At 32.1% G+C, this 129196-nt stretch overlaps 20 protein-coding genes, 1 long non-coding RNA gene, 3 other non-coding genes and 1 pseudogene across 32 annotated transcripts; 5 read left to right on the top strand and 20 right to left on the bottom strand.

Moving 5' to 3' along the window:
* Nucleotides 1-18544: 18544 nt before the first annotated feature.
* Nucleotides 18545-24774, bottom strand: LOC127242483 (uncharacterized). 6 transcript variants are annotated; one of them, XM_051262043.1, is made up of 17 exons: nucleotides 24525-24774; nucleotides 24312-24437; nucleotides 24152-24211; nucleotides 22991-23104; nucleotides 22812-22899; nucleotides 22415-22560; nucleotides 21981-22082; nucleotides 21225-21296; nucleotides 21057-21156; nucleotides 20894-20976; nucleotides 20629-20706; nucleotides 20440-20538; nucleotides 20305-20355; nucleotides 20176-20211; nucleotides 20034-20075; nucleotides 19700-19829; nucleotides 18545-18961 (listed from the first exon to the last, which is right to left on the bottom strand). In XM_051262043.1, the coding sequence occupies exons 1-16, from the start codon at nucleotides 24660-24662 to the stop codon at nucleotides 19761-19763; spliced, it is 1404 nt and encodes a 467-aa protein (XP_051118000.1). In that variant the 5' UTR covers nucleotides 24663-24774; the 3' UTR covers nucleotides 18545-18961; nucleotides 19700-19760. The 6 variants fall into 6 exon arrangements, with proteins under 6 accessions (XP_051118000.1, XP_051117998.1, XP_051117997.1 ...); XM_051262041.1 differs by having other exon boundaries at nucleotides 18545-18964; nucleotides 20176-20232; XM_051262040.1 differs by having other exon boundaries at nucleotides 18554-18961; nucleotides 20176-20232.
* Nucleotides 24775-25544: 770 nt separating this feature from the next.
* Nucleotides 25545-27966, bottom strand: LOC127242186 (uncharacterized). Its single transcript, XM_051261628.1, has 4 exons — nucleotides 27867-27966; nucleotides 27237-27773; nucleotides 26403-26685; nucleotides 25545-25818 (listed from the first exon to the last, which is right to left on the bottom strand). The coding sequence occupies exons 1-4, from the start codon at nucleotides 27870-27872 to the stop codon at nucleotides 25802-25804; spliced, it is 843 nt and encodes a 280-aa protein (XP_051117585.1). The 5' UTR covers nucleotides 27873-27966; the 3' UTR covers nucleotides 25545-25801.
* A 2966-nt stretch (nucleotides 27967-30932) lies between these two features.
* LOC127242321 (protein LATERAL ORGAN BOUNDARIES-like) lies at nucleotides 30933-32220 on the top strand. 2 transcript variants are annotated; one of them, XM_051261813.1, is made up of 2 exons: nucleotides 30933-31669; nucleotides 31859-32220. In XM_051261813.1, exons 1-2 carry the CDS (start codon nucleotides 30957-30959, stop codon nucleotides 31956-31958), a joined length of 813 nt encoding a protein of 270 aa, XP_051117770.1. In that variant the 5' UTR covers nucleotides 30933-30956; the 3' UTR covers nucleotides 31959-32220. The 2 variants fall into 2 exon arrangements, with proteins under 2 accessions (XP_051117770.1, XP_051117769.1); XM_051261812.1 differs by having other exon boundaries at nucleotides 31870-32220.
* A 6600-nt stretch (nucleotides 32221-38820) lies between these two features.
* Nucleotides 38821-41804, top strand: LOC127242352 (beta-glucuronosyltransferase GlcAT14B-like). Its single transcript, XM_051261862.1, has 4 exons — nucleotides 38821-39685; nucleotides 39797-39872; nucleotides 39959-40074; nucleotides 40840-41804. Exons 1-4 carry the CDS (start codon nucleotides 39100-39102, stop codon nucleotides 41352-41354), a joined length of 1293 nt encoding a protein of 430 aa, XP_051117819.1. The 5' UTR covers nucleotides 38821-39099; the 3' UTR covers nucleotides 41355-41804.
* A 2704-nt stretch (nucleotides 41805-44508) lies between these two features.
* On the bottom strand, nucleotides 44509-45603 carry LOC127241906 (uncharacterized). The gene is made up of 2 exons (XR_007836667.1): nucleotides 45457-45603; nucleotides 44509-44716 (listed from the first exon to the last, which is right to left on the bottom strand). It is a non-coding gene; the product is annotated as an uncharacterized LOC127241906 (long non-coding RNA).
* LOC127242499 (small nucleolar RNA R64/Z200 family) lies at nucleotides 44871-44971 on the bottom strand. The gene has a single exon (XR_007836819.1). It is a non-coding gene; the product is annotated as a small nucleolar RNA R64/Z200 family (small nucleolar RNA).
* LOC127242496 (small nucleolar RNA SNORD18) lies at nucleotides 45192-45268 on the bottom strand. The gene has a single exon (XR_007836815.1). It is a non-coding gene; the product is annotated as a small nucleolar RNA SNORD18 (small nucleolar RNA).
* LOC127242498 (small nucleolar RNA Z199) lies at nucleotides 45384-45462 on the bottom strand. Its single transcript, XR_007836818.1, has one exon. It is a non-coding gene; the product is annotated as a small nucleolar RNA Z199 (small nucleolar RNA).
* Nucleotides 45604-47203: 1600 nt separating the features above from the next.
* On the top strand, nucleotides 47204-49796 carry LOC127241905 (serine/threonine-protein kinase D6PKL2-like). Its single transcript, XM_051261173.1, has 2 exons — nucleotides 47204-47796; nucleotides 48861-49796. The coding sequence occupies exons 1-2, from the start codon at nucleotides 47375-47377 to the stop codon at nucleotides 49681-49683; spliced, it is 1245 nt and encodes a 414-aa protein (XP_051117130.1). The 5' UTR covers nucleotides 47204-47374; the 3' UTR covers nucleotides 49684-49796.
* A 1091-nt stretch (nucleotides 49797-50887) lies between these two features.
* LOC127242382 (probable prolyl 4-hydroxylase 6) lies at nucleotides 50888-53620 on the top strand. Its single transcript, XM_051261900.1, has 8 exons — nucleotides 50888-50946; nucleotides 51024-51092; nucleotides 51174-51231; nucleotides 51405-51509; nucleotides 51617-51674; nucleotides 52781-52956; nucleotides 53167-53227; nucleotides 53319-53620. Exons 1-8 carry the CDS (start codon nucleotides 50888-50890, stop codon nucleotides 53618-53620), a joined length of 888 nt encoding a protein of 295 aa, XP_051117857.1.
* LOC127242381 (probable inactive receptor kinase At1g27190) lies at nucleotides 53058-55891 on the bottom strand. Its single transcript, XM_051261899.1, has one exon. It carries the CDS (start codon nucleotides 55550-55552, stop codon nucleotides 53729-53731), a length of 1824 nt encoding a protein of 607 aa, XP_051117856.1. The 5' UTR covers nucleotides 55553-55891; the 3' UTR covers nucleotides 53058-53728.
* A 2018-nt stretch (nucleotides 55892-57909) lies between these two features.
* On the bottom strand, nucleotides 57910-60660 carry LOC127242330 (protein transport protein SEC13 homolog B-like; annotated as a pseudogene).
* Nucleotides 60661-62225: 1565 nt separating this feature from the next.
* LOC127242346 (metalloendoproteinase 5-MMP-like) lies at nucleotides 62226-64055 on the bottom strand. Its single transcript, XM_051261851.1, has 2 exons — nucleotides 63502-64055; nucleotides 62226-62881 (listed from the first exon to the last, which is right to left on the bottom strand). The coding sequence occupies exons 1-2, from the start codon at nucleotides 64005-64007 to the stop codon at nucleotides 62455-62457; spliced, it is 933 nt and encodes a 310-aa protein (XP_051117808.1). The 5' UTR covers nucleotides 64008-64055; the 3' UTR covers nucleotides 62226-62454.
* Nucleotides 64056-68854: 4799 nt separating this feature from the next.
* LOC127242347 (metalloendoproteinase 3-MMP-like) lies at nucleotides 68855-71062 on the bottom strand. Its single transcript, XM_051261852.1, has 2 exons — nucleotides 70534-71062; nucleotides 68855-69386 (listed from the first exon to the last, which is right to left on the bottom strand). The coding sequence occupies exons 1-2, from the start codon at nucleotides 71037-71039 to the stop codon at nucleotides 68960-68962; spliced, it is 933 nt and encodes a 310-aa protein (XP_051117809.1). The 5' UTR covers nucleotides 71040-71062; the 3' UTR covers nucleotides 68855-68959.
* Nucleotides 71063-74622: 3560 nt separating this feature from the next.
* LOC127242349 (metalloendoproteinase 5-MMP-like) lies at nucleotides 74623-76652 on the bottom strand. The gene is made up of 2 exons (XM_051261854.1): nucleotides 76139-76652; nucleotides 74623-75340 (listed from the first exon to the last, which is right to left on the bottom strand). Exons 1-2 carry the CDS (start codon nucleotides 76618-76620, stop codon nucleotides 74914-74916), a joined length of 909 nt encoding a protein of 302 aa, XP_051117811.1. The 5' UTR covers nucleotides 76621-76652; the 3' UTR covers nucleotides 74623-74913.
* An 8211-nt stretch (nucleotides 76653-84863) lies between these two features.
* On the bottom strand, nucleotides 84864-86394 carry LOC127242348 (metalloendoproteinase 5-MMP-like). The gene is made up of 2 exons (XM_051261853.1): nucleotides 85851-86394; nucleotides 84864-85387 (listed from the first exon to the last, which is right to left on the bottom strand). Exons 1-2 carry the CDS (start codon nucleotides 86354-86356, stop codon nucleotides 84961-84963), a joined length of 933 nt encoding a protein of 310 aa, XP_051117810.1. The 5' UTR covers nucleotides 86357-86394; the 3' UTR covers nucleotides 84864-84960.
* Nucleotides 86395-89487: 3093 nt separating this feature from the next.
* Nucleotides 89488-91045, bottom strand: LOC127242063 (metalloendoproteinase 1-like). Its single transcript, XM_051261393.1, has 2 exons — nucleotides 90558-91045; nucleotides 89488-89908 (listed from the first exon to the last, which is right to left on the bottom strand). Exons 1-2 carry the CDS (start codon nucleotides 91043-91045, stop codon nucleotides 89488-89490), a joined length of 909 nt encoding a protein of 302 aa, XP_051117350.1.
* Nucleotides 91046-92496: 1451 nt separating this feature from the next.
* Nucleotides 92497-93799, bottom strand: LOC127242064 (metalloendoproteinase 3-MMP-like). Its single transcript, XM_051261394.1, has 2 exons — nucleotides 93309-93799; nucleotides 92497-92923 (listed from the first exon to the last, which is right to left on the bottom strand). Exons 1-2 carry the CDS (start codon nucleotides 93797-93799, stop codon nucleotides 92497-92499), a joined length of 918 nt encoding a protein of 305 aa, XP_051117351.1.
* Nucleotides 93800-95840: 2041 nt separating this feature from the next.
* LOC127242065 (metalloendoproteinase 2-MMP-like) lies at nucleotides 95841-97295 on the bottom strand. Its single transcript, XM_051261396.1, has 2 exons — nucleotides 96808-97295; nucleotides 95841-96279 (listed from the first exon to the last, which is right to left on the bottom strand). The coding sequence occupies exons 1-2, from the start codon at nucleotides 97293-97295 to the stop codon at nucleotides 95841-95843; spliced, it is 927 nt and encodes a 308-aa protein (XP_051117353.1).
* A 1227-nt stretch (nucleotides 97296-98522) lies between these two features.
* On the bottom strand, nucleotides 98523-100806 carry LOC127242221 (metalloendoproteinase 3-MMP-like). Its single transcript, XM_051261681.1, has 2 exons — nucleotides 100269-100806; nucleotides 98523-99299 (listed from the first exon to the last, which is right to left on the bottom strand). The coding sequence occupies exons 1-2, from the start codon at nucleotides 100751-100753 to the stop codon at nucleotides 98870-98872; spliced, it is 915 nt and encodes a 304-aa protein (XP_051117638.1). The 5' UTR covers nucleotides 100754-100806; the 3' UTR covers nucleotides 98523-98869.
* A 3396-nt stretch (nucleotides 100807-104202) lies between these two features.
* On the bottom strand, nucleotides 104203-105978 carry LOC127242280 (metalloendoproteinase 3-MMP-like). Its single transcript, XM_051261760.1, has 2 exons — nucleotides 105467-105978; nucleotides 104203-104827 (listed from the first exon to the last, which is right to left on the bottom strand). Exons 1-2 carry the CDS (start codon nucleotides 105958-105960, stop codon nucleotides 104404-104406), a joined length of 918 nt encoding a protein of 305 aa, XP_051117717.1. The 5' UTR covers nucleotides 105961-105978; the 3' UTR covers nucleotides 104203-104403.
* Nucleotides 105979-108546: 2568 nt separating this feature from the next.
* On the bottom strand, nucleotides 108547-108984 carry LOC127242066 (metalloendoproteinase 1-MMP-like). The gene has a single exon (XM_051261397.1). It carries the CDS (start codon nucleotides 108982-108984, stop codon nucleotides 108547-108549), a length of 438 nt encoding a protein of 145 aa, XP_051117354.1.
* Nucleotides 108985-117018: 8034 nt separating this feature from the next.
* Nucleotides 117019-118842, top strand: LOC127241977 (U-box domain-containing protein 40-like). The gene has a single exon (XM_051261285.1). The coding sequence runs from the start codon at nucleotides 117302-117304 to the stop codon at nucleotides 118742-118744; it is 1443 nt and encodes a 480-aa protein (XP_051117242.1). The 5' UTR covers nucleotides 117019-117301; the 3' UTR covers nucleotides 118745-118842.
* On the bottom strand, nucleotides 118825-119827 carry LOC127241978 (gibberellin-regulated protein 14-like). The gene is made up of 4 exons (XM_051261286.1): nucleotides 119658-119827; nucleotides 119504-119554; nucleotides 119272-119431; nucleotides 118825-119165 (listed from the first exon to the last, which is right to left on the bottom strand). The coding sequence occupies exons 1-4, from the start codon at nucleotides 119718-119720 to the stop codon at nucleotides 118981-118983; spliced, it is 459 nt and encodes a 152-aa protein (XP_051117243.1). The 5' UTR covers nucleotides 119721-119827; the 3' UTR covers nucleotides 118825-118980.
* Nucleotides 119828-121828: 2001 nt separating this feature from the next.
* On the bottom strand, nucleotides 121829-126034 carry LOC127241976 (xyloglucan glycosyltransferase 4-like). Of its 3 annotated transcripts, none has more exons than XM_051261284.1 (5): nucleotides 125291-125412; nucleotides 124899-125033; nucleotides 124516-124824; nucleotides 123549-123953; nucleotides 121829-122911 (listed from the first exon to the last, which is right to left on the bottom strand). In XM_051261284.1, the coding sequence occupies exons 2-5, from the start codon at nucleotides 124998-125000 to the stop codon at nucleotides 122282-122284; spliced, it is 1446 nt and encodes a 481-aa protein (XP_051117241.1). In that variant the 5' UTR covers nucleotides 125001-125033; nucleotides 125291-125412; the 3' UTR covers nucleotides 121829-122281. The 3 variants fall into 3 exon arrangements, with proteins under 3 accessions (XP_051117241.1, XP_051117240.1, XP_051117239.1); XM_051261283.1 differs by having other exon boundaries at nucleotides 125275-125346; XM_051261282.1 differs by having other exon boundaries at nucleotides 124899-126034.
* Nucleotides 126035-129196: the final 3162 nt, after the last annotated feature.

Genomic DNA, 129196 nt, shown 5'->3' on the forward strand with positions numbered 1-129196 from the left:
AAATTATACTAGTATATCATAAATAAGATATAAAAATATATAGATTAAAAGCTAATTAAAGTATTTAAAAAATAAAATAAAATATTAGTATTACTTTAAATATAGTTGTTACGTACGAAATTTAGAATTAGGTTAAAAGCCCAAGGTAAAAAAGAAGAATGGGCCTGGCAATAGGGTTGATTGAACTGGCTGAAGGACACCGTGAGGAAATCAAGGAAAATAAATTTATTTATTTATTTCTAAGGAAAATACAGGACGGAAGGTTCTCAGGTCGGTAGGTCCTCAGGACGGAAGGACTTCAGGTCGGTAGGTCCTCAGGACGGAAAGACCTCAGGTCGGAAGGTCTTCAGGTCAGTAGGTCCTTAAGACGGAAAGTCATTAGGACGGAAGGACCTCAGGTCGGTAGGTCCTCAAGACGGAAGGACCTCAGGTCGGAAGGTCTTCAGGTCGGTAGGTCTTCAAGACGGAAAGTCATTAGGACGGACGGACCTCAGGTCGGTAGGTCCTCAAGACGGAAGGACCTCAAGTCGGAAGGTTTTCAGGTCGGGAAGTCCTCAAGACGGAAAGACCTCAAGTCGGAAGGTTTTCAGGTCGGGAGGTCCTCAAGACGGAAAGACCTCAAGTCGGAAGGTTTTCAGGTCGGGAAGTCCTCAAGGCGGAAAGACCTCAAGTCGGAAGGTTTTCAGGTCGGGAAGTCCTCAAGGCGGAAAGACCTCAAGCCAGATGGTTCGCAAGTCGGGAGGATTGGCGGTCGGACCCATACTATTGTAGATTGGCAGTCGGGCCAAAAGAGCGGAAGGTCTGTGGTCGGCTCAAGGAGTGAAATATAGGGAATTTTTGGTCTGCTGGGGACACGTGTCAGCATAAGAAAGGTTGGAAGACGGTTGAGAAGGAGACGTTGTAACCGTTCGGGTGACGGTTTTCAGTACGGTTTCCCAGGGAATATTTAAGGATTTGGATCATCATTTGGCAAGGGATCTTCAATCAACTTCAACAAAGCAAAGTCAGATTTGGGGATCACCACTTTAAATTTCAGTCTTTTATTTTCCAGTTTATTTTCTGTACCATACAGTGTTTAGAGATTCCTAATCTCAGGCACTAATTAATCAAGTTTAAGGATATTTTCTATATCTTTGAATTTTACTTTATTTTTGTTGAAAAATTACATCAACAAATTGGCGACCACAGTGGGAGCAAGACAAAATTGCTCATTCCAATTCCGGCGATAATTTCATACGTCTTAGATCCGGCCGAATCATCGGAAGGGTCCATATGGCAGGGTCACAACCGCAAGCATCTTCGACACCGGTGGGAGAATCCGTTCCACCACCCATTGTGCCAAATGCCGGGGACATCCCACAACCACCAACTGATTGGTGGTCTTATGTTCAACAAATGAACAACCAGCATACCTTGGTTATGCAGAATATGTTGCGTGAGCAACAAACGAACATGTTGCGTGAGCAACAGAGTCAGTTGCAGAACATGATAGATCAAGCATTGTCAAGGGTTAGTCTTCAACCCACTCAAACGCCACCAGGAGTGTCACCGTCCAGACCACAGGCAAATTTCGCAGGGCCATCATTCGTGGATAGTACATTCCCAAGTGCCACAAATCCCAACCGAATGGATCGGGGAAAAACTCCTTTGACTTTTCCCAACAATGTTCCACTGGGACCAAGGGTTACCAATTCGCAGCCGAACAATACAAGGGAGGACAGGCCTGAAGGATATATACATGATCCGATTCATATTCCTGTGCAGGATCCGTTCCAGGTTCCTGATCATCAACGCTTTCATGTAGATCCTGATGAGATTGCACATATATTAAGGGATCAGTATGGATTAACTCCTCAGATGGCTAACCGCCCTGCATATCAAAGACCTTTCCCAGAAAGGATCATTCATGAACACCCTCTCCCAAGGAATTTTCGACCACCCGACTTTCATGCATTCTCAGGGGAGGACGGATCTTCCACCATAGAACATGTTGGTCGGTTCACAGCACAATTAGGAGAGGTTGGCAATAACCCTTTTTATAAGTTACAGCTGTTTGGTTTGTCTCTTACCAGAACGGCGTTTTCATGGTTTGTAAGTCTACCTCCTGGACAAATTCAGACATGGGAAGGATTGGAAATGGCATTTCACGCTAGATTCTTTAATCCTTTACCAGTTGTTTCTTTAACTGATTTACTTGAATTGAGACAGTATCCAGAAGAAACTGCTTCACAGTTTATAGAAAGGGTACGATTGATGAAGGGACGATGTCCTACGGTAATCAGTGAGAAAGAGATGACCAATTTAGTGGTCCGGAATATGCATAATCGCTTAAGAAAGGCACTCACTGCCCTGGATGTTGAGGATTTGGCAAATCTTGCATCCAAGGCAGGACGTCTAGAGTCTTTGTTCAGAGAGGAAGAGCAGCATAACAGGCGTAATAGAGGCCAACATATGGCGAGTATGGGAACAGAAACATGCGACTTTGATTTTAATCAGTCAGAAGAGATGGCAGCCGAAATCCTTTCTGGAAAACCGTATGTATGTCCTAAATTGAAGCCAGTACCAGGATCTGAAGGAAAGGAGCAACCGACCTTTGATAGTTCGAAAGCTGATGAAATCTTTGATATCCTACTGACTGATGGGCAGATTCGTATTCCAAAGGGCCAAAGACTTGCCACTAAAGAAGAAATCAAAGGGAGACCATATTGTAAGTGGCATAATTCTTTCACACACACTACAAGTCAGTGTACTCATTTTAGGAAGGAAATTCAAAAAGCCATCAAGACAGGTCGGCTCAAATACATCACTTTAGGTGTAGACCAGCAACCATTTCCGAAACTAACAACTGCAATGGTTGACATCCAACCAAGTTCGGAAACAAGGAAAAGTTCGGTCAATAGTGGACAAACAGGGGAGCAAACTAGTCCCGGAAAAAAGAAAGGGAATCAGCCAAACAGCAGCCGACCGGAAGAACGACTCAAGGTTGTTGAAAGGCCAGTCGCTGAAAAATGGGACCGTCCAGACGGTTCTTTTAACGTGGAAGTGAAGGAAAAGGTTTTAGTGAAAGACCACCCGACCAGAAAAACGGGTTCAGTCGGGAACGAGTGGGCTCGAAATAAAAAGCCTTTACCCGTTGATATAGATCCTCGTTTCCCAGGTATGAATCGTACACAGATTCGCAATGCCAAACGCAGGTATGCTGCAAAGTATGGGAAACGAGTTCCTGCAGTGCAACAAAGAACCGACGAACAAACTGCGGCCGACCACTTGACAGGAGATCAGTCCATTAGAGTCTTTACAGAACAAACGACCGACGAGCAGGGAGCGGCCATTCAGTCTCCAATAAGTCGGTCCAGTCGGGTCTGGTCAGGAAAGCAACCGAAGGACGGATTAGGAGCTTCCGACTATACCAAAAGAAGTTCGTCGGGACAGGGGAAAGGTAAGGGAATGGCACATGAAATAATTAAAGGTTTTAGATGCCAACATTGTGAACGGATCAACATCAATCCATCTCTGGAAGAATTTCGTATTGAATCCTTGACGGTTCAATCTCGAAATGAGACGAAGGAAGAAGTGGTGCCTACAGAGGAAAATTCAAGATCTGTTAAATCTCGTCTGGGACCACGAATCCCTTGTCGAATGACAGAGGTTAACCAGATGAGTGATGAACCGACGTGGGCGAGTCTGGTAGATGATATTATGGACGAACCTTTATGGGCATTCTTGGCAGATGGCGAATTAGAGGAAACAGAGTGGGCAAAGATTACAGATTCTGAGCCTCAGTCGGAAGCACCTTCAATTGTGTTTCCTCCTATTCCAGAGGGTGCGAACTCCCATTTGAAACCCCTGTATGTTAATGCTCACATTTGTGGGAAACCAATCACAAAGGTTTTCGTGGATAATGGAGCAGTCTTTAATGTTATGCCATTGAAGACTCTCAAGAAGCTAGGGAAAGGAATTCATGATCTGTCCCCTGTGGAATTCGAAATGACAAGTTTTACAGGGCAGCCGACCAAGCCTGAAGGTATGATGGTTGCCACAATTGAGGTCGGACCAAAGAAAATTTCCACTGTTTTCTTTATTGTGGACGCAGATACCACATACTCTCTTTTGCTGGGACGAGATTGGATTCATGCCTCTCAATGTGTGCCATCAACCTTGCACCAACAGTTAATGTTCTGGGAAGGAAATCAGGTCTTTAAAATGGAAGCGAATGACAACCCATTCGACGTAACAGAACAAGTGGAAGAGTCAGTGTTTTATTCTAGTCATTTGGCTCCGATGTCTCAGTTGTATATGGCCAGGGAATACCCAAACAAGGGTTATAAAGTCACTGGCCAGAACTCGATGTTCTATTAAAAGAACACCTTTATTGTATGGCTCATGATAAAGCCACACCCATTTCTGTATAAGTTGTTTGTAATGGAAGATACAACTTTAGAAGTATGTAGTTCTCTTATTAATAAGTTCTATTTAAAGCAGTTATTACATAAAGTAGAAAATAATAAAGAGATTCTGGATGTTCACCTCCAAGAAGATGAACAATTTCGTTGGCCCGACTTATTAGAAAAAACAGAACCAACAGCTTCATCACAAGACCCGTTATTGGAGTTTAATTTAGGAACCGAATTGGTTCCAAAAGTGATCAGGTTAAGTGGTTATTTGTCTAAAGAGCAACAAACAATGATGCTTGAAGTTATTAGAAACAACATTGATTGTTTAGCGTGGGATTATTCAGAGATGCCTGGTTTGACAAGAAGTCTAATAGAGCATCGATTGCCCATCAAAGAAGGTTGTAAACCTTACAAACAACCTCCAAGGCGAATGAGTCCAGATCTGATGCCTCAAATCAAGGAAGAAATCCAAAAACTTCTCAAAGTGGGTTTCATTCAACCTTGCCGTTATGCGGAGTGGCTGGCTAATATTGTGCCAGTGGTCAAGAAAAATGGTAAGATAAGGATATGCATCGACTTCAGGGATTTGAATCTAGCTACCCCTAAGGACGAATACGTGATGCCTATGGCCGACATGCTGATAGATGCAGCAGCAGGGCATAAAATCCTTAGTCTGATGGATGGCTATGCAGGTTATAACCAAATATTCTTGGCAGAAGAAGACATTCCTAAGACAGCATTCAGATGCCCAGGGGCTTTGGGTATTTATGAATGGACAGTCATGCCATTCGGGTTAAAGAATGCAGGGGCAACTTACCAAAGAGCCATGAATTCAATCTTTCATGATTTAATTGGCAGATCTATGGAAGTGTATATTGATGATGTTATAGTTAAATCTGCCAGTTTTGACGAACATTTGAGAGATCTTGAAGAGGCATTTGAAAGAATGAAGAAGTACAAGTTGAAGATGAATCCGACCAAATGTGCTTTTGGAATATCAGCCGGGAGCTTTCTAGGATTCTTAGTTCATGAGAGAGGAATTGAAATTGATGCCAATAAGGCTAAAGCCATTCTTGATAGTCGGCCACCCAAGACGGTTACAGAAATCCAAAGTCTGTTGGGTAAGGTGAATTATTTGAGGCGTTTCATTTCTAATGCTGCTGGCAAGGTCAGACCCATTACTAAATTATTGAAAGCTGGAAAAACCTTGAATGGGTGGGGGGGTCCCGACCAACAAACGGCTTTAGATGCTATCAAGCAGGCATTGGTTCATCCTCCAGTCTTGATGCCTCCCAAACAAGGTCGGCCACTCAAACTTTATTTGGCAAATACATATGAAGTGGTTAGTTGTTTATTGGCGCAGGATGGTGATGACGGGAAGGAAAGGGCAATTTACTATCTCAGTAAAACCCTTACAGGACCAGAACTGAATTACACTATGCCAGAAAAAATGTGTTATTCATTGGTCTTCGCTTGCACTAAACTCGAGCATTATTTGCTGCCCAGAAGAGTTGAGGTCATATCAAAGGTGGATCTCATCAAATTGATTTTACAGAGACCTACTATGAAGGGCAGACTCATGAAATGGGCCATCAAATTGGCTCCTTTCGATCTTCAACATTCCCCGCTGAGGGCAATTAAGGGACAAGCAGTAGCCGACTTCTTGGCAGAATTCTCACAAGTCGGGTATTCTCTTTGTGATAGTGTCCGACCATTTAGTGTGCATCATATCTGGATAATCTACAGGTCGGATGTGTGCCTTATATAAGTACCAGAACATGGTTGATGTTCTTTGATGGTTCTACCTCTGGAAACAAATCGGGGGCAGGGGTCTTTTTGCAAGGACCTGATGGTCAAAAGATCAACTTACAACTACGATTGGAATCCATGACCCATAATTCGGCAGAATATGAAGCTTTAATTTGGGTTTGGAGGCTTTAATTGCCAGGAAGGTCCAGTCTGTGTAATCAAGGGGGGATTCTCAATTAGTAGTCAACCAGGTAAACAATCAATATGTGTGCAATTTCCCTCATCTTCGCATATAGGGACATTGTGAGTCGGCTACTGACAAGAATCTCAGAGGTAATAATTGAGTTCATTCGACGAGGAAAGAAAACCAACGTGCTGATGAATTGGCTCAAAGGGCATGTAAAGGAATTCTGGAGGATATGTGGTCGGAGGTCAAGTCGGGCATAGAAGGAAAGACAGACCCGATCTGCGAAGTTACGGTCGGGCAGGGGAGACTAGAGGACAGGACCCCGACTGCGAAGTTACGGTCGGGCAAAGAGGATATCGGACAGGACCCCGACTGCGAAGTTGCGGTCGGGCAGAGGATATCGGTCAGGAGTCCGACTGCGAGGTTACGGTCGGCAAAGAGGATAATGGACAGGAGCCCGATTACGAAGTTTTTATCGGACAGAAGTCCGATGGCGAAACAGTGTCCGATTGGAGAACAGAGCTTATCCTGTATTTACAGAATCCTGGTGCGAGTGTTTCAATTGCGACACGATTGAAGGCTTTACGTTTTCAATTGATAAATGGAATTTTGTACAAGAGATCATTTGAAGGTTTACTTTTGAAATGCTTGGGATCTAAAGAAGCTCTAGAAGTGATGACAGAAGTACATGGTGGGATATGTGGAGCTCATGGGGGCAGGTCTCAATATGAGATGGGCCATTCATCGCTTGGGTTTTTTCTGGCCTAAGATTTTTGAGGATTGCATACAATTTGCAAAGGCTGCTCTGGAATGTCAGAGACATGGAAACTTGAATCATTTGCCAGTAACCGAATTGCAATTCTTGGCAAAACCATGGCCTTTTAAATCGTGGGCTATGGATATTATTGGTAAGATACATCCTGCTTCATCGAAACATCACTGTTTCATTTTGGTCGCGACTGATTACTTTACCAAATGGGTGGGGAAGCAGTTGCTTTGAAAAATGTGGATCAGAAAGAAGTGATAGACTTCGTTTTGAACCAAATTATTTACAGATATGGTATTCCTCAGTCTATAACAACACCGACCAAGGCTTGGTCTTTACAGGGGAAAAGTTCTCTAATTTCTTGGCAGAATTCGGTGTTCGGTTACATCATTCTTCACCATATTATCCCCAAGCCAATGGACAGGCGGAAGCAGCAAATAAGATTATCATTGGGATTATAAAGAAGATGATTGAAGGGAACCCAAGAAAGTGGCATTTGTTATTGTCTCAGGCTTTATGGGCACATAGAAATGCCAGAAATACGGCCACAGGGTTCTCACCTTACCAACTTACGTTTGGCCAAGATGCTGTTTTTACCAGCCGAAATTCGAGTAGTGTCATCTGGCCGAACAGAATTTACTGATAGTGATCTTACAAAGGAAATACCAACAAATTAATGTTGCAGCAGTTAGAAGATTTGGATGTTAACCGTCTCCATGCAATAGATCGAAGTGTGAAACAGAGTGAAATCAGAGCAAGGAGTTATGGAAAGAAAAGTTCTTCACAGGACATTCCAAAAAGGAGACCTAGTCTGGAAGACCATTCTTCCTACATATAAGAAAAACCGATCAATGGGAAAGTGGAAACCGAATTGGGAAGGACCATACATGTTCAAAAAGATATTGGAAATGGCGCGTTCATTATTGTAAATCATGAAGGTATAGAGAGTACATGATTGTATTAATGCTAAATATCTGAAGAGGTATTATCCTGCCTTTTCAGATAACAAAACTGCCTGAAACCACATATTATTCAGACCCATTTATGGGGGTTCGAACCTACTGGAAGGTTCATTTCTGTTAGTCATCGTGTAGTTGTGAGAAATTCTGTCTCTGAATCAGACTTTTCATCCCAGTGAGTGGATATTAGCTCTGGTTCTTCTTCAATAAGATATTCCCAGTCTGGTTCTCGGTACTTTCTCCCATTGGCTTTGCATGTCATCTAGATCTTGATGGTACGTGCTTGCATGTCTGTTAGGGCTTGATGTTACGGTCAACCATGGGACGCAATCTTGACAAGACTTTTCGTTGATTGGAAAATATGTTATCCCAACCAAGGTCTGGAAGTATGGTTGCTGCATGATTTTCAATCATTTCCATGTGATGATGGAGATCAGGGATGCGGCTGAGGATGTCATGAAGAGGTTCATACCCCTCAATGACTTTTTCCATCAGGAGGATGACGCGATGAATAGTTCTTCTACCTCGTTGGGAGAATCGGAATTTGAAGTCTAGTTGCTTGAGTATATATAACAAGTCTTCTGCATGGCCTCCAATAGGGTGATTACCTACAAAGAAGGGTTGAAGAACACCCTCCCAGTTGCTTGATGGAACATGAGGTCGGTCATTCGCCATGTTTGTTCACACTTTCAGTGTTTTGATTTTTAAAATATGCTGGGAATATGTTTCTTAAAATGTGAGAAACAGTGTTCTTTTAAAGAAGGAGTTTGGTTCGTTTCCTATAAAGTTGGGAATTGAAAGGTGATCCTTGTTTTGAGAGAAGAAAGAAAAAAATGGATTACTAAGTCAGTTGTTGTTACAAAGGGGGAAATATTACAACAGTGCCCCTAGGGCAGTTTTTATTTGTGTCCATTTGTTTTCATCCCTGGATAGCCTTCTGGTAATGGCAGCCGTCTGATATCTTCTGATGAATTGGGATCGGGCTTGGGTTTTCAGCTCTTGATCCAATTCAGCCTCATTTTTGGTATACTTCTCAAGCAGATGCTGTTCATTGGTAATTTGCTTATCCAGGGTAGACTGTTCTTTCCTCAGCTCCCGCAATTCTGCCTCCTTTTTCTGAATGGCATCATCAACCAGAGCTTTCGTGCTAAGGAGACCACCCAGTCTTCCAGTAGTCTGCTGAAGGGATTCTCGAGTCTTGGCCAAAGAATTCTCCAGCGTTGTTTGATCGAAGTCGGGCTGGGGGGTTTCGGCTGACAGAAGGCCAATGACTAACACTTCAGTCTTGAGCTCTGTAAGTCTTTCCATCAGCCGATGCAGAATGGGGACGGCTGGCGATTCCGTTGGAGTGTAAAAAAGAAGGCACCAACCGTCTGAATGAGTTTGTCCAATAAGTCGGATCTAATTCTGAAAGGGGATGGTTAATGGCCTCAGTGAATATGGTTCGGGCCTCCGCTGGAACCGGAACAGTCGATAGGACAGCTAAGTCCGAAGGCCCCTGCAAGTCCTACAATGTCAATAAGTATTCCAAGGGAGGTGCAAATTTATTCAGACAAGATATGTGTTACCTCTGGGCGGACTGCTGTCAGTGAGGGGGAGGGGCGGAGCAATGAGGTCGGTCGAGTAGGGCAGACAGCTGGTATAATAGCAGCCGACTCGTCGGCTGCTGCGAATGGTCGCTGAGGTGCCGACCTGGGTCCCTATGGAAAGTAGTATTGGAAACAGTTAGTGTTTTTCGAAAGAAAGTTATGACATGGATTGGTTTAATCTTACCAAATTAACAGAAGTCTCCGAATCGGATGAAGACATTTCTTCCATTTCTGGAGGTTGGGCTGCCACAGGTGGTTCTTCTGCCTGCCATTCGATGGCTAGGGGGGGCGCCGCTGCTGGTAGGGCGGCTGCAGGTTGGACGGCTATATCTAGAGCCACTGCAGCCAGGATCTCCGGGACACCTTCGATTTCGGGATCAGCAGCATCAGGGATGTCGTTTGAGGGTCAGCTTCGGCGAGGGCGGCTGGTTCTTCCTTTGACATAGATGAGTCTGATGCCATGTATGGCGGCCGACCCATCTGGGAAGTAGTCCCCTCGCTGTCAGAAGAGACCCCTGCTGCTGATGGGGTTGGGTGAAGGTGTCTGTGGAAAAATCATGAAGATGTTTGTTGTTTAATATATTAAGGTTGATCATCCGAATCCTAAGTCTTGCTGATAAAGGAACTTACTGGTTCTATAGGCATGTTGGTAAAGATTGTCTCCTGGTCGGGGGCCTGGCCCGACCACTCCTCGGTACGGGAGGAGGGAGTTTGCCTCCGCGTCGGGTCCTCCGCCCGACTGCTCATTGGCAAATTGGTCTGGACCAAAGGCCCGATTGAATGGTCGGTTAGTGCTGGCGGCGGTTGCGTGGTCGGTGTCACCAAGGTCGGTTCTGGGGAATGAAATGAGTAAAATCAAAGTTATGATATAGTGAATTGGTTCACGGTGTTAAGAAACATTACCAATTCGGGGTCGGGTCCTTGCTGACGTCCTAGTTAGTCCAAGGTCTGCTAGTGTTTGCTGGTCGGTCTCCGAGGTCGGGGGTGTTTGCAGCTGGGAAGTTTTTCTTTTGCGCGTGGGACCCCCAGATCCGATTCCCGGGGTTGTTTGTTTTTGGGTGCTAGTATGTATCGCCGCCCCTAGAACCAGTCCTTGGGGGGGAGGAGTACGTTCAGCAACCGATCCTCGTCAGGGGATATCAGGGACCATACAACCGACCACCATTCATTGAAAGTATCTACAATCTCAGGGTTGGAGCGGAAAGGAATATAAGAATTGGAAATTATATACGTGGTGAGCTGGGAGATATAAGAATGGATTGATTTAGGAAGGACTCGTCGGTCGGGACTTTGAAAAATTATTTGGGGACGCGACGGGTCCAGGGATACCTTGGCAACAGCCGAACTGGCGCGCCATGAATTGAGGTTCATAGTTAAAAGTGTAAAAAGTTTTCTGCCCTTTTTTATCAAGTTTCTTGCTACTAAAAAGAGACCTGGGTTTGAGGGCGACGTCCCAGGCGAAAGGATAGGTGGGATGAGGACAAGGCTCAGGAGTCGGAAGCGGGTTTGGTACTGGAAAGGGCCAAAAATGGTCGGGAGCATAACCCGCATATTTTTTATACATAGAAAATCGAGAGTTACTGCGGGTATCTGTTAAAATGGCAGTTATTATTGGATCGGACGATTGGAGTTTATTGCGTCCTGAGCAGAGTCGGTTGAGGACTAATCCTAAATGTTTTTCAGATGTTGGCATAGTGGGCGGAGATCCTAAGTTAAACGCGTTGGGGAAGTAAAGACGGAACCAAAGTTCTAAAAAACAAAAAGGACCCGACGCGGCAGTGTCTAATTTCCTATTATCGTTATCTGTTAAACGAAGGCTAACCCTGGTGAGTCCTTCGAACAGATTGGCTAAAAATAGGGTGCCAAGGGAGAAGAACCGACCTGACGCAATATGAATGGCCAGGTCGAGGTGAGAAGGAAGGACACTTTTGGAAGGGAAACAATGACGTACCTACAAAGCCAGAACAGGATAAAGGCAGTATGCTCCCGGTCGGTTACAGGGGTCCCTGGAGCCCCTTGCTGGTCGGTTGCGAACTTTGTCCAACCCCATTCCTTCACACCTTGTAAAGACCATCCCGGATGGTCTTCTGATGGCTCCTGCCCATCTAGGGCTCCCATTACAGGGTCTTCACCCACGACTGGGAGATGTGCGATCATGGCCACGTCCATAAGAGTTGGGCCAAAGGGGCCTGATGGGAAGAGGAAAGTCCCATTTTCCGCATTCCAGAAGGCAGACATGGCCAATAACACCTTCTCATGCAGGTTGATAGGCATGGTGGACAGCAATATTGCTTGGTCGATTTTTTGGGAACGCCATTGGGTCTGGAAATGTTCTGCTACTCGTCGATACCAAGCGCGATACAGATCTTTGGGTCTGTGAGATGGGTCTTGATGCTGTCCCGGATGCGAACTGCTTGGTAGTTGGGATTGTTGATAGCCAAGGCGTTGCGAGATTCCAAAACTTCCCTCATCCGATTTGAATCTTCAGGAGTAGTGCAATATGGACGGATCGTCGGAGTTAGTACTTTCGAGGCTGAAAATGGACCTTCTGGAAGGGTTCCGTCGAAAGGAAGGGCAGGCATGTATTGATTCGCCATAGTTAGAATGTTTTGGGATTGTGATTCACACAGGCTTGTATTGCGAAGATGGAAGTTTATCAGGCGTGTTTCAGTAACTGGTGCAGTTGCTAAGGGAGTTTTTCAAGAGGGTAGTGATTTATGAACTTCCAAACATTGATTGTTAAATGGCGTTTGAAAGTCCCTTGGCGGCGGGCAAGTTGTTACGTACGAAATTTAGAATTAGGTTAAAAGCCCAAGGTAAAAAAGAAGAATGGGCCTGGCAATAGGGTTGATTGAACTGGCTGAAGGACACCGTGAGGAAATCAAGGAAAATAAATTTATTTATTTATTTCTAAGGAAAATACAGGACGGAAGGTTCTCAGGTCGGGTAGGTCCTCAGGACGGAAGGACTTCAGGTCGGTAGGTCCTCAGGACGGAAAGACCTCAGGTCGGAAGGTCTTCAGGTCAGTAGGTCCTTAAGACGGAAAGTCATTAGGACGGAAGGACCTCAGGTCGGTAGGTCCTCAAGACGGAAGGACCTCAGGTCGGAAGGTCTTCAGGTCGGTAGGTCTTCAAGACGGAAAGTCATTAGGACGGACGGACCTCAGGTCGGTAGGTCCTCAAGACGGAAGGACCTCAAGTCGGAAGGTTTTCAGGTCGGGAAGTCCTCAAGACGGAAAGACCTCAAGTCGGAAGGTTTTCAGGTCGGGAGGTCCTCAAGACGGAAAGACCTCAAGTCGGAAGGTTTTCAGGTCGGGAAGTCCTCAAGGCGGAAAGACCTCAAGTCGGAAGGTTTTCAGGTCGGGAAGTCCTCAAGGCGGAAAGACCTCAAGCCAGATGGTTCGCAAGTCGGGAGGATTGGCGGTCGGACCCATACTATTGTAGATTGGCAGTCGGGCCAAAAGAGCGGAAGGTCTGTGGTCGGCTCAAGGAGTGAAATATAGGGAATTTTTGGTCTGCTGGGGACACGTGTCAGCATAAGAAAGGTTGGAAGACGGTTGAGAAGGAGACGTTGTAACCGTTCGGGTGACGGTTTTCAGTACGGTTTCCCAGGGAATATTTAAGGATTTGGATCATCATTTGGCAAGGGATCTTCAATCAACTTCAACAAAGCAAAGTCAGATTTGGGGATCACCACTTTAAATTTCAGTCTTTTATTTTCCAGTTTATTTTCTGTACCATACAGTGTTTAGAGATTCCTAATCTCAGGCACTAATTAATCAAGTTTAAGGATATTTTCTATATCTTTGAATTTTACTTTATTTTTGTTGAAAAATTACATCAACAATAGTATAAAATTTTTAAATAGCTCATGTGAATTGAAAATAGTAATAATAATAATATAATCATAAATTAAAAGAAAGGAATCTTTTGAATGTTCAAAAGGGCAAATCTGAAATCCCCAAACATGAAAAAAAAACAGGGCATAGATTTTATATCACTTCGGTGGATTTTCCGGTCATTACGAGGTCAACAATCTACGTGGCTTATTGGACCAATTATTTGGGAGATCCCGGTGCCCAACGCCAAAATGCATGGTGTGATTCTGTCTGGCGCTGGGATCCGGGAGCTCCCAAAATCATCAACTACATGCTACTTGCCTACTTCTAGTAACAAGAAAGAGGTTGTACACATTGTGTACACATAATGTACGTATATATGTGCATAGTGTAATGTTGTGCACATGCACTGTTACTAGAATACAATTTTGTATAATTTTATTGGGATAATAGTTACTCCCTCTATCCCACATAATTTGTCCCTATTTTCTATTTTCGTCCGTCCCATATAAATTGTCATTTCTATTTTTGGAAATATAATTATACACTTTAATCGCATTTTAAATTTTATAATTTTCTTAATTTTAATTAAACTGTTTACTTATCTTAATCTTAATCTATAATTATTTTTACTAAATAATAATTATTTTTACTAATACACTTCTTAATTACTTACTAATTATATTTTACCTAAATTTATGTGTCTACAGTAATACGCCAATGTTATATGAGATGGAAGGAGTATTAGTCTCATTTATTTTTTACATCTTGATATTTAAATATTAATTATTATATAAAAATATAGTATAAATTAAAAAAAAAATGACAAAAATACTTCTATTAGTGTCTTATAATACTATAATAATAATATTTGTGCAAAAATTTATACAAATATAAAGATACTTTTAGGGTGTGTTTGTTTGGGGGTTTGGATTTTGGATTGGGAATTGAATAGTAAAAATTTTGAATTTGAATAGTTGTATGATGTGATATAAATAGGGTTTGATGTGATGTTTTGAATGTAAAATTGATTTTTAGTATAATATAAAAAATAAAAAATAGGGGTTTGATTTGATGTTTTTGGGGGAAAAAAATTGGATGAATAGTGAAAATCCTCCAAAATCCTTCAAAAAAACACACCCTTAATGTTAAATATAATTATGTAAAAAATAAATAAAATCTTTAGAACCGAACCGAGGGAATAGTAATTATGAATTAAGCACCTTAAAATAGCTTTGTTTAAACAATTTTTAAACTTTGGAATTATTTTAATATTTTACAAAATATGACATCAAATATTTTTTTTCTCTGAAATATCAAATCAAATATTAATTTTCTACTATTATAGTTAGTATGATTTGAACCAGTCTAAAGGCTTAAACACCTTCAAGTTTGGTCTTTATAAAAGTCTACAATGATGGCTCTTACTTGAGCTTTCTTCCTCTAATCATGATTCATCTTGGAATCTAAAAGGTCTTAGGAACCATGCATGTAGGACCTACGTAAGTGTAAGAATTTGAGGGTATTCCTTATATAATTGGTTTTATATTATGTTATTTAATTAAATAATACTCCCTCCGTCCAAGCAAAAAGTATACAATTACTTTTGACGCGGACATTAAGGAATAATAATAATTTAATTACAGTGGGTAGGTAAAAGGAGGAAAAATGATATTTTTGCCCTTACTTTTTTGGTATAAAAGTAATGATGCGATGTAAAGTAGGGATATTTGTGAAAAAAATAGGATATTTAATGAAATGATTACTTTGTAATTGGACGTCCAAAATAGAAATATGTATACTTTCTGACTGGACGAAGGGAGTATATCAACACAATATTAAATTAAAACATAGAATAAAAATAGTGAATCATAAAACATCACATTATCATTTTCTTTAACAATTCAATCCTCAAACATCATATTGTAATCATTATTCAAAAAAAAAATTAAATTAAAAAAAAAATCACAGAAAACACACATTTATATATTATTGAAAAAATTGTTGACCTATTATATATATATATATATACATATATATATTAAACCACAAAAAAGAAATGCTATTAAATATGTTGAATAGTTAGTTATATGTTAAAATATTTATAAAAATTACTGAATTATATACAAACAAAATATACTTGCTGAATAAGACACTTCAATTCAATTTTATAATAGAAAGATGAATATAAATGTAGCCCGACAAACATAATTATAGCCCCGACAAACGGATGAAGATAAATAGAATGAAATATGGTGCCGCTGACAGCTGCACCAAAGATCAAAATAAAACTAATACTTAGTCGACCTGTGATCATGAGGTCATGAGTTCAAACCCTGATGCCTCAGGTTATCTGCTACACATAGTTCGCCTAATGTGATTGGTCTGTCGAGCCTAATTTGCACAGTATTAAATTCGGCCGGAAATTTATCTAACGCATACTTTGCGGTTATGCATTTCCATATTATTAAAAAAAAAAACTAATATTTACTTCGTTCTAAAATTGATGATCCATCTCTTTTGAACACGATTATTTGTTGATATTTTTTTTTAAAAAAATAATATAAAATAAAAAAATTTAAATATATGTTTATAAATATTTTTAGCATTATTTTTTGATAAAATATTATTTTATTTATTATAAAATTTTATATAATATAAATAAATAAATAAAAAATATATTTATTTATAATTAATTTTAATTAGTTTATAAAAAACAAAGAATTTAAAATATAAATAAAAATGTTTATTTATTGAAAAGAAATATAAAAATAAATTTTGTTTGAATAAATTATAAAAAATTAGAAATTTAATTTAATTAATTTATATTTATTAAATATGCAACATAAGAAAAAAAAAAAAAAAAAAAAGGGGAAAAAAGTGGGAGTATTTCTTTTGTTTGGTAATGTTATTATACTCCCTCAGTCCAGCCGAAGTAATGCATTATCATATTTAACATTAAAAATATCTATATATAGTTTATTTTATAAATATCATTGTATTTTTAAACTAATATATGTATTTTTGTAAATTTTTCTTTATTTGTACTATGTTTTTTAATATAATAATTAACATTTTAAAAATCAACTAAAAAAATCACATATGACTCGTTGGATTCATTCGAAACTTTATCAATATCCTCAACAAATAAATATTTTTTTATCTGTATTATATAAAATTTTATTATTTACAAAATTATATTCATATTATATATTTTTTATTGATGTATAATATTTAAAATATGTAAACACATATATTAAGTTTTCTTAATCATATATTAATTCTAAGTTTAAAAATAACATCATTTATACAAAAATATAATATAATAATTACTATTAACTTATTAAATTACATTACCTTAAATACCGATAACGAACTTATTAAATTATACTATTACCTTAACTAGTATCCATAAATAGAGGGATCATTTTTCATAGAAAGAAAAGAGTAATGTTCTAATAAAATAAATAAAAAGTAAGTGAAAATATTACAAAAGCTTATAAAAAAAATAATAAAAAAATAGTAAAATAGAAAAATAATAAAAAATTAATTATTATTGATTAATATAAATAATAAAATTATAAATGAAATATTTATTATAAATGAATTACATGTAAATTTAACAAGAAAAAATTACATAATTTTAACGGAATAAATATATTATCATTATCATTATTATTATTATATTTCTATTGATACATAAATTAATACTTATAAATTTTAAAATATTTATAATATGTAATAAAATTCATACTTAAACATTGAAATTTATTATATTTGAATAAAAAATGATAAAATGAATATTATTAAAATAAACAAAGAAAATATATAATACATATAAATAAATGAAAACATTTATATTTATATACAATTAACATAAATTCATAAATAAAACAATACATTTAGATATTATTTTATTTATTTATTTATGAAAGAAACGAAAATTACAAATAGATCCCCACATTATAACAAATTTTAAAATAAACAATTGAGATTTAAAAAAAATAAAAATTGAATTTGCAATTTAATTAATTGACCCCACTTTTGGTGCAACTGCTACCTCAGAGTATTCAAGTAAGTTCATAACATTAAAGGACAAAGCATGACATAGTACTATATTAAAGTAACAAAATTTATTGCCGCTGCTAAGCTAAGCTAAGCATGCATGTAAATAAATGCATTGCATGATAAATAAAAAAACAAAAATAAATAAGAAAAGTCAAAACTCACAAGCACCATCAATGCATTGCCATGTGTGGGTGGGTGTCCGTTCTCATCCATTCCAAACCACAAACCCAACCTAGGGGCTGTCTTTTGCTTGTATTTTATTGGATTTTAAATTAATTTTAATAATTTTAATGTGATATAAATAAATATTTATATAATATTTTAAAAATAATATAATAAAAGAATTAAGAATAAATATTTAATTTAATATCTTTTAAACAAAAAAAAATTTCCAACCAAACATATCCTAAATATAAATATAAACTGTAATGTGTAAATAAAAACCATAAAAAATTGAAGCTCTATTCTCTCTTTTTTTTTTTTTTTTTCTTTTAATTTTTCCCATCAAAACAGAATATATATGTATATTTTTATTTACAGAAAATCACACATCCACTACTTTTTAAATACAAATACAGATACAAATACAAACAAAATATGTGATACTTCAGAGTTTATAAAGATGAGTGAAAGAGGATGTTATACACCATTGTTTAATAGGAAATTAAAATAATTAAATAGATTATCTATAGCTGGTAAAAATAGACACAGCTTGAAAATTCGACCCAAATTCGGCACAAAAAAATCATACTTAGCTCAAAAATTTTTGGGCCATGCCGACCCGTCATAAATATGAACCAGGCCATGCCTAACTGGCCCAATTATAAAATTAAATATAATTTTTAAAAATAATTTTATAAATATATTAATAAACAAATTTTGATTAAAAATGAAAGTATAGTCTAATTGTTTAGTTTGTGTGCCGTAGATAAAGTTTTAAGTTCAATTTTCACACTTAACATATATCAGAAACTCATGGAATTAGACATACAATTTCAGGGTGAGTAACAATGTCAATTTTTTTAATAATTGTGATTTCAAATCACAAAATATCACATCAAAATATTATTTAAATCAAATTGAAATAATTTCGTTTTAAATTAATTTCAAACACAAACTACAATATTTTATAGGCCACTTCACATTCAAATCATATTTTTTTCTTATCACCCCAAAAACCTTATTTGATAGTATTATAATAAAAGAAACTTATAGAATATATAAATAAATATTGTAACTCAGCACAAAGGCATTATATATATGAATTCAAAAGGTTAAGACAATTCTGGAATATAATTCTCACTTACCATATATAGTGCTTCCTCAAACTCGAAGCTTTCAAAGTATGCCATAGATGGTAACGTGGGGTCAGCGGCCACACATGTGACTCTTGAACATGTGCCTCTAGACGCTGCTACATTTAAAATTTCAACAATATATAAGTACGCGGATATATTATTTATATTAATATAAATACAATATATGAATTTACAATCATCACAATGAAATAATGGATTCAAATCCTGATAGATCTTGCCTAACACATGTGATTTGCCTTGGACCTAATATATAGGTTAGTCCGAAAATTTACCTAAAACGCACCTTAAAAGTAACCACTGCGGATTCGTTATAAAAATTATATGTATATTAATAGTGACGAACTAGCATCTAAATCCTGAGTCGACAAAAATTATAAAATTTAATTAATAAATTTAAATAAAAAATAATGACAAAATTATATATGAATTTAGATAGTTTAAGAGGGGCAAATTGTACATAAATATATAAAAATTAATATTTTTAACACTAAAAAATTCATAAAAATTTGAGCCCCCAAGCCCTAGTGGAGTTTTGTCCCGTGTATATATAATACAATCGTATGGTCCCATAAGCGATGACCGGTGGTGTGGAGAAGACTCGTAACCACGAGATCATGGATTCAAACCACCAGGTTTAAACCCCCGGCATCTCAGCTGGTGATTTACCCTTAGCGCACCCATGCCTGGTGATGTGGAGGTGGACTTAAGTGGATTTGTGACCGTAAGGTAACGAGTCTAAACTCCCAACTTTTATATTAGCATATTATTATTTCTTATGAAAAGAGGAATATATAATTGTCAATCAAGGGTTTATCAAGGCACTTGAATACCTGATGCTGTTAAAAATAACTCATCTCATTGATGCATTCAAACAAATGGTTCAAGATCTTCTCAGATACCCGTCATGTTTGCCAGGTTGCCGATGGTTGTCCCGGCAATGAAGCCACCCGACCAGGCATTCTGGCATGTATGAAAAATTATACGTAAGGGAAAGGGAAGATTTTTGCATAAATAGCCATCATCAGCCTGAATATAAGAAGGCTATACAGCTGTTGCAAGACAACAATGATATGTAAAAGGTAGAACCAAAACCATCTCCAAATAAATAAAATCTCATCTATTGTAAGAGGAAATAACTTTAAGAAGCTTAATATGCCAAGTTACCTGGAAATTGAACCCTCCAGTTAAGCCATCGACATTCAATATCTGCATATAGTTCATAAATGAAATAATATCCAAAATCTAAATTTACAGTCAGCAATTTCCTTTAAAAACCACAAAATAAAAGCAATAGCATTTGAAGCACCTCCCCAGCAAAGAATAGATGTGACTGGATCCGACTCTGCATTGTGTTCAGTGATATCTGGATTGAATCAAACATAAGATGCATACATATATATATAGAAATATACATACAGAGAGTGCGAGAGAACACCTCAGACAATGGGACACCTCCAGCAGTGACAAATTCTTCCTTGAATTGGCCCTTCATTTTAGTTTAAGCAACAATTCATTATGAAAAAAATAGTTAGTGGAGGATTAATGATGCAGGTGATATGTGTGGTCGTACCTTTCCTTTCAATCGGAAGGAACAATTTTTGAGATGAGAAGCAACTGATATTAAAGAGGCATTAGATACAGACGCCCACAAAGGGTCCCCAACTACACCCTGCATCAGCAATAAATATCAACGGTAAATCAGTTACATGCAGATCGATAGAAATGCAGGTATTGTGCTTTTGAGGAACAGCCATTTAACCTTTTGTTCTAAAATGTATCTCCAGAATCTCTTCATAAGGCCAAGCTCTGAAGGAAGTGAATTCATAACTTTTTGCTTCTGGGATGGACAAGAGGATTAGACACAGGAAATTGTCACAATAGCTGCAGGACTAAACAAGGATGCAATATTTCCCACATCAGGGTCTCATATTAATAGCACATCTGATCAGGTAGGGTGATTACATTACTTTCTCAAATAACACAATGTCATACTATTGAATTGAAATTTTAGTCCATACAATTACCGGAAACTTATTCTTGTGTTGAATAAGAAGTGACTTCACATCTTCTATATGAATATCAGGAATAAAATCCACAAGAAGTAAGCCTGAACGCAATTGTTTTAACAGCTAAGATATCACAAGATGCAGAAACCAGATGCACGAAGAAATATGAAGCGTTTCCGACCTTTGTACTCAGAATCTGAGAGTTCCCGTGCTCCCCAAGCAGATAAACGAAGAATCACTGGACCACTAAATCCCCAGTGTGTAACCAACATTGGCCCAACCTTTCATCCAACAAAGATTAGTACCCAATGTCCACATAGAATGTTAAATGTTGAAATGATAATCTTGCCTGAGTATGCTCGGATATGCTCTGGCGAACAGTTTCCAGCTTCAGCTTTGCTCTAACCTTAGGAAATGTAACCTGTGCCGCAGATAATATGACAAGAATAACAGTATCGGCATTACGAAGAACAAAATGAAAGTATAACAAGAATTATTATTATTAACAGATGTAATGTGAGAAGAATTTAGTATGCATAAACACTTAGTTTTTCTTGAAATTGACAAAGGATGCATTGCACGGAGAAATTCCCATTCAGAATTGAAAGGTGGCATGTTTACGTGGCATGTTAAACATATCCCATTCTCACTCTCTTTCTTCTTTTGTTTGTCTTTGCTAGCTCATCGATACCCTTCAGTATTGTAATCTATGTCTTCGGATCTCATATAAAATTATCATTTCTCTCCAAGAAAACAAGCATATCAGGATGTTGACATTGAAGGATTCTGTAATGAGTTTTTTATCCTCTGATAATGCAAAAGATGGAAATATAAAGAAAGAAAGAAAGGTTTCTGAAGCAATGATTAATCATTAAAGTTCCTTCTATCCAGAAGCAGATACTTTGTGAATGTAAAAGGAAACGAATATGTGTTCTTCAGACAATTGACAGCAGCCTTAACCATTTATCAAAAAGCAATGTAGCTTTCATCAACAGATCACATACTAGAAAGCACATTGGTTTCATTAAGAACTTATACAGCGTATCATATGAGAGGAAACAGATGAAGAGAAAAATAGTAAAAATATTGATGATAACGCAATTACCCCGCTCAGTTCTACTAACTGGCAATCATCAATCTTGAAAGTGAACAAACTGGGCACTGGCTTAATTATAGAATGACCAAGTTGAGTTGCAAGCTTATATCCCTGCCACAATAAAAACAACCAGTTAGGCAAAATTGCATAAACATAACATCACAAAAAGAATGAAAGAAACACGTTCTTTGAAAATAATACACTACAGCTAATAGTAAATGTTTGTCCTCAAAATGGTAAAACTACATTAATTCTAGTTTGTCAGCCACAATTAATATTAGAAATTATATCTTCAAAAAGTCTAGAGAGCATGTCAGCAATACCAATTCCAGTTCACCTCAGACATAAGGTAGTAGGTGAATTGTCGAAAATTGGAAATACTCTTTCAAAGTGAAATTCATCTCACAAAACAAGTGGTAGGAATGGCAAAGACTTAGCCAAACCTGCTCACTGCTACCGCTAGCAATCAACAAGTAATTGGCTTTCACATATTCAACATAGTCGATGGTGCGCTTTTCAATTTTCACAGAGAATTTGCCATCATCAGTAGTTGACACACCTGTAACAGCTTTTCCTGTCTGCAGTAGAACTGATTGAAACATGCAATCAACAGAAGGAACCTCAAAAACCATGGAGATGCTAAGAACACACTACACTACAAGAAGTTCATATGATAGGCTGTTAAAAAAATGTTTGTCCTGAGTTTGAAACATCTATTAATGCCAAATGGTAAAACTACATTAAGCAATAGTTTGTCAATCAAACAAGGCATTAGAGGCATGTAAATCAACGCATAAAAGTATCTTCAGAATGCCTAGTGAATATATTAACAATACTTACCACCTCTCTTCTTCACCTCAGACATAAGGCAGTCGATAATAGTAGATGAACTGTTGCTGATCGGAAATACTCTCCCATCAAGTTCAACCTGAGAAACAGAATGAAATACAGCTCATAAATCAAGTGGTAGGACAATATAGAGATGAACTTAAAAGGATGAGTTAAGAGAATCAAATCACTTTCAGTTCAACACCATGATCGGAAAACCATGACATAGTATCAGCTGGGCCATGCATCTTGAAAAATGCTCCACGAAGTTCTTTATTACCTCTTGGGTAGTTTCCTGCCAGAATCTATGCAAGCTGTCAGCATGAGAGCATCCAAAAAGATGATTAATCCCTGCAGTCAAATTATAGCCAAACACTAATATAGCAGCTATGCTTTTGCCATCAAAGTTACAGATCTAAATGTTTATTTCCGGAAAGCATCTCCACCTAATTAAAACTCAAATAAACTAAATATAGTGTGTTATTTATCACAGCATCAAATATTATTCTTGATGATAATAATAAAGAACATAACTTGTGAAATTCTATTTAAAGTGTTTCATTCATCATAAATCTCTATCCCTTTAAATGTGAAACTAATTGTAGGTTGGCCGGACTTTCATTTCAGTGTATTCCTGAAATCTGAAGTTTCAACTCAGTTTTCAATCCGTAGACACAATAATACCTGTAGCATTGACGCGCGTATGAATGAATAAACCCAGTCATCAAATTCTCTATGCCAGAAAGAATTAACATAGAAATATAAATAAAAATTGGGGCACTGACTACATGTTCAGAATTTTAGCTGTAAATCTACTTGAGAGACATAACCACCACAGAATCTGTTGAAATATCTTAAACATATTATTGTTTAGATTATATTTCTATTATCTTAAATTAAATTGTTATTATTTGAATTCATTAGAGGTACACGCCAGTGGCATGAGAGAGCATATCCGGATTCTGTTGACGGTTTTTCAACACATCTGTCAAATATGTTTTGGTTCCAATGAAGTTTAGGTTCAGTATTACATCATTTTTCCTGATTTTGCTCTGCTCTCTCGGAGAACTTTAAGAGGATGTTGAGATATGTTGAACATACTGTGGTTCATTCATAGTATAAATTAGGTTTCTATTATCTTAGATTAATATGTTATTATTTGAATCTATCCTATAACACCTACAATCTGATTTCTTTATATGTATACAATTCTAAAGTTCCGTCAACCCTAACACAATCACTGCAGCGCTGTGCATTCACGAATTAATATAGCAAAGAAAATAAAATAGGGCCAGCTGAAAACAGAGGATTGCACTGAGTTCATCCTTCAACACAAACGATAAATCACTTACCAAATTGTCAAAGCAATGGCCGTTAGTCACATTGCATCGACCACCGCCAGAAATCTTCACCTACCGAAACACAAAAATATCCATTCAACAAACCGAACAGGAAAACAGCGTTAACGCAGGTCCATGAACTTCTGTAAAATAGGCTATGGAGCATACAGACCTTAGATAGAGGCTTCCCTTTCTCAATAACAACAACGTTCAGATCAGGCGCAACAGTTTTCGCCCTAATTGCACCATAAATTCCGGCAGCTCCACCTCCTACAGCTACTAGAGTCTGTTCATCTGACTGCTCAAGGAACCAATAATTTTAGCAATTTTTAAACAAAAGCCATTCATGCGTGCGCAGTGTTCTGATAAGTAGAAAACTGTTTACCTTCGAAGACAAGGTGACCGCAGTCCCAAAACATGCTCGCCTGTGATTCGAGTACAGAAAACAAGCATAATTTCTCGATGTAGTGAAGATTTTCGGAAGGGTTTCTGCGTCGAAGGCGAACCGTTGGAAGGTGTTCATTCTGTATCCAGCGTTTTGCGGCAGCGGGAGAACTAAGAACAGAGATAAATGGCGGGTGGATTTTGGGGTTTCTCCGGTGTGTGTTGGTGCGGTTTCCTCCAATTTGACTTTATTTTGTAGTTTCGAATTTCGCGGTCTATGCTCGGAACGGACATGACAACTTATTTTCAGTCCATGCGGCATAAAAAACTATAGAAGTTTGGACATCTACACAGTAAATATTTATTTTTGACACGGTATTTAATAAATAATAATAATATTTTAATTATAATTGATAGTTAAAAATAATGTAATATTTTATTTTTATTTTTAGTATAAAAATAGTTATATGATGTAAAATAAAAATATTTATGAAAAAAATAATAATAAGGTATTTAAACAAAAATTAAAGTATTTGTGTTAATATATAATTATTATATAAATTAAAAAGTATGGTAAAAAAAAGTATTATAAATTATAACAAAGAGTGTGTAATATGTATCCTATCTACTAATACATAAATATATTATTTTTGAATTATTAACATTTTTATTTATACTTAGTATAAAAAAGAATTTAAACTAAGATCTAAAAATTTTGATTAAAAAATTGTCTAAAATTTTACAATTACTAATTGTTTTAAAAAACAAAAATAAAGAAATTCAAATTAAACACTTATTTTTTTTTAATTATCTTATTATAAATACATAATATCCACGCACACTCCACACCACACGGATGAAAACTCCAATTTCTAGCATACTAAAGGAAATTTCAACTGTTTAAACTACGTACCCTCAATTAGTTGTATATGGTCGTTTGTTATTTATAGTTATCTAATTATTTTAAAAAAAAAAATGACATGAGACGGATATAAACGACAATGTGAACATGATAGGTGGAACGAAATATTATATTAAAAACATTTATGATTAATATGAAATATTGACACAAAGATACAAATGGTTAAATTTGGTGGTACAAATATATACTAAAATTTGATCAATACAATTGTTAGAAATGATCCTTTTTCTTACACTTTCATTCTTCCGCGCATTTGGCGATGGCAATGCGAGTAAAAAGAACTTTGAATAGCCAAATATCAACCAAGCATGCCGTGGAAAGCAAGCATGATGCACACAAAAGTAGAACTCACTGCACTATAATCCACACGCAGCTGTCAAAACAAAGCACCGAGAGCGAACAATGTTAAGTCATAAACAGGATGCGCAGAAGGCGAGCAAACATAGGGAATTAAATATAAGAGCATCTAATAAAGCATTGACATCGAGAGAAAAATCGACTAAATTCACTAGCACAATGTTCAAAGGTTCGACTATGGCGTAGCTTATGCTTTATAAACATTCAAACACATTTTTTTCAATGTAACTCACATGTAAGTTATCTACTAGAAACAATTGGCTTACTTCATATACAAAAGTTAGTTTACTTTATTTGCATAAAAACAATGTCCACCACAAAACAAACTACATCATAATTAAGGTTTTATTTAGTATGTTGAATCAATATTTTTATGCATTGAAGTTAATATAATACAAATGCAATACACGAACTAACAATATATAATGCTGTACTTTGATCTCAGCACGTACAGACAATATATAATTTATATTAATATAATACAATACAACATATGACAGTAGTCCACATAGCACATGTCACAATTAACGCATCACAATATATAATATATAACCAACAATAATGGAAAATAGTTTGAGAAAATTTTAGGTGGAGACGAACCTCTAGCTGTAGGTGGAACTAGAACAACGCGCATAGTCGTATTGTTGGGAGGTAGAGCCAACCGGAGAGGATAAAGCTTTGCATTCACAATGTTACGCGAACACACAATTATATCATCCAACCCTGTTTCTTCTTCCAACTTTTGAGTCAATTCTTCAACCCCATTTCCTTTGAAATGAAAAGATTGCTCCGGATTCTCAACCCCTCCATCATCGTCGGCTATTCTGTAATATATCAATCTCCCTTCGGATTTTCTTTGTGAATCATCGTGTGAATCTCCGCTCTAGCCCATGAAACAATCAAGAATCAAACCATCAATAATTAACAATAAGCATCATGTAAAAAAATACAACCGCCACTTTTTTACACCAAATCTTTGAATCTCAATCACTCGTATGTGTCACCACGCATATAATACATTCATACTCTCCCAAAAACCAAAAATACTATAAACTACAATATAATCCAATCTTACTTCGACCTTAAAATCAACCACATTATATGTATATATATATAGACACACATTACATATGATCTTTCCATTGCGGTTTACTTTACGTTAAGCATACTAACTTTCGCCCTTTTTGCTAGGAAAAAGAATTAAAACCTTCGTCTCCGAAATCTTTAGGCACAATTGATACGAAAAAATTTCGATTTCTTCAACCCATAAAATTTTCTTTTCTATTATTCCTATCAACAATTTTCATCTGCTTCAAATATAATTTCTTTCTCATATTCAGGATCCATTTTTCATTGTTAAATCATTGCATTCAAATTCTGTCTAGTAATTCATCTATGGAATCCATGAACAACAATAACAAGGGAAGCACTAACCCAATGGCTAGGGACGGTAATATGGAAATCCGAATTTAAATCATTGTCCAGCGAATCGGATCGACTATTCGGCGACTCGCTCCGAACCTCGACGACGTGAACCTCCCACAGCACCCAGTCACGGTGCCGATGAGGAATATCGTGAGTGATCGAATTTCTCCACGGTGGCAATCCTCCATTTGCGCGCAGGAAATTTCCGTATCGAGTTTTGAGCTTCACCAAATTTCCATCTTTAACGGGCTCCCATTCTACAGACGAATCGAGCTTCTTAGGTAGGCTCTGGATCACTTTCTGCCCTGATACCCCCAATTTGAGAAACTCCTCGTCCGAGGCCGTTAGGTATTTACCGTAACAGCTCTTCAATCGCACCACGCTCTCCACGCCTTCCACGAACTCCACCGTCCACCTCGCCGCCACGCCTATGCCGGACCGGACTTGCACCACCGTCTCCCTGTCCGAATCCGCCGTCAAATATTTGTCGTGGTGGCTCTTCAGCCGGACGGTTTTCGCCTTATTGAACTGCTCCATTCCCGAAACCTACAGCAAACTCCCATTCCAAACCCTGATTATTTTCCCAATCAATAATCCAATTTCGTACGGAAATTTCGAAAACATAAACAAGCTCCAAACCTGCATTTTCAACGGCCTGCAGAAATTCAAACGATAGCAATTTTTTTTTTATGGATTTTCGCGATGCTTGACCTGAAACTCAACAAAATGATAATGATTGACGATGATGATGATTGGAATGTGCAGGAGAAGATGCTTGCGGTAATTACCAATTAAGTTGGCTGGTAATTAATTATACGGTAATTACCAATTATATTATTCTTAAAACTAATTACTATACTTAGTTTTGTCTAACAATATAATGGATAATTTTCTATTTTTCAAATAAGAGTATTATCAATACTTTTCACACTAATTATATAAAATAGTAAGGATATTTTGATTTTTTAGAAATATTTTTACATTTATTCTTTAAATTCACGTGTCAATTCTAAATATTCTTATTGTTTTGAGACATAAAAAATATACATTAATTATATAAAAATAAAGAGTTTTATTGTATAGATAAAAACATTTGTTTATTAAGTATAGAGATAGAAATAAAGGATTTTAAATTGATATTATATATTAGTACAATTACAATTAATTAAATTTTACATTTGTTAAGTATTTTTTGAATTGTGTCTTTTGTTAATAATTGTGTTTATTTTGTATTTTTGAATGGATGAAAGAATGCATTTTTATGTTATATATAATAAATTGTATAGGCAATGTGTGTTTATTTTGTGTTTTAGTTTAAATTTTTTTATATTATGTAAAATATAAAAAATTGTGTAGATAATATAAAAATAATTAATGTATTTAATATATTAATTATTTTTTAAAAATGTGTAGAAATGTTTTTACAAAAAGAATAAGGGCCTGTAGATGTCAAAAGTAAAAATAGAAGCAGAACAAGAATTGAAGATCTTTTAAATTGTTAAAATTATTCAAATGGACATAGTGTTAATATAATAATATATTTTTTAAAGTTTTTATAATTATTTTTAAAATCTGATTATTTATATTTTAAAATTTTAATTTAAAGATAATATATCAATTAAGAATAAAATTATAATTTAATATTAAATTATTTGTATTTTATAATTTATTTTAAAAGTTTATAAATTATATTTAGTAATTTTAGTATAATTAAAAAATTTATATACTCTTATTTAAATTTGGTATCTCATTTTTTAATTTTAATCCAAATATAATATATAAATTATAAATAATAGTATAATAATATTTTTTTTATTAAAAGGATTATTTATATATTATATTATTAGTATATTATTATTGTATTTATATTATTATTATTATTAATATTAATATTAATACTAATGATTGCTTTTGCTTATTTTTAAAAGCTATTTGTGCTTTTGAAAAAACGGCTTTTGAACAGAGACTAATGCAAACGCGAACAAAATGTTCTTTTAGAAGTAAAAGTAAAAAATTCATACCAAAAACCAATCTAAACAAGACTCCAGGATTTTTGCAGCGACCATCAAATTGGATTTTTATTTTTATTTCATTTTTTTCGGATTTTGGCTTCGAATTTTAAAGGTCGCTGCCACACCCTTAAAATTGCTTGGGAAATTCTGAAACAATAAAAGAATATAAGCCCACATATTTTTGAAATATGCAATTTCGGATTTGGTTTCGAAAATTTCAAAGTTATTTTATAATTTTCGAGACGGTTGAAAAGACAATGAGTTTTGTTAAATAATATATTGTCCAAAAAATCTGTTATCAATAATTTTGTTAAATAGCTAGTTGAAGATACTACGGATTTCAATTTGTTGGAATTGAATATGAATTTTTTTTTTTTTTTTTTTAAAAAGACTAAATATTTAAATTCGAAAATATATGATTTGAAAAATATATACATATGATATGATCTTTTGAAATGATTTTGAGTTGTAAGTATTTGTATTCATAATTAATTAAATGAATAAATAATTAATTAAATAATTGTTTTTATCCATAATTTTGTTAAATAACTGGTCGAAGATATTACTGATTTCAATTTGTTGAAACCGAACATGAAATTTTAAAGAAAATTAAATGTTGAAATTTGAAATATATGATAAAAAAAATATAAAAGTATATTATTTTGAAATAATTTTGAGTTGTTGCGTATTTGTATAGATAAATTATTAATAAATTCTAAAATTTTAATATTATATTTAAGATAAAACTTAAGTAATTAATTTTATATTATTTTTGTAAATTAATTTGTTCTTAGAAAAGATAATAGTAACAATCGAGAAGATAAGTAACCAAAAAATTGAATGTTGTGTACAAACATAAAATTGAAACTTAAATAAACATAGTAATAATCTTTATTGATAAAATTATATTTAAATTACTATATAAATCAAGTGTTGATAACTAACTCAATATTGACTAGAAACTTTCTTTGCAAACTATCTATCTTGAATATTTTAATAATTACTTTTCTGAATAGGTCATATTGTCAAATTTTTTCTTTCGTCAGATTAAAAACTTAATAAAAATTAATCCAAATTTTTACCCACATTGTAAAATCTGAATTTTTTTTTGCCTTTTTGTCATCAATAAATTTATTGTTTTATTTTATGTAAATTTATTTATATAATATGATTTTTAAAATTTAAATAATTTAAAATTTAATTATTAGAATTTATAAATAAAATTTAATTAAGTTTTATAGTACAAATATATTTTTATAAAAATAATTAATTTATAGTATAAAATTTAAAATAAAATGATAAATTTATTATATTAAATAAAATTATTAATATTATAATATATTATATATATAATATTGAGGAACCGGACGGTTCCTCAACTTATTTATTTATTTTTATTTTTTAGTTGATGTGCAATTAAATAACAATAATAATATATAACTCTACATATATATCATATATTCTTAAGTAATATTAGGGAAATCCTTTATTTTTATTTAAAAAAACAATAATAAATCTATAAAAAAATAAAATCGACTTAGTCAACATACACTCCCAGCCAATTAGACCCAGCCACGTGTCCCTGTTTGATATTTATCCTAAAACGTACACATCCAATCTCTGGCTAGATATGATATAAATTAACTTTCAATCTAGTGCATTAACCATGAATCTATCTTCAATTCTTCATTACCTGTAAATTTGTCGATTATTTATTATGACCATTAAAGGTGCTTCTGCCCCAGCTTGTGCAGCCTGCAAATACCAGCGCCGGAGGTGTACGCCGGACTGTTTACTCGCGCCATATTTTCCGGCGGATCAGCCACAGATGTTTCAGAACGTTCACCGTCTCTTCGGCGTCGCAAACGTCGCCAAAACGCTGTCGACTTTGAAGGACAATCAAAATAAGAAAGACGATGCAGTCACATCAATTATATTCGAATCGAATATGCGCGAAAAATCTCCCATCTTTGGATGCGTTTTGGCCATCTATTCGATTTATGTTAAGTATGTCTATATGTGTCAAGAGTTTCGAGAGATCGAGTCGAAGCTCTTCGCTTTAAGAGGGCCTAAGGAGTACGTCGATCTCATTGATGGTTTCAAAAGCATTCGGCAACAGATGATGCCTAATTTTAATCAATTCACTGGGCTCGAAGCAGCTCTGGACCAATTTCATGCTAGCCCTAACCCTAATTTTCAAATAGAAAATGGTGAGGTTTCGGGAGATCTTTGGTGTTTGGTCTCTGACATGAAAGGAATGCGGATTGATGCTGCGGCAAACAATGTCGAAGATCAAAATTGCAACGCTATTTTGGATGAATTTGATTCACAATCGGGTAGTTTGAAGAACGAAGAGATCATAGAAAAAAAAATAGGAGAAGAAGAAGGACAATCATATCCTGGATCAAATCAGGATTTTGATCGGTCAAGGTTTATATTTCTAGAGCTGATTGATTTTCATTATATATATATATATTGTAGGATTACAATTTTAAACATTCGAAAAATATTGGATTTACATATTATATTTGATTAATTCTAACTAAAAGATAATTTTTTTCTTCTAAAATGAGATAAACGCTGGTGTGTATTGTTTGTTTATAGTGATTATATTGACAGTGTTGATGCAGATCCGCAAAAAACAGATGGAGATGGAGAATTCAACAATGCCGTAGATTCATGTCTCATCAATCAGTTTTTTGTAGAGAACATTCCCTAACAGCAGCTGCGGCAGCCTAAAACTTTTCAGTTTTATTGTGATTGAATTTCATTGGACTTCGAAGTTAAACGAGTTATTGCTGGGATGATAGGATTGAGCGATCTCATTGAGAGAGACCTTGACCTCCTAGAAAGTTCTCGTGTTGCATCGAAGATCGGATTGTGAATATCAGTCCAATTTTATATTTCTATCTTGTATGGTCTTAGTTTCAATAATCTTCTGTTTGTTTTATTATTTGGTGTTTTTCTAGCTTCTATTGTATACTGTGAAATCAATGCATATGCATTTTTGTAAAGGGTGTGGATCATCCTTCTCAATTTTTATGATCTATAGATTTCTTTATTTTTATTTTTAAATTGTTTGTTTCTTTTTATGACAAAGAAATCCGGCTGAATTTAATACCCTGCAACTATCTGAAGTCACATAACCATGTGTGGCAGGTAATCTGAAGAGCCAGGGACATAAATTGACTTTTGATTGAGTCGCAAATAAATCAATTTTCACTATTTGATTGTCACTTGAGGGTCGGGGACATAAATTTCGGGGACATAAATCAATTCTCAATTCTCATTATTTGATATGCAGTATATTTATTTTTATTTTTTTTAGTATTTAATTTTTATAATTTTTTTATAATTTATTATTTTAATTTTATAAAATATCACGTTTAATTTATTATTTAAGTATTTAATCTTTTAAGATTTTTAAAATAATTACACTCAAATTTAATCTTACAAAATATTGTATCTAATTTATTATTTAAATAACAAAATTCACCAAAAATATTTTATACATTTAATATTGTATCTAATTTATTATTTAAATAACAAAATTCACTAAAAATATTTTATAGATTCGATATTCTGGATCAAAATATGTAGATAAAGATAATATTTTGAAAGAAACTTGAATTTGATTTGTATAGATAAATCATTGATAATTTTTTAAAAATTTTAAATTATAACTAATTAATTACAAATTGTAATTATTTTTTTGGAGTTAAGATAAATTTTTCTAAAAGTTAATAAATGTATTTCTCAGTAAAATTTTGAAAAGACAATTATAAAAATAATGAGAAAGGTGGTGATTGAGTGATGAAAGCTTCTAAAAAATAATCTCAAATTTAAATTGAAGCAGAATTCTAATTTTATGACTTTTTATTGAGTTATTGTCGATAATTTCAATTAATTACTTTATGTAATTTTTTTTATTATTTTTACTAATTTTTTTTGTTGTTCTTATTATTATTATTATTTTAAAACTTTAATACCTTTCTTTTTATATATTGGATAACTTCTATTAATTATGTATATATTGACTATTGCATTCATACCTATCTCATATTTCTGCCTATTCTTTTAGGTGATTATTCATTTCCAATCTGAAAAGATATTCTAAGGGGAGATTTTTCAACCTGTTTGAAGTCATGGGCAAAGCTGAGGATATATATCCGAGACTGGCTAAGCAACTCCCGGGGAAGAGATATGGTCTAAAATCCGGCAATTGGCTTGGAATTTGGACTCGACAATCAAACAACTTGAAACAATATATCCCATGGTTTGCTAAAGAACTCTAAGTCCCATTTTATATAGGATACATCTCAATGGACCGATGAGATCGATTCAATCTAACGGCTATAATCAATTTAATAGAACATAGTATACACTTTTCCAAAACTAAATTTAAAAGTTGTACAAGACTCTTTCATGTTTTAAAAATTGCATAGAATCTTTTAAAAATTTTAAAAGATTCCCTTATATTTTTGAAAATATTATATAAAATTCGTTAAAGTAAATTTTGTACAATATTTTTAAAACACAAGATAGTTCATATAATTTTTAAATTATAAAGTAAAATGGTGCAAAATTTTCCAAATTAAAAATGATGTTATAAATAATTTTGCCTAAATATAATTACATATGATGACGTAGATTGTCAATAGAAGATAAAAGTTGCATAACAGTTGGCTTAACACCATAATTAGATGTTTTCTTAATTCAAGTCATTGTTTATACTAATACTTATTAGTTTTAAAAAAATTATTTATATATATCTGATAGTTGTGATTTTATGAGTAAAGCACTAATTAGGAGTGATTTAGCACAAGTGAATATAATTTATCAATGTTTCAAATTATTTTCCTAATAACATTTGTTTTTTTTCACATATTAAGAAAGCATTTACTTGTACCTTTTAAATTAAATGTGTAACACACAATATTTAACTATAGACCCTAACAACGTTAATAATTTACTTGTTATTACCGTTGTACCAAATTTTGAATTTAACCTAGATTAGATTTCCTGACCGAAGATTTCGAAGAAGACCACGATTCTTAAGATTATTGGAAAAAGAAATATTCGAAAAGCGCATATCGTTTTTGAACAATAAATATCTTTTTACTAGAACTACTTTTGAATTCAACCTAGGTTAGATTGTCTCGTCAAATATTTCAGAAAAAAATTAAAAAAAACTACGATTCTTGCGTAAGTTCGAAGATTCTGGTTCAATAGATCCAAAAGACCTTCTTTTTCTCGCCCGCGTACTAGAAGCTCTTCCAAAATTCGTAAATAGTTGTTGAAGGGGATGTTGAAGAAATGTCATCATTTGAATAATTTGACTAGATTAATTTTATTTAACCATGAAATTTAGAGTTAAATGAAGAAAATTTATTCTTACAACATTTTTTCTCTTAATTATATCATTAACAAAAATCACAATTCATAAATATAATATATATATTTTTTCAAAAGGTATAATTGTAAATGGTACAATACATAAATAATTACACCATTAATGGATATTATTATAATTCCTTCGTCCAATTTCTATTGTACTAAAGGATATTTGCACGGTTTTTTAGGTGATTGTGTTTTTGTTATGAATGGACAAATTTGCCCGTAAATGTATGGTAGAGATTAAAAGAATAAATGAATAAATAGTAAAAATATAAAATTTGTGTTTAAAAAAGAAAATAGGATAATAATTGTTGGACATCCCAAATAAAAAAGTAGGACATTTGTTTGTGGAAGGAGGGAGTAAATGCTAACCCCACAACTGATCAATTAATTAAATTGTTCTTACCAAAGTGATCATTGTTCCTAATTATAGTTTCTTTTACTTTACTCCATCTTGACATGCTACCATTATTTGTTCTCACAAAATTTCCAAATCAATTTTGGAAATAAGTATTGTTTGTATATATATTTTTTAACTTTCCTATTCCTTTTCTTCTTCTTCTTCTTATTTATTTATTTATTTATTTATTATTTTCATGTTCTTTATATGCAATTATTGTAATTTTTTATATAAAAAAATATTAGTATTTCTATCACAAAACATTTACATCTAATAATTATTTAAACTAAAATTTAAAACCAAAATAGAAACCAATCACAATAAGTGAAGCCCTGATCTTTCAAATACAAATTCATTTAAATATAATAAATTATATATAATGTGAAAATTAAATTCAAATTAAATATAATATTTGCTGGTAGTCTCAAATTAATCTGAGATTATTTATATTATCTACAAAATCATAAAAAAAAAACCATTCATAAATTTTTATACTATTCAAAAAATCTTTAGATAAAATAATTATTTTAATTTAATTTCATCCGCCCCATATTTATTTTATATAAAGTCATCACCTAACTTTCATAAATAATAATACTAATAATAATTAATAACATGATACTCACAATCCAAGTAAGACATATAATATAGCCTTAAAAGTAATCAATTAATTAAAAGGGAGAAATAGGGTTTGTTTATTTAGTGTTTTAGTTTGAGAGATTTTTGTAAAAGAAATGTATAGATAGTCGTGTCGATAATATAAAAGTAATACTTATTTAAATTTATGTTAATTTTTTTGCCGTCGTAAAAAATATTTCTGTTTTTTTTTTTTTAAAATTTTATTTTTACTTATTTTTTAAAAAAATTTGTGTCCGATCAAATAAATATAAAGATAAATAATGGAAGGAGTATTATTTGTGATTAAATTATTGATTTTTGTGAAATGATAAAATACAAATATAATATATATTAAAAATTGTGTCATAAAAAAAATTGGCTAGATGGTTATACTCTTTTTGTCCTACATATACGCAAACGGGGTGCGGTAGAACTTGAACTCGAGACCTAAATTTTGATACGATATCGAATGTTGAATGACCGTCTTACATAAAAATGTGAACTGTTAGAAAAATACAGACATTAATTATATATTTAAAAACGGGAGTTCCTGTAGAAATTTTTAGAATAATAAAAAATTTAGAATAAAAAAAATTGATGTGATGTACATAAATATTTAATATAAATATAAATATGTGATATTTTTTATATTAAAAATATTTTTAATACCACAATAAATATTTGATCTAATAACTTTTTGGGATAATAAATAATGCCATAGCGAAGGCATGTTTTTCCTTTTTTTTTTCAAATTTTATTTTGGTATAAATATATCTAAATTACTTTATATCAAGCTTATATTATTACTTTAAAATTACATAAAAAAAAAAACAGCAATAGCAAGGGTGTGTAATGTTTTTTCTTCTTTAATTTCAAATAAAAAATAATATTATTTAATTGACACGATTAAAGTATATTTTTTTCTCTAAAAAAAGACATTAAAATATTATTTAAATAAAAATTTAAATTAATTTTAAAATACAAATAAACATACGTTTAAGTTCGTATTCCTTCGGGATTTAGTTTCTTAAACTTACTATTCTTTCACTGTAGAGGAGAGTTTGGACGCAAAACTAGAGCTAAGACGACATCTTCTACACCTATTCGAATCTCCTGAGTTTGATAATCTCTCTCGACTAAACCGATGGCAACAATGAGACAATGTTCATCCATCTCTTCGCAATCGTTCAACGAAGGAGGACCATCGGCGCGACAGAGTTGAAAGGTAATGGCGAGAATCACAGACTGCGACAAAGAGTTTTTCTTAATAAAAAGATTTTAAATAAACATCACAATATATTTTTTTATTATTTTAACTCTTTTGCTTTTATCTAATTCAAACTATTATTTTTATTAAATTATATATTCACATTGTAACAATCATTACCTATCAAATTATTCATAGTTAAAATCCCTCAAATTGGAACAATATTAGGCCAAGGAAATGCAATTTTTCAAAATTTTAAATCCAAAGCAAATAAAAATTTTCCTAACCAATCTCAAAGAAAAGCAAACTTATTCTATGAATATATAATATATATGTTTGGTATTACAATGTCATTGCTTACCTCATGAATATTATTCATTTCATAATAATTTCAATATTTTTAATGAAATTTATCTATAATCTTCTAACTTTGTTTCTTTGCCAATAAAATAATACATACGTATACATTCAAATTTTGATTATTTTTTATAAATTAATATGTATATATATTACATAAAATTTTCTTTATATTAGTAGATAAATTCATTCCAAACCGATCAAAATAATAAAATATTTGTCCACTTGTAATGTATATATATATATATATATTTTTATATATCCAATGAAAAATATACATATTTAGTTTTAGCAAAATCAATTGTACTATCAATTACAAATGATCGTAGTCCCATTTATACATTTATTTATAATAGTATTACATTATTGTTACTTTTAAAATATAGATGTCTTTATACAATTAAATACTAAAAAATAAATGTATATCTTAGAACAAAAAGAAGAGTGTGTTTTAGAGATTTCAATTTTGATCGAACACCTATTTATTTATTTATTATTATTATTAATTGACTCTCACTCATAAATAAATAATTAAAAATTATGCGACGGTGATTCAAATAATTTAATATATATTTATATCATATTAAATAATTATTTTATTCAAAATTTTATTATTGAAAACCAAATCCACCTTAAATTGTTTTAGACAGGTGAGTATTTAAAATTCAAAATCAATAAAAATGAAAAAAGAAAAGAAAAGAAAAGGAAAACAAAAATCTACACGCCATCTGCAGAACAAACGCACCCCCGTTTTTATTACAACGATATCATAAATTTTTACAAAATAGAAAATTATTATTATTATTATTATTATTATTATTTTTCAGTACGTTCACTCGATAATTTCTAGATGAAACCATTTCAAATAAATATTATTAAAAAATATAAATATATACATATTAATATACTATGGGTGTGTCTCTCCAAAAATATCAAATCGAACATCTATTTTTTTTTTTATATTATACTAAAAATCAATTTTACATTCAAAACATCACGTCACTATATATTTATATCACATTATACAATTATTCAAATTCAAAAATTTTACTATTCAAATTTCAATTCAAAATTCAAATCCCAAAACAAACAGACCCTATATATTAATGGTCCTATTTATTTTTTGGGTAGTGATCTTATAAATAAAATAGTTTTAATAGTACTTTATAATACTATTACAATGATATTTGTTCAAAAAATTATATATAAAGACGGATGAAATATCATTTATAAAACATTCTCTCCATCCCATAACTAGATATCTATTTGCTTTTTGTATAATGCAGTAGGAATAAAGTAGAAATGACTAAAATGTGCGAGGTAATCACATTTGTGTAATATATTGTAAGTTACAAGGGTATTTGTAATGTTAGTACATTTCTAAAAAAAATATATTATTTCTTCTCACAAAATATTCCATCAAACATTATTTTAATAGCAAATTCAAACCAAAATTTTACCAGAAATTATCAAAAAGACACTTCATTACTGAATGAATGAAAGAGATTGATTATTATTATTATTAAAAAAATATGTATAATATATAATATATAATAGTATAATAATAATAATATATTTATTACAGTAGCAGCAAGGCAAGGCAAGGCAAGGCAAGGCAAGAGAAGAGCAGCAGCGAGCGGCGTTAGTGAAAGCAATAAACGTGGGAAGGAACTAAACAAAACTTTTTAATTAATTCTTCTCTCTCACTCTCTACGGTAGTTAGGGGAAGAACGAAGGGTAAATCCAACAACTCTCCGCCGGCCGCCGGAGAGTTTCGATTGTTGCCCAATTTCTCCGGCCATACTTTGATCTGCGGCCGCGGCTGCGGCTGGGGCGCCTTCAGCTTCCGGAGGTTTTGTCAATTTCCGATTTGCGCCAGAGATGAAGAAGCTGAAGAATTACTATTTGCATTTGAAGCATCCCCACGGAATGGAACGGAAATGGATCTTTCCGGTGGCAATCGCCTCCGTCGTGTCGCTATTTCTGCTGTTTTTAACCACCTTAACCTCCCCCGACGGCACGCCGCTTCTCCCCATCCACGGCTACTACTCGCCGTCCTCGTCGGCCTCTATTTTCGTCGAGTCGAAGCTGAAACCTCTCCCGATTTCCTCCCTGCCGCCGCCGCCGCGCTTGGCGTACTTAATTTCAGGCTCCGCCAGAGACGGCGCGATGCTCCGGCGGACACTCGAGGCTCTCTACCATCCGAACAATCAGTACGTCGTGCACCTCGATGCCGAGTCTTCCGCCGAGGAGCGCCTGGATCTGTATAATTACGTGTCTACACACACTGTTTTCCGGCGATTCCAGAATGTTCGGATGATTACAAAGGCTAATTTGGTGACCTATCGCGGGCCAACAATGGTGGCGAATACGCTTCACGCGGCGGCGATTTTGCTCAAGGAAGGCGGCGAATGGGACTGGTTCATCAATCTCAGCGCATCTGATTATCCTCTCGTTACACAAGACGGTAACGATTGCGATTTCTCTTAGCGATTTCTAACCCATTTTTGAACAAACATTTGCTTAATCTGGTGAATGGATTTGAATTTTTCTTTATTTTGGACTATTCCTTGGCCAGATCTGTTGCACGCATTCTCATACTTGCCACGGGATCTTAATTTCATTGATCATACAAGTGATATTGGGTGGAAAGAGTAAGTGTATTTTTGTTAACAAATCTGGATTCGAATCATTTGAGGTTTCTAATAATGGATTTAGGGCATTTTATGGAAATCTTCAGGTTCCAAAGAGCAAAGCCTGTAATAATTGATCCAGGGCTGTATATGACCCAAAAGGCCGATGTGTTCTGGATTACACAGAGAAGAAGTGTTCCAACTAAGTTTAAGCTCTTTACTGGTGAGTTTTGAGGATAGTTTCTGTGTTTATTTCATTGATTTCTGGAAGATTTTGCTTTACTTTGTAATCATAGTTCGATTTTGGCTATATTAGATATGAATGTCAATGGTGTTGAGTTAAAATCAAGAATTTCATGTTTGTGATTTATGGGCATGAATTATGTCTTGATGATAAGTAATTTATGAGCCGAGCTTGATTGTTTGATGGATTTTGTAGTATAGCGAACCTATTGCTGTATGTATCTTTGTGGCTGTGGTTCTAAAACTCTTATTTGTTGCGGTGTTGTAAATTCCTCAATTTGCTGTGATGATATAAATATTAAAGGTTGGTGCAGTAAAAATCGATGCTATTTTGATCGTATTTTTGTAGAATTTGTTGTTTATGTGTTACAAGAATGGTGGATATGTTAGAGAAGCATTTGCAGTATGGACATCCGATCTTTTGCTAAGGGTAAAAATGTGTTTGTTGCCTTTTTCACTACGGAATCGAAGTTATGGAAGCCTTGAGAACTGAGGAGTGCTCTGTGATTGTAATTGGAAACGGGCTCGATCAATTATCCGATTTTTCACAAAAAATTTCTAATGTTTCTGATGCCTATTGTGGTATTTGTGTTACAAACTAACCTTGCTTATTAATGTCATCCATTTGGTATATGCTCTGTTCAATTTCGATCATTTCCCATCTTGCTATAGTTAAACAAGATGATGTTTCTATTCTATTTTTTTTCGATTCTACAGCAACATGATTCGTCGTATTTTATTACAGGATCAGCTTGGATGGCGCTTTCTCGGTCGTTCATTGACTACTGCATCTGGGGTTGGGACAACCTCCCGCGGACTGTCCTTATGTACTACGCCAACTTCTTATCTTCTCCGGAAGGTTACTTCCACACGGTCCTCTGCAATGCGCCGGAATTCCAAAACACGACCGTCAACAGCGATCTCCACTACATATCATGGGACAACCCTCCGAAACAGCATCCTCACTACCTCAACCCCGACCACTTCCATAAAATGGTCGGCAGCAATGCGCCGTTCGCCAGAAAGTTCCCCCACGACAACCCCGTCCTCGACAGAATCGATTCTGAGCTCCTGTTCCGAGGCAAAGGCATGCTCGTCCCCGGCGGATGGTGCGTAGGAAGTCGGGAGAACGGGACGGACCCTTGCTCCGTTGTGGGCAACACAACCGTCCTGAGACCCACGAACGGCGCCAAACGACTGGAAATTCTCATGAACTCCCTGTTATCGAACGACAAGTTTCGCCCGCGCCAATGCAAGTAGAAAGCCCGGGAAAGTGTTCGACTGGTGAATATCTATCAATTGTTTTAGACGTAACGGGTAACGGGCTCGACGGTCGCCCCAGGGGATCAAGATTTGTAGCTGTATAAGGTGTCTACATATTCCAGGATCAAAATCAGTGTCCTGGAATTGAATTGTTAGCCAAATTTCAGTTGATATGGGCAACAGTTTCATCAATGAAGCAGTGCTCCAGCACTTCACTGAGGTGAGTTCTCTCTCTCTCTCTCTTCCTCTTTCTCTCTCTTTATTTTATTTTAATTTTTTGTATTGAAAAAAAAAAAGAAAAGAAAAAAAAAAAAAGAAAAAAATGAGGTTGGGGCTGTTTGAAAATGAGCAGCAATGTTTGTTCCACTTGTTTTGTACAACTGTTGTCTCACTCACTTAATGTATACTTACACAATCATGGGAATTTCATTTGTTCAAACTTGTCCACATCTCATTTTCTTTCACCATTTTAGGTTTGTTTTTGTTTATTTGTGTTCTTGGGAACTTCGGAAATAGTAATTTGATGTGATATTTTTCGTGAAAAATGTATAATATGTATTTGTGCTATGTTAATATGCATTTTGTGTTGATATCAATTGTATGGACAATTACTAGTTATAAATCCATAGGATGATTTGTGTTGTGTTAATTTGCACTTTTGATCTATGGATTATGGTCATATCTTTTATATACTGATTAGTTGTAATCAATATCTTAATTATTTTGATATTTTTCAGATTGTTTTGATTTTAATGACATTTGGTACATTTAAATAAAAACATACACAGTATATTACAGATGTAAAAGTGAAATTTTAGCAGTGTTGTTAATGCTAATTTCCTCTTTTGGAGATGGACAGATATGCAAATGCTCTTTTAATTCCAATCCTGGATTTGGTTTTGGTAAAATGATTGACTAATATGCCCATTTTGTCATTTTTTTAAGTATGTAAGTAGTACTATATTTTTTTATACTCCATTAGTTACATTTGTATTTATTTGGGGATTGGATTTCAAATACACTATTCATTCTATTTTTTTTCCTAAAAAATGTCAAATCAAACACTTTTTTTTTTTTTTTTTTATATTATACTAAAAATTAATTTTACATTCAAAACATCACATCAACACCTATTTATATCACATCGTACAATTATTCAAATTCAAAATTTTCCCTGTTCAAATTCCAACTCAAAATTCAAACCCCCAAACAAACACACCCTAAAATTATTCACATACGAAAATTAAGAAAAATATAATTACTATAATTAAAAAATATATTAGTAAAAAAAATTATTCTCTAGTATAAATAATTATAAAGTAAATATTAAAATAACTAAATAATTTAATTAAAATTAAAATAATTATAAAAGTTAAAATGGAATTAAAATGTACAATTATTGTTGTGTTTAGATAAATAGTAATTGATATGATATTTAATATAAATAATAATGATATTTTTATTGAAAATAATGAAATTGTATACTAAAAATACTAAAGAATATATACACTTTTTCATTCCATATTATTTGTCAATTTTATTTTAAATTTCCTTTTCTTTTTATTGGATATATCTATTAATTGATAATTTTTTATATAAAATAAAATTATATGAAAATCTAAATAAAAAAGTTACTTTATTCACTTTTTTTTTTTTTTTTCTTTAGAAAGAAAATAATGCTTTAAGCAAGGAACCAGGATGGAAAAAATGTATATTGTGCACATCTCTCATTTTATTTTTGTAGTATACTTTTCTTCTTCCCATTTTTATTGCCTTTTACTTTTTTGGGGAGGGCTTTTATAAATTGTACATTTAAAAAAATAAATAAATAAAAAAAAAGTTTTAGATGTAAATAATAAAAAATCAGTAAAAAAAACATTAAAACTTATGCAAATATATATTCTTTTCCATAAAGCATACAAAGCAATAATCAAACATAACTTATGTACTTTACTATCAAGTTATGTCTACATTTTTGTTATTATTTTATTAGTTATTATATATATATATTAAATATTAAATATTAATTAAAAAAATATCAGGGGTCGAGATAGGCACGGCACGAAAATTTTCAGCCTATTTTTGGAGGTCCAAAATTTTTTCATGTCTGGTTTGGATCGTGTCTATTTTGCCCCTATATATTTAAATTTTTGTATAAATAGTATTTTATTGTGATATTTCATAAGTGAAAATAAGACACCCTTCAACCCATCTTTATTTATTCATTTGTTTTTTTAGATAGAGTTTTAAAAATATTAGTATTATATTGAAATATAATAAAAATAAAAGTAGAAAACTGAACAAATGATATAAGCATAATCAAATTTGTATAATATATTGTAAATTGAAAAAGTATTTATAAAGTTAGTTACATAATACAGTTACTAAAAATAAATAAATACATTGTTACGAAACAAACCAAAATAAAAAAAATATATTATTAAGAGACGAATATATTTTTATTAAAAATGTACATAGAGAATAATTTTGATTTCAATTTGAAATTAGAAGAAATAATCCTATAAGTAGACTACTTAACGTATATAATTTTTTACAAACCTATAAAATAGTAGTACTACTTAACGTATATAATTTTTGACCAAACTGATAAAATAGTAGTAGTACTACTTACTACTATTATTATTAAACTAAATAAGTTTTTATGTAGGTGAAGTTTTCATATTATTTCTCTTATGCAGTTATTTGAGGTAAATGTGTTCAAAGCGAATAAATTTAAAAATTTTAATTTCAAAACGCTAAAATTACAAATATATTTATTTATTTTTAAAATACATTTCGCCTCAAAAAATAATAATTATACTAAAAGATAATAAGGATTGTTATTAGGTTTTAAGAGTCTTTTACCATTTTTTAGACTAAATATATATATAAAAGAATATATTCATAGTTTATAAATTAAAATTCTAAAATTTATTCACATGTATTTAATCAAATACAATTAAATAAAAACCGCCGAAGAAATTTATGAGATCGAGCACAATTTAGCAAAAAACAAAATAAAATAATGGCCTCATTGCATTTCTCTTGACGAGGATTTAATATAAAAATAATATTTAATAAGATATTTTGTGAAAAAAGAAAAAAGTTTAAAAAGAAATACCAAATCCAAATAGTAAAACTAAAAAAAAAATTTACCAAAGGAACTTATTTTTTCATTCCATAAATTATTTAACAAAAATTCCTTAGGTATCGCTATGAATGACCCAATATCAAATACTAATAATATTAGGAAAAGAACATTCTCCGGTGCTTCCAGCCAATCATACTCAGCTCCATCGGTGATTTGCAAAGCATCATCCAGGGAGTTCAATCAAATATACCTTCGGATCTTTAGTTTCCTATGGAACCAAAGGCAGAAGCAAAGCACATTGACAACATTAAAGAATTGGATGGGAAAGTCACAATTTTGTTTTCTTGCAGATGAAGTGATCAAAGTAAAAAATAAAATTAAATGATTCCACGGTTATAAACATTATATATCTAGATTAACACCATCTGCTCAGGATGTATGAAATTTTCTTCTCATAGATTTTGAACAAATCTCTGAAGTCTGACATGTGCATTATAATTTCATAAAATCATCACAGCAGAGGTGAGGACACAAGTTTACCAAATCCAAAAAGGCACATAATATGTTATGAATGCAGAATCCGACAATGAATTAACCGAATCCATTTATCTTCTCAAAGGAGAAGCATTCAGCAATAAGTTATGATAAAACCACAACAAAACCCAACCTTTTTCAGATTTTGAATGCAAGATGTAAAAAAAAACAAAAAGCAGCGTCCGCATATTGATGATGAACTATGACAGGAGATCAGAAATTGATTTGGATTTATCAGTCACGGTTTATTCAGAAACACGGACCAAATAAGAATTCATCACATCTCCAAGGCTCAAATGTGTCAACAATCCCCATCAAAATCGCAAAAGACAAACACAAATAATACCAATCCAAAAATTAAAATAAAAGAAAATTTGAAGATCCAACAACTGCAAATCAGAAATCATCAGAGACTTAAATACAATGAATCACCGGTAATCTACCGATCATATTGTTGCAGTTTTTTCTCCTCACCTGACCGAAAAACAGTGTAAAACACGATAAACGCCATATAATATACAAAACAGAGAGAATAATCGGAAGAGTGTTCGAGCAAGATTAGTATGTGCAGCTGTGGAGACCTCATTTTATACAGTAAGAAAACAACGGCGTTAGGGTTTCGTTTCCCATAAATCTAGGATTACAGTTGAGCCCATTTTATATATGGGCTGAAGTCTGCTTAGGCCCATTAAGAACCAAATACCAGCCCAATAGTCTTTTCACACCATAGAGAATAATATGGAGCTCCAGGGAGTTCAACTCCAGATGACTCCAGTAATCCAGTGTGGTTGAGGTTTTCCCAAAACTTTCAGGTTAATTACTTTTTTTTTTTAAAAAGTATTAACTTAAATATTTATTTTTTATATAATATTAAAAATTAATTTTATATTGAAAATATTATATCAATATAAATTTATTTATTTATATCAAATAATTAGTTAAATTCAATTTTTTATTATTTAAAATGCAAATAAAAAATTCAAGTCTCAACCACAAATGCCTTAATATATTCGGACCCAATAATATTGGAGATTTTAATATAACAAATTGAAACCTTCATTGAAAGAGAATATCTTTGGGTATTTGTTTGGGGGGTTTTGGATTTTGAATTGGAATTTAAATAGTAAAAAATTTGAATTGAAATAGTTGTATAATATGATATAAATAGGTATTGATGTGATATTTTGAATCTAAAATTGATTTTTAGTGTAATATAAAAAATAAAAAATAAATATTTAATTTGATATTTTAAAAAAATAAAAATTAAATGAATAATTTAAATTTTTACAAATTCTCCAAACAAACACACCCTTAATGTAACTCAGTTGGTTACATTTGATTACATTTGAGTTTCAACGCTTTATACGATCTTCACCCGAAAATGTAATTTTTTTTTTATGGTGCAAGAATCTGTAGTTACTATTCAAAAATACAAACTAGGTAAATTTTCGACCAAACTTAATATTCTGTAAATTATACCCAAGAGACAAGTCACGATAGGCGAACCTATAGCAAAAAATTATTCTCTAACTCAACCCCTAATTTTAGCCAATCGGCTCAATACTGCACTACCCTTGCAGCTGAGAGGGTGTTTGTTTGCTTATTTATTTTATTTTATTTTTAATATACAATTTTAATTTAAATTAATTTATGACTTATATTTTTGTTAATTTATTTAATATTTATAATTAATTAATTATGAAAAAATATTTATAAATTATCGATAAAAATATTGAATATTATTTATAAAAGGAAAAAATTAAATTAAATAATATATATAATAAAATTAAACAAGAATATTCTTTTCACATAGTAAAAATAGAATGTATAATTGATAATAAGTCACCCAAGCAAATGATATATATATAAAAAAAAAATAAAATAAAAATTAGGGTTATAAGTTTGAGATGAGTTGTAAAACCCTATAAATTCAAACCAATTTAGGAGAGAGAGACAGCATTAAACAGTGTTGTTTTCATGCACGAGACATCCATGACTGTCTCTCTAATTCAATTCAATTCAGTGATACATTCTTATCAATGGAACCTCTCTATGACCCCTTCCAAGTCCCCCACCATATACATAATTCGAATTTGAATCATAATCTCATTCAATTCAATCCCTTCCATTTAATTCTTCCATTCAATTTCTCCCATGGATCATCTCCTTCATATATATATATATATTATGATATTCACACAGAAAAGCATCCCAAATCATGACCAAATCCAATACTAAAAAACAACAATTGACTCTAAGCAATCCAGCCGAAGAAGAATGCTGCCGCAGCGAAACAGAAACCACCACCACCACCACCACTGCCGCCAGTTCAGGCGCAGTACACAGTGCCGATTGGGGTTCGGGTCCGGGTTTGGATCCGGGCGCGGTGAGAATGTCGAAGCCCCACAGAGGTGGGGAGGATCTCCGGTGGGAGGCGATTGAGCGCGTGGAGGCGACGTACGGCCGGCGGTTGGGGATCGGGGATTTGAGCCTTCTGAAGAAGCTGGGATTCGGCGACATCGGGAGCGTCTATTTGGCGGAGCTGAGGGGCGGCGGCGCCGGCGCCGGCGAAGGGTGTCTTTTTGCGGTGAAAGTGATGGAGAAAGAAATGCTGGTCCGGCGGAACAAAGTCCGGCGAGCGCAGACGGAGAGAGACATATTGGGGTTGCTGAATCACCCGTTTCTTCCCACGCTTTACTCCCATTTTGAAACCCCTAAATTTTGTTGCCTTTTGATGGAGTTTTGCTCCGGCGGCGACCTCCATTTGCTCCGCCAGCGGCAGCCCGGCAAGCGCTTCTCGGAGCATGAAGCAAGGTTAGTATTTCTTTTACAATAATTCATGTCTAAAGGTAAAAATAATTATCAAATCATAAAAAAAACTATATATATATAAATATTTATGAAATATCACAATAAATTATTATTATTATTTAAAGAAAAAATCAAATTCTGTGAACTAAAAAGAAAAAGAAAAATTCAAAATGAACAAACTCTTACTTTCTTGTTCTATTAGTTGTAATGACATTTTTTTATAAGGTGACGGTTATAGTGTTGAATTTAAAAGTCAGTACTGTGTTGTTTAACATAGTATACTGCGTATATGCTAATATAATACAAATACTATCACATAAACAAAAAAATATATACAGACAGCACACAGTATTATAACAGAAAACACACTACACATAAACTAACAATACAAGTTATAATCTCATACAATATAAAAAAATATATTGTATGTAATAATAATGGGTGTTGTTTGTATATATAATGTGTGCTGAATTGAAAAGTCAACACCCTAACTATCCCATTGTTATTAAGAACAAACAAAAAAAATATGTAACCATGAAACTACATATTTTTTATTATTTGGTAACCATGATATACCCGGTAATTTAATATGAAAATATTAAAATACATTTTCTCTGGTCGAGTTAGTAAATATATATTTTATCATTTTTATTGTTCAAATACAAAATATGTAGGATGTGTTTACTTGTAAAAACTTTTTTTTTGGTTTTACTATTTTAATAATTTTTTTCCTCAAAAAAATTTTAAATAAAATATCTATTTTTTATTTATTATATTACACTAAAATCAATTTTACATTCAAAACATTTCATCACTATATATTTATATCATATCAAACAACTATTTCAATTTAAAATTTTATAGTTTATAAATCAAAATTTCACAAATAAACAAACCCTAAACCCGAACCAATATTTCAATCTTTCAAATTTTATAGAATAAATAGTAAATAAAATAAGTATTTAATGCGATTAAAAATATATTTATAATGCAATAGTTTTTCAAATTTCAAGTATAGATAAATAGTGATAAAAGTGATTTTTTAATCGTCGTTCATTCCACAACAGGTTTTACGTATCGGAAGTCCTACTCGCGCTCGAATACCTACACATGATGGGAGTTATTTACCGCGACCTAAAACCCGAAAACATTTTGGTACGCGAAGACGGCCACATTATGCTATCCGATTTCGACTTGTCGATGAGGTGCTACGTGGATCCGACCCTTGTTGCATCCATGGACATTAATCCATCGTCGTTTTGCATCCGACCATCGTCTTGTCTACGCCCTTCTTGTCTAAAACCGACCATAAAATCACGTAAAAAAATTACATCATCAGCCTACGGTCCGGACGCATTGCCGGTTCTTGTGGCGGAGCCGACAACGGCCCGGTCGACGTCGTTCGTCGGGACCCACGAGTACTTGGCGCCGGAAATTATCTCCGGCGCCGGCCACGGCAGCGCCGTCGACTGGTGGACGCTCGGAATCTTCATGTACGAATTGTTGTACGGGAAGACGCCGTTCAAGGGCGGCGGCGGGAACCGGGAAACGCTGTTTAATGTGGTCGGAAAGCCACTGAGGTTCCCGGAGGACGGCGGAGTAAGTTTTCCGGCGAAGGATTTGATGAGAGGGTTGCTGGCGAAGGATCCGAAGAGGAGATTAGGGTTTAAAAGAGGGGCGACGGAGATCAAACAGCACCGATTTTTTGAGGGGGTGAATTGGGCGCTTGTACGGAGCGGTCCGCCGCCGAGGATACCGGCGGCGGTGGAGCCGGCGGTGGTGAAGGAGGCTATAAGGGCGTGTTTGGCGGCGAGTGTGGAGAAGGGTGGGGAGGATTTGGGATTAGGAAGGTGTTCTGATGATCGTTTTTTGGATTTTGAGTTTTTTTGAGGAGATTCTTTTATTATTTTTATTTTTATTTTTATTTTGTTGTTACTTCTGTCGTCAAATTAAAGTTTGGTTAAAGAGCAAAAAACCAATATATGTGTCGACCAATTTCATTGTTTTCATTTTTTATCTCATTCAAAAAAATTATTAAAATTAGTTCTATATAAAAAAAAATTATTATTTTATTTGTTTCATCGTAAAAATTTTAACGAGGCTGTAACTAAAGTTGAAATAACATTTTATTTGAATCGAACACGACTGTATTATATAAAATATGACTGTGTTTAAATAGTCACCAAATCTATAAAAAAAATCTAGTTTGAAAAAGATGAAAAAAAATTTCGTGTGAATGATAGTGTAGTTTAATGTAGAAAATTTCAATCCCTTCTTGTTGTGTTTCTTTTAAATATGAATTGAATTCACATATACCAACTTTAGATTTAAATAATATTTTGTAAATTAAGAAATCTTACGTTTTTTTTTTTTTTTTTTTTAAATTGTGTAAGTATTTACTTTGTATTTAAAATATGATTATGTTCTTGCGTTATTTATAAAGTTTTTTCTATTATCAAATTAAATATTAATATATTACATGAAATATAAAATTTTATTTGTAATATTACATAAAATATTTATTTCACATAGACTTTTAATTTTAGTTTATGTTATTTTCAAATCCAAACAATTATTCAAGCTTTAAAATAAATTGTTTAAATAGAGATTTTGGAAATTTTAGAATTATGGAAATAATGAAAAGTATGGTGTTATAATATTATGATAGAAAAACTATAAATGTTGTAATATTTTTTTTTAAAAAAAAAAATAAATAGTGTCAAAATTTTAAATATATTGTATAAAGGTATCTCATCTAAACATTTTTTTTAATTATTATTATTTTTAAAAAATTAAATATCATTCACTATTATGAAATTTTAAAACAAATATTTATATCTATTTTATAAAAAAACATTAATAATAAAAATTATATCTTAAATATTAAATAAATATTTTAATACAAAATTATAATTTTCAAAACCTAAAACCCAACTTTTAACCACAAACAAACACACCCATAATTTATTACGTTACCAGAAAACAATTACCAAAATTTTAATTCTTACAAGCAAAATAAATGTGTATGACTGATTTCTTTGCCAAAATCCACATTGTAATAAAGCTTCGATTTTATTCTGTGTATTTTCAGTTTATGGAAACCAGGATTTTCTCTCTGCTCTTTCTCAGTCTTCTTCTCCAATCCTCCCATGGGTTTCTGCACTTTGACAATCTTTCATGTCTTAATTTCTTCGTCAAATCATTCGTGTTGATTCATGAATTTATTGCAGGAGAAGTGGGTCATCTTCTTCGGGTAGCTTCGACCCGACCCGGGTCATTCATCTGTCGTGGAACCCTAGGTTGTCTGAACAAAAAAGATCTGTTTTTTATCTTTTGATGAATTTGTATGTTTATGATATTTTTTGAAATTAATTTTGCAGGATTTTTTTGTATAAAGGATTTCTGAGTCACAAAGAGTGTGACCATCTGATTAATCTGGTTTGTTGTAATTCTTCTTTTTGCATTTTATCGAAGAAGACGATGAAATTCGATTAGTCGGAAAACATAAACGTTGTCCCCCTCTCATTGATCGAACACGTGTCCCCCCCCAATTCGTCGTCTTCATCTTCCTCTTTTTGAATTTTTTTTGAATTGGTAATTGTTTGTTGCAGGCTAAAGATAAGATGCAGAGATCTTTGGTCGTGGACGACGAAACTGGGCAGAGTATGGAAAGCACTGTCCGGACGAGCTCCGGCATGTTTCTTAAGAAATCTCAGGTAAAGAGAAAGAGACAGAGATTTCTGTAATGTGTATGTCCGATTCAGATAATATGTGTGTAGATTTGTGTTTCTCCATTGATGACGTCAGTATTTCTCGATTGAAGGACGACGTCGTTTCTACAATCGAAAACCGAATTGGAGCGTGGACTTTCCTTCCTTCTGGTACGCTTACGCTTACTCTCACTGCGAAATGGTGTTTTTGGTATGGTGTGTTTATTTGACAGATTAGATTTTATATAAACTATTTATTTTATTTTTATTCTAAAAAATATCAAATTAAATACGTATTTTTTATTTTTTTATATTATAATAAAAATTAATTTTATATTCAAAATATTATACCAACAACTATTTATATCACATTATACAACTATTCAAATTCAAAATTTTTACTGTTTAAATCTCAACTCAAAATTCAAACCCCCAAACAAATACACCCAAAATTTTTAGAAATTTTTTTTTATATTACTGTATTTTTTTTATTTAAGAAAAGAGATTTATTTTTTATTTTTTATTTTATATATATATAATTCAATAAATAAAATTAAAAAAAATAAATTTAGATGAATGGAAAAAGAATTTATGTGGTATGCCATATAACGTTAGTTTATCTATTATATTAATGTTCATTTTGTCTCAAAATAATATATGTTAATTTGTGTTAGACACAAATTTTAATAAATATTAATATTATGTTGATAGTTAATAGAAAATACCAATAAAATATTTTATTAATTTTAATTTAAGCATAAATATAGTAATATTTGTGTATAATAATTAAAAAATAAAAAAATATAATAATATAATTATTTATGAAAATAAAATACATACAAAATAATACAATAAAATTATTGAATTAAGATAGAGGAAATATAATTCATGTAGGCTGTATATATACTATATTTATATAATTATTATAATGTATATTATGTTTCGATTTGAAACAATAATTTTTATTTGAAATACAGTAAATTATGTATATAATAAAAATATAAGTATGTATAATATATCATACTTTGTTTAAATAGAGTTTTTTGGAAATTTAGAAAAAGTAAAAAAATTAGTATTTGATTTGATATTTTACGAGAGAAAAAATATAATTTTTATGTGATATTTTTAAAAAATAAATAATATAAAATAAATAAAAATGTATTGTGTAAACAAAAACTTATTGTTCTTAATAAATAAATTTTTTTAGATAAAATAATAAAGGCTCGATAATTCAACAAAATATCAGTTGCTATATATATATATATATTGTGATACAGAGAATGGCGAGAACTTACAGATTCTGCACTACGAGTACGGCCAACAATACGAGCCTCATTTCGACGTTCTCCCCGACGAGGTCGACGCCGATTTCGGCGGCCACCGCACCGCCACTGTGCTCATGTATCTTTCCGACGTCGCCGCCGGCGGCGAGACAGTTTTTCCCGATTCACCAGTCAGTACTAACTGCTATCCATTTTTCAAGATTTTTAGGACGTTTTGGAGTGTGTTTGTTCTTTGAGATTGCTTGAAAGTAAATTCTTTTGATATAAAATATAAAAATAATAAATATATAGAGTGTATTAATTTTGTTTGAAAACATATGTTAAAAAATTATAGAAAGAACAAGCTTAAGTTCTTACACCAATCGTTCTATCCATTGCAGATGAAACACAGACAGCTTAAGGGCGACGACTGGTCGGATTGTGCTAAACAAGGCTTTGCAGGTTCTGTTATATGTAATTCTACCTTAAAAGAATCGTCGAATTGAATCGAATAGAATTTTTTACTACTAATTTGATCGATCGTTTCCGGCAGTGAAACCGAGTAAAGGCGACGCGCTGTTGTTCTTCAGTCTTCACCCGAACGGAACCACCGATCCGATGAGCTTGCACGGCAGCTGTCCCGTGATCAAAGGCGACAAATGGTCGGCGACAAAGTGGATTCACATTCGATCTTACAACCTGCGCGCAAAAACAGCCGGTGACAAGTGCGTTGACGAGAACGAATCGTGCGCCGGGTGGGCAGCCGCCGGTGAATGCGAGAAGAATCCAGTTTACATGGTCGGCAGCGAGGATTCCCTCGGCTACTGCCGGAAAAGCTGCAAAGCGTGCTCGTAATGTCGACTTTCGATATTACATAACAATGCGGTAAGAGTTTGCAAATTTTCGATGAACAACAAATATTCAAACTCTAAGCAAACAATCGTCAGTATCGCGCGCGATCTCTCAAATAGGGCTCGTCAGCCCTTGTTTGCCGAACAGCATCGGGAACTCGTCGTAGTACCGTTCAGACAAACCACGAGCCTCCGCCATGACCTTAAGCGACTCGTAGACTTGGTACATCGACCACCGATCCTTCGGACGAGGAAGGACGCAATTGCACGCGATTTTAACGACCTGAAGTATATCATCGTCGTCGCCTTTCCTCCGTAGCCTCTCATCGATCGTATCCCTAACCCGTCCCGAAACTGAGTAATGGCTAACCCAGTCGACGAGATTACCCTTAAATCGCTCGTCGGCTGCGCTCACGTCGAGCGGCTTTAAACCCGTCGTCAATTCAAGAAGCACGACGCCGAAGCCGTACACGTCTCCTTCCATCGACGCAACCATCGTGCTCGAATACTCGGGAGCGACGTATCCGATCTCGCCCAAATCGCCGCAAACAAAACTGCTCTCGTTCGACTCCGACCGCCCCGCGAGGCGCGCCAACCCAAAGTCCATTATCCGGGAGTCGAAATCTTCGTCGAGGAGAACGACATTCGAACTAATGTTTTGATGCATTATCGGTGGGGTGCACCCGTGGTGCAGCCACGCAAGCCCCCGCGCCGCACCCAATGCAATCTTGAACCTAATCGGCCAATCCAAGACGAGCGTCGCTCGGCGCAGCGCTGCGCCGAGTGGACCGTTCGGCAAATGCTTGTAAACCAAAAGCTTCTCGTCGTCGATGACACAGAATCCCAACAATGGCACCAAATTCGGGTGCCTAAGCTGTCCTAATCGATTCATGTCCATTCTGAACTCCTTTTCGCCGATTTTGCACGTTTTTAGCCGTTTGATCGCCAGCGTCGATCCGTCGGGCAAATCCGCCTTGTACGATATCCCGGTCCGGCTCGAAACGACGACATTTTCGGCGTCAAAATTGTTCGTTGCAGCCAACAGATCAGCCAATTTTAGCTTCACAATCGGCTTTTGGAATAACACCACTTGTGTTAGCCTGTGTGCTTTAAGGATCTCCGTCCAACCGCCGCCGCCGGAATCGTCTTTCGCGGCGGCGCGTTTCTTTTTCTGTTTGTTAACTCCGGCGAAGTACCACCACCACAATCCAGCTACCAACAACAACGACGCCACCGATCCGAAAACTCCGGCGACAATGATAATGGACAAGCTCTTCTTATTCACTCCACCACATTTCCCTAATGAACCGCCGCCGCAGAGACCGCCATTGCCGCCGAGAACAACCTCCGTCGTGCCGTAGTTAAACGGCGGTACTCTACCGGATAAATCGTTATTGGCGACGGAGAATTTTTTTAACCTCGCTAAATTGGAGAGCTGGAAAGGAATCGTTCCGGAGAGGTTATTGTCGTCGAGAATCAAAGTGTGGAGATACGAGCAGTTAGCGAGCTCGTCGGGGATTTTTCCGGTCAATCCATTGCCGGAGAGATCAAGCGTGACTAAGTAAGGTAGCCAGGAGCAGATTTGGGGGGGAATCGAGCCGTGGAGGGAGTTACCGGCGAGATCTAGGGTTTGGAGGCTCTGGCAGAACTGGAGAGAATCGGGAACATCTCCGGCGAGTCCGAAATCGCGAAGCTCTAATCCGATGAGGCGATTCTCGCGGTCGTTCCAGCAAGATACTCCGACGAATCTGCAGATGAATGCGACGGAGGAGTTGGAGAAGTTCCAGGAATCGAGCTTGCCGTCGGGATCGGACAAGGAGGTCCGGACCTCTTTCAGGCACCTGACGTCGTCTTCGGCGGCGGCGGAACTGTACAAGAGCAGGAAAAGGTACTGGAGAGAGAGGAGCGCTATAGATCTGGGAATGTGGATCGTCATTGGCGATGGCGGAGGTGCAAAAATGACGGATGGAGGATTGGATTGGTTAATGGGGAGGCATTTTGTGGTGGGGTTAGATTGGGAAGATTTTGTTGATTTGTTTAATGGATGTTGCGAAGTGGGACTGATGTGAGTTTGGATCTGTGTGGGTGGAGCGAAGAACAGGAGATTTGGTGATGGTGAAGAAAATTAATGGCGGGCTAGGGTTTAGTAGATTTATGATTTTGGATTTGGGACGATGAATAGGTTGAAGGTCTGAGTGAGAGTTTGCGCCATTGGAATGCGTGAAGCGGTTTACTGTGGAGGCAGCGTTTGCTTGGGAAAAATTGGCGAAATTGTGTCATTTTCTTGGCTTAGTTTACAGCCATTTTTAATCAATATCAACAATATATACTTTTCCTACGAAGGTCCTATTTGATTGTAATATTGATATTAATTATTATATCAAAATATAAGTATAAATTTAAAAAAAAAAATTACAAAAATATTTTAATTAGTATTTTTTAATACTAATAAAAAAATATTTGTATAAAAAATTATACAAATATAAAAATATTTTTAATATTAAATATAATGATCCAAGACAAATGTGATATTTAGAACCATACATAATATATAATAAACACACATAATGTTATATTTTCGCGGTTCCAAACAAAAGTTTTATTGAATTTAATGTTCTGTAGATTAGATCCAAATAAATAGTAAAAAATCAGAATAGTTTTGCTAATTAGACTTACAAAACATGTACCACCTTACACGTACTATTCCATTTAAATCTAAACAAAATGACATAATTAACCTAGAAAAAAGAAATATCTTTTATTTAAAATTTGAAATATCGTTATTAATATGTTTTATAACCTAATTAAATAATATTAATGCATTATTGTAATAATAAATAAAGTGTATGAATTTTTTAATAGATGTGAGACCATAATTAGCAAAATAGGCAAATTAATTTCTGAATAGAATGAAGATATATATTTTTTAGTTTGGGCTTAAAGAAAAATGTTTGGCGAAGATGTAGAGTAATCATTTACTTCTAATAATTATTTGAAATTAAAAAAATTACTCCGTTCGTTTCATATATCGTGTGTGCTACACTGTAGACACTGTATTTTACGAGGAATGTAATTAGTAAATAATTATAAAAATATATTATTAAAATATATAATTATATTTTTTAAAAAAATTATGAAATTAATAATAAAAAAAATTATATAGAATGGGAAAAATATAATATTAAAAAAAACAAGAAAAACCATAATCGATAAATAGTGCAAAAGTTGATGTACCCCTTCCGCCTCCCGGTATTTTATAATTATAGAGAAGACAGGCTGTGGTTACAGAAATGCGCTTTTGGTTTCACGATAAAAAAGCGGGCGCACGCTTTTTCCCACAAAGACTGGTAAAGCTAAGCAAGGAAAAAGGCTAATAATAATTAAGGTTGTCTCTGCCGGACATACATACATATCTGCGTGCCTTGTTGTCCCTCCAATTCTCATTATTACTCACTCTTTTTGCCCTTTTTATTTATTATTCTAGCATCCTCGACTCGACTCAGAACACTCATTCTATCGATGATCGATATGATCTAAAACAATGGCGAGGCCGCCGACGACGATATCGATGATGGCCGAGCACCAACAGGCGGCGCTATTTGCAGCCGGAGTTGGGGCTCTCATGGCCTGTCTGGAGCCATGGCGAGTCTCGGCGTTGACATTTCTCGCCCTCAATTTATTGCTTTTCGCCATTGCCCTAACCTCCGGATCATCGTATTCATCATCGCTGCCTTGTCTGGATGAGGTTGCCGGGAAGAAGATTCAGAATCGGAATGTGGTGAGTGAGACGTTAATTCTTTCGGTTGTTGATAAGGAGAAGTTGGAGAGTGTAATAAGTGAGGTTGTGGAAGAAGAAGACGACGATGATGATGATGATGATGATGATGATGATGATGATGATGATGAGGTTTCGAAGGAGGAATTGAATCGACGAGCCGAGGCCTTTATCGCCATGTTCAGACAACATTTTCTTTCCGGTGTATGAAAAATAGACAGATAACACATAGCTTCAATTAGAACAGAATGTAACTGTATAACTGAAACTATTGTGTGTATAATTATCATGCTATCTACTATTCGTTATGTCGTATGATATCTGTTGTTAAACCCATGCGCCACTGTGGTTAATGAATATATTTGTAATTTATAGGAGTTTAAAATTTAAAATTTTCTAAAATTTATTCGCAATTTGAACGTTAAACATCGTTAAATAAAGATAATTGAAAATTAGATGCATAATTTATGAAATAAGACAGTGAAAACAGTTTTAAAAATATAGAAATTTAAACACAATTTTGTGAAATGCCCATGTAAATTTTGTACAATTTCTTGTAAATAATATGCTGTCCATGTTTATTTCTTGCATATCCGAGTATGCAATAACTACAAATCATAGAACAATTTACAACAAATACTCCAAAAACAAACTATATATATAAAACAACCAAAGCCTCACCAGAAACACCCTGAATTCAGCTCTATTAGTCAATCGTCGTCGTGGCCTCTCGCCAGACGCTGTCGACAGCTTCGTTCCAGAGCGTTACCTGATTATCTCCAGTCGCGACAGCCAGAAGGTTTCCGGTAAGTGACCACGACACTCTCCAAACCGGCGTCTTGAAGTCCTTCAAAACCTTACCCTCCCATCGATCGCCATCATCCGCCGTAGTCCATATCACGACTTTACAGTCTTGCGAAGCACTAGCCATGGTGGACTTAAGAAGCCCCAAATTCGGCGCCCACGCAACGTCTCTCACCCAATCCGAATGCATTCGAAGCGCCGGAAAACAATCCATTTTCCAGCTCCCGTTATGCAGCTTCCACACCTTCACCGTATTATCGCAGCCTCCGGAGGCCAATTTCCGAACTGGGTCCAATAACCCGGATCCAATTAATTGCCCCGTCCCCGTCGCTGTCGCCGGAGCCCATGTGACGGAGGTCACGCCGACGGGGTGAGCTTGATAGATTCTTGCGGCGTCCCAATTCCCGTCTTGTCGGGAAGTGTAGACTAAAATGTTTCCATCGGAACATCCACAAGCTAAACATAATCCGAGCTCGTGGGGCACCCAGGAAATGGAATTTACGGAGGTTTTGTGATCGAAGACTTGAAATTGCGGCCACTGGTTCACATTCCTTTCCTTCCAGATGATGATTTTACCGTCGTAAGAACACTAAGCTAGCACCGAGCCTAGCTTTGGGTGCGCCCAAGCGACCTGCCAAACCGGGCCTTGATGACCTGCCAATGTAGCAAGATGCTGCGACGTTGAATTGTTGTTGACGCCGATGATTTTCACGGTCGCGTCCGATGATGCTGTTGCAAGACGTTTGCCATAGTAATCCATGGTTGCGTCGTGGACGACGTCGTTGTGTCCGGTTTCGATCTTCTGTGCTGGCATGGCTCTTTCTTGCTTCTAACCTCCAACTCTATTTTCCTTCGACTCAAAGTAATAATTAGGATTAATTTAAGACTGTGTTTGGTAGCGAGAAATAGAAATATTTTCATTCTTGATTTATTTGACCATTTTTTCTACTATACAGTTTTTTGCTATTATTTATAAAAATATAAGATTACATACCTATTTTTATTTTGAATAGTCCAATAATAAAATAATCATTTGAAAAATATATATATATTTCAAAAATATTTTATTGACCATCGTTATTTTTATACCAAAAAAAACAAAAGTAATTTTTCTTTATACGATGTAAACTCACAACTTATACTTTTTCAGTTGGAAGAAGGAAACATTTCTTTAAATAAAATATCACATTCAAATTATTGTAAAAAAAAAATCAAACTAAACACATCAACAATCACTTTGTTTTTCAAATTCTATTTTTCAATTGCGATCTCAAAAATATTATAAAAACACAAAAACCTTTTTACAAAAGTAAAAAAAATTAAAAAAACTTCAAATACTTGTTACAAAAAGTAAAAAAAAATCGAATATTCAATTTAAAATACCATATTTCTCCTCAGATTATATATATTTTCTTTTTCTACTCTTATTAAACACAGACACATTCTATAATTCGATTTATTCATATGGCTGTATTTTTTTTTTAATTATATAAGACCTATTCTAGTTCTCGACTGAATCCTTTTTTTCTAATCCCTCGTTCCCAAAAGTATAGTCTTATTGTGTTGGGCACAAGATTCAAGGAATATTGATATTATATCGATAGTTGGTAAAAAGTAATGATAAACGACTTTTTTGCTCTTGTGAATATATTAGTGTAAAAAGTAGTGACAATTGTGTAATAATAATGAAAAAGTAGGGATAGTTTTACTATGATATGGTTATTTATGAAAATGATATTATTGTTTTATGACATAACAAAAATGGTAAACTAAGACTGGGAGTATAATTTATTCTCTATTTCATCTATACCAAATACAACTAATGCAACAAATCTACCATCACAAATCAGCAGATCAAGCAGAGGAGAGATCAAACAGAATGTGATCATTCAACAATTTGATTTGAAACGAAAAAAGAGAAGATCAATTTCAGCAGTTTGGTTATCATCTTGTCTCAAATTACTGATTCACACCAGCGAATCTCAAGATCGAATCAGATCTACGCAATAACGTAGTCTCTCAACCACAAATATGTTTAATTGCAGTTAACATCAATGCTTATAACACGAACCAGAACAAAAATCTCAATCCAGATCAAAATTTAACCTAGAAATATCCCAAACTTCTTCCATCCAAAAATTGCAGAACAGAAGGCAATTCAGACGCTACACTGAAAGTCACTTTTCTTCAAAACGATTTGAACAACAGTGAGAAGGCAGGTATTAAACAAAACGCAAATCTATTTCACCACTACCTCCCAGATCTCATCAATTTCAGAATGAAATTATTAAAACAACGAACTTACCAAGCAGAGAAGGATTCCAGGGATCAAAACGACGGCCTTACCTGATAGAAACGGATTCGGATCGAGTTCAATTGGGGGAAACACGGAAGAACAAGAGTGAAGAGAAACCCCTTGCCTCAAAGCTGGTGGTAGGAATGTACAACTCCAAACGTACAACGTAGTTAGCAGTGGAATTGTACTTGTAGTGTTGTACATTTTGACCCGATTGAAACGAAGGACTGAATCCGGATTTCAATCTGGAGCGGATCCACAAAGGATTCGTTTGTATGGTTTGTATTTGAATAATATTTAATATAAGTATAAAAAAATATATTTTTATTATAAAATAATATAATTTTATTTATTTGTGTTTTTTTTCATGTTTAATTTAAAATAAAAAATTATAAAAATAAAAGGAATTTTTTTTTTTTTTTTTTTTTTTTTTTTAAAAGATCAATTATAATCACCTACTTTTACTCTTACCAGAGGCAATTTCAATTATTAAAATTGTATTTATATTATTTCAATTTTGTGACCCACAAAGGAAAAATATCTATCTATGATGTGATCTACTATAAGATTTGAAGTTTGTAAATAGTAAAAATATAACATGATCTAACGAAATTTTGATATGATATTTAGAATGAAATGTTTATTTAATTAATTTTTTTTTAAATATATATATTCTTTTTGTTCTAACACAATTATGTGTTTGGTTTGTAAATAATATTTTATATTTTATTTGTCCACTTAAAAAATTTAATATATTTTTATTTTTGTGTGCCTAATTCAAAGATTTATATTTATCATTTTAGTAACTACAAACTCTATTACTAATTTCAAATATTCTTATTTTTACATTTATTTACTAATCACATACATATGCGACTCTGTTTGTTTGCGGGTTTGGATTTTGAGTTGACATTTAAATAGTAAAAATATTGAATTGGAATAGTTGTATGATGTGATATAAATATATATTGACGTGATATTTTAAATGTAAAATTGAATTTTTTAGTACTCCGGGTAACTTTATCAATCTTAAATATATTTAACAAATATAAATAAATTTAATTAAATTTCTAACATGACTTATTCAAGACCCCTTTATTTCTATCTATCTCCTCAATTAACATAAATTTTTTTTTATCTATATTTAAAACTTCACATTTTTTATAAAACTAATTTATGATAATGATAATTATATTATATAAAATTTTATTATGTACAAAATGATATCCATATTGCATATATTTTTCGAGATATAATCTTAAAATTTTTTAAAATACTAATAATATTATTCATATAAAAAATAATAAACTAATATCTTATTAACAACTTACTGATTTATACTATCTAAAAAAACCGTATCTCTGATAAAAAATTTATCTTGATAATATAAAATAAAAAATAGATGTTTGATTTGATATTTTTAATTTTTTTTTTAATAAATAGTAGAATTTTTGTAAAATCCAACAAGCGAACACACGAGGGACCGCAAATCATCTTTCTCGTCGAATTTTGTAGACCAAATGGTAGAATATTTCTTAGTTGAGCGTAATATTTTGGGGCAACTTTGGGTAGGTGCATATGCTGGTCGTAATAGCTACTAACGAAAATTTGTATAAATCAATTGTTACGAACAAAATAAATAAATAAATAAAATAGATATTTAAGCTAATAAATTTGAAAAAAAAAAAGAAAAGGTTTTGATTAATAGTGCAAGAATAAATCCAAATCTTAAAGAAACATCCTTATTTATTGATATAACATTGCATTAATATAACAAACAACACATTATTATTATTTTATGACGTGGAAATTCGCAGTCGCTACCCGAAAATGCGAACTGGATAAACTTCGGTCGAACTTAATACCTGCAACCTAGATCTGACAAGACAAGTCACACTCGAACAAACAACACTTTATTTTGGATGTATAGTATGTAAATCATTGTTATAAGCATTCATAGTCTCTATCTTCCATATAAAGCCCTGATTCCGTTAATATCATCCTGATGAAGGTCTTTGGTTTGGCCGGGACCAATTGTGGGGAACATGATTGCCGCCGGAACTCGGCTATGTCCGAGCCCCAAAAGATGGCCGATCTCATGGATGGCGACAGTTTCTAAGTCCGTTCCACCTTGAACGGCTCCGATCACCCAATTCTCGTCTGCGTCGTAATGAAACCTTCCATTAGTTGGCGCAAAGGCGTGGGCTATGGTACCACCTCGGCCGTCAAATGGGGCATTGTCGCCATGGTTTCTGGAGAAAAACCCGATTGCAAGATCAGACTGCATGTTGCTGCCGACGTGCGAAAAAGTGAAGAACGTTGCGGAAGCCCATTTTTGGAAAGCACTGTTCACTGGCGCGATTATACCCCGTGGAGTATTCGGGTGGAACCTACAATTCAAATGAAAAAAAAATAAGAAAGAAGTTAATTACATTTTATGCTTTTATAGTTTATTTTAGTTAAAAATTACTCCATCCGTCCATGTGCAAAAGTTACATTGATACTTAACATTAAAAATATCTTTATATTTATAATTTTTTATATAAATATCGTATTATATTAATATTATAAGACACTAATAGAAATATTTTTGTCATTTTTACTTGATTTCTATTACGTTTTGATATAATAATTAATATTTAAATATTTACATGAAAAAAAAAGTAAATGTAAGACTTGCAGAAGGACAAATGAAGGTATTATGATTTTATGTAAAATTAATATATTAATAATATGTTTAGATGCATTTTTTTTTTTTGTTTTTTTTATTTATTTGAGATAAAAATAACAAAATGAGTAGTCGTCACGCACACATTTTTGTTAATGAAAATATAGTAATGCATAGTGCAAACATATATAAAACCAAAAATATAAGGGTGCGTTCGTTTCGAGAATGATTTTTTGTTTATGGTTTGAATAGTTCAGAAATTGCGATGATTGTATAGTAAAAAATTAAAATCAAACTCTAAATCAACAGAGCGAAAGAAATATTCGTCAAGTTTGTTTAAACCTGTATGTTAAGTGTGTCTTGGACGGTGGCCAACGAGCACGATTCGGAAAAAAGGAAAAGTTAGCGACATTGTGGATAGATTTTCCGGGCCGATGGTGGTGGTTCTTTGGCGCCATGGTGTTGATTCCCTCGACAATGTCCGCGACTCCACATCGAGGAGAGGTCATTTTCTCCACAGTGGAGGCATCCAAAGTGCCCGTGGGGGAAACATGATAATTTTTTTGGTAGGTTTTGAGGGCGGATTCGAGGGCATTGTCAAAGTCATCATCGTCAAGATGTGTTTGGTCTCGATAGTTGAGATAGCCGAATTGATGTAGGTAGTGTTTGAGGTTATGGAGGCCTTTAGTAGATCTATTGCCTTTGTGGCATCCTTGAAGGTCTTTGATGAAGCTAAATGGTGACGGGGTTTGGGTGTCGGGAAGGTCCTTTTGGGAATGCGAAATCGGGATAATTAGGACAAGGATGAAGATTAGGGTAAGGAGATGAAAGGGTTTGTTCATTGCCATGGTTGATGTTTTCTTTGTTTTTTTCGCAAAGGAAGTGAGAATGTTTTTGTTTTTGATGATGTTGTGCAAATGAATGTTACTTATTTATAGGCATTTCATGTGGAAAAATAAAGAACATGCAACTTGGGAAGATTTGGATTATTTAGTTGATGACTTACATAGGTTTTGGTCTTTTGGACTATTTAGTTGACAGACTTCGACTTTGAAAAAATGAAAAAAACAAAAAGAAAAAAAGAAAAAAGAAAAAAGAAGAACATAGGACATGAATGTCACGTATTTAATTTAGACATTTTCTTGTTTGGTTGTTGAATGGCTTTTTTTTTTTTTTTTTTTTTTTTTTTTTTTTTTATATTTTTATTTTATTATAATGTAGAAATTCGCAACCATTACTTATCGAGCAAAAGAACTAAAATTCTTGCTACATGTTCCTATATTAAACCTCCTCTAGTTGTTTGTGGTCTGTGTCGCCGTAATCTTCTTCGGCACCTTCATCTTCTTATTGGTAATTTTTATTTTGTTGATAGATTAAATTTTTTTATGCATGTAATTTTTTAATTTTACTCAAAATTTTAAAATAAAATTTAAAGTGCCTTTTTAGAGTATTTTTGTATTTTTGATCTGTTTTGTGCGAGGCTATCGAACGATCTAAAATAAAATCAGACGTGAATTTGATCTGAAAGAATACGTATTGTGTTTCAGTTTGAGGTTTTGGCTTGCAAATTGAGTTCATATCATGTTTGAGTTTGCCGACTAATTATTTGTTATACCAACATCTCAATCCAATACGATCACGTCATGAAAATACAAATTAACACCCCTAAAATCTTCATATTTTTCAAAAAGTATGTATCACATAAAGAATCACGATAAATTTAATCTTCTTCAATTCTTCCTTCTCTCTTTATTATTATTAATTTACTTTTTATTTCATTCATTTTTTAGTGGAAGAGAACTTATCATTCCTAAAATTTTCGCAAGTGGTTCATTGAAAAAAAAAAGCCCAAAAATGTGTAAAGTAGAGTACAACTAAGGGCATTGAAAAAGGATGTAAACATACCAAAATTCCTTCTTTTTTTCCTTTTTTAGCGGAAATTTGCAACTGCTACTCGACTTGACAAGTGCGTCTTAAACCTCCGGTTGAATCTAATAGTTTGCAAATTAGATCCGATTAAATATGTAACACTAAACGAATTATATGTGATAGACAAAACATGGAGACATCGGAGATAAACTTGGAATAATTCAGGTGTAAACTGGGAATACAAAATTAGATTCGATTCCAAAGCTACTTGTGTAATACATTGCCACTTAGTACATTAACCTCTCCAAAAATTAATTTACCAAAAAAAAAAAAAAAAAAAAAAATTAACATACTAATTAGTGATACATTATTATTATTTATACTGGCTAAGGCCCGGGGCATAGTTGATCAAATCGAGAAAGTTCCCAAGATACTCAAAGAAACAACTTTTATGTTAGAAAAAAAAATTAAAAAATTATAGGAATATTGAAAATGAATTTCAAATTTACATGCATGTTGGATATTTTTACAAGTGATTCCCAAGAGCTCTACGTGGCCGTCGAATCAGTCATCGTCGTCTATCAAATGTTAAGAATTTTTAGATAGTCTTTTACGTATTCCCCCAGTCTTGGGTCGGGAGACTCGTTGGAGTTTTTGTATTGTTGTGTGGAGAAAAAATAAATTATTATTATTATTATTATTATTATTATTAATGTTTGTATTCTTGTTTGCAAGTGTTTATTGAGGGAAAAAATCATTTTTTTTTTAAATTATTGAACTTTATAGAAATAGAAGTATAATGCACAAATGTTTGTTTACTTAAACATACTAAAATAATAAAATAAAATTTTTACTATTAAAAAAAATAAATTTATAAATAGTAAAAATTGTATATAAGACCAACACATAAAGTCATAAACAAAACTTTACATTTAATATTCATTTTTCATACCAAGTATCATATATATATATATATATATTATATATATAACACCAATATTTCATTTTAAAAATATCAAAACTTGAAAAAAAAACATCGAGCTAGAATATGTGCTTTTGGAGTTTAATTTTATTATTTTACTATATAATAATCGTAATTTTCAGTAAAAATACTTTATTTTTTCTGAAAAATAATCACATCTAAACTACTATTCAAGCCAAGATTCAAAATAAAATTACAAAAGTTACATTTCAAAGAAGTTTTTTTTTTCTTTTTTTTTTTTCTCTGATATTTTGGTGTGAAATATCCGTACAATTTAGGGGGTGTTTGACAAATAGCTTTTTGAAAAGCTTTTAGTTTATTGAACAACTTTTAGCTGTTTGACTAGTCAAAAAGCTAATTTAGGTGTTTGGTAAATTAGCTTTTTGGAATAGCTTTTTGGACCCAAAAAGCTAATTTCTGAAAAACTAACTTACCCGACGTTTTGAAATAGTTTTTTCTGTAAATTTTTTTTTATTCCTTATATGCCCTTAAAAATTTGTTATGCATTTTACACAAATAAATATATTTTGATTATTCATTAATTATATTAGAATATTTTATTATAATATAGTTTTACTTTTATAAATTTAAAATAATTAATTTTTATATAAAAATTATTTTAATTTTAAAATATATAAATTTATTAAAATCGACATAAAATATAAAATAAAAATATTAATAATTTATTTTTATATTAAAATTACATTATATAAATTTTATACTAAAAATAAATTAAATTAATTAAATTTATTGAAAATTATAAATATAATAAACTAATCGATAACTAACATAATAAATATATACACGAAAAATTTATTATTTTATATTTTACATCATTTTCAATAGAAAAAAACTATTTATATATTTTAATAAAAATATATTATTTTTTAAAATCTAACTGTAATAAAAATAAATACTTTTATTACACTTTTACAATTTTCAATAACTAATAACAAAAAATTTTAAACATTCTAAACTCAAAAGAACATAATTGAATATATTAGAAACAAAAATAAAATATAATTGTTTTCAATTGTCATTTTCCGTATAAACTACTAATATCAGACAGTTGTTTTACCAAACATTTTAATACAAACAACTAATCGAATAAGCTAGTCAAACCAGCTAATTGAATCACCTAACCAAACACAACACGCCCTTAATATTTGTGCATTATAAATAAATATTAGATTATAAATTAATTAGATATGATATTTTGATAAAAACATAAATATTGAATATAATATTTTAATTATTTTTAAAAAATTAAATAAACAGCAAAAATATAAAGTCTTTTTATTTTTATTTTTTCTAATACGAAGCCTCTATAATCTAAACATAAACAGATAAGTTACAATTCAAAGAAATATGCCATATACAAAACATTTCGAGAAGTACGACCATAGAAAAGTATCAAATACATATATATATATATATATCTATAAAAATTGGGACAGTGGAACATTCAAAAAATGTGTGTTAAATTGTGTTTTTGCCTATATATTTACGTCATTAATTTATAATAATTAATTAATTAGTTTTTATATTATATTTAATTATTTTAAATTTAATTTTATCTGTTAGATTATATTATTATGATTACCTATTTATGGGCATCATTTTTATTATAAATGCAATGCAATTTTTGAAGGTTCCGTAATATAAACAAAATTGCATTGTGTCGTAATAAAGATAAGAGCTTATAAATATCCATATTAAATTATCTACAGTATTAAAGTAAAAAATAGTACTTTCAATTAAACTAGAGTCGAAAATAAAATATTGCTATTACTAATTCAAAATCTACTGAGTTGTATTCTTACGAAATCAAATCAATATAGAACAAAACTTCGATTTATTACGAAAGCAACAGTTCGAACTCAGGTTATCATAATATCAAACAAACCGACACCGAACACACATTCAAGATCCAACCACAAATGACACGCCACGGAAACGCAACAAACACGCAAATCTGAACCCTAATCTAAAGAAACATTGCCGAAATTAAGCCTAAATCCACATCACAAACAAGTTACACCGCGAAGGTCTGAGCTTCAATTAGGACTGGTCGGTTGTGTGCATTCTAGGCCTCAATAATCACCGGCCAAAATATATAATAAATATGCTCACAAAATATAGTGTCAGAAACGAGATTCACAACGGAGTCGAAAACATAACTCTCAACGGAGTTAAAAATGAAAGACTCTCAACAAAAATAAAATTCTCAATAGAGTCGAAAATGGATCTCTCAACAGAGTAAAAAATGAGAGAGATTATTAACAAAAATAGGATTTTCAACAGAATCCAAAACCAAACTCTTAATGGAGTTAGAAATGAAAAAAAGACTCTCAACGAAAGTGGGAATCTAATCGCAATTAGGAGCAGGAGCAGGGTTCTTTACTGAATAATGACAAACGATCAAGGACCAAACTCTCAAAACAAGACGTAGAGGACAGTGAGATGAGGCGGCAACGAGAAGACGGCGGCGAACGGCGATGATCAAAGATGGCCAAAAGTGGAAGAAACAGTGAGTAAAGTGGAAGAAACAGTGAGTTTGTTAATTAGAGAGTTTGTTAATAGAAGAAAAATATAAATAGAAAATTTTGAATATATTTTGAATGAGTCCCATATAATGTAATAGTTTTTAGAAAAAAAAGTCTAGAGGATAGTGCCAATCGGCGGCGGAAGGGTAATTAAACAGACTTATTATTTTTTTTTATTACCGACACAATCTTCATATTTCATATTAAAAAAATACTTCAAACTAAAACACTAAACAACAATCAATGCAATCGACGAAAAATATTGAAAAAATGCAAAATGACAATGTTTAAACATCCCTTTGCGAAACATAGTTTCATTTATTGATATAACATTTCACAAATATAACAATCAATACTTTATTTTGGATGAATTTAAATCATTCTTATAATAGTTATTCATAATCTATTTTTCATATAAAGCCTTGATTCCTTCAATATCATTGGGGTGGAGGCCCTTGGTTCTTCCAGGATCAATGGTGGAGAACATGATTGCCTCCGGAATTTGGCTATGTTCGAGCCCCAGCAGATGGCCGATCTCATGGAGGGCTGTGGTTTCCAAGTCGAATGCATTTTGAACAGCGCCATTCACCCAATACTCGTCTGCGTCGTAGTGAAACCTTCCATCACTTGGTGCAAAGGCGTGGGCTATGGTTCTGCCTCGGCCATCAAATGGGGCACCATCACCGTGGTTCCCAGAGAAAAATCCGACTACAAGATCAGACTGTTCATTGTTGCCAACGCGTGAAAAAGTGAAGTGCGTGGCCGATGCCCATTTTCGGAAAGCACTATTCACTGGCTCGATTGCATCTGTACGGGTGTTCGGGATGAACCTATGAATGGAAAAAAGAAAATGAAAAAATTAGTTTCATTTGGAGCTATGTTATTTTGATTTTTAATTTATTATAAGATAGATTGTTTTTAAGCATTCAAGTGACCTCTTTTGTCATTTTAATAAGATAAGGGGAATTTTATAAAAATAATTATATAATCTATAAATTTTAGCAAAATTAATTTTCCGATATTGTGTGACACCATCATGGCCTGCCGAAGGTAATGCATTCGCACATGTGATTGTGGTGTCAATACCGCATAGCCACTTTAGATTCTAAAATGATATGTCCTCTATTTCATTTACTATGTCCTGGCACCATCATGGCCTGCCGAAGGTAATGCATTCGCACATGTGATTGTGGTGTCAATACCGCATAGCCACTTTAGGTTCTAAAATGATATGTCCTCTATTTCATTTACTATGTCCTGGCACCATCATGGCCTGCCGAAGGTAATGCATTCGCACATGTGATTGTGGTGTCAATACCGCATAGCCACTTTAGGTTCTAAAATGATATGTCCTCTATTTCATTTACTATGTCCTGGTACCATCATGGCCTGCCGAAGGTAATGCATTCGCACATGTGATTGTGGTGTCAATACCGCATAGCCACTTTAGGTTCTAAAATGATATGTCCTCTATTTCATTTACTATGTACGAGTTATTGTGGACACATGAATTTATGATAAATATAATTAGTAACTAATTAAAAATGTATGAGTAAAATATAATTATTCTATAATATAAATAATTATAAATTGAGATAACTCATTATACTAATTAAAATTTAAAAAAATATAAATTAAAAGTTTAAAATGAGATCAAAGATTGTAAATATTTTTTTTTTAAAAAAAATGATATGAGATGTAGAACGGACAGAAATAGTAATATACACAGTAGATGAGACGAAGGAAGTAAGTAATATGAGGAACTAAATAGATTATTTATTCATAAATATAATAGCACGACTATGTGCGAATAAAAATAAGTAGTTGATATAATATTTTTGAAATAAAAAATAAGTAATAGTCATGCATATATATATATTGTTTTTTTAGTAAATTACTACAATTTTATAAATTGAAGTACTCAAATTAATTCAACTTTTAAAAGGTAGGGTAAATATTGTTTAAAATGATTAGAACCTGTATGTTAAGTGTGTCTTGGACGCTGACCATCGAGGATTATTAGGAAAAAAGGCGTAGTTAGCAACAGTGTGAATAGATTTGGCAGGCCGACGGTGGTGGTTCTTTGTTGCCATGGTGTTGACGCCGTCGACAATGTCAGCGACTCCACATCGGGGCAAGGCCATTTTGGCCACAGTGGCGGCATCCAAAGTGCCGGTTGGGGAAACATGGTAGTTTTTTTGGTAGGTTTTGAGGGCGAATTCGAGGGCATTGTCAAAGTCATCATCATCGAGATGTGTTTGGTTTCGATAGTTGAGATAGCCGAATTGATGTAGGTAGTGTTTGAGGTTATGAAGGCCTTTAGTAGATTTATTGCCTTTGTGGCATCCTTCAAGGTCTTTGAGGAAGCTAAATGGCGACCGGGTTTTGGTGTTTGGAGGGAGTTTTCGGGAATGCGAAATCGGGATAATTAGGACAAGGATGAAGATTAGGGCAAGGAGAAATATGGGTTTGTTCGTTGCCATTGTTGATGATTTTTTGTTTTTGATTTTGTTTTTGAGGATGTTGTGCAAATGAATGTTGCCTATTTATATAGGAATTTCATGTGGGAAAAAGAACATGGCAAGATTTGAACGATTGAGTTGACGACTTGACATAGTTTTTGGTCTTTGGACTATTTAGTTGACGACTTGATTCACATTTGGAAAAAGGAACATGGGAGGAAATGAATCGAAGAGAAAAATGATATCATGTCCTCTGGTCATATGTTGTATCCTTTTCATTGATTGTCGTTCTCATCATTTTCATTTTCTTGGTATTTTTGTTGATAATTCATTTATGTTATTAACTTTAAGTTTTTATATAGGTTTTTGAGTTATGTTTTGGGGTCTATTTTGTATCGAGTTAGTCGGATTATCGGATTACCTGAAACAAAATAATCAAGAATAATTTGAACTTGGGCCGGAAGAATTTGTATGGCATTTGTATTTAATTTGAGATTTTAAGTTGAAAATCGAGTTTATATTCTATTAAAATTTGCTAATTTTTTTGTAATATCCATACCTCAATCTATAATGGAACACGACCTCAAGATACAAATGAACACCCCTAAAATTCATCATCACACACACATTAATGGATTTTTTTAAAAAAAATCAAAATCAAAATTGAATAGCAGTTTAAACATGATAGTATTTTGTAAGAAAAATCCATGTATTTTTATAATATCTTGTGATAATTAAATAATAAAAAATTGAAAATGAAAATCACTACAAATAAAGAAAGCCTTAGATTTTTATTTTTTATTTTATTATTTATTTATAACGTAGGAATATGGCAACACACTAAAATTATTTTGAATAATACAGGTGTAAACTTGGAAGTTGGAACACAAAATTAGTTTTGACACGAAAACTGTTGGAAGTTGTGTAAGAAAGAATAATGATATTATCGTTAGAAAACAATAACTCAACACTGAAAAACTATAATGATATGTTATTATATGATCATCGTCATCGTCATCGTCATTATTGTTATTATTAGAATAAAGAATTTGTAAATATTGACAATGAATTTCAAATTTATCAGTTCGATTTTACAACGAGTTTTTTTCCCACGAGCTTCAATAAAGAAGAGTTGTCGTGTTGGTGGAATCAGTCACCGTCGATCAAATGTCAATAATTTTAAAACCGTGTTTTTACGTATTCCCGAGTCTCTGGGAGACTCGTTGGAGTCTTTGTATTGTTGTGTTGAGAAAGTGTGATCGGTGGGGTGTTAAGGAAATTAGTAATAATTAATTTCTTATTGCAAAATTTGATGTCGACGGCCTAATCGGTTGGGCCTGTCGGTACTGATACCAAAAAAGATTTTCCGACTTCCTCTGAAAGTATTCGGGCTTGTCCGGAATTGGAAAATATTGCCATGAACAAATTAGGAACATAGTGATAAAATCAAGCAAGGCTGGTCCGATCGAATAAAAACTAATGCATAAGAAATCTGGAACTGAAATTTAATTGAAAAATTAGAAAATATTAAAAAATGAAATGCTTCAGTTTGAACATCAGAGGGTGATGATCAAATTCGACGACCACTTTTCAACAAGACTTGCTATTGGGCTGTGTTGTTATTTTCGTTTCTTTTGTTTTGATGGATGGTTGGGATTGGTTCATGTTGGGATTCCCGTTTACGAATATATGATTAATGACTGCGTTTTTCTGATAGTTCAAACTTTTAGGTGAGACGGTCATTCTAGATCCGACATAGTATCAGAACTTGGCTAGGTCTCGATCAGAATAAAAAATCTTTAAATTTTTCACTTTTGAATATTATATAGTCTTTTGATCTCATAAAAAATCAAGTTGGATTAGTTGAAAATTGACATGTCACTACTAGAAATATATAGAATTGTTTCGAAAAAATTGTCTTGAAATCAATATATATAGATACGAGATAATTTGTTGAATACTCTTGGCAATTGTCTCGAAACCGTTTCAGTGGCCATTTGATTGTGACAATTTTGAAAGTCATAGAAAACCGAGACAAATTGTCTTGTTAGATTGACCGATAAAATATCGTGACAAAATATTGTCACGAAGATACCCACAATATTATGATGTGAGAAATTATAAAAATATCCTTATAATTATAAATAAGAGTGAAGTCTCCACAAGCCGTGACACACAAAAAAATTAGAAATCCTAATATGTGGTTCAAGTTTATATCTTTTCTAATCCGTAAAAAAAAGGTTGTTTGATCCGATCACGAGCGAAGGTAACAATCCCGATCTCGAGTTACAAGGATAAATTCACTTGTTGTTCCATGTACGCTTTCACTTTAAGTTTAATCATATAATCATTGTAGGATTGATTATAGTACTTTCTCTATCCCACTTAATTTGTTCCATATTTTTATTTTCGTCCGTTCCATTTTATTTTTTGAAAATATAATTATACATCTTAATCACATTTTAAAATTCATAATTTATTCATTTTTATTTTAATTAAACTATTTAGCCATCTTAATTTATAATTATTTTTATTAAAATCATAATTATTTTTATTAATATATTTTTAATTACTTACTAATTATTAATATACTTTTTAATTACTTATTAATTATAATACAAGGACAATTTAATTGGGACGAAATAAATATTAATAATACTTTTGTGATTATTGTGCACCATGCTTTTGTTACAAGAATTAGAAATTGAGGTATAAGATGCAATTAAATGATTCAGTCAATAAGGGAACCATATATCAATATGTAGATTGACTATCACCATTGTTGGGACTTCCGTTTGCGGATATAATGATTAATGACTATGTTTTTCTAATAGTTCGAACTTTTAGATGAGATTATCATTCAACATCGGACATGGTATCAGAAGTTTTCACCTTTTAGGTGAGACTGTCATTCAACATCCGACAACCATACCTGCTACAATGTAGCAATTACCAAATTTTGTACAATATCATATCCATCAAAGATGCATATATCATATTTCCTTATATCCAACAAAGTCAACATACAAACAATAATACAAGAGCAGCAACAATCAATTTTTTGTTGCACAGCTCATTAGCATCAAATTAGAATTCTCGTATAGGAAAACTTAACAATATGCAGGAAATATTAGCGTTGTCTGAACCATAGTGGTAAATTTGAAAAAAAAGAAAAAAAAAGAAAGAAAGAAATGTATCCATCAACACGACGATAGTGTTGATTTTCAATGGGCGAATCAAAGTCTATGCCTACCTCTTTTGAAACTCTTGGCGGTACCGGAGCATGAAAAACCACTCTCCATCGTAAATTGGCTCGGAAAAATGGGATCCATCGGAGAAGGAATTAGATCCCAATTAGGGTTTTCTTAGTCGTCGGGGGAGGATCACGATTTATGGAAGTGTAGTAAATGAATTAAGTTTGGGTTTGGGACCATTTAACTTTTATTTGCGTATGTATTTTGTTTTATTCTTTAGTATTTTCAAAGTAATTTATTTTATATTGAACAATAGTTAATTATGTTGATTTGTAAATGTTTAGTATATGTTTTAGGCAGATATAATTTATTAAAAAGAAAAACATAACGATTATTGGAGAGGTACGGAAAAAAATATACCAACTATCATGAAACGGGTTTAGGGTAAACAAAACATTTTGATTAATAGTGCAAGAATACATCCAAATCTTAAAGAAACATCACGTCCATGGATACAAGATGGGATAATAGGAAGAAAAAGTAGAAATGATGAGAATCCAACTTCAGATATAAGGATTAGGGGCACTAGACTAGAGTGCACTCTCATCCTTATTTATTAATATAGCATTGCATAAATATTAAATATAACACTCAATACTTCATTTGGATGCATGTATATTATTCTCACATGTATTCATAGTCTATCTTCCATATAAAGCCCTAATACCTTGAATATCATCGTTGTGAAGGCCTTTAGTTATTCCGGAGTCAATGTTGGGGAACATGATCGCCGCCGGAACTTGGCTATGTCCGAGCCCCAATAGATGGCCGATCTCATGGATGGCGACGGTTTCTAAATCGTATCCACCTTGAATGGCTCCGATCACCCAATTCTCATCTGCGTCGTAGTGAAACCTTCCATTAGTTGGTGCAAAGGCGTGGGCTAAGATTCCACCTTGGCCGTCAAATGGGCTATTGTCGCCGTGGTTTCTACGGAAAAACGCGACTACAATATCAGTTTGGGCGTTGCTGCCAACGCGCGAAAAAGTGAAGTGCGTGGCGGAGGCCCATCTCTGGAAAGCACGGTTCACTGGCGCGATTGCACGGATTGGAGTGTCCGGCCTAAACCTACAATTCAAATGAAAGAAAAAACGATGATTGGCGCGAACTTCTTAATGCTTCTTTAGTTTATTTATTTTAAAATTATTATATGATTGTATGTAAAATTATTTTTATTATTTTTCTTCATTAAGGATGATATGCTACTATCTATTAAAAACGATGATATGCTACTATCTATTAAAAACATACCAGATAAAAACACTCTTCATTTGGTAAATATTTTTAAGGCTTCCATTGCTCTTGTTTATTATTTTATTTGTATTATTATTATTTTTTCAAAGATGATCAATTTATAACTATTTATATATTTTTACTAAAAAAAATAATATAATTCTTAATAGATTATAAGTCATAAAATAAGAAGCTACTAGAGGATAATAAGACACCATTAAAGAAGAAACTCTTGTCTTAAAAATTACTCCCAAAAATTATAAATATTTGAAAAGCTACTACTCTTATTTATTCGTACTATTATTATTTTTTAAAAGATGGTTATTTTTAATTTGTTTATATATTTTTGCTAGTAACAACAATATATTTACAAATTACAATAGATTTTTTTTTTTGGCATTTGTGATAAAAATAAGAAATGGGTATTAGTGGCGCACATATATTTTTTTTCTTTATTAATGGGAATGTAATGCATAATTGAAAAGTAAAAACAAAAATATTTACTTCGAGTTTAATTTTTTGTTTATGGTATGAATAACAATTTAGGAAATTATGATGATTGTATAGTAAAAAATTAAAATTAAATCGAACTCTAAAACAGAGCAAAGAAATACTGCTTAAATTTCTTCAAACCTGTATCTTAAGTGTGTCTTCAACAGTGGCCAACGGGGATTATTGGGAAAAAAAGAATATTTAGCACTGTCAATAGATTGGTTCTTTGTTTCCATGGTGTTGACGCCCTCGACAATGTCGGCGACTCCACATCGGGGAGAGGTCATTTTGGCCACGGTGGCGGCATCCATAGTCCCGGTCGGGGAAACATGGAAGTTCTTTTGGTAGGTTTTGATGGCGGATTCAAGGGCATTGTCAAAGTCATCATCTTCAAGATGTGTTTGGTTTCGATAGTTGAGATAGCCGAAATGATGTAGGTAGTGTTTGAGGTAATGGAGACCTTTAGTAATATTGCCTTTGTGGCATCCTTGAAGGCCTTTGATGAAGCTAAATGGCGACGGGGTTTTGGCGTTTGGAAGGTCTTTCCGGGCTTGCGAAATCGAGATAATTATGGCAAGGATGAAGATTAGGGGAAGGAGATGAAAGGGTTTTTTCATTGCCATGGTTGATGTTTTCTTTGTTTTTTGCAAAAGGAATTGAGAATTGATGATGTTGTGCAAATGAATGTTACCTATTTATAGGCATTTCATGTGGAAAAATGTACATGGCAAGTGTGTTGTATAAATATATGTGGTGGATTGAAATCAAGTATTGTTGTATAATACTCTAATATGTGTTGTTAGTTTATGTGATGTATTTATATTATATGAATACATACAATGCGCTGCTTATAATAACATCATGTACTATTTAACAACACACCGTGTGCTGCGTAAAATTCAACACCGTAGTCATCACCGTGTATATATATATAGTGTGAAAGAGGTGAGAGATATGAAAAAAAAAAAAAAAGAAGACTAAGGATCCCATTTCTTAATGAACATATTCTAATATTTTTTGAATTATTTTTATTTAATTATTTTTGCTATATGAAGTATATATATATATATATATATAAAATTATTTAAACAAGAAAGACATATAGAATAAAGGTGTAGGGGCAGGAGCAAGTAGGGATGGAGAAATTTACCGAATATATTGAAATACCGACTCATCGTATCGTATTGTGTCGAAAATATCGAAAATTTCGGTATACCAAAAATTTCAGTACGGTATGGTTATCGTACCAAAGTTTTCGATACGGTATCGATATGAATTTTCGGAGAGTTCAGTGTTTCGGTATGATACGGTACTGATATTATTTTTATAAAATAAATTAATTATTAATATAAATAATAATTATTAATTTTTTCTTAAATCATAAAAAAAAATATGTAAACTATTGAAAATTTATTGATTTTTTTATAATATTTTTATGGTGGAGAATGATGATATTTATTAATTTTTAATTATTTTGAAATTTAAAATTATATTTTCGGTATAATCGGTATATACCGGTATCTGCTGAAATCAAATTTTTTTGTATAAATGTTATATACCGGTATCGTACCAAAATTGAAAATTTCGATATAAACGGTGTATACCGGTACCGTACCGAAAATTTCGGTATAGCGAAATTCGGTATATTGAAACTTTCGGTATATTTTTGTCGTACCGAAAAATTCAGTATGGTATCAGTATCAATCGATATTTTCGGTACAGTACGGTACGTTGTCCAGGGAGAAGAGAAGCCCTTGGTTTGCCGTGCTGTCGAAAAAAAATTTAAAAAAGAGCACGTGACATGCATGTGAATAAGTTATGTATTATTTTTAATGGTAAAATATACTAGTACAATTTTAAATAATAATAACAATAATAATAATAAGTTATGTATATTTATATTTTAAATTGTTTAATTGTAAAGTAATTATTTTAAAAATATTTTATTTATTTTAATAAATATTTTTATTGTATCATTATTTTGTTATTTTTACATAAAAAAATTAAATTTATATTATTTTTAATTAATTAGTATAATTAAAATATTATTACTTTTAAACTTGATGCGAAAAATAAATATAAATTTATAAAATAGACCGAAGGAATATTATACTACACCCATGGGATTCGGTTTATCTAGGGTGTGTTTGTTTGGAGGATTGGATTTTAAATCTACTATTCATTTTATTTTTTTCTCCCAAAAATATCAAATCAAATATTTATTTTTTATTTTTTATATTAAACTAAAAATCAATTTTACATTCAAAACATCACATCAACATTTATTTATATCACATCATACAACTATTCAAATTCAAAATTTTTATTATTCAAATCCCAACTCAAAATCCAAACCCCAGACAAACACAGCCTAAAAAAATAAATAAATCATGTCTGCTGATATATGTATGTATTCTTGTATGCACTGAGGAAGTTAAAAAACTCGTGGGCTGCTGCTCTCTTCTCCTTTTGGATGGTTTTATGTTAGATGAGTTTGTTTCTTTAAATTGAATTTGATTTTAATTTTTATTTAAATATTATTTTGATATAATTGTTGAGAAAAAAAAAAATAATAATGACAGTAAAATTTTGGATGGGTCTGGATATAAGCCAAACGGCCTAGAAGTTGGGAAAAAGAAGTCGGACAAACGGAAGGTCTGTCAAGAGGAAGGTTGGGCAAGGAAGAAGTATGGATAGATGCAGAGGTCTGTCAAGAGGACAGTTTGTCCATCTAAAGAGATAAGACAAATAGAGTCGGTCGGTTGCTCTGTGGTCGGGACCACATTTGGTTGCTCTGTGGTCGGGACCACAATCGGTTGTTGCGGAGTTCGGACCAAGTAAGGTCGGTGCGATAAGGTCGGACAATGAGGTCGGACCTGGTCGGGCCAAGCTTAAAGGTCGGGTGCAAACAGGCCGAATTCGAAAGTCGGGTATGGTAAGGTCTGGTGTGGAGATGAGGCAGGATAAGGTCGGGCGTAATGAGATCGGACAGTGAAGTAGCATGTGCAGGTCGGGGTGAGAGAGCAGTTCTGGGGCGATTAACAGCAATTTGGAGGAAGTTGCAACTGGCAAACGGTTTTTTAAGGTCCGACCTGGTAGGACGGTTGACACACGTGTCAATAAAAGAGAACTTTTGGGGCGGTTAACTGCGGTTATGGTAACCGACCAGATAGCGGTTCGAACCGTTTCTTCAACTGGGTTATTTAAGGATCCGGTGCTGTTCGAAAAAAAGGCATCTCCAATCGACATCAAATTCAAGAGAATTACTTTTGGGGATCACCACTTTTATTTTCCAGTCTTTTATTTTATTTTTCCTATTTTATTTTATGAATTCTACAGTGTTTAGAGATCTCTAATATCAGGCACTCATCTATCAAATTTGAGGATATTTCTCTATCTTCGGATTTCACTTTTTATTGTTGAAAAATTGCATCAACAATAATATTTTGTAAAATATTTAATATTAGAGTAAAGTGGTGTGTTATGTAAGTTTATTTGCTTTTTTTTTTCAATATTTATATTGTTTGTAATTTTAATAAAAATATAATTTTATAAATTAAATTTTAAATAATAAAGAAAATGAACACATAAGCTTGTTTGGTCGTAGTTTGAAATTGAATGTTATCAAAATTTTTGGTTGAATAGTATTTTGAGATGATATTTGAAAGAAAAAATAGTGAATTTTATTGAAAACTGTGTCGAATGAATAATATTGATTTTAATTTGAAATAATAAAAGAAAAAAGTCTATATTGCTAATAAAAATACTATTTTCTATCATAAAATATCATATCAAAATATTATTTTAACAAAAATTCAAATCAACCCTATATTTTAAATTAATTTCAAACCCCGACCAAACTATCCATATATAACTTATCCAAGAATAAAACCTAAACAAATATAAAAATAAAAAATCATAATAAAAAGAAAACAAATTATAAAATGAATGTCACCAAAGTAAACAAACATTTGTGCGTTATTATTTTTGAAATTATTGAACTTTATAAAGTAACTCATAAATTGATAGAAAAACTTATAAATTATTGAACGATAAAATTATTGAACTTTATAGAAAACTCGTAAATTGATAGAAAAACTAGTAAATTATTAAACGATGAAATTATTGAACTTTATAGAAAACTCGTAAATTGATAGAAAAATTCGTAAATTATTGAACATTATAGAAAACGTATATTATTGAACTTTATCGAAAACTCGTAAATTGATAGAAAAATTCGTAAATTATTGAACATTATAGAAAACGTATAATGCACAAATCCTTTTTTGCTTGTGCCATTCATTTTATAGTTTGTTTTCTTTTATTTTTTTATAAAATATTAGTAGTTACTAGTTTTACAAATTTTCTTAAAAAAAATTGTCGATTTAGAAGTTAGGTTTGAAATTGAGAATAATAAAATTTTGAATTAAAATAATTTTTTGATACAATATAAATAAGTGTTGATATAATATTTTGAATGTAAATTTATATATTACTTTTTTACTATAATATAAAAATATATATAAGCTTGATATTTTTTTTAAAAAAAATTATAAATACTAAAAATCGAATATAAAACTTACTCTGCACATACACACAAACACAACTGTATATTTAACTGTATTTATTTTCATTCAAAAAATATCATACAGGCGCAAACGCAAACATATACTATATAACACAAATATATCACTTTAAAACTATTAAAGAAAAACACCAAAAAAAAAAATGTATTATTATGGAATTTAATTTTAATCTTTTTTACTATGCAACAATCACGATTTTCTCTAAAAAGATATTTATCCATTCCATAACAAATGTGTCATTTTTTATTTATGTCCGTCCCAAAATAAGGTATTGCTTCCTTATTTAGTAATTGTACATAACATAATAAATATCTTTATAACCTATAATATATTACAATTATTCTTATATTATACAATATTAATGTGGATATATTTGTCTTTTTTACTACAAACCAATATAATACTAATATTTAAACATTTATGTTCAAAAAATAAATAGTACTATTTTTCCAATACAGGAGTATTTATTATTATTATTATTATTTTATAAAATATCATATTTAAACTACTATTCAAATAAAAATCCAAAATAAAATAACAAAACCAAAATCCAAAAGAAGATTTGAGTTTCTTGTTTTGATAGATATATTTGTGAAAAAAAAAAAAAATTATAGAATTCAAATAAAAATTTAATTTCAAATCAAAATGAAACAAATCCATGAATGTGATTTTACTTCTGTTTTATATGTTTAAAAAATCTGCTCAATTAACGTAAGACATATATGATGTCCTAATTTTTTTTAGTTTGTTGTTTGTTGTTTGTTTATTTTTTTTATTTTTTTAAAAAACTTTGATATACAATTAATTTAATCAATTATAATTACACAAATTAAAGGTATCAATTAGTGTTTATAATTTAAGTAAATTATTTTAGTAAATCATAATTACACAAATTAAATATCATGATTTAGAATTTATAATTTAGTCAAAGTATAATTATATAAATTAATGGTTGTAATGGTCATCTTAGAAAAGTTAGTGTTAAATGGTTGAGTGGATGGGCGCACCCATGGCTTATGGGGGTTCATATGTCAAATAATAGTATTAATAATCATTATAAATTTCATATATATTTTCAAATTAAATTCTATCGATTAAATAATTGATTGATTTTTCAATAAAATTAAAATTAAGAATAATTTTTGTTTTCATAGTTGGGTAATGAAGTGATAATAGCTTTCTATAAAAAATGATTTATCAAAAAAAAATAAAAATGACATTTGGTAGAGAAATTGAGGCTGTTAATTTAGAATTGGATTTTAATTTTAATTTTAATTTTAAATTTTTTTTTTTCTTTTTTTGCTATAAAATCAAATAGTAGGTCTAAAATTAACATCACAATTTTAAACAAATAAAAATATGACTGATTGTCTTTTTACCTCAAGCAGCCCTATATTTGTAAAATTAGAGTTTTGGGGTAATATTCTATAAAAATACATTAACTTATCTTATAAAATTAACTTTCAAATTACTATATTAAAATTAAGATTAAGATTAAAAACTATATCACAAAATCAAACTCTCGAAGTAAATAAACCATGAGAGATTCAATAAAAGACATTTAAAATGAGCAATATGTGTTTTTAAATCTGTAAGTTAAGTTGGGTCGACCTTAGAGATGTTATAACGCATAATGGTGTTGATTGGATTTGGAAAAATGGTCATAGTGATTCTTATTCGTTGATATGTATTGTGGTCATTGATGATGTCGGGGACTCCACAACGGGTGGCGGTTAGTTGGGATACTGTTGTAGCATCCAATGTGTCGACGGGGTTAATGTGGAAATATTCTTGGTAGGCTTTGAGGGAAGATTCGAGGTTTGTATCGAATACATATTTGTTGAGATTGGCCTCGTTTTCATATTGGAGATAACCAAAACCTTGAAATTAGTGTTTGAGCTTATAGAGACCTTCATTTGTGTTAAAAATTTTGAGAGAAAATAATGAGATTGCTTTATTGATCATAAAAATAAGAGACCTAATATAAGTAATGATAAGACTAAATCTAAATATAATTATACTAAATTTAAAAATAAATAAATAAATAAATCATGCCTGCTAATATATGTATATATTCTTGTATGCATTGAGGAAGTTCAAAAACTCGTGGTCTGCTGCTCTCCTCTCCTTTTGGATGGTTTTATGTTAGATGAGTTTGTTTCTTTGAAATTGAATTTTAAATATTATTTTGATATAATTATTTTGTAATTTTAATAAAAATATAATTTTATAAATTAAATTTTAAATAATAAAGAAAATGAACACATAAGCTTGTTTGGTCGTAGTTTGAAATTAAATGTTATTAAAAATTTTGCTTAAATAGTATTTTGAGATGATATTTGGAAGAAAAAATAATGAATTTTATTGAAAACTGTGTCGAATGAATAATATTGATTTTAATTTAAAATAATAAAAATACTATTTTCTATCATAAAATATCATATCAAAATATTATTTTAACAAAAATTCAGATCAAACACTATATTTTAAATTAATTTCAAACCCCGACCAAACAAACCATATATAACTTATCCAAGAATAAAAGCTAAACAAATATAAAAATAAAAAATCATAATAAAAAGAAAACAAATTATAAAATGAATGTCACCAAGTAAACAAACATTTGTGCGTTATTATTTTTGAAATTATTGAACTTTATAGAAAACTCGTAAATTGATAGAAAAACTCATAAATTATTGAACGATGAAATTATTGAACTTTATAGAAAACTCGTAAATTGATAGAAAAACTTATAAATTATTGAACGATAAAATCATTGAACTTTATATTAAACTCATAAATTGATAGAAAAACTCGTCAATTATTGAGGCTGTTAATTTAGAATTGGATTTTAATTTTAATTTTAATTTTTTTTGCTATAAAATCAAATAGCAGATCTAAAATTAACATCACAATTTTAAACAAATAAAAATATGACTGATTGTTTTTTTACCTCAAGCAGCCCTATATTTGTAAAATTTAGAGTTTTGGGATAATATTCTATAAAAATACATTAACTTATATTATAAAAGTAACATTCAAATTACTATATTAAAATTAAGATTTAAAACTATATCACAAAATCAAACTCTCGAAGTAAATAAACCTTGAGAGATTCAATGAAAGACATTTAAAATGAGCAATATGTGTTTTTAAACCTATAAGTTAAGTTGGGTCGACGTTAGAGATGTTATAATGCACAATGGTGTTGATTGGATTTGGAAAAATGGATCATAGTGATTCTTATTCGTCGATATGTATTGTGGTCATCGATGATGTCGGGGACTCCACAACGGGTGGCGGTTAGTTGGGATACTGTTGTAGCATCCAATGTGTCGATGGGGTTAATGTGGAAATATTCTTGGTAGGCTTTGAGGGAAGATTCGAGGTTGGTATCGAATACATATTTGTTGAGATTGGCCTCGTTTTCATATTGGAGATAACCAAAACCTTGAAATTAGTGTTTGAGCTTATAGAGACCTTCATTTGTGTTAAAAATTTTGAGAGAAAATAACGAGATTGCGTTATTAATCATAAAAATAAGAGACCTATAAAGGTAATATAGAACAGACTCAATAGACTCAAATATAAGTAATGATAAGACCAAATCTAATTATAATTATACTAAATCTAAAATTAAATATTTAAAATATCTCAACAATTTGGATTAATTTTGTGGCTTCCTTGAAAGTTATTGATGAAATTTAACGGTGAAAGAACTTTTATGGAATGAGCAATAGAAAAATTAGGAGAAAGACGAAGATGGAAAGCTTTGAGTGTAAGTTTAGATTTTTTTTTTTTTTAAATAATAATAATAAAGATAGAAGGAATGTTTCTTTAGATTTGAATTGGGCTGCCTAAGTTCTATATAAACTTAGCACTAAGTATGTTATTGTCCGTTTTGGGCCGAGTTTTTATGAATTTGTTTTTGGACTTTTTAAAAATGTCTTATGTAATAGAGTTCTTGTGAAATTATAAAGTGTAATGTTTTTTTTTTTTTTTTTTCAAATATTTTAATATGAGACTTGAGTTTGCTAGGGTTTGATCTATATTTTTATATATGTTTGATTTATTTTCTCTGTGACTTATACTTTAAAATTATTAGTGCAAATATTTGACTTAATTGCCCCAAACGTAGATCATCATGATCGAACTAGGTCAATAAAATTTTATATTCTTATGTGATTTTCTTGATTTTATAATTTTCACAACTCCGAAACTATATATATATGTACTTAAATAGAGAATCCAAAAAACAAGGAATGAAAGAAAAAGCTAAAGAAACAATTTATTGATGTAATATTCATAAATATAACAAGCAATACTTTTTTTTGGGGTGCATGTAAGTTATTCTTATACGTATTCATTTTATATAGTCTATCTTCCATATAAAGCTCTGATTCCTTGAATATCATCCTGGTGAAGGCCTTTGGTTCGGCCGGCGGCAATGCCGGAGAACATGATGGCCGCCTGAACTTCACTGTGTCCGAGCCCCAATAGATGGCCAATCTCATGGAGGGCGACGGTCTCCATGTCGAATCCACCTTGGATGGCTCCGTTCACCCAATTCTCGTCTGCATCATAATGAAACCTTCCATTAGTTGGTGGAAAGGCGTGGGCTAAGGTTCCACCCGGGCCTTCAAATGGGAAGCCGTCGCCATGGTTTCTTGAGAAAAACCCAACTACAAGATCGGATTGTGCATTGTTGCCAACGCGTGAAAAAGTGAAGTGTGTGGCGGCTGCCCATTTTCGGAAAGCACTGTTCACTGGCGCGATTGCATCTGCACGAGTGTTCGGGCTGAACCTGCGATTCAAATGAAAAAAAAAAAAGGGGAGGGGGGAATTTAATTTAAATTTAATTGCAGGTGGGGCTCGATCATTTTGATTTTTTTAAGTCATATTTTTTTATAAAAAATATATATTTATAAGATAACTATTTAAATTTAAGAAAGGCTTTATATATTTGTAAGATTTTACCCATATTTTACTATTCCAAAAACTATTAAATATTAATTGTGAGTGTAGTTTTTTCCGTGTCAATTTACATTAAATGGTGCGGAAAGGAGCATCATATTCTAAAATTGACTCCAATTTAATACTAGGCCTTTGAAGCCAAAATAATTTTGATAAAATAATATAAATAATGTTTAAAATTTTTTTAGATAATGTAAATGACAGTCTCGCTTTAAACTTTTAGGTGAAACCACCATTTATATATTCTAACATAAAAAATAATTTATATCATCTAACATAATTGTTGAAATAACCTGTATGTTAAATGTGTCTTAGACGCTGGCCAACGAGGATTATTGGGGAGAAAGGCGAAGTTAGCGACAGTGTGGATAGATTTGGCGGGCTCATGATGGTGGGGTTTCTTTGTTGCCATGGTGTTGACGCCGTCGACAATGTCGGCGACTCCACATCGAGGCGAAGTCATTTTGGCCACGGTGGCGGCATCCAAAGTGCCCGTCGGGGAAACATGATAATTTTTTTGGTAGGTTTTGAGGGCATATTCGAGGGCATTGTCAAAGTCATCGTCGTCAAGATGTGTTTGGTTTTGATAGTTGAGATAGCCAAATTGATGGAGGTAATGTTTGAGGTTATGGAGGCCTTTAGTGTTATTGCCTTTGTGGCATCCTTGAAGGTCTTTAATGAAGCTAAATGCCGACGGTGTTTGGGTGTCGGGAAGGATTTTTCGGGAATGCGAAATCGGGATAATTAGGACAAGGATGAAGATTAGGGAAAGGAGGTGAAAGGGTTTGTTCATCGCCATGGTTGATGTTTTCTTTGTTTCTTGCAAATAAAGTGAGAATGTTTTGGTTTTTGATGAAGTTGTGCAAATGAATGTTACCTATTTATAGGCATTTCATGTGGAAAAAAATGGACATGGCAAGACTTGGACTGTTTAGTTGATGACTTTGACATTTGGAAAAAAGAACAAGTCAATCATTGTGTAAATTGACTATAGTTTTTGTTCTTTGTATTATTGAGTTGAAGACTTGGCATTTGGAAACAAGAACGTGTAAATAACGTGACATATTTTATAAACATTTTTTTATTTGGTTGTATTCTGATTAAAAATGACAATTAGGGTGGTGTTAATAGGGTTCATATGGGTAGTGACGAAATTATCATTTAAATTTGGGGGTAAAACGATATAATTTATTTAACGTTTAAATAAAAATTAATGATAAAATTATATATAAATTTAGATAATTTTAGAAGCAAATTATATATAAATACATTAAAATTAATATTTTTAATATTAAAAAAAAATTTAGTGTAATTCCGTTCCGGCATATAGGATTCAAATGTTATATTCGAGACATATTATGAATTTAAGTGAATTTTTATTTTTAAAGCTGGTCTATACGTCGCATCGATGTGAAGTTCGTATTACTTAATGAAGCCTCAAAATAATTCAGCAGTGTCTGGGAGCCATTCTGTACTGCTATATGATATGATATTATTATATAATCATAAATATAATAAAAAAATAAAAAATTCTATATATATATATATATATATATTCAATAAAAAAATATTATCTGAGATAATATAAATATATATTTGATATACTCCAATCTGTCTACTAAAAAAAGAAAGTGTTTCTATTTCCTTTATATAATTAATATTGGGTAAACTGTTTTTTTAGTTCCGTAACTGGATCCTTTATTATTTTAATCTCGTAAGTGGAGTCTATCGCAAATTAGTCCCATAAGTAAAAAAATTTCGCTGTTTTAGTTCTCCGGCGCCGGAGACGCCTGCGTGGCTCGCTGGAGGTGGCGTGTCCGCCAGGTGTCGGGCCAGGTCAGCGACACCTGTCGGACACGTGGAACTTTTTTTTAATTGTACCAAATAAAAAAATACAAACAAAAAATTAAAAATAAGTTTTAAAAAAAAATTTAAAAAATGAAAAAAAAAAAAAAATCCACGTGTCCGCCAGGTCAGCGATGACCTGGCGGACACGTCACCTCCGGCGAGCCAAGCGGGCGTCTCCGGCGCCGGAGGACTAAAACAACAAAAAAATTTCAATAGAACTAGTTTGCTACATGCTCCACCCACGAGACTAAAAAAACAGTTTACCCAAGTAATATATTATATTTTTTACTGCTATATATTAACTCAAAACCTATATGGAAACACGCAAAATTTCAATCTTAATAAATAAATATAATTTAAAAGAATTAAAGAAATGCGCATTATTGCGTTCAGAATCACACACACAAAATTATTAGTAGTTTTTATCTTCTTGTTCCATTTCTTCATTTTTTTTTGAAGAAAAGAAAATGATCATTCCTATTTGAATTTTTCTCCAAGTGGAATACATTATTGAAAAAAAAAATACAATAATAGAAGAAACGTGTAACGTAACACTAGTGCTGTAAAAAAAGGTGGAAACTTGCCAAAATTTATTTTGAATGTGGGTGTGTAACGTGGGAATATAATTAGATTCAACCAACATTAATTTAGACGAAATCATGTAAAATTAATTTTTAATATAATATATAAAATAAAAAGTATATTTTGATTTGATAGTTTAAAATAAAAATTAATGAATAATGAAATTTTGAAGAAATCCTCCAAAAAACACATCTATTATGATTCATTGTTATATTATTATTATTAAAAGAAAGATGAAAAAAAAGTTTATTTCAAAATACAATATTTGGTCATGCAAACAAATTCACTAACCAACAATCCAATTATCTCTAATACGAAATATTGCATGCTTTCCAATTTTCTCATGTAACTATTTCAAATCAATATTTTTATTATTTAAATTCGATTTGAATTTAATTCAAACACATAGCAACACAAATATTCGATTTTATTCCAAGTTTTTTCCCAAGAGCTTCAATAAAGATTTGTTGCCGTGGTCGTTGAATCAGTCGCGGTTGATCAAATGTTAGAAATATTAAAATCGTGTTTTACGTATGCCCGAGTCTGTGGGAGACTTGTATTGTTGTGGAGAAAGCGTGATTGGTGGGGTGTTAAGAGATTAGTAATAATTAATTATGTTAGCAGATTTCCGTAACAGCTTCAATACGGCGTCGTAGAGTCTAAAATTCGTGAGTATATTTTTTTCGAGTCGTGTTGGGTCTGGAATTTCTGGAGAAAGCGTGTCGGTGGGGTAGTCCGAAATTGGTACTATTATTTATTTATTTATTTATTTATTTGTTTATTTAATTATTTATTCTGTTTGGTTACTCTTGTTTGCTACTGACTATAATCATATATCTATATATATATATATATAATTAATATGTCTGAGTCAGTTTGAATGATAGCTTTTTATAAATACTAAATATTATATACAAGTATGATGAAATGGTCCTAAATTATATTATTTTCAAGTCTCTAGAAGTAATTGAAGAGTTAATAAGTTACAATTCTAAGGGTCAATTATTGCTTAATAGAAATGGTATTTGTATTTGGAGTTTGAACTTAATAATAATATAGTAGTTGATGCAATATAACTAACAAATTAATTTAGGATATCGTATATTAAATAAAACATAAGTATTTAATAAATAAGTTTAGATAAAATAAATATAAATAACATAAGATTAAAACTATTACATTGTTTTCTCCTTTGTTGCTTTTTCTTATTTCTTCTTCAACTTTCTATTTTTTTAGTCTTTTTTATTTGTCATTTTACAATTTCTCCTTTGTATTTCATTGTTTTTTAAATTTTTTTCGATTCTTGTTTTGGATTCAAAAAAATTTAAGGCAAAAATAAGTGTTATATGGTGAAAGTTTGGACAAAAAAAAAAGTTCGACTTAATGTTAACAGAAATAAAAATAAAAATACACTGACATATTTATATTTCTGATTAGTTTAATTATCGTTTCATATAGCAATCTTTTTATTATCATTCAAAGTGCTTGCTCGATCTACGATCATGCATACAATGCTTCGATTCCTTTGATATCATCCTTCCCCAAACCCTTTGTAATTCCAGGGGGGATGGTAGGGTACATGATTGCAGACTGATCGGGGCTGTGTCCGAGCCCCAACAAATGTCCAATCTCATGTATTGCAACTGTCTCCATATCGAATCCCCCGGGAACAGCTCCATTCACCCAATTCTCATCAGCATCATAATGAAGCCTTCCATCAGTCGGCGCAAAGGCATGGGCTAAGACCCCGCCTTTCCCATCGAATGGATCTTCATCTCCGTGGTTCCTTGAGAAAAATCCGACGAGTAGATCTGATGGCGCTTTGGCAACACGTGAGAAGCTAAATCGTGTAGCCGCATCCCACTTTTTGAATGCGCTATCCACGGCTGCGACTGCATCTGCCCGACTGTTGGGAACTAACCTGGATCGAGTTGGCGGTGTTTATTTGATGAATTTTTTTTCTTTACTGTATAATTATGTTACTATAAAGGTACAATCATTTTTCTAACAAAATATCACATCTAAAATCAAAATTCAAATTCAAAGAAAAAATTAATAAATAAACAAATTAAAACCTTTAAGAGTTGTTTTTTAAAAAAAAAAAAAGAAAAAAATATTTTCACATTATAGTAAAATAATTTTACCAACTGAGGCTGCCAAGACATGCATTGGAATGGAAGATAAAAAAAAAAAAAAGATTACATCAAATATCTATTTTTTACTAAACATAATATTATAAATTTATTTTTCATTCAAAACATAAATTTTAAATTTTTTTTATTATTGAATACATTATATTCAATAAATAATTTAAAATTATTTTCAGTAATTATAGATCGTCAAACCCTCCACAGTTATCATACAAATTTGAATTTAATTTTTATTTGAATGCATCATATATTCTCAGAAAAATTGATTTTAAATTTGAGGATTGAGAATTGTAAAATTGAATTTAAATAGTGTTTGATACGTTTAAGTATATGTTTAATGTGATATTTTAAATATTAAATTTTTTGTTAATAGTGTGAGATTAGATCTAGATTTTAAAATAATAGAGCCTAATGTCTTACCTATAGGTTAAGTGAGTTTTAGAACTTGGCCAACGAGGGCGATTGGGGAAGAACGTATAATGTGAAACAATGTTGATAGATTTCGACATTGGATTATGGCTGTTGTTTCTCAGCATTGTGTTGTAGCCATTGATGATGTCGGGAACTCCACAACGTGGGGCAGTCAATTGAGCTATCGTTGTGGCATCGAGCATGCCGGTGGCATTAATGTTGAAATTTTCTTGGTAGGTTTTGATAGCGGATTCAAGGTTGGCATCGACTAAATCATCATTGAGAAGGGTTTCGTCTTCATAGTTGAGATAGCCAAATTGTTTAAGGTAGTTTTTGAGCTTATTGAGACCTTCAATTGAATTGCTTTCGGAGCTTTCATGAAGGTTATCGACGAATTCAAATGGCGATGGATCCGAAAGCTCTCTTATGGAATGGGCAATGGGACAAATTTGGATGAAAATTAGGGAGAGGAGCTGGAGAGCTTTGAGTATTGCCATTTTTAGGGTTTTCTTGCAAATGGAATTAGAAAAAAAAAAATTGGATGAAGAATGACATAATGAGTGTGTCAATTTATAGACAATTAGTTAAAAACTTACAATATTAATACTTTCAAATTCTTCCATTGTAAAATTATCCATTTTCTTTAGGTGGTTAATAGCACACACTAGTATTAAGAATGGGAAATATGTGTACATAACATTACTTGAAACTTAAATTTATGATATTTGTTTATATTTAAGAAAATATATCATATGATATTTAATTTTAATAATGATTGCTATTAAAAAATAAATTATACAATCAATTATTAATATATACCATTAACATATGATTTAATGTAAGGTGCCGTAAATAAGAAAATGCAAGAAAGTCTATAAATTAATTCAACCCACTCTCATAATGTGATCATTTCATTTTTAAAAATAAGCAAATGTAGGAACAATTAAAAACTAAAAATATGTTTAATATAAAAATTGTAGAAAATCAAGGATAGAAAACGTTTACTCGTGATGTTTTTATTTTGAATAGTAAAATTTTGAATTAAAATAGTTGTTTGATGTGATATAAATATACATTGATGTGATGTTTTTAATATAAAATTAAATTTTAGTGTAATAAAATAAATAAAAATTGGGTTATTGATTTGATAGTTTTGGAGAAAAAAGAAAGTTATAATAGTAAAATCAGGCTTAAAATCTTACAAGTAAACAGAGCTTAATTCTTATCATAACAATAGACACATTTTCTATTTTTATGTCATGTAACGATTACATTTCTATTTTTGATAAAATTTGATAAATCAAAATATATTTAATAAATATAAATAACTTAATTAACTACATAACATGTAATGTCATAAATTATGTAGACTCAAAATCTCTTTATTTTTATCTTTCTCTTTAAAAACAATAAATATTTTTATTAATACTACCTCCTTCCGGCTTCAAGGGTCTTATAATACTTTAATTAATATTTTTATTAATATTTTTGCGTGTTGATACTTCCATTAGTATCTTATAATACTAATAGAATGACATTTGTAAAAAAAATTATAGAAATATAAAAATATCTTTAATGTTAAAATACAATGACAGTAAAAAATAAATGTGACCTTAGAGTTGGACGGACAGAGTATATTACTATTATATAATTTATTTTCACTTTTTACTTGTATTTTTATTTTTCAAATTTTAATTAATGGTGCATTTGTAATTTCCCTCTAAAACCAATCTATTCAATGATATTTTTCATTCAAACACCATACTTAGCACTCATTTTTACAATATTCAAAATTCACATAAATTAAAAAACCCAAAATCAGAAACTAAAATACAAGTGAAGACACCCTTATGTTGTTGTGCATGAACAACACAACATGTTCTTATTCTTATTCTTATTATAATATCATCATCGTCATTATTATTATTATTATTTGCTTAATTTTCTTTCAAGAATATAAAGCCCTAATTCCATCAATGTCATCTTTGGTTAAACGTTTAGTCTGTCCAGGTGAAAAGGAAGGATACATTATTGCACGCTTATGTTGGCTGTGTCCGAGCCCCAATAGGTGTCCTATCTCGTGTAGCCCAACGCTGAACAAATCGTATCGACCAGGAACACGGCCATTCCCCCATCTTTTCGCCCCGTTGAAATGAAACCTTCCATCAGTGGGAGCAAAGGCATGAGCTAATGCTCCCCCTTCGCCGGAGCTGAATGCGCGACCATCTCCATGGTCACCTGAGAAAAAACCGATGGATATATCCGATCGCTCATTGTTGCGAACACGTGAGAAGCTAAAGCGCGTAGCTGCTTCCCATGTTCTGAATGCGCGATCTACCGCTGTGATTGCGTCTATGTGAGTGTTGGGGAGGAACCTGGAGTTGAAATTAAGTGTATGCTTTCATGTCGAAAGGACAAAATGAAAAAAACATTTCTTTTTATTTTGAGAAATTTGACACAACTATATTATGCTATATAAAAATATGCATTGTCAATTTGACCATATCAATACTCTAACACAAAACGTCAAGTCAATTATCCTTCTTTCAATTTTTCAATAATTAAAAAGAAATTTATTTAAACGAGACTTATATTTAAGATTTTTTTTAAAAAAAAAAAAGAAAAAAAGGATTCTACGAAGCTTGAGATTATGTTTATGCAATTAATTTAAGAAGGTTTGAGCTCATCAACTCAATAAAACCTCAATTCAAGTTAAGAAATGAAATACTTGACTCGACTCGGCTTTAATAACATCTCTACCTGTATGTTAAGTGTGTTTGAGAAAGTGGCCAACGAGGACGATTGTTGAAGAATGTATAATGAGAAACAATGTTGATGGATTCGGACAGAGGATCACTGTGGTTCTTTTTAACCATTGCATTGGTGCCATTGATGATATCGGGAACTCCACACCGGGGGACATTAATTTTGGCTAATGTTGCGGCATCTAGTATCCCAGTACAACTAATGTGGAAGTTTTCTTGATAGGTTTTGAGGGCTGATTCGAGTTTGGCATCAAATTCATCATCGTTGAGATTGGCTTTGTTTTCATAATTGAGATAGCCAAATTGTTCTAAGTAATGCTTGAGCTTATGGAGACCTTTAATTGAGCTGCCTTTGTGGCTTCCTTGAAGGTCATTGAAGTCGATTGGCGATGGTGATGAATGATCTCTTTTCGAATGAACAATGGTACAAATTAGGGCAAAAATGAAGATTAGGGGGAGGAGATAGAGGGTTTTGAGTATTGCCATTATTAGGGTTTTTGTGCAAATGAATTGAGGTTATATTTTACAAGGAGAAGTGATGGTCAATTTATAGACATTTAGACAACTAACTTCTTCCATCTCTAAACTATTCATTATCTTTAGTTGCTTGATAACATACACTAGGGGTATTAATAATGGAAAGAAAGTTTTATTGCATTTATATATATTTAAGAAAGATATCTTATTAGTTTACAATTTAATTAGTAGAGTGAATAGAATTTAGTATATACTTTTTTGCATTTATTTAATTGTGGCACCTTACATTAAACTAATAAGATATCTTTGTTACGTTATCAGAAAAATAAGATAACTTTCTTAAATATATAAAAATGCAATAATTTTTCCTGTCCATGCATTCTTAATACCCCTAGTGTATGTTATAAGAGGATTTTATGTGATCCATCCCAAAAATACTTATGTGGAATTAGCTTAGTTTCAATAAATTTAATTAAACAGATTGTTATGATATGCAGCCGAATAGTTATATATTCTTGAATTATATCTCAGATGTTGATCAGATTAGGAATAAAGAACCATTCAAGTAGTAAGGACTCTGAAAATTTGTTCATAATGTTAGATCAAATAAAGATCTATGTTTTAGGGTTCCAACTCAGATTCAATCCACTAGAAATCAGTTGGGATATTCACCATATATAGTACATATCAAGCTAATTCTCTCAATGATCAATTTCTCAAGACAACAATCATACAGATATTTCAAATTACTAGGCACAACTTGTTTCTTGAAGATCTCTTAATGGAATGTTACTCCACTTCGATTCCAGTCCTCAAACTTCTTTTACAAATTCTATAATCTGCCTCGCAGTTGTATTACTAATGTTGAATCATCATTCTGTCCTTGCAATCGACTTCAATAAACTGTTCTGATTTGATAAAAAAATTCCCAGGAAATCCATTCAGAAAATCATTTGTAGTTATTTTAATAATAATAATAAAATAACACATATACTATTTAAAAACATATACGGACATAATTATATATATTACAAACAAATATTGACCGGATTATTCAATCGAAATTGATTATTATTAGACAAAAAGTTAAGTATTTATAGTTAAAAAATATCCAAAATAGGAATAATTGAATTTCTTTTTAAAATGTCCATAATGTAGAAAGTTACTGATTTGATCCAATTAAATGATCTCGAACATCTTGAAATTAGTAATTGTGTTGTTGTTATTTCAAGGTCATGGTTATATATTTGCACATGCCCATCTTGTATGCAATTCTGAAAAAGAATATTATCCCATTATTCCATCAAAACTGCTACAATCGAACATTAATATTCATTTAGACGACATTCAAACACAGTATATTAGTTCGAATAATATATATACATGAGCTAGATCCTCATTAAATTGGCTTTAAAATTAAAAGAACGAAAAGAGGAAAAATCGTATATCTTTTTTTCCGATAAACAAATATATTTACATACACTCAAAATTCTATTTTTTATAAAATTAATTAATATTAATCATAAATAAATATTATAGTTTCTATTACTTTGTATTACATCAAATTTTATATTCATATTGTATATGTTTTATTAATATATAAATTTTAATATTGGATACAAACTCAAATCCCATGGCACATTGGAAGAATAAAGGAGAAACTCGTTGCTTATAAGTCCCCCATGCATGCATGGTATGAGATATTTTTGAAAAATTCAAAAACAAATTCGCAATGAGATTTGATTTGAAATCAAAAGCAAACACACCGAAACCACGTTAGAACTAACAATAATATTAAAAAAAAAAAATCAAAGCGAAGCAATATTAGAAATCATAACAGCCCCAAACTTTGAAAGTAAGAAAAGTTCAAGGGAAGAATGTATCAAAACAACAACCAAAAAATAGTCAAGATGTTTTATTAAATATATTCAACAGAAATAAATGTTATTTCCATCTTTACAAGGATGCAACATACCATCAATTCTTAAATACTGTTGCATGAACAATAAAACAAGATATCGACCTTCTCAAAACCTGCTTGATTTCATTTTTATTTCATCTGTAGACCGTATAAATCCATAATTCCATCAATGTCATCCTGGCTTAAATCCTTGGTCTCTCCCGGCGAGATGGAAGGATACATGATTGACGACGAATCTTGGCTATGTGCAAGCCCCACCAAATGTCCTATCTCATGTAGGCCAACGGTGTACAAATCAACTCCATCGGGATCATGGCCAATCACCCAATTTTGCGCTGCATTGTAATGTAGTCTTCCATCAGTCGGAGGAAAGGCATGGGCTAAGTATTCTAGGTTGTCAAAAGGGTACTCGTCTCCATGGTCTCCCGAGAAAAAACCAATGGATATATCCGATTCTGCGCTGCTTCGAACATTGGAGAAGGTAAATGTAAATTGTGTAGCAACATCCCATGTTCTGAATGCATAACCAACGGCAAGAATCGCATCTTGCCGAGTGTTGGGGAGGAACCTAGAGAGGCAAGACATAATTAAAAAAGCATTTAGCGCATGAAATAAAAGTGCAGAGCCGTGATAGCAGTAGACAAAAATAAAAAATAAAAAAATAGCATCCAATGCAAATTGATTTTTCGGTAAAATAAAATAATTCAATTGAGAAACCTAAATCAAAATGACACTATTCAATTCATACTATTCTTAATAAAAATATTTTTTTTATATAAAATATAATATTAAAACATTATTTAAAGCAAAACTTAAATAAAATAAATAAATAAAACTCAAACTCAAACTCAAACTCAAACAAAAAAAAAAAAACCCTTAATCTTGAGCATATCTATCATATTTACCTTAGAAAGTTTCGATGCGATAATATATATGTTATATTTTTATATAAAATTGACAAAGTTCGAGTTAATCCAAAAAAAGAAAAAATTAATGATCTTGGACACATTTATGTATTTTAAGCATGCTTGAGCTCAGCAAGATAAATGCTCAAACTAAATTCAAAAACAAAATATGACTCGAATAACATCTCTACCCGTAGGTCAAGCGTCTTCGAGAACTTGGCCATCGAGGGCGATTGGGGTAGAGTGCATAGTGTGCAACAATGTTGATGGATTTAGATAGTGAATCATTGCTGTATTTTTTCAGCATAGTATTGTGGCCATTGATGATGTCGGGGACTCCACAACGGGGGACAGTCATTTTGGCTACTGTTGCGGCATCCAGTGTTCCGGTGGGCTTAACACTAAAACTTCTCTGGTATGTTTTGAGGGCAGATTCGAGGGTGGTGTCAAATACATCGTTGTTGAAATTGGATTGGTTTCCATATTTGAGATAGCCAAATTGTTTCAAGTAATGTTTGAGCTTATGGAGACCTTTAATTGAGCAGCCTTTGTGACTTCCTTTGAGGTCATTGATGAAGCCGAATGGCGATGGCGTTGAAGGATTTCTTATCGAATGTGAAATTGGACAAATTACGATGAAGATTATGGGTAGGAGAAGGAGAGTTTTAAGCATTGACATTATTAGGGTTTTCATTTAAAGGAATTCAAATATTTTCTTTTAAGAATGTTGAAATGAGTATCAATTTATAGACATTTTCTTGTATAACAATGAGGGGGGAGACTTAGAAAACTAAAAGTACAAGTTTAGTTTGTTTAACTTCTTCCATTGTAAAAGTATCCATTTTTTTTAGTTGCTTGATCGCTCACACTAGGTATTATAGGTATTATATATGAATGGGAAAAAGAAATTATTGCAAATGTATATATTTAAAAAATATATATATATATCTTATTGTATCCACTTATAGTTAAAGGTTTCAAAAATAAATCTTAATAAGATTGTGTATACATGTCATTAGTATATTGGATGATTAATCTGCCATTGGAACAAATGAATATCTTTTTATTAAATTAAAGTTTATACATCATTAAAAAAAAAAATGATTACAACCAAATGTCACAAATCATATATATATATATATATATGAAATAAACAACTAAAAATTTTAAAATCTAAAGAAATAAGAGACTCAAATCATGAAAGAATTATAGGCCCAAATACTCCAAATAGCTTATGCATTTATAATATATTGGAACATACGGTGTGTTGTGTATTCTTATAGTCTCTCCATCCCGCGAGAAGAACACCGTTTGTTTTTTGCATATAAATTTTTTAATATTAGTATTATATTAGTTTGTAATGAAAAAGACAAAAATGTCACTATTAGTATGGTGTGTTATAAAAGTGATGACATTTGTATAATATATTGTAAATGGTAATGATATTTATTATGTTAAGCAAGTAGTAGATATCCTTATTTTGGAACAGACAAAAATAGAAGATGATATCCTTCTTATGGGCCGGAGGGAGTATCATATTTTGTTAGCATTGTATTAATTTTATAATTCTATTATAGTACATGTTATATAACAACTGTCGACATGTCCATTAATATATAATTTCATGTAAGTTAACAAATGTCTAATTAAATTTAATCCTCTCATTGATTGCTTATAAATTTTGCTTTGTGTAAGTTAATAGTGAGACATTACAATATAAAATTATGTTAAATCTTTACAAATTGAAAAAAAAAAAAAAAAAAAAAATCAATCTCTCCTTTTTTTTTTTTTTTTTTTCTAAAAAACATTACACTACACCAATTGTTCAAACTAAACATAACATCTAATAATCATTTCAATCACCTCAAACATACCAAAAAAAAAAAGTCAAAGTGAACACACAAAATGTAACATAAGAAATACATAGAAAGAGAGAAGAAAACAACACAAGGTGTTTTATTTAACATCTATATTCAACAAGAAACTAATGTTATTTACATCTTTATAAAGATGCAAAATATACCATTAATTCTTAAACACTCGACCACATGACACAAACATATAACACACAAGTTTTCACACTATATCCATACATAAATTATATATATATATATATATATATCTTATTGCCACAACACATGTACGTGTTAGTATAACTTGTATACATGTTCTATATTTTTTATTCAGTTGTTGTTCGATATAGCATCAAGCAGTTATTTTTTATCTTCATCCCAATTAAGGTTACTTGTTTGATTACGGGCATGCTCTGTATAAATCACGTATTCCATCAATATCATCCTGGCCAATACCTTTGGTTGTTCCAGATGAGATGGAAGGGAACATGATTGCAGACTGATATTGGCTGTGTCCGAGCCCCAACAAATGCCCAATCTCGTGTATCGCGACAGTTTTCATGTCGAATCCATTAGGAACAGCTCCATTTACCCAATTTTCAGCTGCGTCGTAATGAAACCATCCATTAGTTGGCGCAAAGGCATGGGCTAAGACTCCCCCTGGCCCGTCGAATGGGGCCCCGTCTCCATGGTTCCCTGAGTAAAACCCGATGACAATATCCGATGGTGCACTAGAAACACGAAAGAAGCTGAACCGTGTATAAATATCCCATTGTTGGAATGCTTGATCTACCGCCGTAATTGCATCTGGACGAGTGTTGGGGATGAACCTGGAGTTGAAATCAAATTAATGTATGTGTCCATGTATGGAAAGGAATACTATTCATTCTAAAATATTTTTTTCCCTCTGTAAAATATCGCACACAAATACTTTTCAATTCAATTTTTTTCTAGTTTATAAATAACTTAAGACTCTCAAATAAATCCAAATATATTACTCTCTTCGTCTTATATATAGTAAAATATTTAATTTTTGACGTGAGAATTTAGATGGGTAGCAATAAATAGAATAATTTAAGAATTAGATGATGTAAGAAGAGTGGAGTGTATATCTTTTTTAAAAAAAAATATTTGAATGATGTGATAAAATAAAATATCTTGTTTTAGAAATATTAACTAATCAAAATAGAAAATATAGCCGGATATATTAGTACTATATTATTGAAAATTGAGCTCAATCTTGTTTCCATAATTGTGTAGTGAAAGGGAGTAACTTTCTCTATTTCCAAGAATTTTGGCAATTCAAGAGTTGATTTTTAATACATATTGAGAATGTAATATAGGCTCTATTTCTTTAACGTTTTTATTATTATTATTATTATTATTTTTCTTTTATCTTGCACTATTTATCAAAAGTTTTTTCTTTGAAACCATCAAATTTAATATTTATTTTTCATTTAATAAACTACACAAAAACTAAAGTTTTTATTCAAAACATCTGTTCTCTTAACCTTATTTTTGAATTGTTATTCTCCAAAATAATAATAAAAAATATAAAATATTTTATATAAAAGTCAAAAGGTTTAAAAAAAAAAACTTCAAATATTTATTACAAAAAAGTCAAATACTCAACTTAAAATAATATTTATATTTTTGACATAATTCTTTATATCATATACTAAAACTTATTTCATCTAAAAACACTGGATAAACGAAGCAATACTATATCAAATAATTATCTTATACCACATTAAAAATTAATTCAATTCAACCCTTAAAAGAACACGTATATCTCTGACCTGTAGGATAAACGCGCTTTATTACATGGCCAACGTGGGCGATTGGGGAAGAAGGTATAATGTGCAACGGTGTGGATGGATTTAGACGATGCATGGTAATGGTTATGTTCTAGCATTGTGTTCTCTCCATCGATGATGTCGGGGACTCCACACCGTGGGGCGGTCATTTGAGCTACTGTTGCGGCATCCAATGTGCCGGTGGGCCTAAGGTTGAAATTTTCTTGGTAGAGTTTTAGGGCGGATTCAAGGTTGGCGTCAAATACATCGTTGTCGATTTGGTTATCATACTTGAGATAGCCAAATTCTTGTAGGTAGAGTTTGAGCTTATTAACACCTTGGGTTGAGTTGCCTTGGTGGCATCCTTGAAGGTTTTCGATAAAGTTGAATGGCGATTTCGAAAGATCTATTATGGAATGAGCAATGGGACAAATTAGGACAAAGATGAAGATTAGGGTTAGAAGATAAAGAGGTTTGAATATTGCCATAATTAGGGTTTTTTGTTTTTTGTTTTTTTTTTCTTTTTTTGAAAAAAATTGGGAATGTTTTTTGAGGATGTTTGGAATGGGAAATGAGTGTATCTATTTATAGACATTTCTTGTGAATAACTAACATAGGTACAAAGTCAGAAATTAGTTGTCATAATTGCATAATTGTAGCTGATTTTTTGTAGACTGTGAGTTGAAAATTGCATCGTTTCTACGGTCATTTTCTGCAATAATAAGGTTATCTATTTTCTTCCATTTTCTGTAGGGACTTAATGACAAGCACAATGTATTAAGACACTAATTAGTCACAACTCACAAGTGGATATTATGGAAGCAAAAAATGTCTAACATAGAATTTGCTTTTTGTAATATCAATATTAATTAATTAATGCATTCATATAACACTAAAGTTGCATAGAAATTTTAAATTGAAATATTTATTTGATTTGATATAAATTGTTAGTGTGTAATATTTTAAATATAAATTAATTTTAAATTTGATATATTTATAGGTATTTCATAAAATTAATTCTATGATAAAATTTTGGCAAAATCGATTTTGGAAAATTGCGTCAAATCCTTGTACTTTTAAAATTGCGCCAAATTGTCTCATAGTTTCATAAACTTCTGCATCTAACCCCTCGATTGTCTTTACTTAACGGTGCTTAACTTGTACGCGCCCAAATTACGAATGAGTTTGAGAATTTTCATTTTTAAATCCTTAAATTACAAATATACACATTTTTCTTATATTTAGTGTAAAAAAAATAGTAAAAATATACTCACAAATAGTTGTTTTTTCAAGAGTTTAGAAATAAGAACGACCGAGAAGTTAGACGTAGAGTTTATGAAACTAACGAGAGTTTGACGCAATTTTGAAAGTATAAGAAATTTGATGCAATTTTATAAAATTACATGGGGATTTTGCATCGTTTTACCTAAATTTTTTATAGTAAAATCTTAGTTAAAAATCTACTAAGAAACTGAGCCATAATATTTTTTTTTTTCTAAGAATTGTTAGAATATTCATTTATGATGTACATTTCATCTTATATATGTCTACAAGGCTCACAACTCATCTTTTAATTTTCTTTACGGTCGGAGTTGTTTATTTTTTATTTTAGATTATATTATTTTATTTATGTATTTGTTTGTATATTTTGCATAACTATAAAATGAATCATTGTGGAATTAGTACAGAAACTATTGTGTTCCATTAAATGTATAAAACTAAAACAGGAGAAGATTTTAAATGTTACATTAGTAGGTAGATATTAGGGTTGGCAGATGAACATTATATGTTCATGTTAGTTTATAGATGGAAATTAGTTTGAAAAACATTGTAATCGTTTTAAATATTTATTTTTCTTTTACAAATTTATAATGCTTAGATTTGATTTATTTATAATATGGTTTCAGTTTTTTTATTATGCAACCATTGCAATTCCTTATGAGTATATATATATATATATATATGTATGTATATGTATTTTTTTTTTAATTTATAAAACATCAATCTAAACTAATATTCAAATCTAAAAATAAAATCAAACTTACAAAAACAAACCTCTTATATAATAATAGCATGTAATTCGTACTATGCATGAAAAAATTATGTAAAACTATATTGTAATATTTTATTTTTATATAATAATTTTGTAATCCACAATCACATCTTAAGTTTAAATGGATGTTCGATGTATTATATATTTATATATATATATATAGTCCGGCCCACATACATGTATATATATATCTATATATGTTGAAGTAACTTTAATTAATTTTTTAGAAATTCAGTTTATTTTGATTATTTCAACACTTTTGTCATCCAAATGTGTATTCAAATATTTGGGCAAAAATTTTAATAAAAATGTATAATAATTGTTACTTTTTATCTTTTATAATAAAAATAAAAAATAAAAATATCCTCTTCGTCTCTTATCTATTTATCCGTTTGCTTTTTACACGAAATTTTAAGAATATTAGTATTATATTGGATGTGGTAGGAATAAAATGAAAAATACTAAAATAACTTATTAGTATTGTTTGATAAAAGGTAATGGCATTTGTATAATATAGTTTAAGTTGTAAGAGTATTTTTAATATTAATAGAAAGTACGGTTACTAAAAAAAAGAAATTGATATTTTTTTATAAGACGGACCAAAATAGAAAAATTGATATATTGTTAAGGGACAGGGGACTAATATACTAAAAAAAATGGATGACAGGGGAGGGGGCATCTATATATTATAACCTAAGTTATAAATATGGTATCTTAAATTGAATATAGGTGTAGGATTAATTTATGGAAAAAAAACACACACACACGCGCAACATGGACCTAATATTATTAATGAGAAAGATGTGTTTAGGACAGTATTGTTTGAGCAAAATTTAATATAGGTTATACGACGGTGTATGCGATGTGACGTTCTGTTTGAAAAAACTGTGTATTTATATAAAATTTACCGAAGGTTGAATAGTATTTAAAGAAAAGGAAAAAAATATATTCAAGTGTACACACAAAATGTATACATAACATAAGAAATTCATAGAAAGAGAGAAGAAAACAATAAAATACAACAACATAATATATTCAACAAGAAACTAATTAATGTTATTTGCATCTTTATAAAGATGCAAAATACCATTAATTCTTAAGCACTCCACAACATAACACACACACACATATATATATATATATATAGTTCTATATATATTTTTTAACAGATAGGATCCTATATTGAAATCAATAATTCAGCATTGTTAAATTTAATTAGGATCATTAATTCAAAAAATATGTTTAAATTGACTAAATTATCTTTACTTAATCGATAGTTACTATTAATTCAGTCCATGTTGAATTAAATTTTCACATCAACATGTGATCCAACACTATTTTTTAATCAGTTAATGTTCGATATATATATATATATATAGCAGCAACTCTTAGTAGTTAATTTTTTATCTTGGGCATGTGTTGTATAAATCGAATGCTCCGTAAATATCATCCTGGGCAATATCTCTGATTTCTCCCTTTTCTTATGTCGATTCCTTTAGGATCAGATCCTATTATATTACCCAAGTTTCATATCCGTCGAAATGAAACCTTCCATCAGTTAACGGGAAGGCATGGGCTCCTAGTAGGGTTATGTTATGAATGAGTGAATAATTAGTAGCTTTGCTGTTAAATAATATCCCTGGTTTTATGGGGTTCTTTTGGAAGGTCATGCATTTTCTACCATAACAGGGTTATCTATTTTCTTCCATTAACTTAATAACAAACAAAAAGTATTAATTAAGACTAATAATTCAAAGATGGATGTTATGGCAACGAAATACAAGAATACATAAAGATGGTTACGGTGCTAAGATGCTAAATCGAAAAGATGAAATCTTTTTTATAAAGAAAAAGGAAACAATAAATCAATAACAAAAGTTGCACAACATATTTTATTCAACAAAAATTGATGTGACTTGCATCTTTATAAAATGCAAAATACCATCAATTCTTAAAACACATTTTACCCAAACACAACACACAAGTTCTCAAAATGGCTTCATAAAGTATAACCACAACAAAGTTTTATCTTTATTCTATATTATCTTCAATTATTGTGGATTATCTTATTGCTCTCCCTCTCCCTCATGCATATAAAGCTCTAATCCCATTAATGTCATCAGAGCTCAAACCTTTGATTGTTCCAGATGGGATGGAAGGGAACATGATTGCAGACTGAGATTGGCTATGTCCGAGCCCCAACAAATGCCCAATCTCGTGTAAGGCAACTGTGTACAGATCGAATCGACCAGGAGAAGCTCCATTCACCCAATTTTCAGCTGCATCATAATGAAACCTTCCATCAGTCGGAGCAAAGGCATGCGCCAAGACTCCCCCACGACCGTCGAATGGGCTTCCATCATTATGATTCCCTGAGAAAAACCCGATGCTTAGATCTGATCTTGAATTGCTAGGAACACGCGCGAAGCTGAAGCGTGTGGTATGATCCCATGTTCTGAAAGCGCTATCCCCTGCCGATATTGCATCTGATCGAGTGTTCGGGAGGTACCTTTCATCGAAAACAAAAGCATTTTCAATTATATAGAAATATTTCTATGTTCACTTCTATAAAATAAAGTGAATAGTTTTATTTATATTTTCGAGAGTTTTGGAAGTTTTAGAGTTAGGACAGACCACTAGACAAAGGCGAAAAGAATATATGGCTAAGGTTTGCTAAAAAAAGAAAATATTCTATCTCTTATCATTATATTCAATACTTCATCGGAGTTGAGTCTTTTACTATTATTTTGAAGTTTAGATGTTTCAAATTTTTGACAACTTTAATTTATTTATATTAAATCTTTCCTTTTTTATTTTTTTAAATACAATCTATAAAGTTATTTCAAATAAAAAAATAAGAATAAAACTATAAAACACTATTAAAAGTATAGCATCAAACAACTGTATATATATATATATATATAAGCTAAAAATGGTCTACATTTTTTAAGTGAATTATTAAAAGAGATGATTTAATATTTTCTAGTTTGAGTTTCTTTTATAGATAAACCTAAAAATAATAATATTGCATGTAATTAAGGGAGTCAATTTTTTTTTCTTAACCCGAGCCTATCAAAAGTTAGGAACAATCCCGCCAAGAGTTTTCCCTTTTTTCTTTCTCATGTTGGGATGGAATGTGCATTTGCACCTGTAGGTTAAGTGTGTTTTCGAAGGTGGCCAGCGAGGGCGATTGGGGAAGAAACTATAATGTGCGACCGTGTTGATGGATTTGGACAATGGACCGTGGTGGTTCTTTCTCGCCATTGTGTTGTCGCCATTGATGATGTCAGGGACTCCGCAACGGGGAATGGTCATTTGGGCTATTGTTGCATCATCGAGTATGCCGGTGGGGGTAATGTTGAAATTTTCTTGGTAGGTTTTGAGGGCAGTTTCGAGGTTGGTGTCGAATTCATTGACATCAAGATGGGCTTGGTTTTCATATTTGAGATAGCCAAATTGTTCTAGGTAGTGTTTGAGCTTATAGAGACCTTGAGATGAGTTGCCTTTATGGCTTCCTTGAAGGTTGTTGAGGAACTCGAATGGCGATGGTGTTGAAAGATTTATTGTGGAATGTGCAATGGAACAAATTAGGGCAAAAATGAAGATTAGGGGAAGAAGATTGAGAGCTCTAAGTATTGCCATAATTAAGGGTTTCTTGGAAATGGATTTGAGAAGTATTTTTTTGAGGAAAATGGCCAAGTGAATGTGTTTATTTATAGATGAGGGGAAGAATTAGGCACCTAAAAATACAAAATTTGGTACATTCAATACTCTTCCATTGTAAACTTATCCTTTTTTTTTTTCTTTGTCCTTTATGTGTTTAATAGCACACCCTATAGAGGTATTAAGAATGGAAAGTACACACAAGTAAATTTGCACAAATAGTAGGGACTTTCTATTTGGATTTGTTAAAATATTAAATTGAAATTGAATCTTTTAAATCATAATTCTAGCTTTGATTTTTTAACAGCTCATGTTAAGATATCCATAGTTCATTCAAGCCACTATTTTTTATGCTTCTAAATTCTTCAAAGAAGAAGAATAATAAAAAATTGGCAATTAGTAATCCTTTTTTATTATGGAATAAAAAGTCGAATGTTGAAAATTCAATTTTATTTCTTATTTGTTCGTTATTTCAATTCGAACTGCAAAATTAAATCCAGAAAACCTCCTACTTCAAACTATTGATATATCTAAACATTTTGGACAAGCTACATGGAAGCAAGTAAGTATGGATGAAATGTGTGTGATATTTTAGCGTACGGATCATATGTCGATTTGCAATTTAATTCAGCATTTACTGAATTAAATTTTGACCACTGATCTTATATTAATAATTTTAGAATTAAAATTTGTGATAATAAGTTTAGCATGCAATCCATTGTAGATATTTTAAACTGATTTTATGAAGTTTGTATTTATATATTTAAATATAGATGACATATTTAATTGCAAGTAATACTATGTAAATATCATTTATATATATATATATATGTGTGTGTGTGTAATGTAGGGTGCTACAAATAAGGAAATTCCAAAATAGATGTTTAGTATTTGATCAATCCAATCTCATAAACATTATGTAAAGAATAAAAATTGCTAATGGTAATACGATCGAAGATTTCGTGTGATAATCTCATTTAAAGTTATTTTTGGAGTGGGATCGAATGCATGAACGGTGAATGTGTCCAGCAATTCTATGTGTCCAGCAACAGAATTGTCAAATTATATGTTGTTTTCGCTTCTTTTTAATAGTGCGAAACCTAAATAGAATAAAAATGCGAGACAGATTTGTTAACCAAATTTGATCTTAAAAAACTCAAATACTTTGAAAAATACCAATTCAAACCAGATCGATTACCTATAACCTATAGTCAATATATAAAACATCTATTTATCCTTGATGACTCAATAGATCCAAGATTACACAATGTATCTTCTATTACATAAAACATGCAACATTTTTTTGTTAAAAAGTCTTGATTTTAAATTTAATTTATCGGGTTTAATAATAAATTTATTATTATTATTATTATTTGTTGGTGCACTCTCATTTATAAATAAATATATAAATAATGTGACGAGTTTAACTTTTAGGTGAGACCATTGTCATTTACATATTCTAACATTATTATTATTATTATTAGACTTGAGATATTTAATGTTACATTGTAGACATTAGGGTGGGCATTGGAAAATAAATATGTTGTTAATTTAATACAGTACTCTAAGCTAAAAATGTAGGTAAACACTAGAGTTTACCTTGTAAAAATTGAGAATAATAATGGTGTGGAAAATTGTATAAAATTTTTAGTAGTACTTATTACCAATAATAAATATATATGTTGTTAATTCGATATAGCACTTATAGCTAAACTATTAATTGTGAACTACTAGTTGACCTTGTACGCCTCTATAATGTGCAAATTTTGGATGGTAAATAGAGATAGACAATTGTGGCTGATTCCACGTAAGCCTGTTGTTAATGAGCTGGCTTTGGTTCAAAATATTTTATTCAGATGATTTATGAATTTATATTTTTTATAACATAAGAAACTGCAGCCGTTACATTATTTTTCGAATGTATATTAGATAAATCTAATCGAACCTAATAACCCACTAATGGATCTTAAAATTTGGATGGGTTATAAATTTTAAAAAAAAAAAAAAAATTGGAACTCGTCATTAGCTTTATTTTCGGACCTGCTTAAGATTTTAATTTATTATACTTCTTCTGTATTAATTATAAGAATTATCTAAATTTCTAATTTTATATTTTGATGGACTACAATTAATTTTGTAATTGCTGCGATCACCATCCTTCCACCACCATTGTCATTGCTACACCCGCGTCATAGTGATTGAAACATAAAATTAATTTTGTGTATGATGGTTTCGAATTTTAAGTAATTTATATTAAATAACAGAATTTTTTTTTATGTATGGGATGAACCTAAAAAAAATGTAAAGTAAACAAAAAATTGCATATACATATATTTTACTGAAATGTGGGTTTTCAATTTGCTCCGAAATCAATTGGTTCAATGCAAAGCAGGTTTTGAGTCAGTGTCTATTAAATCCTTTTTTTGTTCTTTGTTCTTTTACACATTCATAAAGATGAGACATCTTATCGATTGCATATAATGTAAATCTTTATTTTTTATCGACATTATTGGATATATATATAGCTAGCTATATTATAATACAAGGGTCTTGCTCGATCCACATTCACGAGTATAAAGCTAAGACTCCACGAACATCATCGATGCCCAAACTCTTGACTTGTCCCGGAGCAAGACTAGGGTACATGATTGCAGACGAATCTTGGCTGTGTCCGAGCCCCAAGAGATGTCCTATCTCATGTAGCACAACGGTTTGTAGGTCGAATCCACCTTGGACAGCTCCATTCACCCAATTCTCGCCGGCAACATACATCATAATGAAACCTTCCATCAGGCATGGGCTAATTAAGACACCCCCATTGCCATCAAATGGTGCCCCGTCCCCGTGGTTCCCTGAGAAGAACCCGATGACTATATCCGATGTTGCATTGTCAGCAACACGCGTGAAGGTGAAGCGTGTGGTTAAATCCCACAACCTAAATGCGAGAAACACCGCAGTAATTGCATACGTCTGAGTGTTTGGGACAAACCTTATTCGCAACATTGAAAAATATATATATATATATATATATCTTATTGAACAATAATGATATATAAGTGAGAAATTAATAAGAATAATCTTATTGTAGCTATGTTATGAAGTAATAATAAACTTTTAAATACATTATATATTTTTTTATCGTGTAATTTATGTTTGTCATAAAAAAAAAAATGTGTATACAAATAACTCATATTTTATCAAGATTCTATGCATAGATATAAAAATTCTATACACCTTTTTTATTTACACAATGATATATATTAAGTAATAAGCTTGCGCAATGTATATTATTAGTGTGTTCTTTTGAAATTTAAGTTTTTTTTTTAATTTGAATAAGAATTTAACTATAATATTTTATTAACACAATGATATATATATATATATATTAAGTAATAAGCAATTGCACAATGTATATTATTGTGTGTTCTTTTGAAATTTAACTTTTTTTATTATTATTATTTGAATAAGAATTTAACTATAATATTTTATTAACACAATGATGTATATATATATATATATATTAAGTAACTAGCATTTAAACCCGTTGTATATATAATTAAAATATGTTTAAAAAAATATTGTAATGTAATTATATATTTGATAAATTTTGCATATATGATTTATTTATAATTTATAAAATAAATATATATAATAAAATTATTTTTATACTATATAAATAAAAGTAGATAAAATATAGTAGATGGAATCGTATATAATATAAATCATAACATTTAAGTAAAAGTTATTTTATAAATAAAAAAAATAGTTATAATTGTTAAGGTCTTTTCAAAATATGTGAATATTCAATCTATGAAACACCGGAGATGGAGTATCTGGTCTTGTAAATGCAGTCAAATAATTTTTTGGCATTATTTTTCCATTTATATAAATATAAATAGATAAGAAATATATATTTACTTATTAGAAAAAGATAAGTTAATTCAAAATTTTTAATTAATACATATGCATTATTTTTCTAAAAAATACTAAAACTATCTAAACAAATATATAAATATATCTAAATTTTCTCCATAAAACTATCTAAAAATAGATATAAAATACTAACACCCTTGATACTTCATATCATATATATATATAATTATGAGAGAAAATTATAATTATTTATTAAGGAAAATACTCACAATTTTTTGCTCTGCTTGGACGGTATTCATTTATATAAACATAAATAGATAAGAAATATATATTTACTTATTAGAAATAATTAAGTAATCAGCAAGTGGGTCCACCTGGGTCTTAATTTGCTTTAATTCAATCACTATCATTCAAAGAAATAAATAAAATAGGGCATAGTTACTTACCACAGCCTTCAGATCCAATCCAAATGCATCCACACGCCACAGTCACTCCACAGTCAGCATCATCAATGTCGAGAATTGTATCACAAGAAAAAATGAAAACAAAGTAACAATTAATAAATTGAAATAAAATAATTAACAATTAAGTGTAGAAAAATATTAAAATTGTTCTGAATCTCTGAGATGTATAAATAATAACAGAATTACCTTAATACAAATTATTTTGTAATATTCAACTAGATTCTTCAACCAAAGAAAAATATGAAAATTCTATGATGAGACAAATGCGTATCAATGAAAATTCTCTGAAGAGAGAAATGGTTGAAAGCCATAATATGAAACCCTCTTCAAAGAACCAGATTCTTCAACCCAAAGCAAAATATGAAAATTCTTTGAGCCGAGAAATGGTTGAAAGCGTAATCTGAAACCCTCCTCAAAGAACCAGATTCTTTGGCCCAAAGCAAAATACGAGACAAATGCGTTACAAATGGTTGAAAGTGTAATCTGAAACCCTCTTCAAAGAACCAGATTCTTCAACCCAAAGCAAAATATGAAAATTCTCTGAAGAGACAAATGGTGCGACAAATGGTTGAAAGCTTAATCTGAAACTCTCTTCAAAGAACCAGATTTTTTAACCCAGAGGAGACAAATGCATATCAAATTCTCCGAGGCGACAAATGGTTGAAAGCGTAATCTGAAACCCTTTTCAAAGAACCAGATTCTTCAACCCAAAGCAAAATATGAAAATTCTCTGTCTCCAAAATTCTCTGAGGAGACAAATGCGTATCAAATTCTCTGAGGTTACAAATGGTTGAAAGCGTAATCTGAAACCCTCTTCAAAGAACCAGATTCTTCAGTCCAAAACAAAATATGAAAATTCTCTGAAGAAACAAATGGTACGACAAATGACAAATGGTTGAAAACGTAATTTGAAACCCTCTTCACAGAATCAGATTCTTCGACCCAAAGCAAAATATGAAAATTCTCCGATGAGACAAATTGTTGAAAGCGTAATCTGAAATCCTTTTCAAAGAACCAAATTCTTCAACCAAAGTAAAATATAAAAATTTTCTGAGGAGACAAATGGTTGAAAGCTTAATTGAAACTCTTTTCAAAGAAATACGTATGATTATGAGTGATTATGAGAGGAAGAAACTGCAAAAACTATAAAATTTGAGTGAAACTGTAAAATTTGACTGAGTATTTCTTTTTATTTTTTTAATGCTAAAAAATCCAAAATTTTAAAATGCAGGAATTAAGAGATGATGGGTCCACACCCTTTACTATAGTCATATATATATAAGATAAGCTTGCAGAATGTATATTGTTAGTGTGTTCTTTTAAAATTTAATTTTTTTTTAATTTGAATAAGAATTTAACTCTAATATTTTATAAAAAAATAATAATAATAATAATAATAATAAATTTTTTTTATAAGAATTTGTGATGATTGCATAGTAAAAAACTTAAAAAATACAGATGGAGTTTAGGTATTGGAATATATATACCCTTAAAAAATGAAGATTAGGGGAAGAAGACGGAGAGGTTTGAGTGTTGCCATGATTAGGGTTTTCTTGCAAAAGAAATGAGAACGTTGTTTTGAGGATGTTTGGAATGGGGAATTGAATGTGCATTACCAAAAAAAATAGTATACATCTTAGAAAATTAGCCTCAGAATTTAAAATAGATCCGAAGCCATTTTCAAGAAGCCTTAGAATTTGTCTCGAATAGGTCTCTGAAGAATAAAATTCGTTGCCATTTGAGTGGTCTCGGAAATTCTGAAGCTATTTTTAATAGCTTCGGAATTTCCGAGACTCAATCCGAAGCCAAAGTTAATAATTTTGTCTCGAAAGTTCTGAAGCAAATTTTATAGACATTTTTTGCTAGACTACACCATATAAGTGGTAGCATTGTAAGAATGAATTATTACCCACTCTACACTTAGTTCAAACTTAATAGGCATATCAATGTTTTTTAAAATAAAATTATGTATTCTATGTCTTTTTAAAATAAATATATTCAAATTTTTTAATTGTAATTCAAAATTTAAGTGAATTATTAGAATTGAAAACTGACTAGTTATTACATCATCATAATTGTCTTATGTTCATGTTTTAAATTTATAAACTTCTTAAAGTGTATAGAAAAAAAAAAAAAAAATTATTAAGTATTCATGGAATAAAGAATAAGTAATTGTTAAATATTTAAGTAATTGTTAAATATTTAAGTAATTTTTTTTTCAATCAAAAAGTAAGTAGATGACATAAATACATAAATCTAGCTTATTATTAATGTGCTTGTATCTTGAAATCTCTTTTCATACTATTTATTTTATAATAAAATATTTTTTTGCTAAAATAATACTAGTTTTGCATTTGAAATATTGCATTAATTGCATATTTTGTATTCAAAATATTATAATATTAGATATGATATGTTTTTTTAAAACAAATAAATAGAAAAAAAAAATCAAAAAATATATACAAATAAATATGTTACTTTTGCATTAACACAAAATTGGATTAGTTTAATAAATCAAAGGGTAAAAATAAGTTCAACTCTCTTAAATAAATGGGTTATCATATTTTGTGTATTTGGTCCCTACTCATCCAATATCTTATTTTGTTTAGTGGCCACTCTATTTTGTTGTAGGTAACTTACTTTATTAAGTAAGCACTACATTGAGGGGATTATATTTTTTGTTAAATGATTGAAAATTGTATTTATTTAACATTGAATTGTATTTTATAAAAGAAAAAATGATACGCACTAGAAGCATAATATTAATTCGACAAAATTCCAATATTAAAGAAAAAAATATTAATGTCGGATGATGAATTCTCGTCTCATCTAAAAGTTCGAACGGTTAGGGAAACTAAGTCATTATTCATATATCCACGAACGGGAGTCCCAACGATTAAAATTTGCTATTTCACAGTAAGTCAATAACCGTCAATTACATAAGATAATTTTAGGGGTAAAAAAAACTTATAAATAATATAATAGTGATGTTGAAAATATTAAATAACAAGAGCCATAGCCATTTGACTAAATAAGTACAAACTCTATATATATATATATATTAAATAACAAGAACCATGCAAATTTTCTGGTCAATAATTTGTTGCGATCGAATTTTGTTGGGCCTAATTATATATTTTTATTTTTTAAAAAAAGGTGGGGTGTGACATATATATATATATACTATAATTTTGTTATTTTTTTAATTATTGAGAAGAATTTATGGTTGCATTATTTGTGTAGATTTTAGGGTTGGGCATATTTTGTTCACTTGACACATTATTATAATTCGAACTGGTAAATGCTAGTTGACTTACTGTGTATTTTTTTTTGTACAAAAGTATTTTAAATTTTACTATTTGAATTTTATGTTTTTCAAAAAAATATATCTTTTCAAATCAAACCCAAAAAAACACACCCTTAGTAAAATTCGAAAATTATAATGGATGCCGATGGAGTATGAATAGAAATTTTTTATGAATGAAGAAATGCGATCATACATTAAGGACTTTTTTTTATTATTTCAAATTAAAAATCAATATTATTCACACAATTTTTAATAAAATTATATTATTTTCTCTCACACAATATTAATATTTGAACAAAAATTCAAAGCAATACCTTATTTCAAATTAATTTCAAAGGATAACCAAACAAACTCTAAATCTGAAATAAAAACAATTTATTTGTCGACAATGATGATTATTTCATCAATTATGCCAAATTTATATTATATAATATAAATTATCTATCACTTACCCAATCATTATAATTAAGAAACATTATTATAGTTTTATAAAAAAAAAATTATTTTAGAAGTGTGACATTGTTTATTTAATTATCAGAGGATCTTTAATTTATAAATTCTACTTTTGTGACCGTAGATATGTTTTATCATCAATTTTGTTGTTTAATTTTGCAATAATGCAAAATACAGGTGGGCCTAGATGAGTCTAAGCCCAATTGTAGATGGGCCTGTAGGCCCACTTCAAACCCCAATAATGCAAAATTTTCGTGTTGATGAATACATACATACGTTCTGTGTATATAAATTACTTCCAAATAATATATATATATATAATAAAAGACAAATAATAATTGGGTGCATGCTTAAATATAAAGTGTATTGTTGTGTATTTTTGTTTGTATTTATATTTTTTATTTAATATATTAAAACTAAAAGTAATTATTTAATATGATATTTATGTTTTAAAAAAAAGCACACACTATTGTAAATAATGGATGAAAAATTATTCTTACTAAACTAAAAAATTAATATATTAATTATAAAATATTCAAAAATAATTTAATAAATATATTAGTAACACACAAATATATATATATATATATATATGCGCGCCAATATGTAAAGCGAAGATCCTCAATTAATCACTAGTACGTGCATCTTTTTCTTTTTGATAAAGCTACAGTCTCCAAAGCACAATTATTATAATTGCATATTCTAATATATATATATATACATATCTACATACGCGGTTCCAATTATTGTCTTTAATTACTGTTATTTTATTTTATTTTATTTTTAAAATTTTGATTTTCTTTTTTATTTTTTTACTACATAACTTTTGTGATTATTTTTTTTAATAGAACATCATATATTTAAAACAATGTTTTAATCGAAAAACAAAACAAATATTCCTTCATTTTAAAAAGGTGTTATTTGAGTCTTGTAGTGTATTTTATTCATTTTATTACTATTTAATACTCCCTCCGTCCAGTTAGAAAGTATACATGTTTTTATTTTGGGACATCCAATTACAAAGTAACAATTTCATTAAATATCCAATTTTTTCCACAAATACCCCTACTTTACATCACATCATTACTTTTATACCAAAAAAGTAAGGGCAAAAATGTCATTTCACTACTTTTACCTACCCACTATAATTAAAATACTATTATTCCTTAATCTCCGCCCCAAAAGTAAATGTTTACTTATTTTGTGGACGGAGGGAGTATTATGATTGTGTTAATTTAAGTAAATTAGTTGGGATAGAGAGTAAAATTGGATCTGCATATATATTTCATCCGTCCTATAATTAGATATTTATTTGTTTTTTGTACATTGTTTTATAAATATTAGTATTATATTATGATATAGTATGAATAAAGTATAAATAACTAAAATAATTTTATTAGTATGTGTGATATAAAAATAATAATATTTGTGTAATATATTATAAATTGTAAAAATATTTATAATATTAAGTAGATAGTACCGCTACTAAAAAAAATAGATATTTTGTTATCGAACGAATTAAAATAAATAAAAAAATAGATATTTTATTATAAAACGAAAAATAGCGTTGAATACGTAGATGAGTGGTGGCCAGCAGAGAAAATTACGACCATCTTGCAATAATTGTTTTCGTATGATAATTATGTAATATGATAAATTAATGCACGCAGGTGCTTCAGCCTCTCAGCTCAGCCGAGCTGTTTGTTTTCGGTGTATTCTTGTTAAAAAAATTTACTAAAAATAATATTTTTTTTGGTAAAATATAAAAAAATTAAGTAAATAAAATAAAAATAATAAATATGTATAATGTATTATAAATTTTTTTGGATATGTATATAATTTTTTTGGTTTGTTTTTAAAAGTCATATTTATATTTTGCGTCATTGTACTTAATATTGATACTAATATTTTTATATTTGTACAATTTTTTTAAACTAATGTCTTTCTATTAGTATTATAAGATACTAATTAAAATATTTTTGCAATTTTTTTAATTTATACTGTATTTTGATATAATAATTAATATTCAAAAATTAATGTACAAAAAATAAATAAAACTCTTAGAAACGGACATAAATAGTATTATTTTTGGCAAAACAAACAAACCAGTAGATTTTTTAATACTCCTTCCAAAAGAGATATCTTATGGGAAGTTGGGGAATTAAAGAATAATAATATTTAATTGAAAGTGAGTATAAAATAGAATGTAAATAATTAAAATAATTTTACTCTTTTAAAGATTTTAAAGAGTGTATCAAAGTAATAATTAAAAATAATTTTAAAAAGTATGAATAATTTTATTATAAAATAATAATCATAATTATTAAATAAAAAATAAGATAATTATTTTGTAGAATTAACGAAAATAAAAAATATAAGGCAAACTAGATAATAAGTAAATAGTGTAGTGTAGTGTAGCAGACAAACTTGGTGAATAAGATTTCACAAGCACTGAGCGGCACTGATTTGACAGGTTTTCACGCTAGTCAAACTCACCTTTATAGCACTGCCTTTTACATTTACATTACATTTTACCATTTGTCTTTTCTCTATAAAACATTTTTATATATTATAGTATTACTTGAAAACATATTAAAAATAAAAAATAAAAATTGAATGAATATCCATAATGTAATATTTAAAATAAAATTTAGTGTTTCATAATAGATTAAATAACTAAATAAAAAAAAGGTAAAAATTGAAAAATAACACGTCAATTTCTGATCTTAAATAAATAGAAAAACTTCCAAAAAAATTATGTAAAAACTTTTACCCGATAATATTTTATTCGAACGAGTTCAAATGGGACGGTAGTTAGAATTGTTATATAAATTCATTAATTTACATATCAAAAGTATTAGTTAATTATTTATTTTGTAGCCGATAAAAGCGATTAAAGTGGCGAAAACAACCCTATCCCGTAATTCCGTGAATCCCCCACACATCACAAACTTTCACGAGCTCCAGGGCTTCCAGGACCGGGTCGCATCTCCACCGTATATACAACGGCAGATCCATCCGGCGTCGAACTCCTAGGAGCTCCCAACAACTCACCAACACCAAAACACTAACAGAGCAAAAGGCACCACGACCTAAAATCAATCAATCATTTCGCTCTATTGCTCCATTTTCATGGCGGAGTTGCTCTTCCCTTATCACTCCGATTGTTCTGAATCCACGGTTAATCGCCGATTCTCCATTAACCAGAATTAAATTCTTCGCCATGGGAAGCGGAAAGCAGCGATGGAAGATCGCGTCGTTCCATAAGTCTCCTTCATCGTTGTTCGCCGGGAAAAAGTTGCAGAACCATCACCGCCAGGCGCCGATCGAGTTTCTGTGTCCGCTCTCCGGTTCGATCATGGCGGATCCTGTTATTGTAGCCTCCGGCCACACCTTCGAGCGCAACTGCGTCCTTGCGTGCCTTTCGCTCTCCTTCAACCCTACCCTCGCCGACGGCGCCTTCCCCGATTTCTCCGCCTTAATCCCTAACCTCGCCCTCCGGTCCACCATTCGCAACTGGTGCCGCCACCACCTCCTCGAACCGCCGGAAACCGTCGATTTCTACTCCGCTCAGGAGATTGTTCGGAGATTTATGCCTCAATTAGCCGCGGCGGTGGTGAATCGGACGCCGAGCGAGGTGTCCGTCGCCAGTTCGGACGGAACCCTAACTCCACGAATTAGGACCGCCACGCCTCCGCCGTTCTCCGCCAGAGCTTCCTGCTGTTCGTCTTCGTCGTCCTCTGAAATAGAGACGAATTTCTCCGAGGAAAACGAAATCATCGCGAAGTTCAGAAGCTCTGAGATTAGCGAACAGGAGGCGGCGGTGGTGTCTCTCCGGCAACAGACGCGAACGGAGGAGGAATCGCGCGTCCGTCTCTGCACTCCGCGGCTGCTCTCCGCGCTCAGATCGTTACTCGCCGCCAGATACTCGTCGTCCCTGCAGGCGAACGCCGCCGCGACGGTGGTGAACCTCTCGCTCGAGAAGGAGAACAAGGTGAAGATCGTGCGGTCAGGAATCGTCCCGACTCTAATCGACGCTCTGCGCGGAGGTTCGCCGGAGTCACAGGACCACGCCGCCGGCGCGCTGTTCAGCCTATCGCTCGACGATCAGAACAAGACGGCGATCGGCGTGCTCGGCGCGCTGCCGCCGCTGCTCAGCTCGCTCCGGTCCGACTCAGTCGGAACTCGGCGCGACTCGGCTCTGGCTTTATACCACCTCTCGTTGGTGCAAAGCAACCGGGTCAAGTTAATCAAGCTCGGGTCGATCCAAATTCTACTGGGAATGGTGAAATCGGGTTGGATGCCGGGTCGGATCCTCCTGATCCTCTGCAACATGGCCGGAAGCGTGGAGGGGAGGGCGGCGATGCTCGACGGCGGCGCCGTCGAGTGCCTCGTAAATTATCTAAACCACGGCGAGGCGGCGACGCGGGAGAGCTGCCTGGCGGCGATTTACGGGCTGAGTTACGGCGGGCTGCGATTCAAGGGCCTTGCGAAGGAGGCCGCGGCGGAGGCGGCGCTCCGGCGGGCGGAGGCGGCGGCGAGCGAACGGGGGAAGGAGAAGGTGAAGCGAATTCTGGAGGTGCTGAGAGATAAGGAAGATGAAGAAGAAGAGATCGACTGGGAGGAGCTGCTCAACTCGGACGATTCATTGAGTCGGACTCAGTGAGTGAATTTAGTTTTGGTGTAAGTAATTAATGTTTGTTTTGTCTGTCTGTCTGTTTTTATTATTGGGCTTGCGCTTTGGCGTGGTTTACTATTACTTCATTCATTTTCTTGTTAACGAATGCATTAGTACACTGTTTATAACAAAAGATGGAGTACAATAATGTAGTAGTAGTAGTAGTAGTAATGTAATAGACTAGGGATAGCAACGATAGAGCGGGTTTGGGTACGGGTACGGGTCTACGGGCACTTGGAGCGGTTGCCGCGGGTGGTCATGCCGGTGTAGCACGTGCCACATTTTTCTTTGTTTCCGTACTGACCGGGGGGGACGCATTTGCACCTATCGCAGCAGGTGAGGCAGGCTCTCATGCATCTGTTGATTCTGGAGTGCAGTTTGCACCTCACTCCACACAGGGGAGTACACTCTGCATCAAATTAAAAATACATTTATTAAAATTATACTTGAAAAAGATAAATTCTGTACTAAGTAATATTAATTGATTTTGGTGTTTGAGGGAGAGGGAGAGAGACCTTTTCGGTTGCGTGGCGGCTGCGGAGGAGGAGGTGGGGCCTTCACCGGTGGCGGAATCTGGACTAGTGGTGGTTTTGACGGCGGCGGTAAGGTAATTGGGGATTTGGGCGGTGGCGGAGAGACTGGGGCCCCAAGAAGACCAGGACCTCCTGGGGCGTCCTAAAATATATGGGGGAAATTAATTAATTAATCAATATATACGTACATAGACTAGACAGAGGAGGGTCGTACCTCATTTCCAATTAGGTCTTCATCAACAGCAACAACCTCATGAGATGAAACCTGCAAAACCAAAGGAATATTAATATACATATATATATATATATAGAGAGAGAGAGAGAGAGAGAGAGAGAGAGAGAGAGAGAGAGAGAGAGTATGTACGTACGAGTGAGGGTGAGGCAAGAAGAAGGAAAGAGCAGAAGGCGAAGAGGAGCAACGAGGCAGGCATGTTATGTAACTGTGTAGTAGTAGTAGTACCAATGTGGGTGTGTTTCTCAATCGCAAACTCTCTCTATTTCCATTTCTCTGTGTATGTATATATATAGGCGTAGGGAGGGAAGGGTGAAACTGTGAGGATATATATATGTGTATATGTATATGCATATGGATGAGGTAGAGAGTAATAATAATAATAATAAATGTAGAGAGTATTGAGAGAGAGAGCAGGCAGGCGGTGGTAAGCAATGTAATGGAGTAATATTATTGTATAATGTATTTGGCGCCAGCTAGCTTGTTTGGTGGGACAGTGGTGCTCGATATTCTGACACAAGAGTAAATAATACTAGTGGTAATAATATTCACATTGGCAGTGCCAGCTTAGCTGACCTGACCTGAGCTGATCATCATATTCATATTCATAGCCATCTTGATGGATCTTGTTGAATCTGTGTCTGTCTGTGTATGTGAAAGTGTGCCCAAGCAAGCAGGCAGGCAGGCAGGCAGGCGTAGTTGGTCCCAAGCCCATATGGATATGATATGATGATGGTAAAATCAATCAATTAATTAATCCATTAAGAAGAATAGTTGAAGTTGAATGGAGATGGAGATGATTTGATCAAGGTGAATTGGTGGATGGTCATGATGATGATGATGATGATGAATCACCCATCCAGTCCAGTCCAGTCCAATCCATGCATATGCATATCAGTAAAAGTTGTTCTTTTCTTTTTTAGTTATTAGTAATTCTTTATATGTTATCCAGTTGGAAGCAACTCTGCTCAACTCAAATAGTACAACTTTTTTTCCCAACTCCCAAAACTCATTATTATCATCATCATCATCATCAATCTAACCAACATCTATCTAATTGCAAGCAGTACAGTAGTAATATTTATTGCCTGGTGTGTATTCATTGTGTTAATAAGCAAGCAGTAGTAATACAAATAAAAACATATAACTCCACATTTGATTTTATTATGCAGTTGCACGCTGGAAAAATTGGAACTGGATCTGCCCTGCCCTGGATGGACTTACTCACACTCACAACCCTAATTATTGGTATAAACTACTACTACTACTACTACTAATGCTATATATAGGTATAGGCACTACAAGTAAGTACCAACTTGACTACATATATACATGCATTTCTCAATATAATATAATATCATATCATATTATATATACATAGATAGATGCACTGGTGTACGTACGGGCATATTAATAATAATAAGATAAGAACAGATATGGTGGAAGATGACGATGACGATGATGTCGTCGTGTCGTCTGTCTATATACGCATTAATAAGTGTTACTGTACATAGACATAGTTGTTGCGTCCACGTGAAAGCACATGTATGTACGTACGTCTGTACGTGTATACCAGATTATCACTATACGTATGTCTGAATGTAGAGGAGTCAACACTACACAAGTCAGTATATCATTAAAAATTGTACATACTAGTAATATCATACAAATACGAATGTGTGTATGTATAATATATACATTATATGTATATAATTTATTTTTGAGACAATGATATAAATTATAGAAGTTGCACTAGTAAAATAGACACACACAGCCTATAAATATGTCTGCATTTCCTCCTATGCTATCATCTCTCTCCTCTGATCTCCATTATTTGCAACTGTTGTTTTTTGTCTTCTAATCTCCCCAACCCAACTTGCTGCTTTTCTAATCTACATAAATACGGATACGGGTCGGGTCGAGTCGGGCGGGTCATATTCCAGAAAAGGTTTCATTTCAATTCATTGACTACTTACCTTTGGTATAAGGAATGAATAAAATTGCACGTAAATATGATCCTCCAACTTGTCTTTTCTATTTTTAAAATATAATTATGCACTTTAATTATATTTTAATAATTATTTTTACTAATATATTTATTAATTACTTAGTAATTATATTTTACTTAAATTTTCTTATCTACAGTAATAGTCCCATATTTTTTTAGGACGAATGGAATATTTACCAAGAAATTTAATAAAAAAAGAGAATAACAATACAGAAAATTCACTTGAAAAATAGAAAATATATATATATACAATACATAAAGAAGAGAGAATATTGGATGTATTTCTTTCTGCAAGTATGGAAAAAAAAATTAGAATGAGATAAAAAAGTAAACTTTTTTTAAAATGTAGAATTTAAATAGTAAAATTTAGAAAACACCGAGCTAAAGAAACCTATCCTTTGAAAAACAAAAACACCCGATTGTTCGAGTTGCACCACCAACATCAACATCAGAATCAAGCCAAATTAGTATCCATCCAATCTACCAAAATGATTAGGTATGTATCTATCAATATAGTTATAGCATAACATACATATATTGTGTGTGTATATGTATACGTATCATCTTCTCAAACACCCCCACCCCCACCCCCACCCCCACCCCCATAGCTCAGTCTCTGTAACTAATTACACAATCAAAGAATTAATAATAATCATCTCAAAACCCTAACCCTACCAATCAAATTAGAATAATCAACACAGTAATAATAATAATAATAATACCTTTCTTCTTCTTCTTCTTCAAATCCAAATCTAACTGACCTGCTCTCCGATCAAATCCAGCCCCACCACCAGAAACGACAACCCCTGAAACAGCAGGTAGTAAAAATGGATCCCCTGCGCCGACAGCAAGCTCCTCCCCGCCGCCGTCAGCAGCAGCAACGCCACCGCCAATTCCTTCCTGTAAACCCTATTCTTCTTCTCCTTCTTCGTCTCCTTCACCTTCCCCAACAAATCCAACCCCGACTCCGACAACCGCCGCTGGATCTTCTCCTCGTTCGTATTCTTCGCCTCCCTCTCCGCCAGCAAGCTCACCAGATCTGACTCCGACGCCCTCCCCGTCTTCTTCGTCACCACCCACTCGTAGGCGCTCCCCAGCTGGAACAGGCCTGAGATCATGGCGTTGAATTTCGTCACCGACATGGTGTTCTCGAACAGCAGGTAGGGCATCAGGAAGGGGAAGGACTTGGGCGCCGGGAGGATGTTGAGAATGGACATGGTTATGGGGACGTAGCAGATGACCCACGCCGGCAGCTCCGCCTCCGGGATGAACATGGTGAGTGGAAGTATGATGCAGAAGAGAGTGAAGGAGTAGAATGGAAGAATCAGTTTCCGAAGGAGGAAGAAGAGGAATATCAAGTTCGCCTTCTTCCATATCGATATCTGCAATGCAATTCCCACATCACTAATTTAATCAATTTTCATTTACTAAAATAATAATAGGCAAAATTTCTTAGAACCTATAATTTGGTTACCAAGAAACTCCCAACACTCATTTGTATTTTTGGAAATAATACTTTTTCAAATAATTTTGTAAAATAAGGAATTTCTACAAATTTCAAAATTATAGTAAGAGATTTTACACAATATCATCGGCTAATTTTTAAAGCGCCCGATTTTTGCATTATTGAAGATATTGTGTAATATTTTTTGAAAACCCCAAAGAGCATCACAAAATTTCTAAGAAAATATGAGCAATATTTTTTAAAATATGAAAGAATTTTGTATCGTTTTTAAATTATAAAAAAATTTGTGTAATATTTTTTTAAAGCAAAAAGAAAATTTTACTTAGTATTTTCAAAAACACAAGAAAATCATCCCATTTCTAAGAGATTGTACGGAATGTAAATTAAAAAAAATCTTTTGCAATATATTAAAACACAAGAAATTTTATGAACAAAAATAAGTGACAATGTTAAAGGAGATTTTGTGTTATGATTTATAAGGTCCTACCCATTTTTAAAAGCAATTTCACTTAATAATAGTAATGTAAGAAGGAAAATCAAATTATCGTCGATACCTTTGACTTTAAGATCGCCGGCAGGCATAGCCGGAAAAGCTGCATAGGGCCGGAATGCCATCGATGCTGCTGCTTCTTGTACGTTTCGTAGGATTCAGGCAATTCGCACAGAACTCTAACATCGTTAAGGAACGTGAATTTCCATCCCTTTAAATGTGCCCGAACGGCTATGTCCATGTCCTCCACCGTCGTCCTCTCCAGCCATCCGCCGGAATCCTCCAGCGCCTTGATCCTCCACACTCCGGCAGTGCCGTTGAAGCCGAAGAAATCGAGGAACATGCCATTCACTTGCTGCTCGACTTCAAAATGGAAGCACAGATTGATGTATTGGAGCCTTGTGAGCAGATTTTCGTCCCGGTTGATGAACGACCACCGTGCCTGGACGAGGCCTAATTCAGGATTTCCCTAAAAACAAGAATGTAATAAGTTAAACACAATAGTTGTACCTGAAAACTTAAACTTTAAGGATATGTATCATCAATTATTATATAATCAACAAGCATAATATAATAGCATCTATTGTAAGAATTTGGTCTACCTAAAAATTTAAAATTTAAAAATATGTATCATAAATTATTATATAATCAACCGACGTAATAAATATCATCTATTGTAAGAACTTGGTCTGACGATCATTTTACATGAACACTTAAAATTTAAGAATATATATCATTAATTATTATATAATCAACCAACATAATATAATAGCATTTATTGTAAAAACTTTACTTGATGATCATTTTACCTAAAAACTTAAATTTTAAGAATATGTATTATTAATTATTATATAATCAATCAACATAATATAATAGCATCTGTTGTAAAAACTTAGCATGATAATCTTTTTATCTGGAAACTTAAACTTTAAAGACATGTATCATTGATTATTATATAGTCAACCAATGTAATATAATAGCATCTATTGTAAGAACTTGGCCTGATAAAAGAGAGAAAGATGATCGATTACCTTAAAATGGGGGACAGTGAGTTTGAGGAAGTCGGGATTAGGCTGAAAATCTGCGTCGAATATTGCAACGAACTCATAGTTCTTGACATAGTCGCAAGCCATGGCGGATTTGAGGTTGCCCGCCTTGTACCCTGTCCGAACAAATCGATGCCGGTAGACTATATTCACCCCGGATTCTTTCCACGACATGACTTCATCTTTGATCAAATGCTGCACGAGCTCATCATCCGAATCATCCAAGATTTGCACCAAGAATCGATCTTTCGGCCAATCCAGTCGACAGGCTGCCGCGATCGATTGCTCGTAAACCTTCAAATCAAATCCAATCCAATCCATCAATACTCAAAAGATGAACACTCTAAAACTTGAAAATTAAAAACTACCTCTCTTTCATTACACATAGGAATCTGAACAAGAACCATAGGGAAACAACTCGATCCATTTTCGACATCGTCGTCGAATGCCCCATCAACAACAGGCTTCATCTTCTTACACTTGATCCAGAAACAACCAAGGCACTGAAGGAGACGATCCAACGACTGAATCAAGAAAAGCACTATACAAAACTTGGAAAAAGCAGCAATCCAAGGGGCAACATAATCAGCCCTGAAATTCAACCAAGCCAAGTACCACCACTGCACCAAATTATCGACCCCAATCCCCAACGGATTAACAATTCTCAAATTCCATCGATTCAAATAAGCAAAGACTTCGACAGCAAGACCAATCAATGAAACAACAAGGAATGCTTTAATAAACCTGTACAACTTCCTACCACTCTGCCTCGGATCTTCCTCGTTCGAATCCGATGAAGCAATTCGCTTCTTGATGGACCCAATAACCGCAAAAGAAGTCGATAACAGCCAGGGAATGAATGCCACAACTCGATAGGCTTTCAGGAGAAGAAGCCATGTGAACTGCTTGGGGCTTGCAGCCCTCTGCTTGTCCTGAAATATCATCGACGATCGTCCTCCATTTGAGGAAGAATCGTTCCTCTCTATTAAAGAGATGCCCTCTGGCTTCTCCAGTGTGACAACTACAGTGCTGTTTAGTGCCATTGATGGCAAAAAACCAAAAATAGAAGTCGAATCTTGGGGTAAACAAGTTTTTGTTTATACACAAATATCAAATGTCTTTACTACAACATTAATTCTCCCAATATGTATCGAAGTTAGATCTCGGAAAGAAGAAGGGAGGGGGGAATTGGCACATACTCGATCAGGATAATAGGATATTCCGTTAGAATTCAGCCATGAATCAACTTTCCCGTCCTAAGTCAAACCCCCAAAACATTACATTAAATATGAAAAGGGTAAAAATGGTGGTTTGGGTTTTTATGGTGAGTGAGGGAGGGAGGGATTTCGAAATTAGGAATTCGATTCTTGAGAGTGTGAATGTGTCAGTGTGTGAAGAGTGATGACTCAATTTAAAAAGGGTTTTTGGACAGGATAGCTAATATTCTATTTAATCATTCAGGCAGGCAGGCAAGCAAGATGTAAGATTTAAACAAGGGTTAATAATGGATGTATGAAATTCAAATACCGATGTGCAAAATGCCATCTTGGATTTTGGCAATTTGCGAGGGGGGGTCTGCACTGCACTGTCTCCCCCCATGGGAGGGACTACTGGGGCTGGTGCTTGGATAAGGACTAGAGACAAAGGTCCTGGGGATGAGATTCACCGGTCTCAGTGTCGGTGCCCATTAAATTAACAGGACAGCTAATGACAACTATTTACAGCCAAAAAAGATGATGTAAGATTCTTTGTACCTGGCAAGTCCATGGAGTTGGAGTCCTGCGTGGGACGGGTATTGCTACTGGACTGCAGGTCCGGGATCCTCCATTGTAAACTTTGACTGCCAGCTTGGAATTCCCTACAGTGATTATATCAATCTTGTTCTTTTTTTTTTTTCTGTCTTCTCACAAAATTCTTGATTATACTTAATTATATAAAAGTATATTTTGTTAAATTATGTTAAATATATTCAAAAATATTTAAATAAAATTATATAGCAGGGTTCACCTTGAGTTGACCATTTGAAGGTGTCGAAAAAAACAAAAGATAATCATAAGACAAATGCTATGAAATGTTGGATCATCTCAGATACTGAAGTTCAATGGCCAAAAGACAGTACTGATCAAGCCAAAATAAATTTCTGTTATTATCCTAATTTCTGTCAATCATCTCACACTCTATATATATATATATATATATGTGTGTGTGTTATCTTATCATAGGAGTATGTATGATTTAATCACCACAACAGTATAGGATCCACTGCAAAGGGTTTGCTTTGTGTTTCCACGCTTTAACCATGCCGGGTTCTCTAAAAAAAGAAAATTACAATTTTTTTTACAAATATACACAATTATTTCACCAAGGAAAAAAAAAAGAAAAACATACAAACACTAAAAAGTATACAATTTATTTGTTTCAGCTTCAATAAAAATATATTTACTTTTTATATAAAATATTATGTCAAATCATTATTACACTTTACAAAATAATAATAAAAGCCAAAAACCTACAAAACACACACACACACTCGAACTATATAGATTATGATGATAGATGTTATTCAATTTGGAAAAGAATTACTCCCTCTAGGCTCTATTGGGCAAAAATGTGTTTATTTGATTAGATATAGAGATTCAGAAAAATAAAAATATAATGTGAAAATATGACAATTTTATTATCACAAGAATAGAGCAAGCATGACTCACTAATTGATCTCCTACAACAGAAACTCAAGTCAAATTCGAATAAGTAGAACTAAACTAAACTTTCAAACATCTTGTCTATACAACTCTAGATGAATATATATATATATATATCGGGGATTCCTTAGTTATAGAGAGCGAACGGGTGCAACCCACCCACCCAGCATTCGGACCCTTGTGCGATCCAAGCCGCGGTGGCAGCTGGACGGTGTGGATTCACAGCAGCTGCCAAAGGGAAGGGACCCGATGCACGCTCCCATGTGACAGATAACTTAACTTAATACATCAACCATACCATAATCTAATATTATTAATAATATGTCTTCTAAGTGTAAACATCATACTGGCCATCGCCATTAATTAATTAATTTATACTTGTAGTTCCCATCTACAAGTGTAAGTGTATGTGCAAGCAACAAATATATGTGCCAGCATTAATTGACCACGTTCATCTGTTTAATTCTGCCCTCCACATGCAACCTCCTTCTACTAGCTACTTCTAAATCATGCATACTAGAAAAATATATACACACACATGTATAGTAGTTAAAAGCTCTTAATGAATCCTAAGTAGTTTCGAATATGTTACAGATTTTCGAATTTGTATATTATCAGTAATGAAATAGAATATATAGAAACATAATCTAAAGAATCACAATAAAATATAGAAAATGTCTCAAAGTCCCATCAAATATAGAAATTATAGTTCAAAACAGAACTTTCAATGAAGTTAGAATCATAAACAAGACTATTGATACAGTTTGAGTCGAGGAAGGGCCCTCAATGGATTTAAAGTCAGAAATAAGGGTCTTAATGGGTTTAGAATCAGAAACAAAACTCTCAATGCAATTAGAGTCGGAAACAAGACTCTATATGAAATTAAAATAGACAATCAAATTTGTATATTATTAATAATGAAATTAGAAGAATATAAATAGACGTAATTTAGACCAAAAATACTCAAATAATAACCTAATATAAGATAATAGAAACATAATTCACAGAATCGTATTGAATATAGAAAATATTTCGACAAAATAAATCAATATCATTTTTAAATTTTAATTTACTAAGTTCTCCAACACATGTCCACATACACACACAAGGTTGGAACATGATGATTAAAGATTAAGGCTCAAAGTTCGATCCGACCTTCAAAAGTTAAGTTCAATAAATTGTAGCAGGAGACTAACAAACAATCTATGTATGGGGGCCCTATGAGTGCAGCTTATTACAGTTATCGGATAAGCTAGAGAGGAGGGAAATTTACTTATGTTTGTCCGAATATGAAAATACGACAGGTAGGTTTGGTATCAACGATAGACCTCCTGAGTGTCCCATTGCTGTCAATGGACCACACAAGAGCCTTAAGAGCACCAAGAAGAAATGAAGAAGGGCAGTAACTAAAGCAAATGATTGGCATATGAATAACAAGAGAACATGATGAATCTAAAAGACTGTAGTTAGAACATGTAGAAATGGAAACATCAGGTAAGTGAAAAATACAAACCGACAGGGAAGGAACACGGCCTTTCACATCATTCCTAATATGTGAAGCAGAACGGCACTTGTGCTGCCGGAAAATTCAACCACAAGTATGTAATAACTTTGGATTGCCCGGAAGAAGTCTTCAAACAAGTGTAAATCTGTCCCACTAGCAATACACAGAAGCAATTAGGCCATCTAACATCTTAAAACTGTCGATTAGAGAGAACATCATAAGAATGTGACTGTAGTAAGGAAAGAATTTAACAGTGTTCACTTAACATAGTTAAAAAGCATGATAAAAAAATGTTTAAAATAAAGTAAAACATCTCATACTAACATTGGCTCTTCCATGTCCCAATCTCATTATTATGTTTCTAATACCATTTTGAATGAATAGAAAAGGCCAAAAGAGGGCCAGTTGAGTAATTAAAATGTGGGAGCAACAAATTTATGTGAAAACTGTTGGCAACCAA

This window comes from Andrographis paniculata, unplaced genomic scaffold (assembly GCF_009805555.1).
Source record: "Andrographis paniculata isolate CXL003 unplaced genomic scaffold, ASM980555v1 Contig86END, whole genome shotgun sequence".
Classification (NCBI taxonomy): domain Eukaryota; kingdom Viridiplantae; phylum Streptophyta; class Magnoliopsida; order Lamiales; family Acanthaceae; genus Andrographis; species Andrographis paniculata.

What these genes read in the sequence shown, in the direction of transcription:
- LOC127242483 (XM_051262041.1), bottom strand. Translation starts at nt 24,662, where the DNA reads ATGAACACCTTCCAACGGTTCGCCTTCGACGCAGAAACCCTTCCGAAA. An exon ending in TGAGGTGAAGAAGAGAGGTG is followed by an intron (nt 22,561 to 22,811) that starts GTAAGTATTGTT and finishes TGTTTCAATCAG; the next exon opens with TTCTACTGCAGACAGGAAAA. An exon ending in GCATATCCGAGCATACTCAG is followed by an intron (nt 21,157 to 21,224) that starts GCAAGATTATCA and finishes GTTGGATGAAAG; the next exon opens with GTTGGGCCAATGTTGGTTAC.
- LOC127242186 (XM_051261628.1), bottom strand. An exon ending in TTACCGTCCCTAGCCATTGG is followed by an intron (nt 26,686 to 27,236) that starts GTTAGTGCTTCC and finishes TTCATGGGCTAG; the next exon opens with AGCGGAGATTCACACGATGA.
- LOC127242321 (XM_051261812.1), top strand. Translation starts at nt 30,957, where the DNA reads ATGACCATTAAAGGTGCTTCTGCCCCAGCTTGTGCAGCCTGCAAATAC. An exon ending in CAGGATTTTGATCGGTCAAG is followed by an intron (nt 31,670 to 31,869) that starts GTTTATATTTCT and finishes GTGTTGATGCAG; the next exon opens with ATCCGCAAAAAACAGATGGA.
- LOC127242352 (XM_051261862.1), top strand. Translation starts at nt 39,100, where the DNA reads ATGAAGAAGCTGAAGAATTACTATTTGCATTTGAAGCATCCCCACGGA. An exon ending in AGTGATATTGGGTGGAAAGA is followed by an intron (nt 39,873 to 39,958) that starts GTAAGTGTATTT and finishes GGAAATCTTCAG; the next exon opens with GTTCCAAAGAGCAAAGCCTG. An exon ending in TAAGTTTAAGCTCTTTACTG is followed by an intron (nt 40,075 to 40,839) that starts GTGAGTTTTGAG and finishes ATTTTATTACAG; the next exon opens with GATCAGCTTGGATGGCGCTT.
- LOC127241905 (XM_051261173.1), top strand. Translation starts at nt 47,375, where the DNA reads ATGTCGAAGCCCCACAGAGGTGGGGAGGATCTCCGGTGGGAGGCGATT. An exon ending in TTCTCGGAGCATGAAGCAAG is followed by an intron (nt 47,797 to 48,860) that starts GTTAGTATTTCT and finishes ATTCCACAACAG; the next exon opens with GTTTTACGTATCGGAAGTCC.
- LOC127242382 (XM_051261900.1), top strand. Translation starts at nt 50,888, where the DNA reads ATGGAAACCAGGATTTTCTCTCTGCTCTTTCTCAGTCTTCTTCTCCAA. An exon ending in CATCTGTCGTGGAACCCTAG is followed by an intron (nt 51,093 to 51,173) that starts GTTGTCTGAACA and finishes TTAATTTTGCAG; the next exon opens with GATTTTTTTGTATAAAGGAT. An exon ending in CAGTTTTTCCCGATTCACCA is followed by an intron (nt 52,957 to 53,166) that starts GTCAGTACTAAC and finishes TATCCATTGCAG; the next exon opens with ATGAAACACAGACAGCTTAA.
- LOC127242381 (XM_051261899.1), bottom strand. Translation starts at nt 55,552, where the DNA reads ATGACGATCCACATTCCCAGATCTATAGCGCTCCTCTCTCTCCAGTAC.
- LOC127242346 (XM_051261851.1), bottom strand. Translation starts at nt 64,007, where the DNA reads ATGGCAATGAACAAACCCTTTCATCTCCTTACCCTAATCTTCATCCTT. An exon ending in AAGACACACTTAACATACAG is followed by an intron (nt 62,882 to 63,501) that starts GTTTAAACAAAC and finishes TTTGAATTGTAG; the next exon opens with GTTCCACCCGAATACTCCAC.
- LOC127242347 (XM_051261852.1), bottom strand. Translation starts at nt 71,039, where the DNA reads ATGGCAACGAACAAACCCATATTTCTCCTTGCCCTAATCTTCATCCTT. An exon ending in AAGACACACTTAACATACAG is followed by an intron (nt 69,387 to 70,533) that starts GTTCTAATCATT and finishes TTCCATTCATAG; the next exon opens with GTTCATCCCGAACACCCGTA.
- LOC127242349 (XM_051261854.1), bottom strand. Translation starts at nt 76,620, where the DNA reads ATGGCAATGAAAAAACCCTTTCATCTCCTTCCCCTAATCTTCATCCTT. An exon ending in AAGACACACTTAAGATACAG is followed by an intron (nt 75,341 to 76,138) that starts GTTTGAAGAAAT and finishes TTTGAATTGTAG; the next exon opens with GTTTAGGCCGGACACTCCAA.
- LOC127242348 (XM_051261853.1), bottom strand. Translation starts at nt 86,356, where the DNA reads ATGGCGATGAACAAACCCTTTCACCTCCTTTCCCTAATCTTCATCCTT. An exon ending in AAGACACATTTAACATACAG is followed by an intron (nt 85,388 to 85,850) that starts GTTATTTCAACA and finishes TTTGAATCGCAG; the next exon opens with GTTCAGCCCGAACACTCGTG.
- LOC127242063 (XM_051261393.1), bottom strand. Translation starts at nt 91,045, where the DNA reads ATGGCAATACTCAAAGCTCTCCAGCTCCTCTCCCTAATTTTCATCCAA. An exon ending in AAAACTCACTTAACCTATAG is followed by an intron (nt 89,909 to 90,557) that starts GTAAGACATTAG and finishes AACTCGATCCAG; the next exon opens with GTTAGTTCCCAACAGTCGGG.
- LOC127242064 (XM_051261394.1), bottom strand. Translation starts at nt 93,799, where the DNA reads ATGGCAATACTCAAAACCCTCTATCTCCTCCCCCTAATCTTCATTTTT. An exon ending in CAAACACACTTAACATACAG is followed by an intron (nt 92,924 to 93,308) that starts GTAGAGATGTTA and finishes TTTCAACTCCAG; the next exon opens with GTTCCTCCCCAACACTCACA.
- LOC127242065 (XM_051261396.1), bottom strand. Translation starts at nt 97,295, where the DNA reads ATGTCAATGCTTAAAACTCTCCTTCTCCTACCCATAATCTTCATCGTA. An exon ending in CGAAGACGCTTGACCTACGG is followed by an intron (nt 96,280 to 96,807) that starts GTAGAGATGTTA and finishes TTGCCTCTCTAG; the next exon opens with GTTCCTCCCCAACACTCGGC.
- LOC127242221 (XM_051261681.1), bottom strand. Translation starts at nt 100,753, where the DNA reads ATGGCAATATTCAAACCTCTTTATCTTCTAACCCTAATCTTCATCTTT. An exon ending in AAAGCGCGTTTATCCTACAG is followed by an intron (nt 99,300 to 100,268) that starts GTCAGAGATATA and finishes TTTCAACTCCAG; the next exon opens with GTTCATCCCCAACACTCGTC.
- LOC127242280 (XM_051261760.1), bottom strand. Translation starts at nt 105,960, where the DNA reads ATGGCAATACTTAGAGCTCTCAATCTTCTTCCCCTAATCTTCATTTTT. An exon ending in AAAACACACTTAACCTACAG is followed by an intron (nt 104,828 to 105,466) that starts GTGCAAATGCAC and finishes TTTCGATGAAAG; the next exon opens with GTACCTCCCGAACACTCGAT.
- LOC127242066 (XM_051261397.1), bottom strand. Translation starts at nt 108,984, where the DNA reads ATGTTGCGAATAAGGTTTGTCCCAAACACTCAGACGTATGCAATTACT.
- LOC127241977 (XM_051261285.1), top strand. Translation starts at nt 117,302, where the DNA reads ATGGGAAGCGGAAAGCAGCGATGGAAGATCGCGTCGTTCCATAAGTCT.
- LOC127241978 (XM_051261286.1), bottom strand. Translation starts at nt 119,720, where the DNA reads ATGCCTGCCTCGTTGCTCCTCTTCGCCTTCTGCTCTTTCCTTCTTCTT. An exon ending in TTCTTGCCTCACCCTCACTC is followed by an intron (nt 119,555 to 119,657) that starts GTACGTACATAC and finishes TTGGTTTTGCAG; the next exon opens with GTTTCATCTCATGAGGTTGT. An exon ending in AAGACCTAATTGGAAATGAG is followed by an intron (nt 119,432 to 119,503) that starts GTACGACCCTCC and finishes CATATATTTTAG; the next exon opens with GACGCCCCAGGAGGTCCTGG.
- LOC127241976 (XM_051261282.1), bottom strand. Translation starts at nt 125,573, where the DNA reads ATGGCACTAAACAGCACTGTAGTTGTCACACTGGAGAAGCCAGAGGGC. An exon ending in CTATGTGTAATGAAAGAGAG is followed by an intron (nt 124,825 to 124,898) that starts GTAGTTTTTAAT and finishes TTTGATTTGAAG; the next exon opens with GTTTACGAGCAATCGATCGC. An exon ending in CGGCGATCTTAAAGTCAAAG is followed by an intron (nt 122,912 to 123,548) that starts GTATCGACGATA and finishes ATTGCATTGCAG; the next exon opens with ATATCGATATGGAAGAAGGC.